The sequence below is a fragment of the Mauremys reevesii genome, unplaced genomic scaffold (genome assembly GCF_016161935.1).
Source record: "Mauremys reevesii isolate NIE-2019 unplaced genomic scaffold, ASM1616193v1 Contig44, whole genome shotgun sequence".
Taxonomy (NCBI): domain Eukaryota; kingdom Metazoa; phylum Chordata; order Testudines; family Geoemydidae; genus Mauremys; species Mauremys reevesii.
Window position 1 is genome coordinate 173074 of NW_024100856.1, and position 142267 is coordinate 315340.

Here is a 142267-nt window from a genome sequence, read left to right on the forward strand (position 1 = left end):
CCTCCTGCAGGTACACCTGTGGGAGGTCAGCAGCCCGCCTGCCCTGCTTGGGGCGGCAAAATGCCTAGAACTGCCCCTGGCTGTGGGTCAGGAGGGAGGGATTATGGCAACACCCTGTCTCTGGGGATGAACAATTTGGAAAAGATCCATCTGATTGTGGATGGGGCCAGCCAGCCCCCCAAGCAACCCCATGGAAAGGGGACCCTTTCAGCCCTGCTGCTCCAAGCCCTTCACTGGTGGCTCCCACTCCTTGGCTGTCTATGGGGCCAAGTCTCCCCTCTCAATCCCTCCAGCCTACCTCAGCTTTACTCATCTGAACCCCAGATCCCCTGCCCCAGGGGTCTCTCGAGGGCTGAGTCCTTCACTTCTAACCCTCGCACTCCCAGCTACATCTCTGCCCCTCTATGGATGGGGGTTGGGGGCGGGAGTGGAATTTCTTCCTTTTGAGCCCAGTAACTGGTGTTTGGCTGAGGCACGTCTCCACTCTGTTATTTGCAAGGGGAGCTGAGCTCTTTTGACCCCCTGGCCCCTGTAATGGGTGCTGGGCCAGTCTGATAATCCAGGCTGTGGTGCAGTGTGGAGAAACCGGCCTGGAAATCACCCAGCAGCAGCGACCCCAAACTCCCTGTCCCAAGGGTTTGCATTGGGAGGAACCTGCTAAGCAAGAAAATCCCTCCCCGCTGCACATCCCCGTCCCTGGGCCAGCGAGGAGGAAGGACCCAGACCCAGTTCTTGGGAAAACAGCAGCAGGGAAGCCAGGCGCAGCGGGAGAAATCCCCAGGGAGCTGCGGACTGAGCAAGCTGCAGGGGCGGGGAACAGGGTTGGGGAGACAGTTCCGGCTCAAGGGGGGGAGCGGCTCCAGTCTTGAATATAACCCGCTCCTGATTGACACATTTTTTCCAGCTGTGGTTGTGAACAGAAGCGCTATAGCTCCAGGCCAGGTGAGAGGGGACGGGACGAGGGATCCGAGATCCGAGCTTCTCCCGGCTCTGGGCTGGGTATGTATTTGTTTGGGGGGGACCAGGCTGGGGCAGGTGGATATTTTGTGGGGGCTATAACCAGGCTGGGTGGGTTTGTTTTCGGGAGGCAAATGTGGGGGGGACAGGTTCGATCTTTTGGGGTGATGGGGGGGCACAGTGAGGTTTGTAGAAACGGAGCATGCACAGTGTGGCTTGTGTTGATTTCCCAGCCAAGCCAGTAGGTCAGGGGCTCTCAAACTGTGGGTCGGGACCCCTCAAGGGGTTGTGAGGTTATTACATGGGGGGGGGGGTCATGAGCTGTCAGCCCCCACCTCAAAGCCTGCTTTGCCTCCAGCATTTAGAATGGTGTTAAATATATAAAAGTGTTTTTAATTGATAAGGGGGCTCATGCACTGAGGTTTGCTGTGTGAAAGGGAGTCACCAGTACAAAAGTGTAAGAGCCACTGCAGTAGGTGGTGCCTTGGTTCTTTGCTAGCCCTGCCCTGTCTCTGTGGCCTGGCAGGAGTGAAGGCGAGACCCCTCCCCCCAGTCCCTGCTGAGCTGGGTGGGAAATGACAGGGCTCTGCACGTTCTGATCTCTACAGTTCTCATCCCCTCTTGTGTTTAAAGAACAGGAGAACTTGTGGCACCTTAGAGACTAACAAATTTATTTGAGCATAAGCTTTCGTGGGCTCCAGCCCACTTCATTGGATGCATTTAGTGGAAAATACAGTAGGAAGAGATATATACAGAGAACATGAAACAATGGGTGTTACCATACACACTGTGACAGTAGAATGAATTATGTTGTAAAAATAAGAATGGATTAAAGAAATGTTATATGTACCTTTAAGCAGAAATAAGAAATGTTGAAATACAGGTGCCAGGAAAAGAAACATTAGGCATAAACAACAGTGCTAATGGCGAAACATTAACAGAAGATGGGTAATAGTTAGTAAGGAAATAAGATATGCATGTGTAAGCAGAGTCAGGATGAGCTCTACCCTGACATCTGGTGGTAAATTATCGGGAGTGCAGAAAGAAGTTCCAAGTATTCGCATTGGTATTTCAATTATTTGCATTGGCACTCCCACTCCAATTAGCATAGTTAACAGCAGCCTGGGATGGTTATTTTCACAGCTGTGGGATCCCCAATTTCTTTGTTATTGGGGCAGGAGGGTTTCATTGTGATGGAGGGTTTCATTGTCAGCTGGATAGAGCTTGCTAGACGGGGACATGGGTTCCAAAACCCATTGAAGGGAGAGAGGCTGGGGACAGATACTTTGGCTCTTTGAGCTCAGAGGGGGTGAGTAGTCTCTTGGTCTATCCAAGGCCATGATCAAGTGTCTTGATGTTTTGGTCTTTTGGCCTCAAGATGAAAACCTTGTCTGTGTCTTGGGAACCTTGAGGTCAAAAATATTATCTAAGTTTTATATCTGTACTTGGTGGTGCAGGCTTCTTGTGTGAGCCAGAAGCACCAGTTCCACCTGTGCCTCTCTCCACTGTGGAATGTCAGAGTTAATTTTTGATTCCCTTAAGAATCTAGATACAGGTTACTGAGCTGAACTCACTGGCACTGGGGCTCCCCTACTAAGAGCTGGAATCACTGAAGAGCTGGACTTGCTGAGCTGAGAGCACTGAGTACTGTGCTAATGAGTGGGGGAGCCTGAAGCAATACCGTGGAGCAGAGCAGCTGGCAGAGTGGAGTGGAGCAGTTTGTGCAGCCACTGGGTGAGTGGAGCCAAGCAGCTCGTGAGGACAGCTGGAGCAGATCACAGGACAGCTGGTGGACCAGAGCAGCTGGCAGAGTGGAGCAGCCCACAGAGCAAGCGGAGCTGAACTGTTTGCGGGGACGACTAGTGGAAGCAGAACCCCACGAAGAGGCAGGGCAGTTGTCCCCGAAACCACGTAAGGTGCCCCTTTCTACCCAGGCTGGGGAGGGGGACCTCTGCAGAGAGACTCTTGAACTCTGGGGCTGCACTGACCTGGGACAGAGACTTTTGGATTGTGGGACTTTTGGGACTGTGGGTGATTTGGCGGTTGCTGGACTCAAGGGCCCCGAGAGAAGGACACGGCCCAATTTGCTGGGGTGGGTCTTTGCTCACGGTTTGACCTATGAATTCTAGCTGAGGTATTTTCCCAATTTAATGCTTGTTGTTTATCATGTAATTAAACCTTTTCTGCTACACCAAGACTCTGTGCTTGCGAGAGGGGAAGTATTGCCTCCTCGAGGCGCCCAGGGGTGTGTGTAAGATTTTCCCAGGTCACTGGGTGGGGGCTTGAGCTGGTTTTGCATTATGTTGTGGGGAAGGGACCCCTATGTATTGAACCCGGCCCTTGCTGCTATCGTTTCGGCCCGGCAGAAGGGTTACACATGCCTAGCCCAGATAAATGTATCTGATTCTGCTTCCTTTGTTATCTTGTTAAGTTCTCACCCTTTTATCTGTATAAATAAGATAGTTTGTGTCTTGCATGGTGCTCACATTATCTGGGTGTCATTAGCAGAGCACTGTGCTAATAAAACAGAGTGGTCTGACAAACTGTGAGTCCTGAGTCTAACTTTGACAATTTGGAGGTTCCACCGAGATGGCAACCATCTTCACTGGGGCCGTGTGATTCCTGACCATTTTTGTAGGACGACCGTGGCAGCCGGCACCTGGGCATTTGGCCCGAGCGGTCCTCCACCAGAACGGAAAGGCGCACGACCACAGTGAAGTCTATGCCATTGAACCTGTTGGTTCCCACTCTGTTCTGGTAGGGATCCCGGGATCTGACATCAGGAATCTGGTCAGGTAATTATTTCTGTGTTTTGTCCGGACTGAGGACTGTCCTGTGTCTGTGTCTATCCGTCCTCCTGTGGAGTGTTTGAGTCTGGGTGCCATCTCCGTCCAGGGATCGGCCAACCAAGGGGTTCCTGTCACCGCGGTCTGAGTGAGTGGAATCTGCACAATCGCAGCCGCACCGCACTTTGGGTAAAACCCCTGGTGTGAAAGCAAGGGCGATTGAGGCAGTAACCTGGGGGCTCCTTTTGTATGTTGCACCGGGCATCGCTCTGACGAACCTGTATTTCCTTCTTGTGCGATTGGTGCGTGAAGTCCTCCTGTATGGGTAACCAGACATCGTTTAGGGAACTGTCCCGACTTAGAACGCCGGCTCATTTTATGTATTTAGGATGGGTCCAGACTCCTGTAAGAAGGGTCCGGACTCCTGTAAATTTCTGGAAAAATGGTCTAGGCTAACTCAGGGGGATCCCAAAACTCAGTGGCCACTGTTAAAATCTTGGAACAAAGGCCGAGTGGACGTCTTAAAGGACAAACTCGGCCAACTCAAAACTAAATTGGCTAAAGAAGAGGTTAATTGTTTCATTCAGTGGTAGGAAGAGGCAAATAGTAGCTGGACAAAATCAAAACTCGCCTCCCTCAAATATTCAGATAATAAGTTAAAAGCTTTATTAAAAGCCTCCTCTCCTACCACCAGACTGAGCGCTCCCCTTTACCCCGTTCTCAAAAAAACCCTCCACCCCGGATCGATCCAACCCTCTTAATACTCCCATCTCATTGTAAAAAGGACAAAAAGCTCCTTGTTCTGTTCCCCTTTGTTGTCTGCCTCAAAAACTGATTCTTTAGTGTTCCACTACCAATTCTGCAAGGAGGGTGGGCTCCTCAACTAGCCCCCACCCTTCCTGGTCCCTTTCCTTAAACATTTCTTTCAAAATTGTGAAGTGACCACAGTATCACTCACAAATGGTTCATTGGAGGGGGAAACAAAAAAAGTTGTAGTATAGAAGGAATGCACTTTTTCCCTAGGACATATGCAGTGTATATTGTAGAAAGGGGTAAAAGAAATGCAAATGAAACATGCTACTGAATTAAAATCCTATTAGGGCTCCAAAAAGAGCTGCAATAGACTGTTTTCTTTTTCAGATCTCTGTGTGTTTTGCAAGCAGAAGTTGAAAGTGGAAAGAAATCAAAACTTTGGAAGTTGATTGTGTCCCTTTTAAGACAGAGTCTCTGAGCTCTGCTGATGGCTTTGAATCCAAAAGCCAAGCCTGTGTTGATGCAAATTACCTAACTGATAAAGGAAGGTGAGAGCTGCCAGCACAAAAGAAATTGCCTAAATAAAAGACATGGTATAACAAGATATCTTTAATAGATTTGACGCTAATGTTTTAACATTGAAATAAATGTAATGTTAGTAAGTACCTCTGTAACAACATATAGTGTGTATGATTTTTGGAAAAAATCCTTTAAGGTAATATGGTAATGATGCTTCTCAGCTATCACCTGTGAATAAACTTAAAGCTTAACACAGCAGGAAAAACATTACAAACTTGGTTTGCTATATAAGAAGAAAAACTTGAGGTACACCACCTCATGAATTTAATAACTAAATAGTGGAATAATTTCCCCATAACCCTTAAAAAGTAGAAGCCATTAAAACCTGGCCTGCCTAAAGAAAAAAAAACCCACAGGAAAATATGGGGGTAATTCCTCTGTTTTGCCTGCAATCAGCAAGGGTATTTGTAAAAGAAAGGAATCTTTTAAGCAATAATCAATGCCACCCTGAAAGGGGTAGAAAAATGTTATTTTTGTCTTTCAGAAAATCAGAAAAAGCTAATAGGAGCTATAGAACAACCTATTACAAAAACAAATGAAAGTTAAAAAAACATACTGCAATAGCTATGAAATGTACTGAAATGCAGATATTTAGAACATAAGATGTTTTGGGTAATATAAAAAAAAAGATTAAGGTTTTGATACATCTGTTAAAGCAAAAAAAAAAAAGATAATTGTTTAATACCTATCGATATAACTGGATGCAGTATGTCTCCAGTACGGTAAAACAAAATTTGTTAAGTGAAAAAAATTGTTGTTAAAATTGCACACCAACAGGCTCTGGACGCAAAGATATGGAAAGTTAGCCCACTCCCCAGATTGCACCTGGGATCCTTCCAGATACCCCAGACCTCAAGCCAGTGGGCTGGGGAGGAAGGGAAACTATTGGACACTAGAGGTTGTACCAAGTGGACTCCTCAAAGGTGGGTATGCTTATCCATGCCTGTTGCTCCAAAGCCCTGTAGTAAACACATCTCACTAGGATCCTGTATGTGGGATAAAATTAATAATTAGACCAAAGTATTGTATAACGGGCAATGTATGTGTTAATTCTTGGAAAGAAGTGTTTTAAAAGGATAAAAAAGTGTTAGCAACCCACCAGTAGACAAATGTACATGTAATGTAAGTACTGTGTTTACCAATAATCACCTCCCAGTATTTTCTATTATGTGGACTAAATAAGAAGTGACACTGGCGATTAATAATCTTAGTGTCAAAAGGGGGATATGTAGGAGCAGGCTTTTATAATGTCCCATAAGAATTAAAGTATAATTTGATTTCCTCCTGCTAGCCACTCTTTTTAAATAGCAGAAAGAAATGACCCTCTGGGACTGTAGGATTCTGTTTTCCCATATGCATTAGAAGTTGGGCTCTCTCTTAACTCTTTGTTTTCAGATTTAGTTAATAAGAGACAGGATTCTCTGTTGTGTCTATGTTAAGTAAATTAGAGAAACATTGAAGGCCTGGGTCTCAATGTAAATTGTCTTGGTTATTGATTGATTGTAAAATTTAGCAAGGTTTAACTTGCAATGCCTTTTTGCTGGATATAAAATACTAGTTTGTATTCTCAATCTGTTTGTGTGAATGAGGAATGAATGCATCAGGAAAAGATAAGGTGTGAAGGCCATTGTTATAGCCAGAGTCAAGGAAAGAAGCAAAAAGACTTAAAGAGCATCAAAGAATCATCAGGCACTGCTTACTACCCAGAAGGCTGTTAAACTGTTTGGCATCCGCAGCATGAATACATGCTTTGCCGTGTAAGAATGGTTCACTGGGGCTGGTGCAATCATCACCTCAGGACCATGCAGAGTCAATTTTGACTCCAGAAGAAGATGTAGAGGAACAGCCTGCAATACCTTACAATCTACGCTCTCGTAAGGGTTGCCAGAAGCAGACGACGACCTAAAGCAAGGCCCAAGAAGAAGCAGTAGTGAGCCTAGCGCCTGCTGCCTGGTGGACATAAAACAGTGACTGCGGTTCCCTCAGTTGAGGTTGTCAGAACCAGAAGGGCCCTGCCTCCAACATGCGCCTCTGGTGGTGCCTGTTCCTTGGCTGTTGGTGTCTGAAGGTCTGGGGAGTCCACAATGACAATTCTTTTATCCAGCAGCAAGTGTGGATAGCTCAGACCCTTAATATTTCTAAATGCTGGGTCTGCAGCCACATCCCAGCCCACTCTCAAACTGATGTTCCTGTCCTGGCTGTCCCACTCAATTCCTCAGACCTCACTGGAGGAACTCGTCCGTTTAACACAATATGGAACAGCAATATGGACACCTGGGAAGAGACTATTGGCAGTTCCTTTATCCCACTTGGGGGAGTAATACACCAGGCAAAAAGGCTCCTAAGGTTACAAGCAGTAGTTAAAATAATAGCAAATAAAACTGGAGAAAGTTTAAGAGCCCTGGCCAAAGAAACAGGGGTGATCTGACAGATGGCCCTCCAAAACCGTCAGGCATTGAACATAGTTAGTAAGGAAATAAGATATGCCTGCCTAGCCCAGATAAACTTAACAAAGGAAGCAGAATCAGATATCTTGTTAAGTTCTCACCCTTTTATTTGTATAAATAAGATAGTTTGTGTCTTGCATGGTGCTCACATTATCTGGGTGTTATTAGCAGAGTGCTGTGCTAATAAAACAGAGTGGTCTGACAAACTGTGAGTCCTGAGTCTAACTTTGACAACACTATAAGGAGAACAGGAGAACTTGAGGCACTTTAGAGACTAACAAATTTATTTGAGCCAAGGGGAGCTATTATCAGCAGGAGAGAAAAAGAACAGTTTATAGTAGTAATAAAAATGGCCCATTTCCAGTAATTGGTAAGAAACGGTGTGTGGGGGTGTGTGTGGGGGGGTTGAGGGTGGGAAATAAGCATGGGGAGATAGTTTTACTTTGTGTAATGGCCAATCCACTCCCAGGCTTTATTCAAGCCTAGTTTGATGGTGTCCAATTTGCAAATTAATTCCAATTCAGCCGTCTCTTGTTGGAGTCTGCTTTTTGAAGGGTTTTTTTGGTTGTAATATTGCGACTTTTAGGTCTGTAATGGAGTGGCCAGGGAGATTGAAGTGTTCTTCTACTGGTTTTTTGATGTTATAATTCTTGATGTCTGATTTGTGTCCAGGCCAGTCCTTGCTTACAGACAACCCCCAAACCTGAATCAAATACTCACCAGCAACCACACAACAAAAACACTAACCCAGGAACCAATCCCTGCAACAACCCCCATTGCCAACTCTGTCCACATATCTATTCAGGGGATACCATCATAGGACCTAATCACATCAGCCACACTATCAGAGGCTTGTTCACCTGCACATCTACCAATGTGATTTATGCCATCACTGCCCCTCTGCCATGTATATTGGCCAAACCAGACAGTCTCTAATGTAAAAGAATAACTGGACACTAAGTTAGTATTAATAAGAGCAATGGAAAGGTTCAACCTACCAATCTGTGCTTCTCCAAACTATTAGTAATTTGGGGGATAAAATTACTTCATGATCAACACCTTAAAACAGCCCTTTCATTGCATCCAAAAACACCACAGAACTCCTTCCAATGGATTATTTAATTTGATCCTCAGGAGATGGGTCTATCACAGGAGTGGGTGGGTGAGGTTCTATGACCTGCAATGGGCAGGAGGTCAGACTGGATGATCATGATGGTCCTTACTGGCCTTAAAGTCTGAGCTTTGCTTAATAACTTTCTGTTACTTCCTTTGCAGGAACGTTCCTGGGGCCTATGGACAGACTCTCACTGAGCACTGACTGATCAGATAAGTATTGTCCAGTCGCTCTCCTCTGCTCAAACTCTGTCCCCAGTCTTGGTTCTCTGTAGGTACCATGGATTCTTTAGAGGATCTTTCTGCTCTCTCCCCTCAGGTTCAGCTCAGAGACTTCTAATCATTTGTCCCTATAAATGATAGTCACTTTATTTGACTACTGGGGAGGATTAGGCTGCCCATCATCTGCTGGGACATCTGATAGCTTAGGAAGGGGTCAGGAATCACAGAAACAGGCATGAATCAGCTGAGTGGCTTCCCTTCTGAATGACCCCAGGAGTTTCAGGTCTGGCTGCTTTGGTGAAGTTTACAAACCAATTTACTTTGTAGCTCCCCTGTTCTCAGATGCTCCTGAGTTTGTTGATTTCCCAGAGCTGGGAGGGAGCAAGGCCTAGATCCTCAAAGGTGTTTAGGTGCCTAACCCAAAATCTGGAGGGCTGTTTTAGTTTGATCCCATGCGTGTGCCTGTCTAGTGGATGAACGGGGCAGGGGGAGCAGTTGGAAAGAGGTTCTCTGGCTGTGGGCTTCTCTTTCCATGAGTAGCTGAGAGCAGGATGGGAAGCTACAGCTGGTTGTACGGTTCAAGTGTTCTCAGCCTAGGAGGGTTGTGAATGGGTGTCAAACAGCTGCATTCGTACCTCCCTAATTGAGAGTGGGGTCCAAACTAGGACAGGGTAGGGGGCCCTGGCAAGGAAAGTTATAAACCTGTCATGGTTATAACCCTGCATCTGTCCAAGTAATGAGCGCTCAGGAGTGACTCTGTTTGAATGGGATTGATCAGGGTCAGATTAAGGCATAACCATTATCAGCCCTGACTAGGGCCCTGGCTCCTGGAGTCATGTGATTACCAAAGACTGGCTTTTGGTTGTTTTTGTTTTTTGTTAAAGTTTTGAGTTCTTGGGAAGAAAAGATTGGAACTGTGACTTGAATGTAAGCAACGCAGAAACATCTGCCTGAGTCTGCAGAGAGCCTGAGACCATTCTCTGAAATGGGGAGGAAACTGTCCCTTGCATCTCAAAGGGGTGTTAGCCCCCAAACCTGCTGCTGTAGAGGACCCCCATGAAGATCATTCCAGTAAAGGACCCTGCATGTGGCAAGAGGGGAAGAGTGCAGTGGGCCCAGTTCCCTCGTCCCTATCCAAGTAAAGATACCAGTCCCGCACCATTTCCTTTCCCCCTTCGCTACCCTGCATCTTGGGGGGGGGAAAAAGGTGGCACAAAGACACTGGAGTGGGAATTATGGACTTCTGTGAACCCTGCAACCAAGGGGACATGCTGATAAGAGGACTGTGGCCCGTGAAGGGCTTGTGTTATTTTGTTTGGATTCTCACTTCTCCTGGAAGAGGAGGGAGGACACTTGTTGTCATGGTGACTATGGAGAGCTAAACTGAAGTTTCTATCCAACTGCTGAGGGGAAACTGAGGCATGGCCAGAGGCAAACTGCGGAACAGACCCACTGGATGCCAGGCCAGGTAAGGGCCTCTTACAGAACCTATTCTTTGGTAACTTGTGGCTGTTTGAAGTTTTTGGTGCACAGTTTTATGCTGCTTCGGAAGGTGGTGGTGGTGATTTTTGTTACCTAAAGCTATTTGTAGCATGAAGCTCTGATTTCCTATGTGGTTGTTCAGGTTTATATGACACCATCTCCATGGTATCTGAGCGCTATCCAGTGCTCCAGTGGTGTGACTAGCATCAGTCGTGCATGGTTCTGTTTTAGGGTTTGTAGTGGTGCCCGTACCCCACAATATCTGAGCGTACTCCATTGTAGCCTGATTGATGGCAAGGGTGTATGGAGGCTGGATAGATAGCTAGATATGGTTTGAGCATAGACCTGCTAAACCCAGGATTATGAGTTCAATCCTTGAGGGGGCCACTTAGGGATCCAGGGCAAAAATCAGTACTTGATCCTGCTAGTGAAGGCAGGGGCTGGACTTGATGACCTTTCAGGGTTCCTTACAGTTCTAGGAGATTATAATCTCTCTCCCTGGAGATATACCTATCGAGAGAGAGATTACTTAAGAATCCCCAGTCATCACTTTGAATGTTGACAGGTTCTTGTCCCAAGATCCAGCCCAGTATTATTCAAATTATTGTATAGTTGGGAACCCCAATGTGCACAGTTGCAACACTTATACTATAGAAACTCTTCTATGTTTACGAATAATTCATTAATACATTTAGCACAGTCACAAACACCCCAACTCAGTATGGTAGGTAGAGGCACAACAGAGATCCCATATACTCACCCCATCCCTTGTAGAACAACCTGGAACGTTAGCCATCATCTTCCTCATCACCATCACTTTCCCTCTCATCATAAGTGGTCACCATTCTAGCACTTCCCAAGGACTACGGTTCCTTCCCCCTAGCTACTGGGCTGTGGCTTCCCCCGCAAATATATATATATATATATATATATATATATATATATACACACCCCCACCATGCCCTGACTCCTGCACCCCCCCTCATATGCCCCCAGCCCTCTGCCCTGACTCCTGCACTCTCCTCATGCTCCTCCTGCACTCTCCTCATGCACCCCCAGCCCCCACATACCCCCACATTCTTACCCCTACTCTGAGCACCAACTGGGAGCTCCTGCACCGCCCCCCACATACACACATTCCCACCTGCACCCCTCACACCAAATGGGAACTGCTCAGGTAAGTGCGCCCACACCCAAACCTTCTGCCCCAACCCTGAGCCCCCTCCCTCATTCTAACTCCTGGCCAGACCCTATGTCCCCAACCCCCAGCCTGCTCCTTCAGCCCCAGCCCTGTGCTCAGTGCACACCCACCCTCAGCTCAGTGCAGAGAGAGAGGAAGAGAATGGGCCAGAACCAGGGAGAAGGTAAGTATCCACTGTATGTGGGCAGGGCCGGGACCCCCGACCAGCAGCGGGCTGAGCGGGCCGGCGGCATAAGATCAACATTTTAATTTAATTTTAAATGAAGCTTCTTAAACATTTTGAAAACCTTATTTACTTTACATACAACAATAGTTTAGTTATATAATATAGACATAGACACCTTCTAAAAACATTAAAATGTATTACTGGCAGGCAAAACCTTAAATTAGAGTGAATAAATGAAGACTTGGCACAGCACTTCTGAAAGGTTACTGACCTCCGTTCTATAGTATTGCAACTTTTTTTATGGAAGGGCCCCCCAAAAATGCTTTGCCCCAGGCCCCCTGAATCCTCTGGGCGGCCCTGGTTGAAAGTACACAGTTCTGATAAATCTTGAGTTTGGTTTTGGTGTTGTAGTTTGATGATTTCCAGACTGTATTTAAGTTCCTAAAGGTGTTCCTGGCTTTATTGATTTTGTTCCGGATGTTCTGGCTGATGGTGCTGCCCAAGTATGTGAATGTTTTTATGTTGGTGAGAACATAATCCTCTATCCATACTGGTGATGGTGAGGAAATATTAAAGGTCATGATATTTCATAGAATCATAGAACTAGAAGGAACCTCGAGGTCTCTGAATGTTAGCTTTATTAAATGGCCACAATGTGCAGCGCAAGTTCTCTAAAAACATCCGCTCAGTGACCCCAAGATCTTTCTTGAGTGGCAACAGCTAATTTACACCCCAGTGTTTTCTGCGTACAGTTGGAAACATGTTTTCCTACGTGTCCCCTTCCCGCAGGGCGCACAGGGCGGTGGGAGCGGGGACGGCGGGTTCTGCACATGCCTCCCGCAGCGCAGGCTGGTTCCAGGTAGAAAGGCACCCGCCCTAGGCACGTGGTCTGTACTGCGAGTGCCGAAAAGCTTCCGGGAATGGGACACGTTACTCTAACGGCTGCGCACATGCATGTTCTGTGCCGGGCTCCGGTTCTGCATCCTTGGGTCTCAGGTGAGGGCTGCGCGTGTCCCTGAGCTGAGTCCAGGGACACGGACACCCCCTCGTCCCCCCACCCCGCCACGGAACCTCTGGCTCTGGCTGTTGGCGGCTCCCTGCTGCTGCCGGAAGCCGTGGGGCTGGGGGAAGGGGGCTGGGGCTGTGGCATGGGCTGCCTCTGATCTGTGATTTTTGATCACTGGGGTTTGGCCACATGGGTGAGAACCGGTTTGGTCAGGATCCAGATGTTAACCCCAGTCTACAGGGCCCTGGCAGTGGCTCATACCCAGTGGTTGTGGGCATGGGGGACAGGTGAGAGATTTGATACATTCCCTGCCATTCTAAATAGCCAGGCAAGGAACCAGGGAAATGCATTATACGCAACCTAGGAACTCAATGGCATTCAGGGTGAGGCTGTTCAGGAGTTTTACAGGCACTTTGCTCTGACACACCCAGCCCTGGTGGAGCAGAGCCCCCTGCCCTGCCCCCAACACACCCACAGACACCCCTGCAATGGGGGTCCAGAGCTAGGAGCAGGGCATGGGGACCCACCAGGCACCAACTCCTCACCGCACTCTCCTCTTGCTGTTCTCTCTCTCCAGATCCATCCAGCCGGAGTGGGGTGGCAACTCCTCCTGCCCCGCAAGGACCCTTTGCTGCAACTATCATGAGTAAGTGTCAGGGAGCGAACCCCTCTGCCAGGTCTCTCCCAGGCCAGGATCTCGGTGTCTGGGGACGGGGGGTTTGCTGGGGGGTGTCTCTGTTCTGCGCTCTCACAGCCCCGCTCTCCATTAAACCTTTTGGGGTGGGACCACCTTCCACCCCTCCACTGACCTGCCCATGCCCATCTCCTCTCTCTGCCAGGCCTCTGCCGCTGCCTCTGCCTTCGCTTGGAGCGCTCGCCGGGGAGGGGCTGCTGCTGTTCATGGTTTGAGATTGTCCAGCTCAGCATTTCTCAGATGGGGAGTCCTGGCCCAAAAGGGGGGTTGCAAGGCTATTGCAGGGGGGGTCACGACATCACAAAAATATTCCCAGGGCAGGAGGAGAAGGGGGGTACAACAGCTGCCTCTCTCCAGCTGCCCAGCTCTGATGGCAGCGCCCTGCCAGCAGCGGTGCAGAAGGAAGGGTGGCAATACCATAAGTATGCTTCTATGATGGGGAGGGATAGCTCAGTGGATTGAGCATTGGCCTGCTAAGCTCAGGGTTGTGAGTTCAGCCCTTAAGGGGTCTGCTTAGGGATCTGGGGCAAAAATTGGTCCTGCTAGTGAAGGCAGGGGGCTGGACTTGACCTTTCAAGGTCCCTTCCAGTTCTAGGAGATTGGTATAGCTCCAATTATAAAATTGGAATTTACAGTAATTTCCTATGACTGGGGGGGAGGTTGTCGTAGCCTGAAATATTTTCAAAGTGGGACCAGCAAAAAAGAGTTTGAGAAGCCCTGGCCTGGCCTGGCCTGGCTTATTCTGATACCTGTTGCTCCCAGGCTTCCCCGAGCTAGTTTTATAGAGCTGGTGAGGCTCTTCCTCCCCATCGAGTGTCAAATCATAGACTTTAAGGTCAGAAGGGACCATTATGATCATCTAGTCTGACCTCCTGCACAACGCAGGCCACAGAATCTCACCCACCCACTCCGGGAACAAACCCCTAACCTATGTCTGAGCCACTGAAGTCCTCAAATCGTGGTTTAAAAACCTCAAGATGCAGAGAATCCTCCAGCAAGTGACCCGTGCCCCATGCTGCAGAGGAACCTCCAGGGCCTCTGCCAATCTGCCCTAGAGGAAAATTCCTTCCCGACCCCAAATATGGCGATCAGTTAAACCCTGAGCATGTGGGCAAGACTCACCAGCCAGCACCCAGGAAAGAATTCTCTGTAGTAACTCAGATCCCAACCCATCTAACATCCCATCACAGACCATTGGACATATTTACCCCTAGTAATCGAAGACTAATTAATTGCTAAAATTAGGCTATCCCATTATACCATCCCCTCCATAAACTTATCAAGCTTAGTCTTAAAGCCAGATATGTCTTTTGCCCCCCACTACTCCCCTTGGAAGGCTGTTCCAGAACTTCACCCCTCTGATGGTTAGAAACTTTCATCTAATTTCAAGTCTAAACTTCCTGATGGCCAGTTTATATCCATTTGTTCTTGTGTCCACATTGGTACTGAGCTTAAATAATTCCTCTCCCTCCCTGGTATTTATCCCTCTGATATATTTATAGAGAGCAATCATATTCCCCCTCAGCCTTCTTTTGGTTAGACTAAACAAGCCAATGATAGTAAAGCAAGAGGAAAAAATTGATCCAGGCAACAACAGCCCCATTCATCTAAGCCTAGCTCAGCAGTAGGCAAGGGGCTGCAGAACACACTGTGGGGGAAGGATGATTAAATTTACAGAGGTAAATGGCAAAGGGGATGCAACCAAAGGTAGATTGGGCCAGACTAACCCGAGCTCCTTCTTTGAGACGAGAACTGGCTGTTTAGATAAGGGAAATGCAGCAGATCTAATACACTTGGACTTCAGTAAAGCATTTGATATGGTACCACATGGGAAATCATTAGCTAAATTAGAGAGGATGGGAATCAGGACAAGAATTGTAAGGTGGGTAAGGAACTGACTAAAGAGGAGAAGACTGAAAACTGAACTGTGGGACTGGAGGGAGGTTCCTAATGGAGTTCCTCAAGGATCAGTCTTGGAACCAATCTTCATTAATCTTTTTATTAATGATGTTACTACAAAAAGGAGAGTGCTAATGAAACTTACTGATGATACCTGGTTGGGAAACATGGTCAGTACAGAAGGGTGTGGCAGAGCTCCAACTTTGCCCCTATGGGTCCTGCGCTTCCAGGCGGTTTATGATAGCCTCAGTGGCTCACTGTGACCCTCCACATAGCCCTTCTCTCTCTAGGGCCAGGGTTACAGTCTACTGAGCCCTTTTCATCATAGGCTGCAAGGAGGTTGGTGAGAGAACTCCCACTGTCTCTGTTGTCCCTACGGGCTTGTTTCAGAACAGTTTAGCCTCCTGTCCTGACAGGGGCCTGTTTTCCCCTCCCAGGAGATGTTCCTGTAGTGGTGGGTTGGGGGGAACCCGGGCCCACCCTGTACTCCGGGTTCAGGCCCAGGGACCCTAATGGTAGCAGCTGTTGGCAGCCAACCTTTCACTGCCAGAGTCGCTACATTTCCCTGGGCCACTTCCCCACAGCTCTCCTACTTCTCCCTTCTTCACCCTTACCTTAGGGCTCCCTTACCGATGGTTTGGGGGTGTCTCCATTAACCAGCCCTTCAGCTGCACTTCCTCTCCTCTGGCTCCCTGACTCTCCTCCGCCTGACTGGAGTGAGCCCTTTTTATAGTATCAGCAGGGCCTTAATTAGAGTCAGGTGGTCACATTAATTGAATGGCCTCACCTGACTCTTAGCAGGTTAATTGGAGTCAGGTGTTCTCGTTAGCCTGGAGCAGCCCCTGCTCTGGTCAGTCAGGGAACAGAAAACTGTTAATCCAGTGGCCAGTATATCTGCCTTCTGCTATTCTGCTGTACCCAACTGGCCTGGGTCTATCATAGGGGGTAGAATATTATACAGGAAGATCTAGATGACTTGAAGACTGGAGTAACAGAAATGGGATGCAAAGTGCAAGGTCATGTAGGTTGGGTCTAATAATAAGAATTTCTGCTTTATTCTGGGGGCTCATCAATTGGAGGCAACAGAGGAGGAATGAGACCTTGATGTGTTGGTCGATTACAGGGTGACTGAGACACAAATGTGATGTGGCCATGAAAAGGCAAATGTGACCCTAGGACCCTAGTATCAGCTGAGGCATTTCCAGTAGTGATAGCGAAGTATTAATGCCATTGCACATAGCACTGGGGAGCCCTCATCTGGAATCCTGTGTACAATTCTAGTCATTTGAGAAAGATGAATTCAGAGTGGAACGGGTGCAGAGAAGAGCTATCAGGCTGATCAGGGAATGGAGGGCCTGCCTTATGAGAGAAGGCTGGGAGAGCTTGGCTGGTTTAGTCTGGCAAAACGAAGGCTGAGAGGGGATCTGATGGCTTTCTATCAATACATCGGGGGTAGACACCAGAGAGGGTGCAGAGCTGTTCTAGCTAAAGGCCAATTTAGGCCAAAGAAGAAATGGGGCTCAACTAGCCAAGAATAAGTTCAGGCTGCAGATTAGAAGGTTTCTAACCATCAGAGGAGGGAGGTTCTGGAACAGCCTCCCAGTAGGAGTTGTGGGGTAAACAACTTTATTAGTTTTAAGAGACCATTGGACACATTTGAGTGTGACTGGGGCAGAGTGGAGGAGCTGGGCCACCCTGGAGGGGGTCTCTTCTGATATGTGTCTTACGGTTCCAAGTCTCACGCTTCAGGGCTTCAGCCAGTCACCTGCAGGGGTCAGGAAGGGACTTCCCCCCCCAGTGTATTCTGGTTGGGGGAGGGTGTTTGTTGTTTGCTTCCATCCTCTGAAGCATCAGAGTTGGCCCCACCTGGAGGTGGGACACTGGATGGGGGCTGGTGCTTTGGAATGGTACCAAGCTTTCTTTCTGCTGGGGGCTTGGCTGGCTGGGTCTTGCTCACATGCTCACGGTCTCAGTTATCACCATATGTGGGTCAAGAATGAATTCTCTCCCAGGTCAGATTGGTGGGACCTTGGGGGTGTTTTGCCTCCCTCTGTGGGCAGGTCACTTGCTGGGATCAATTGGGTATAGCTCCCTTAATTATTTGTGTTAGAGGCACCTGCTTTTTAGATCCAGAGGTCACTGGTTCAGCCCTAGCACACGACCCCCAGCCAGGACACTAGGAAGCTCATTTTAATGAGGATTTTATGGCTCACGAGGAACCAGCATGCAGGTCCCTTAGGCTGCTCTGAAACTCTATACCTGGGGACTGAAGATACCTGGCCAGGGGCCAGAAGGAGACCAGAAAAACAGGCTGCATTAAAAAAAGTAATTCCCTTTTTTTAAGAGGCCCAAAATGTTGAATAAAACACTTTCCCTGTGGCCTGAGCAGCACAAGAAATAGCACCTGGAAGCCCTGCTGGTGGCATATATGGGTGTGAGAGGCATGGGGTTGCAATGGGCAAGTTACTTACACATGGTGAAGCCATGAGTTACAGAAAAGAAAACTGCACACTGCCCCGCTGTGTGTCCTGTATCTGCCACCAAAGGAGGAAAGAGACTCAAGAGAGCTCTATGGGGTAACTTAGGGCCAGAACTGCAGGGGGCTCTGGGGTGGGACTGAGGAGTATTGACAAAACTGTGGCGGAGGGATAGCCGGGAGCTTCTGGTCAGGATTGAGGGGCCTGAGATGTTTGTCTACACAGACACAACTCATAGTCTGACATGGTTGTCAAAGTTGGTTCCTTGTTCCTGGCTGGATGTTTTTGCCTTCATCCCACTGCCTGCATGAGCAGCACAAACATCTGTGAACTTGGCCTCTAACCCAGCTGCTGGGCTCTGTGCTTGGATTGTAGATTTGAACCATGCTTCGCACTGTCCTGTGAATATCACATTGCAGCTGCCAGTGGAAGGTGCTGCTGGAAGTCTCTGCGGAGCAGCAAATGGCATAAGGGCCAGTCCCCCGACAGAGCCCCAGGCCAAGTACAAGCCTGACAGCAGCGACGTGGAGGAGATGGAGATGGAGGTGGAAGAGATGGGAGAACAGGAGGACGAGGCGATGGAGGTGGAAGAAATGGGAGAACAGGAGGACGAGGCGATGGAGGTGGAAGAAATGGGAGAACAGGAGGACGAGGCGATGGAGGTGGATTACTGTGACTGTGCCCCCAGGGCCGGCTCTAGGTTTTTTGCCGCCCCAAGCAAAAACATTTTTGGCTGCCCCCCCCCGCCCCCAGACATGAGCCCCCCCTGCCCACCAGTACCCCCCACTCACACCCCCTGTTGCCCCAGCACTGGCCTCCCCCCCAAATGTGGGATCCGCTACCAGCACACTGCAGCCGAGCCCTGGCCCAGCTGAGACTCCGTCCCCATGCGGGTGGAGCTGCTGGGCAGCACGGAGCGGGAGTACTTCCAGGTGGCGGCGCGGCTACGGGGTGGCGCAAAGAACACGGCCCCCTCCCTGGGCTTCGCGGCACTGCTGGTGGCCAAGGTGGATCAGTTAGCGCTCACCGCCCTCACCCCTGACATGCTGGCGGCCAAAGACCTGGAGAGCCCCCTGGACCTGCTGCTCTTCAGCCTCACGGTGCCCTGGCCCAGCCCTGGGGGGCGGGAAGGCGAGGATCTCCAGCTGGGGGGCTACCTGCTCAGCACCGACGAACCCAGCCGGCCGCTCACCTCCTCACACACTCCAGGAGCCCCTCGTCGCCATCGCAGCCCGGGCTCGGCTCCAGGGGACCCCGTTTCCGTCCCTCCCCAGCTCCTCACACACACTGGGTAGGGCCGCCCAGAGGATTCAGGGCAAAGCAATTTTGGGGGCCCCTTCCATAAAAAAAAGTTGCAATACTATAGTAACATGTATTTGGAAATGTAAAAAATAACTAGTGAAAATTAATTTGTAATAATTTGAAAATACACCAAATACATTATTTAAAAACATTAAATGCTTTACTGGTCTGTCTACATTTGCAATTACATAATGGGCTGTTGCTGGGTGATGGTGATGGTTGGTGCCAATGGGCTGTCACTGCCTGGAGGTGGTGCTGCTGTTGCCCAGGGCTGGGTGGGGAGCTGGGCTCTGGGGGGTGCCCAGCTCACAGGGGCTGGGCTCAGGACTGTGAGGAGATGGGGTCAGAGGTTGTCTGGCTCAGAGGGGTTCGCCTCAGAGCGGTGGGTCTGGGGTGGGGGGATGGGGTCGGAGGGTGCCCACCTCAGAGCAGCTGGGCTCAGAGCTGGGGGTCAGGGCAGTGGGGGATGGGGTTGGGGGTGTCCGGATCAGTGGGGCTGGGCTCAGAGCTAGGGGTCAGAGCTGTGGGGGGAATGGGGTCAGGGAGGTGTCCGGATCAGAAGGGCTGGGCTCGGAGCTGGGGGTCAGGGCTGTGGAGGGAAGGGGGTGAGGGGGGTGTCCGGATCAGAGGGGCTGGGCTCGGACCTGGGGGTCAGGGCTGTGGGGGGAATGGGGTGAGGGGGGTGTCTGGATCAGAGGGGCTGGGCTCGGAGCTGGGGGTCAGGGCTGTGGAGGGAATGGGGTCAGGGGTGCCCAGTTCAGAGGGCTGGGCTCAGAGCTGGGGGTCACGGCTGTGGGGAATGGGGACGGGGTGCCCAGGTCCTAGGGGCTGGGCTTGGAGCTGTGGGTCAGGGCTGTGGGGAATGGGGTGAGGGGATGTCTGGATCAGAGGGGCTGGGCTCAGAGCTGGGGTCAGGGCTGTGGGGAATGGGGTCGGGGTGTCCGGATCAGAGGAGCTTGGCCCAGAGCTGGGGTCTGGGCTGGGGGGGATGGGGTCAGGGGTGTCCGGATCAGAGGGGCTGGGCTCGGAGCTGGGGTCAGGGCTGTGGGGAATGGGGTGAGGGGGTGTCTGGATCAGAGGGGCTGGGCTCGGAGCTGGGACTCAGGGCTGTGGGGAATGGGGTCAGGGGTGCCCAGCTCAGAGGGCTGGGCTCAGAGCTGGGGTCAGGGCTGTGGGAATGGGGCCGGGGTGCCCAGGTCCTAGGGGCTGGGCTCAGAGCTGGGGGTCAGGGCTGTGGGAATGGGGTGAGGGGGGTGTCTGGATCAGAGGGGCTGGGCTCAGAGCTGGGTGTCAGGGCTGTGGGGTGAATGGGGTCGGGGGGTGTCCTGATCACACGGGCTTACCCCAGTGCAGGGTGTCAGGGCTGTGGGGGGAATGGGGTCAGGGGTATCCGGATCAGGGGCTGGGCTCGGAGCTGGGGGTCAGGGCTGTGGGGAATGGGGTGAGGGTGTCTGGATTAGAGGGGCTGGGCTCAGAGCTGGGGGTCAGGGCTGTGGGTGGAATGGGGTCAGGGGATGCCCGGCTCAGAGGGGCTGGGCTCAGAGCTGGGGTCAGGGCTGTGGGGAATGGGGTCAGGGGTGCCCAGCTCAGAGGGGCTGGGCTCAAAGCTGGGGTCAGGGCTTTGGGGAATGGGGTCAGGGGCTGGGCTCAGAGCTGGGGTCAGGGCTGTTGGGGAATGGGGTCAGGGGAGTGTCCGGATCAGAGGGGCTGGGCTCGGGCTGGGGTCAGGGCTGGGCCTGGGGGTAATGGGGTCGGGGTGCCTGACAAACACCTCCCTGAGACCCCCAATCGAAACCCCTTCCCTGGCCCCTGACCGCCCCCACAGAACCTGTGCCCCCTTGTTGGAAAATCATAGTGCTAATGAAGCCTTTTTGTATTAGGCCTGAGTGAACCAAAGTTATGCTATGCTTGCCCAAACCGTGTTGGAAAGCTTACAGAACTCATTAGACTGAAGGCCGTGTATCTACCTAAGTCAGCTATTTCGCTTATCAGTTTTGTTTGGCTCCCCAAGTGTATGCAGCTGCGTTCACATGTATGCATCCAAAGTATCTAGTACAAAGGGTCAACGGATGTATCTTGTGTCCCCTTCAGAATGACAAATGTATCCTCAACAGATGCATCTTGTAGCCCCCACAAAATGATATATGTATCCTGCGTATCCAATTATCCCCTAATAGATACATGTACAGGGTCTATAGGTCAACCAAATGACGTAGACAAACGTAGGCTAAGTTGTTTGTTACCGGCTATAAAGGTAGGCCGCTTGGCCATGAAAGGTGTGTCTCTTTCTTTGGCACTAGCCGAGAGGAGCACCCGCTCAGCTGATCGATCAATAAAGAAAATGGTACTTGTCTTCTCAGTCTCCGTGCCTCCTTGGTGTAATTAGGTAAGCTCCAGGGGGAAACGAGCCCTTTTGGCTAACAAATGGCAACCACGAAGGGACTTCTCTCCCTGTTGCGGGCGCTGACCGGCGGCCGAGGACGGCTCAGGAGAGTGGCCACCTTGAGCTATTGGTTTGCTCGAGCTCCGGGTCGCCGCAATCGGCCGGGACGGCTATGCCCCCTCCATAGAGAACTCCAACCGACACGGAGACAAGACGGTACCAGAAGAGGGGAGTCCACCTGCCGGACGTGGCCACTCCGGGCGTGGTAAGTGCGTTACCTCCTGGGTTTGAGGATTAACGCCCCCGAAGTGCGGGTTGGGACCTTGGGCCCCTAACGGTAAAGGAACCCACAAATAGGAAGGTGTGTGGGTAAAAGCTTTCTGGTTAAGGTACCTAGGTTCAGACACGGCTAATGAATAATTCCATTAACTCCACGAGTCCGTGGGCCGTGCTGAACAATTACTGGGACTTAGAGCAGCCCCAGGGCTGGCTTTTCTTTTTGGTAGGGGTACTTTTGTTTCTTGTTCTATTGGTATGCTGGAAGCCAAAACTGTAACCGGGTCTAGGAGCGTGTGAACCCATCTTCTCTCCCCCCCCCTTCTTTTCCGTGTGGGTAAGGGACAGTCTAAACATTCCACCTCACCCCCTAAGGGTACCCCAGCATATTATATGTACGTACATTATGGTTCTAAAACCTGCAGGTATTTAGAGAATTGGAATCTTTATATGCGTGAAGATCCATCTAAACAATGCCCATTAAAAGGTACCTTTAATCTAGATAAGATCATATATCTCAGAGGAGCTTTTAATCACCAAAGAAAAGCCTCTGACACAGTGTGAGCAATTTGTCTAGGAACGGGTTAATTTGAAATTCAGCTTGGCAGAGAGATGAAGAAAAAGTTGTTTTATGCTCAAGGTCAAAAATCAGCATAAACTATGTTAAGTACAAAGAAAACCGGCTGTGGAAAAATAGAGACAGGCAAGCCAAAGGCAGTACAAGTTACAGAACTGAGATTACATTTGCAAAGCTTAACTGTTTGGTGAGATCCAACAGTCTCACTTTGTGACGGATGCCGGTGCTGGTGTGGCTTGGTGACACTGGAGAAGCCACAGGTAGCTGACCTGGACTGGAATCTCTGAAAGAGACACCACAGGAGATTCCAGGGTGTACAAGAACAGCCTTCCCAAGAGCGGAAGCATGTTGGAAATTCTGAACAAGCTGTATACAGGATAATCTCCCGTCCACCTATTCCCCTTTTCTGAATGTTATATACAGACGTGGCCAGTCTGGATATGTGCTGGGCCGCCCAGAGGGGGGGGCAAGAGGGGCAATTTTCCCCAGGCCCCGCGTCCCGCAGGGGCCCCCACGAGTGTTTTCTGGGGCCCCTGCGGTTCCGGTTGAGCTCCCGCAGGCATGACTGCGGCAGGTCCACCGGAGCCCGGGGCGAGTGGACCTGCCGCAGGCATGACTGCGGAGGGGGCGCTCGTCCCGCGGCTCGGCTGGACCCCCCGCAGGCATGACTGCGGCAGGTCAAGCGGAGCCGCGGGACCACGGCACCCGCCGCAGTCACTCGTCCCGGGCTCCGGTCGACCTGCCGCAGGCATGCCTGCGGGAGCTCAACCGGAGCCAAATGCCGCCCCCCAGGTCTTCGGCGCGCTGGAGTCTAGAGCCGCCCCTGAGCGGGGGCCCCCCGCCGCCGAAGACCCCGGGCCCCCGGAATTCTCTGGGCGGCCCTGGATATGTGTAAGTATGGGGCATTCATATTTTTTATGAGTGATGTGGAAGCGTTCCCAACACTCTCCATTGTTGTTTTATTATTTGTAATGAAGCTTTAAAATTTGGTTATATGGTGTGTTTTCTCTATCCTCCCCCACCGTCCTGCAGTGTCAGTTTGATCACCTGACATGAGGCATAAATTGGTAACAGAAATTTGTCACAGTTTGGTGAGCAATAGAGAATGGGGGAGCCCTGCAGAATTTACACCATCTATTTGTTTTACTCTTGTTATTTTATGTTTGTTCTGTTCGGTATTGTTGGTGTTATATGTTGAGGATTGCATAATTAAAGGTGAGCCCACTCTCAGCTGCAGTAAGTCTGAGAACTGGAGAAGGGTTTAGCATTCCTCTCTCCACCCTGGTTGACCAGGAAGGGTGGCAGGTGGATCTACCCCCAGTCATAGCAGGACTGGGCAATAGAGTAGTTGGAGAAAAGGAAAAAAATGTGTATTTGATAACTAGAATTGAGCAATTAAGAGCATAGATCATGAACCAGGCAGCAACTCAAACCTGCGCCCAGGGCAAGTTGCAGGCCTTGAGACAGGACTTCCGGTTAGAAAAGGAAGCCCTGGCTAAGCAAGTACCAGTCCTTCAGGGACTTGTTAAAATGTAACCATTCGTGCTCAGCATATGCCGTAACAGCAGTGTGTTTGCTTCAAGAGGCAATTAAATAGTTAACGCCAGTGGGCCATGCGTTTTGCCCAGGTGGTGAGCCTCACACGGGAGGACTCGGGTAGTCTTGTGAATAAAATGTTTTAGGGAAAAGACCAGAAGGGTGGGGGCAGAAGCCCATGAAAGAAACGGTTCAGCGCCAAAAAAAAAAAAAAAAAGGATTGGGCCCAGGCGGGCAGGCAACAGACAGAGAGCTTGGAGAACAGGTTGGAAACTTTTGAGGGTCTCGTGGAAGGAAGAAGTAAGTGAGTATAAGCATGGGGATTTCAAATACTCAGGAGGATATTTGGAATGGCGATTTGAATTGGTAAGTGGCTGTTGAAAGACAAAGCAAGTGATATAAGGAAAGAGCAAGTGATTTGAAGGAGAGTGAAGAGTTAACTCTGTAGTTGCTGGAGGGAATAGTAGTTGAACTTTGTAAAAACGCTAAAGAGAAAAGTTCTTGGTGTTTTTTTTAAATGTTTGTAAATAAATTCAGGCAAAGAAATTATTAGATTGCAATCATTTGGCTATGAACAATTTTGTTGAATTAGCTAAAGAATGTATACAGTGCTGTGTAAATGAAAATGTATTAGGCTAGAAGGCACTATCAGTGGTGATGTTTTCTTTCAGTGTTTAAAAGCAGGAGTTAAAAGTAAAAAGCAAGCCAGAAAGCATCTGTATTAATGCAAATTATCTAACTGATAAGGTAGAGGCCACTGAAATCTGGGCTGTCTATGAAACACATACAAGAAAATATGGGGTAATTCCCCTGTTTTGCCTGAAATCAACAAGGGTATTTGTATATTTTAAGCAGTGATTGACTGCCCAGAAGGGGTAGACCTTTGTTTTTGTCTTTCAGATAATCAAAGAAAACTAATGCCAGCTAAACAGCATACAACATACCATGATTTACTGGCAGAGTAAAAATTATGTTTTGTGTTCTATGTTCTGTCTTGTGGTGTTTGTCCCGTGGTCAGAATTGTTGTGTTTAATATTTTCATGGGATGGTCTGGTTTGAAATAAAGCAGAAGGCTTGAATTGAAATGCAGATATTTGTTTTGTTCAACTTAAAATACAAAGTGTTTGGATACATCAGAAAAATGTGATATACTAAAGTCTTATGTATTTTCTTAAGAAAAAACTGCATTGGCCAAATTGCATACTAACAGTCTTTGGAAGCAAGGACATAAAAAGTTAACCCACTCCCCATATTGTACATGGGATCCTTCTGGCTACCTCAGATTTCTAGCCAGAGGGCTGGGGATGGTGGAAAGCTATTGAACTAGAAGTTGTATTGAATTAACTCATCAAAGTGGGTGTGCTTGTCCTGGCTTGTTGTTCCAAAGCTCTGTAATAAGGTTATTTTAGTAGAAGGGTATATGTGGCATACATTAAATAATAAGACTAATGTACTGTATAACACCAATGTGTATGTGTTCATTGTTAACAAAAGGTGTATAAGTAAAAAGTAAAAGTTTCCTTTGTAGGTTAAAAAAGAAGCCAAAAAGGGGAAAAGGAAAAAGAACGAGTTAACTGAGAAAAACTTTAATTAGCAAGCTCAGTCCAAAAAAAAAAAAAAAGAGAGAGAGATACACTGACTTCGTTCAAGGACACTGTTCACAGTTAGCCAAGTTTTAACAACCAGAAAAGGGGGGCTTGAATATGCCCAACCAGCTGTAAAATCTGCAAAGACACTAATGCAATGTGTTAGGTTTCCTTTTTACACAGGTAAAGACGCACTACCCGAAGACCCTAGCAGCCCTGCCACTCCATGGAACCTGGAGACCGGATCAATGTACAGGTCCACCAACGAAAGACTGCTTTGGCTCCACGCTGGAAAGGCCCTTATTGAGTCCTGCTGATTACCAACACCGCTGTGAAGTGCCAAAGACTGATTGCCTGGACCCAGAATTCTCACTGCAAAAAGACCCCTCCACCTCAGAAGAATTTTCCTACTGATGATCAGCCTATTTCTTTTTCTAGTTCTATTGTGCTTCTGGACAGCAGGGAAAAAGGACAAGGTGACGTGCTAGCTAACCTCTCCCTTGTCCACTGACAGACCTACTGTGCCTTTGAACTTTTCTAGAAGAAACACTCACTCCACTGACACTGCCAAAGTCCAGGAATTCCTGACTAAAAGGACATTGAGAACTGACCCTGGTGAAGAAACAAAGAATTGTACACTGGCCGGAAGAAATTTATGGGATCCATGCTTGGGAATGTGGTATTAATTGGATTTTGGGGTTTATTCTACAGGCTGCGCCCTGTGTTTTGGATAAATCCTTCAGTATGTATTGCCCTCCCTAATTGGATTTTAAATAACATTGCCTTTATCCAGTTTTCAGATCACTTTTACATACCCAGATTGCTCACAAGGGGATGCCATTAGATTAGCACAACAAAGAGCCTGGGTTATTTCCTCTGGAAAAAGAAGAAATTGGGCAGATCCCTGTGGGCTGGGGTTAACACTGTAACAGCCATTTGGAATATTCTTAAAGGCCAAGAACATAATAAGAAATTGGGCCGACTAGAAAGGGCCACTAGCCTTATTTCTGAAGTTCAGCTAACCCAAGTATAGGCTGGAGTTGGTGAGGTACATGTCATTTCCACCCTTAGTTCTACGACCCAGAAGTTACTGACAGAGATGGTATTAAAAATCACTGAGGCTGGGAAGGCATTGCAGTGGGACCTAGTATGTTTAGAAATTCAGGATTTCCTGAATGACCAGCTGATGGCCATTCAGAGTGATCTTGAGCACCAGACTTGACCCACTGCCCTTACACACACATCAGAAGTACCATCTGACCTGTGGTCATGGAGACATACTTGGACACTTTCTAAATGGAAGTGTGGACATTTACAGTGCTCCTTCCAAGCATATGGACCGGTTAGGGTGGGTGTGGCTCCCACATACCGAATCCTGCCGGGTCCATGGGGAGGATGCATATGGGACTAAATTATTCACCGAGACATCTGGGAAATTAAACCACTGGGTATACCTACCTGAGTTATAGTCAGTGCCCCGATCCCTTTGTTGTTAAATGAACAAGGTTCCACTCTTTTGTCCATGCATTCATTCCTGGGTTGGGGGTGACTAAGCTTAAAAGAGCAGTTGTAAATATTTCTGCAGAGCTTCATTGCTTTTTGGCCTCAAAGTGTGAGAAAACTCAGCCAAAAGGTTTGGTGAGTATTCTCAAAGGGGGGAGTTGTTGGAAAATCATAGTGCTAATGAAGCCTTTTTGTATTAGGCCTGAGTGAACCAAAGTTATGCTATGCTTGCCCAAACCGTGTTGGAAAGCTTACAGAACTCATTAGACTGAAGGCCGTGTATCTACCTAAGTCAGCTATTTCGCTTATCAGTTTTGTTTGGCTCCCCAAGTGTATGCAGCTGCGTTCACATGTATGCATCCAAAGTATCTAGTACAAAGGGTCAACGGATGTATCTTGTGTCCCCTTCAGAATGACAAATGTATCCTCAACAGATGTATCTTGAAGCCCCCAAAAAATGATATATGTATCCTGCGTATCCAATTATCCCCTAATAGATACATGTACAGGGTCTATAGGTCAACCAAATGACGTAGACAAACGTAGGCTAAGTTGTTTGTTACCGGCTATAAAGGTAGGCCGCTTGGCCATGAAAGGTGTGTCTCTTTCTTTGGCACTAGCCGAGAGGAGCACCCGCTCAGCTGATCGATCAATAAAGAAAATGGTACTTGTCTTCTCAGTCTCCGTGCCTCCTTGGTGTAATTAGGTAAGCCCAAGGGGGAAACGAGCCCTTTTGGCTAACACCCTCCCTGCCCCCTGAGTGTCCCCGGGACTCCCTGCCCCTTAGCCACACCCCGCCCCGGCTGCTTACCCCCGGCTCACCGCGCGGCAGCCGCATGGCTCCGGAGGGGGCTGAGCTCTTCCCCGCTCAGAGCCCCGTGGGGAGGGGGCGGGGCCGCGAGCTCTAGGCTGAGCTCAGCTGCCTCCGCTCGGCGTGGAGCTCCCAGCCCCGCCCCCTGACCCCACGGCTCTTAGCGGGGCGGGGCTCAGCCCCGCAACCCCACCCAAGCGGCTGCTGCGCTGTTTAGGACCCAGGGAACAAGCGGAGGAGGAGCGGCCCGTCTTCTGCAGCCAGGCGGGCCGCTGCACGTAAGGGCCCTCTCCCACAAGCGGAGCCGGGAGCGCGGCCCTGCCCGGCTGCAGGGGACGGGCCGCTCCTCGGCTCGCAGCGGCAGGATGAGCTGGGGCCCCAGCCTTTTGCCGCCCCCTATATTTTGCCGCCCTAGGCACCAGCTTGTTTTGCTGGTGCCTAGAGCCACCCCTGGCGGGAGGCTAGAGAACCACCTGGGATAGGTCTACACTGCAGCTGGACACGTGTCTCCCAGCCCAGGTAGCCAGACACACTCTGCCACCTCCCAGCTGCAGGGCAGGCAGGTACCCTTAGAGCTGCAGTTCCGGGGGTCTCTGAGCGAGGGCTGATCGGCCGCAGGTTTGGTACCACGGCAACTATCAGTTTAGCAACAACACAGTGACACTGGTGCAACTGCTGGGGAGGATCCGGTTAGAAAGGTGCCTTGTGCTGCTCTAGCTCATTCCCGTCCTCGTGGGCTCAGCTTCCCAGCGCTGCATTCTGGGGGCACCGCCCGGAGGATGCTCCGCTGGGGTTGAGGAGGAGAACGACCCCCGGTGGGGGCTGCGCTGGCACCAGAGGGGAGCCCATCCCCGGGTGTGTTACTGTCCCTCCCACTGGGGCTGACGGTGTGTTACCAAACACGACTCTTCCAGGTTCCCCTCGTTACCCGCGCTGGATCTGGGTGGCCCTAGGGCTGGCCGGGGCCGGGTGCCTCGTCCTGCTGGGAGAGGTGGGAGCGCTGGCTGTTTGGGGTGAGTAACTCGAGGCTGCCGAGGCATTTAACAGGCACATGGACGTTATTTGTACTAGAGGGTCGCACACTTCGTAGCTTATGTCAAGCTCACTGCACCGACCAGGGGCTCCTGGCAGCCCCCTCACCCCCCATTGCAGGGACTCCCTGCAACCCAACCCCCTCCTTCATCCCAGGGGTTCATTGTGGGGAGAATGGGGGACATTCGCCAGGCGCTCTGTGTACCCCTCCCCACATGCCAGGGGTTCTGCACGTCTCTCCCATTCCTCCCTCCCCCCACACCAGGGTCACACATTGTCTCTCCTCCCTGGCAGGGTCTAGGTGTCGCCCTACCTCTGCCTCCCCATCTCCAGGTCCCCACTTTCCCCCCCTAGGTTTGCCCCCTGGCCACGTTTTCCCAGGATTGCCCCTTTGTTGAGGTCGCTGTCCTGGGCGATCTGCACGCTGCCAGCTGTCCAGTTTTATGGGCTCAGGATCACCCTGGGTATTTGTACCGCACAGGTGGCAACCTTCCCCTGCACCCCCATCTCCACTCCGGGTCTCTGCTTCCCCCCACCACCACTGCCTCATTCCTCTCATCCCCACTCCGCTTCCCCCTACTAACTGTGCCTGGCAGGCTCGTATTTCTGTTAGAGGTCAGGCTACAGACAGCGTCCACACGCAGCAAGTTAAGCTGCTCTCTGTGATCTGTGCAGGGGATGCCAGAGAGACTTTCTGCTGGCAGCACCAGGCAGCCTGGGAGGCCTGATTTTTCCCCTGAATTTGGCTTTCCTGGGGTTCCGATTTGCACCAGAATCATCTGGATTCTGCCCATCAGTGCCTGGAACAGTCCCTGGAATGGCGGGATGGGTCGGATGCGGCGTTCCAAAGTTACCACGTTACAAACAGAGAAATGCTGCCACATTGGGGCCAGGCCCCCACCCCAGTGCAACAGCACCGAGAGGCTCAGGCGAGATTGGGGCTGCACAAACATACCACGAGACAATCCCTCCTCCAAGGGGCTCAGAGTCTAGCTAAGCACCATGAATTCCCCCCTCCTTCCACAACCTCGCTCTGAGTCCAGCTCTGAGTCCAGTCCATGGGTGACACTTAATCGCCAACCCGCGGGTCAGATGTTATCCCAGCAGCTGCAGTTAGGAGCTTAGTACATGACACTCGTGTGAGCTGACTGGGACAGCGTCACTGTTACACTTCCCCGGCGTGTGTGACACACCCAGCCTATGTGTAACCCCTCTGCCAGGTGGTGTCACCAGCACCAAGGGCCGGGTTCAACATCTAGGGGTTCCTCTTAACAACACAAATCAGAACTGGCTTGAGCCCCCAGCCAGTAATCTGGGAAAACTAAATATCCTTGGGTGCTTCTAAGAGACAAAACTTCCCATGTGTACAACAAACAAAAACTTTTAGTTAAAGGGAACCCAGCATTAATTTGGGAAAACACCCCCACCATGATTGGTAAGTCCAAATACCCACCCCCACTGTACTCTGGGCAGTGTCCTTTGCTTCAGTTTCCCACCTTCCAATGTGAAAGTCAGATGAACAAACATGCCACTCCCCACTCCCTCCACTACACCCCACTCACAGCTGCCGTCCTTAGTCAGTGAAGATCCAGAGTTTAGAGGTGCAGTCACATGGGCTCCCCCCTCACTGTCGTTGCTTGTCGCTCACTGCCACCTGACGTCTAAGGGTCAGCCCCTAGACCCGCTCAGCAGTGATCTCAGCTCTAGGAACCACTGAACAGAAACAAGGACTCTCAGTTGAGTCCAGTCAGCTCTCTTTAAACACTGGAGAAGGGAGGATGTGTCTACACTACAATTAAACACCTACAGCTGGCCTGGAGCAGCTGACTCAGGTTGTGGGTCTGTAAAATTGCTGTGTAAACATTTGGGTTTAAGTTAGAACCTAGGCTCTAGGACTCTCCCCACACTAGCACACTCCCAGCACCCAGTTTCCAGCCTAAGCCTACATATGTACATTACAAATCTTAAATCCTGCAGCTCAAACCCAAGGCAACTAACACCAGCCAACCACAGATATTTAACTACTGTAGAGACATACCTTAACACTACAGGCAGACACCACAGACAATCATAACTCTATTTTACCCATACGCCAATCCTTAATGAGAGTTGGCATCACTACCCCATGCTTAGCAAAGTGAGGTTCAGGTTAGGGTGACCCCCTCAGTCAGGTCAGGCAAAGCACAGTTCTGCTGCCCTTGACCTGTACAATCAGTAGAATAACATTTCATTACCCTGCATTCAATTTGTAACCTATCACCAGCCAAAATTGATCACTTTGACTGCTGAATGCCGAGCCAGAGTAGGCGTGTCTATGCAAATACATTCTGCTCCTGAGACCTTCCCCCAGTTCATCACTAGATATCAGGGGAGAGCTCATCAGACCCTGCTTACAGATGTAGTGAATGAGTTTCTCTCTCTGCCCCTGGCCTAGCTGTGATGGAACCTTGATTTTACACCCTCTACAGGCAGTTTTTTAATCCCTACATAGTTGCCTTAGAAGTGACTGTGATGATGTTTTGAAGTTTCCCAGTTGCACGTCTCGTGTGCAGGACAGACCAGAGGAGCTACAAACGCATCAGAGAATGATGGTGCCAGAATCATCAGTAGCACTGAATGCAGCTCCTGCCTGGAGGATTTCCAGTCTCGCTTGAAATCAATTCTGTGTGAACCCCACAATGGCAGCTTGGCAGGTAACCCTGGCTCCTACTGTCCCAGAACCAGGAGTCACTCTCCCTGGAAGAGTTTGCAGACTCCCTGTGACTGAAAACCCAGTCACCGTGTTAAAGGGACACTGTCAGCCTGAAATACCATGGGCTAGATTCTCATTCGCACCAAGGTCCCTTCATTTACACTACTCCAGCACTGCCATCCCCTGCTGCTCAAAAACCATTAGTCAGGACCTCAAAAATCATAGGATTTTAGAAAAATAATACTTTGCGGTTGTGTTTTTTTTTCTTACTCACTTTCTGGTTTCTGAGCTTCTAGGTTGCACTAAAGTCACATTTTAAAACTTTGCTTTTTTTAGAAAAAGTGAAATTCTCACAGTCCCCTGACTCCAAGAGCTGGGGCTCAAAGGAAAAAACACCAAATATAATTAAACTTGTGATTAAATGTGAGAGTTGGCAACACTGCCACTTGGGCAGTGAAAAGGAGGCTAAATGTAGGAGGAAATTTACAGTTTCCAGGGGAACACATTTATTTTAACCCAAAACTGGAAAATTTCAACTGAAACATTTTCTGCAGTGATTTTCATTCTGAAAAAAAAAGGTAATTTTTTGGGTCAAGAAAAGTGGACAGAAAATTTTCAATCAATTCTGCTCATAACTACAGCAGGAGAACAATGTTCAGCCAGCAGGGTGATGTTTAAGTTGGGTTGGGGGAACGACCTTTTAATATGCTTGAAATCTTTAGGTGTTGTTGTGATGTGCTATACACCCCAAGCGCCCCTGTCTTTTTTCACTTCATCCATCGCAGTGGGTGGGTGCAAGACACATGCTGTGGCTGCCTTTGTCTGTACCAATATGGTTGGATTACTCTCCCTTGTTGGCTGCAGTGGTGTTGTGGCCAGGTTGGTCCCAAGATGTTAGACAGACAAGGTCGGGGAGGTGATGTCTTTTATTGGGCCAACTTCTGATGGTGAAAGGTACAAACTTTGGAGCTCCACAGAGCTCTTCTTCGGGTTTCCTCTGATTTCCTCCCCCAGCCCGGAAGAAGAGCTCTGTGGAGCTCCACGTTTGTATCTTCCACCAACGGAAGTTAGTCCAGGAACAGGAATTACCCAGCTTGTCTCTCTCTTTCCTTGTTGCCGTCGTCCTCTTTATCTCCACCTGTTTCACATCAGATGTCTAGGCTGGGAGCGCTTTGTGTCTTACTATGTGTGTGCAGTAGGGTGACCAGATGTCCCGATTTTATAGGTCCAGTCCTGATTTTTGGGACTTTTTCTTATATAGGCTCCTATTACCCCCCACCCCCTGTCCTGATTTTTCACACTTGCTGTCTGGTCACCCTAGTGTGCAGCATCCCTAGCCCAACCCCAAACCCGATCCAGGGCAGGAACCTCTCAGCTCTACTATATTTCTTTGTACTGCAGTCCTGCCTCGGGGATCGAGGACCCCTTGTGCCAGATGCCATGAAAAACACGTCCCAAAAAGACAATCCCTTCCCCAGGGAGTGAACAGTCTAAGCACAAGAAACAATTCTCAGCCCTTTGTGCAGAGGAGCAGCAGTGACATCTAGTGGGCAGAATAATTCCCATTGCTAGAGCACAGACAATCTTAACAATAGTGTAATAAATAATACAACTGCTCGAGAGGCGGGATCCCAAAGTGCTTTACAAACCACATAGTACTTATGGGAATCATTTCCCCCACCACTGACATGCAGCCACCTCTGGGGTGAAACTCAACAGCTGTTCAGCAGCACACAACACTGGCAGACGATCTCTTAGGGGAATGGTTGAAGCAGAATCCACTCCCCTATTGGAATTGCCCAGGGCATTTGCGGGAGGCAAATTGTAGTCCCCTGAACTGTAATTTGAACCGACTCAGACCTCCACCATTAGAGAAGAGCCATAGGATTTGTAATGAGCATAATGGGACCTTGCTTTTAACACTGAGCTGAATCGTGACACCAGCAGAGGTACAGCGCCCCCAGCTGCCAGGTTGGGTCTCTGCATTCAGTTCTGCCTTAGTCAGGGGTGTCCCTCCTTCTCAGTCACCCCTATTATTTGATTCAACACTGAGTTTCCCTTGAGGTCTCCCGTCAGGGCCCAGCCTGAGTCTGTCTCCGTTCAGCTTTTATAAGCTGACATAGTCAACCCCCACGGAATTACATTTGAATGCACCAAGCCAGAGATTCCTCCCACCCAGTGATTCCTGCATCGAGCCCAGAACTTGTGACTGAGTCAGAGCAGATCTTTAGTCAGAAACCAACTCTGTGTAAAGACTTGGAGCGAATTCTCTCCTCTCTGGCCTCCCAGCACCTTGCTGCCCTGGCCTCCAGCGTGCCCGGCTGTTTGAGTGCTGGCCCGGAGGAAAGCCCTCGCTAGTACATTGAGAGCAAAGGCTCTTTACGTGCCTGTAGGGGAAACTCAGCAATATCTAGAACTAGAGCTGGTACATTTGTAAGCCTATTTTATGGAAAAAGTGAAAAGAAATGGAAGTTTGCTGTCCTTTGAAGGAAGTAACAAGCAAAACTGCTCCCTCTCATTTCCAGTGGGGAAAATGTTACGGGTAAGTGGTTTTTTCCTCATGAAAACTAAATGAAATCCTGCCCATGGAAAAAAATCTGTATTTCCATTTTGTATTTACACACACACACACACACACACAGTAAAAAAAATGAACAATTTCAACTAAAATAAACACTTTCCTTTTGGTCAAAATGGCAATTCCCATTAAAAAAGAACTTGAACGAGCATTTTCAGCCAGCTGCAGTTTGAATTTTCAGAATTGACGACACCTCTGTTCCCATCTCCCCTTCCAGAGGGCTCCGGGTGCAAACTCTGCCCCAGGGACTGGCTGCTGCATGGGGACAAGTGCTACTGGCTGTCTAAAGAGCATAAAGACTCGACTGGGAGCCGTGACGACTGCTCGGGGAAGAGCTCTCGCATGCTCGTGATCCGGAACCGGGAGGAGATGGTAACATAAAATACAGGCTCATCAGACTCCAGCTGGAGAGAGACGTGTGTCACTAGTTACAGTCCCTGAGCAGCAGGTTTATCCAGCCTGACTCTACCCCTCTGCCCCATTTCTCCAAACTCTGCTCTGGGGGGTTTTCTCCCCTTTGGGGCGTCTGGCTGATTAACATACCGTTCAGAACAAGACCTCCACAGCGTTCCCACCCCAGACTGCCCAGCTGGCTCCTGCAGGCTCTGCCCCCCTGAGCCCTGTCTGGGAGCTCAGCAGAGTCATTCTGCACAGAGCTACTCACACAACCTCCCTACTCCACCAAATCTCGCCTGCCTTGACTGACCTCGGGCTGCCCTTGTAGCCCCACCAGGCCTGGTTCTTGGTCCCCTGCTTCCCTCACCTGAACCTCTCAGCCCAGGGGCACCTGGTCACAGGTCAGGCTGAACCCAGGACTCCCTTAAAGGGCCAGCTCACCAAGGACTGGTACTGGTTTTACCATGTCTTCATAGAGAGACTCTGCCCACCCAGGGGCGAGGGTGAATTAGCTCAGGGGCTGATGGGTTCTCCTGCTGGCATTATGGGCGGAGCCACTGAAGCCAAAAGCAGATATTAAACAGGAGCACTAAGGGAATTCTTCTAACCTGTTACGGCATATTCACCCCTCCCCCTCTGCTTGGCACCTCACAGGATTTCATACAGGATGTTACACAAGGTTCAAGCTACGGCTGGATTGGACTTACGGTGACACCCGCAGGGGGGAAATGGACCTGGGTGGACGGTTCCCCGTTAGATCCAGTGCGGTGAGTGCTGCCTGACGTTTCCTGTTTGAGATGTTTGGGAAAAGCTCCCATTGTATAACTTGCTGATGTTAAATATCCAGTGTCTGTCTAAGGCCTTAAAAGTTTTACCAGCGTAACTACCTCGGTTAAGGGTATTTTTGCTGTGCCCGCAAAGGCCCTAGTGTAGCTGCAGTTATACCAATGTGCCTGTGCTTATTGCAGTGTAGCTTATGCTGATCGGGGGCACTGGCATAAGCTGTAGTGGTAGAAGCCCTTAGATATGGATATAGCTGTGTCCACACTACAGGGCTTCCAGTATAACTGCACCAGAAACACCCACTAGAGTAATCAAGGGCTAAGGTGCTGATCTGGCCCCATTACCATAGTATCTGAACAAACAGAACAGGGCAATTATCGGGTGATCCATTCCATCTGGCTACACTAAGCTTCTGGCAGTCAAAGGTTTAGGGTTGCCCCATACACAAGGTTGCATCCCTTATCATTTTGGCCAATAACCGTTGATGAACCTCCCCTCCCCTCCATGAACTTACCCAGTACTTTTTTGAACCCAGTTATACCACCTGCACGAGAGGCACAGCGCTTATGTCCATGTAGTAGGGCAACCCAGTGCCCACACAGATGTTGCATCACTTACATTGCCTGTTGGCTGTCACTCCTGTCAATGTCACCCTCTGCTCTGCAGCCTGGGGCTCACAGCTGGAGCCATGAAGTTGACAAGAAAGCTTGGTAGGCTCCCTGCTGTGAAATTGAGCCGGATGCCACACTCACAGCTGGGGCTGTTACCCCAGGGCAGCTGAGGGGCTCCAGCTGTGAGCCCCATGGAGCTGTCAGTGCCCCACAATGCCCCACCTCAGTTGGTGTGAGCGCACCTGTTAAGGACGTGCATCACTAGCAGGAGGAGGATAGCGTGGAGACTAACAGCTGATTGAATTACTTTGGTGGCTGTACGTTGAACTAAATTAAGTCAACCTAATTTTGTAGCGTAGACAAGCCCTCAGACTTTGTTTTTAAAGGAAAACCAAGATGCAGGAGCTCAAGGTGGCCACTTCCAACAAAAAAGCACCAAGTCACTGACCCATGAGTTTCAGCCTAGTTCTTTCCTTGCCAGAGACCCCCTAACTCAGCTCACCTCCTGGGCTGCCTTCTCACCTGAAGCTCTGTAGGAAAGTTACAAAGATGAAGGACAACACCAGAGCCAAGCTTCCCATTAGAGTGAGGTGTTATCTTTCTTCCCCCTATGGGCCTTTCCTTGTTAAAGAGAACCACAATGACGACTCTCTTTAATTCTGCAGCTTCCAAGTCTCAGGCTCTGCTGAAGGGAACAGCTGTGGCTGGATAAGAGGCAGCCGGATTCAGTCCGAGACGTGTGGTGCTGAGTTCAAATGGATCTGCCAGAAAGAAGCTGCCGTGATATAAACAGTTGGGTCTGAGGATCCACATTTGTCTCTGTAATGCGCAGCATCCTGGGTTTAGTCTCACGGGGCGGGATTGTGGTTTTAGGCAGAGCTCTAAGCCAGGGGCAGAGCAGAGGCCTGGGAGGTGCTGGGACTCAGGTGCCCCTTGCAGTCACAGTCCCTCCCCTCGGCCCTTCTCACTGGGCTGGGGCCTTGGGGTGTAATTTATAACTGCCCCAAACCTGCAGGAAGTTACTACCCTGAGCTGCTTCCCGGGGTACCCAGGGCTCGCCACCACCTGCCCTTTGCCTGAAGGAGCCTGGTCTGTGCCTGCCAGGGGTCAGCTCTCCAACTCCACTGGCCACATGTGCTCGTGCTGGGCCTGCAGTCACTGCAGTTAGATATAGGCCCACTCTGCCCTCAAGCCCTCTGAGCATCTGCCTGGAGCATCTGTCCCCAGACACTGGCAGTAGTCACAGAGCTGCTGCTTCCAGAGAACCAGTAACACTCCCCGCCCCTCCCACCTTCACACACACTTACCAGTTCCAATTCAGGTCACTGCTCCGCTTAACACACAGCGCTGACCTATGCTCAGAGTGAAATCACGCCTCAGTTCAACAAAGCCGAGAGTCAAGTAGAAGTGTTGGAAACAAAAATAAAGTCATAACGTGTTCTAGAGCCTGGACTTATTTACCAAGCGAGTCTCCTGTCTAACCAAGTCCTGATCACCTGAAATCCTTGCAGCGCTTTACAGCCAGGCTGGCTGTGACCCTTCTTTCACAAGACCTGCATGCTGTCAGTTTGTCTCAGAGGGGAAGGATCCAGTGTGTCTGTACGCCAGGATAGACCAGGCCAATCCTTTGTCTTTATTGTTAAATAGGACACACTGTTTGTTTCTTCCTGTGGATTTTGCAATCTCTCACTTTGCACCGGGCTCAGTACACAAATAGCATCCAATACACAGATGGTCAGACAAGGAGATAACCTCAGTTATCGCCTGCCTGACAAGAACATCTCTGAGGTGCATCACCTCCTGGTGACCTGCCTTAACTCCAAGACCTTAAGGGAAATGTTTTCAATACAGATACACAGCTCCTTACATAGTATCCATGCAGACATCTCAGTGACTATGACGACCAGTGAGCTACTGGCTCTTGGTACAGACCTCATATGCCCCCTTTGGTGAACTATTACGTAGAGATCAGCCCCAAGGGATCCCTGTAAACCCTCTGCCAGTTGGCACCAAGGGGCCCCTGGGTCACATACACCTTGCCCCCAAACCCCCTCTCTGGGCTGGCTCAGCTCCTCTGTCCTGTAAGGAGGGAACTCAAGCCAAGGCCCTGCTATACAGCTGTCTGCAGTGTGTTGAGAGGGCACGTGCCAACCTCACGGCAGACTGCTGGGAACCAGGCACAAACCTCAAACTGGCTGAGAGTTCTAGACTCTGATTTCACCAACCAACCATCCAGTGTAAACTCCTCTGGCACCGTAACAGCCTAACAGAGTCACAGACAGGCCCCTGGGGGACTCCGGTCTGTTTCGCCACCCAGCTGAGCCTGCCTGTGTGATAGAAGGTCCTTTACACCCAGAATTACAGCAATATTCAGATTACTCCCAGATCTAAAGGTCCAGTCACTTACCCCAGGTCAACTGCTCCTTAGATCTCACACCAAGACAGCCCTTGTAGCCAATATTATATGACAATTCATTAAAAAGGAAAGCTGTTATTTATAAAGTTAAAGCAGGTAAGCATGTAAATACAAATAGGTTAAAAATCTTAATTTTCAAAAGGGAACAGAAGCACCTAGAGCAGTGATACTCAGATCTCAGTGGTTCAGGAGCCAAATTAGAAAACATTACCCAAAAGAGCCACAGGAGTGTGAATCCATTGTTTCATTTGCTATAGTGCAATCCCTATTTAAACAGTATGACAGGGGAAATATTTACTTTTATATATATATATATATAAATTATTCCCAAAGCAGATAAGTTAACCCTTAACATAGTAAAAGCATCCTGATTGGTTAATAATTAAATCATCCAGTGTTTTAATATCATGTGCTATAAAGACACAGGAGACACATAAAGGGCCATTTGTGAGCTGCAGTCTGAGTATCACTGGTCTATACTAAGCTCTGTGTCCTTTAGGGCTAACCCAGGCTCAGCAGCTGGGGATCTCTTGCATATACTCCGAAAGCTTTGCTCCTCAGCGTCCAAGCAGCACCGAGATAGATACAGGGCTTGGCTACACTGGAGAGTTGCAGCGCTGGTGGAGGCTTTCCAGCGCTGCAACTTAGTAACTGTCCACAGCTGCAAGGCACATCCAGCGCTGCAACTCCCTGGCTGCAGCGCTGGCCGTACACCTGGTCTGCTTGGGTTATAATGAGTGCAGCGCTGCTCGTCAAGTGTGGCCACACACCAGCGCTGTTATTGGCCTCCAGGGTATTAGGAGATATCCCAGAATGCCTGTTCAGCTACTCTGCTCATCAGTTCGCACTCTACTGCCCTGGCCTCAGGTGACCTGCCCTTTAAGTGCCCCAGGAATTTTAAAAATCCCCTTCCTGTTTTCTCAGCCAGGTGTGGAGTGCAATCAGTGAATCTTTCCAGGTGACCATGCCTCCACGCGGCAAACGGGCCCCAGCATGGAGCACTGGCGAGTTGCTGGACCTCATCAGTGTTTGGGGGGAGGAAGCTGTGCAGTCCCAGCTGCGCTCCAGCCATAGGAATTAGGATACCTTTGGCCAGGTATCAAGGTCCATGCTGGAAAGGGGCCATGACCGGGACGCGCTGCAGTGCAGGGTTAAAGTGAAGGAGCTGCGGAGTGCCTATTGCAAAGCCCGTGAGGGAAACCGCCGCTCTGGCGCTGCCCCCACAACCTGCTGTTTTTACAGGGAGCTGGACGCGATACTTGGGAGTGACCCTACTGCCAATCCAACGACCACAATGGACACTTCAGAGTGGAGGGAGGGGGGGAGGCAACTGTGAGGGCACTGGGGTGGGGGGAGACACCCCGGAGTCCCAGGAGGCATGCAGCCAGGAGCTCTTCTCGAGCCAGGAGGAAGGTAGCCAGTCGCAGCAGCCAGTACTTGGTGAAGGACAAGCAGAGGAGTGGGTTACCGGTAAGTGGCATTTATTTTCAGGATGGAAATGTTTCGGGAGAGGAGGCAGGGTTAGGGCGGCATGCATGCATGCCTAGATGTGGAATAGCCCATTGATGTGGTCTATCACGTCATGGTAATCACCCTCTGTAATCTCCTCAAAAGTTTCAGCCAGAGCGTGGGCAATGCGCCTGCACAAGTTTATAGGGAGAGCCACTGTGGTCCTTGTCCCAGTCAGGCTAATGCGTCCGTGCCACTGTGCCGCGAGGGGTGGGGGGACCATTGCTGCACACAGGCAAGCTGCATAGGGGCCAGGGCAGAATCTGCATTGCTGTAGAAGACCCTCCCGTGCTTCCCAGGTGACCTGCAGAAGTGAGATATCTTCCAGGATTAACTCCTGTGGAAAATGTTGGAAGACTGTCCAATGCAGATGGCCCCTGTAGCTGTTTGCTGTCCCCAACGCACAGAAACCCCTGCACAGCCCTGAAGCAATCAGTTTCCCTTACTCACCATTTCATGGCTCCTGTTGGGTTCTGTGTGCTCTGTTTGGTATGGGAAAAGTATGCTAAAGTGAAGACTGTAAACTCCTTCAGTGTGTGGTAATTAGTGTCTGGATGAGATTATGAACAATGCTACCCCTGTTAACTGTTGCCATTTTTGCCTTTTGAAAAGCGACCTTGACTGCTGGACTGCCCCGTCTCCTCGACTGGACAGAGACTACAAAACCTCAGGAAGAAGCTGCAAAAAAACAAGGAAGACATGCTGAAAGTAGTTATGGATCAGTCTGCCAGAGAGAGTAAAAACCTGCATGACTGGAGGGAAAGGGAAAGCAGGATCCGCCAGAGAAACACAGCGGCCAGGAGGAAAAGCACAAAGCAGCTGATAAGCATCCTGGCGCGCCAAGCGGACTCTATCCAGGCGCTCGTAGCCATGCAGGCAGAGCAATACCGCGCCCGCCCCCCCCGGTCCCAAAGCTCTTTCCTTTGGGCCCCAATGTCAGCTCCAAACCCCCTTCCCCAGCATCCAGGTTCTTACCTCCACCAGCTGCCTCCAACACCTGTACATTCACCAACCAGCCCTGAGAACTACGACCCTTACTCTCTGCACTCAACCCCCATCACCATGCAGTATATGCACGCTGAAGTGCAGCAGTCATTGCACAGCACTCCAGACAGGACATATGCAAACCTGTGACTGTACAGTTCACCAACCCACCCCCCTGCCCTTTTAGGTTCCCAAAATGTTGTGTGTCTGTCAAGGAAGTTATTTTCTTTTCAATAAAAGAATGCTTGGCTTTGAAAACAGTCTTTATTATTGCAGAAAGTGAAAGATACCATAGCCCAGTAAAGAAACAGGCACTGCAAATCATTTTAGGGAAAACAGAATCCTACTAACATTGTAACCACTGTACTGCCGTACATTGCAGTACACTGCCGTACACTGTACTACTAACATTGCAACCACTGTTGGCTTTCAGCCCCAAATTCCTCCCTCAAGGCATCCCTAATCCTTGCAGCCGTGTGCTGGGCCTCTCTATTGCCCTGCTCTCTGGCTGTGCAAATTCAGCCTCCAGGACTTGAACCTCCGTGGTCCATGTCTGACTGAATGTTTCACCCTTCCCTTCACAAATATTATGGTGGGTACAGCATGCGGATATAACCGCGGGGATGCTGCTTTCCCCCAAGTCCCGCTTCCCATACAGAGATCGCCAGCGCCCCTTTAAACGGCCAAAAGCACACTCCACAGTCATTCGGCACCGGCTCAGCCTGTAGGTGAACCGGTCCTTGCTCCTGCCAAGCTTCCCTATATAGGGTTTCATGAGCCAAGGCAGTAACAGGTAAGCAGGGTCTCCAAGGATCACAATGGGCATTTTGATGTCCCCTACTATGATCTTCCTGTCTGGGAAAAAAGTCCCTGCCTAACGTAAGTGCAGGCCCCGATAAAGGCCCAGTGTGAGGCCTGAGGCTTGAACTAAAGTAATGGTCAAGACTTAGCTAAAAAGCAAAGTCAGGCTGTGAGCTGAAGGCCGGCTCAGGTCACAGAAGCTGGCAAGGAAAGGGCTGATGCTGCATAAACAGATATTCACCTAGCATACCGAAGTATAAACACAGCACCAGAATACACTATACTGAAACATTCCATAGATAATAAAAGGACAGGCCGACCCATCCCAATGACAGGGGCAAAAGGGTAAAATGATGGATAGAGTTGTTTTGATCAAACCAACATGTACAAGGTAGAAGGCGGCACCTTAATACGTAGAGAGGTTGAACCTTGCTGCGTAGAGGGGTGGCCCCTCAATACGTCGTCAGGTGTGATGTGTAACTTGTTTGTATCTGTGTATAAGAATGTACCCCTGGGGCGGTGTCTTGGTCCAGCCAAGCGGGCGGTGGAAAGTTCCGCCACTGACTGAGCTGAGTCCATTGTCAGGGAGTACATATGTACTGGCTAGCTGTATCTTAGCAGCACCTTGGACTACGTTTGCTAGGGAGCTGGAGACTGTGCTTTTTTTCGACAATAAACCTGGCCGACGTGCCTTCGTACCTTACTAGACTCTGTGGTTATTGGGGGTTCTCGTCGGGTCTGCTGGGTCAGCTATCTGCACAGAGCTGGGGCAGCACACAGAGGGAACACACGCATGCAGCCGAGTGATATCAACATTGGAGAAAACAGAGCACCACATCGGTAACACTCTGACAACACCTGCATCTTCCTGAACAGGCCACTGTTCCGAAAGATGCGTGCATCATGCACCTTTCCAGGCCAGACTGTGTTAATGTAAATGAAACTCCCACCGTGATCCACAAGCGCCTGGAGAACCACAGAGAAATACCCCTTCCGATTAACGTACTCGGATGCTAGGTGGGGGGGGATGCCAGAATAGGAATATGCATCCCATCTATCGCCTCTGCACAGTTAGGGAAACCCATTTGTGCAAAGCCATGCACAATGTCCTGCACGTTCCCCAGAGTCATGGTTCTTCTTAGCAGGATGCAATTAATGGCCCTGCAAACTTTCATCAAAACTATTCCAATGGTCGACTTTCCCACTCCAAACTGGTTCCCAACCGACCGGTAGCTGTCTGGAGTTGCCAGCTTCCAGATTGCAATAGCCACCCGCTTCTCCACTGGCAGGGCAGCTCTCAAGCTCATGTCCTTGCGCCGCAGAGTGGAGGCGAGCTCAGCACACAGTCCCATGAAAGTGGCTTTCCTCATCCGAAAGTTCTGCAGCCACTGCTCGTCATCCCAGACTTCCATGACGATGTGATCCCACCACTCAGTGCTTGTTTCCCGAGCCCAAAAGTGGCGTTCCACAGTGCTGAGCATTTCCGAGAATGCCACAAGCAATTTAGTGTCACATGCATCAGGCGACTCGATATCAGACTCCTCACTGTCACTTTGGAGCTGAAGGAATAGCTCAACTGCCAAACGTGATGTGCTGGCGACACTCATGAGTAAAGTCCTCAGCAGTTCGGGCTCCATTTCCCACAGAAATCACGCTGCACAGAGACTCACAATGGCAACAAACGTGGACAGAAAAACTGACTGCTGGGATGTGAAGCGATGCACCATGGGGCATTGGGACAGGAAGCAGAATGACCCGCACCCTTCCTTCCCCTTCCCACAATCCACAGCGCCAAAATGGGATGAGGTGCTCTGTGGGATAGCTGCCCACAATGCACCACTCCCAACAGCGCTGCAAATGCTGCAAATGTGGCCACACTGCAGTGCTGGTAGCTGTCAGTGTGGCCACACACCAGCGCTTTCCCTACACAGCTGTACGAACACAGCTGTAACTCCCAGCGCTGTAACCTGCAGGTGTAGCCAAGCCCACAGTCCGTTCTTGTATCCAACCTCCTCCTTTGTGCTCCGAGCTGTTGGGAGTTCAGCACTTCGCACTAGTTAATTTACGCTCCTGTCTGGTGATTTTCACAGTCAGAGGCTCCCAACACAAATGCTCCAATATCACCTTACGATGTGGGATGCGACTGTCAGAAGTGGGATTAATGCTGGAGCAGCTCACACACATTCACTAAAGTCTAAGCACATGCTTATAATGTTAATACCTATTTTAACACACAGGTGAGCCAGCCTGACCCCAGCTGGGGATTTCTCAGGGTTCCACTGAGACATGGGGACTTTGGCATGAGCTGGTGGTACCTGGTCTGTGTGTGTCACACCTACCCGCTCCCTGCCCTCTAACCCACTGGGCTCCTGGAAGGGAGTGAACAGGCTTTTCCAGTGCTAATTTCCATAATACACTTGTTATGAGCCCCCTTCCACTGCCGCCTCCTTTGCCTTTGTAAACGCATCAGGTTTGCTGCAGATCCAGTGTCTCTTGCTGGTGCATCGTAAGCTGCTGACCCTATTCTCGTCATTCAGATACGCGCAGTCCCCATCTGCTGTTATCGGAAACCTGCAAGACAGAAGCCAGGGAGCTGGTGTCAGGCAGGAGTTGGGTGTTTCCCATCAGTCGCAGACAGGGGGAGACACTCGTACAGCACAGGGAGCTGCTGCACTCGCAGCCCCTCCCAATTCCCCCTCCTGCACCAGCCACAGGCCCCACCCCCAGCGGGGGGCAGTGGGTAGCAGGGCCAGGAGAGGTTCTAAGATCAACTGGCCTCCATGGAGCATTTATGCCGGGGGGGGGGGGGGGAGTATTTTAACCCCATTTCCAGCTCCACCCACACCCCCAGCTGGGTCTGGATGGGCCCCTGCCGGCCCAACCCACCCAAAGTGCCCCAGGGGGAGATTCCAGGTGAGTGTCAGCATAAGGAGTGGCAGTAACACCACACAGAAGAGCTGGGTCAAAAAGACTCACAGGTGGTTGAATTCGGTGCCATTGACCCATTTCCAGGGCTGGCCCAGCTCCTGCTCCCTCCGGAGGCCGATCCAGTGGTGGGGGTTGCCTTTATAGCGCAGCAGGAAATCCTAAAAGCAGCAGAGGGAGAGGTGGTGTCAGAGCCCCGACTCTGCTGCTCCCCCAGGCTCTGGGCAGGGAATCCCAGGTGTACACGGAAGGGCTCTGAATGTTTCCAGGGGGTGGCTGGGGATTTTCTCCTCCCTCTTGCCCAGCTCTGGGTAATTCAGTATTAACCCTCCCACCCCAAACCCAGCTCCCCTCACCCCAATCTGCCTTGGGCTGGGGCAGCTCTTGGGTGCTGCTGGGTCTAAGCTGCCCCCCCCCCGCACTGCTCCATGCCAGGCCAGGCTCTGTGTGAAAACCTCTCCTTACAGAGCAGCTGAGCTCCCCTCACCATCGCAGGGGAAGGGGAGAGATAGGGAATAGGGAAAGCTGGGAGGAGCCAAGATGCATTCCCCACCCTATCCTCAGCCAGAAGGGGCCAGGGCTAAGAGAATCCTCCCCACAGCTTGCTGTCCTTTCGCCTACCCAGGAGCTCTGGCTCTTCAAGTCAAGCTGACGTCTCAGTCCTGCCTTCCAGACCCATACAGCCCAGCAGACACCTGAGCCAGCCCAGCCCTAGAGAGGGACAGTCTCCTGTTGGGAAGGCTGAGAGTGGGTGATCCCCACGGTCACACACTGACACCAGAGGAGCCCTGGGCCCAGCCAGGCCTGGCATTCAGCAGCTGAAGTCCATTCGCTCTGGGGTCCCAGCACGAGAGGGCTCAGAGCTTCTCCTCACCCCACAGGGCACAGCCCAGGTCCTACTGCAGCGGCCGGTGCATGAGCCAAGGCCAGGCCATTGCAGTGAGAGTCTCTCACCATTTCCTGCAGGGTGTCGATCCCAGCCAGGGAGGCACCGAGGGAGGAGCAGTGTCTCTGGCTGTGGTTCCAGTTCCCTTCAGCTTCAGAGAAATAGTAACATTTCCCTCGGTACCCGATCCAGCCGGGTGTGCATGTGGGGCCCAGAACAGCTGAAGAACACCCAGATAACAACACTGAAATGAGAAAGTAACATGTGGTTTAACAGGGGACCTGCCCGTCTGCGGGGAGAGATGAGCCCTGGCACCCCAGGCTTCTGAGACTCCCCTGGCAGCTGCAGGGAGCGTGTGAGGGAGCCAGGAGAACACCAGGAATCCAGCCCCAGAGGGGCGTTATCTGACCCTAGTGTCCCAGTGAAACCATCTCAGGTTCATGGCTCATTAGCCAATGCAGATTCAAAGTGAAGAGAACCAGGCCCAAGTGGAATGTTAGAGCAGGGGGTGGGCAGGGAGCTGCAGAAGGAGAGGACAGTTAAAGGGGAAGAAGAGTGACACTGGATAAGATTTTGAGTTCAGAAGTTTGTCAGGTCTGTTAACCTGGGCTGCTGCCCCCCTCCCCCTGCTCTGCGCTCGGCTCCCCAGGAGAGGCAGGTTGAGATGAAGATGGGAACAAACTCCCTTCCCTTCAGGAGACCGAACGCCCACTGCCTGGGCCCATCCAGCACAGCCAGACACAGGGTGATGGAGAGGTTTGTTGTGATATGTTTGCCTGGCAGGAAAGATTCCTGTGACACTCTCAGCCTGGGAGGACTAACACAGCTCAGAGCTTTTCATCCCAGGCACAGGATAAACAGCCACCCATTCAACAGAGCAACAAAAGGCAAGTGAATAAATGAGAGTGAAGTGAAGTAACTTTCAGTCAGGGCCATGAAATGCCACAAGGTGGCGCCAGAGCTCCAGTCTCAGGAAATGGCCAGTTACACTGACTGGCCAATTGCAACTCTCACCTACTGACGTTTCTCCCCCCCCAAATACAGCAGCTAGTACCCAGCTGCTCCACCTGCAGTGTAACCCTTTCAGTGCCAGAGAGAGCAGCAGGGGGGCCACCCATAACTGACACCAAGGAGCTATTAGCAAGGTCAGCGCAGCAGGTGAATAACCAGAGGCAGGTTATTAGGGTCACTATGGGAAGAGTGGCTAAGCCCCCAAGAATCACTCCTGCTTGCTCTTTTCTGGGGTGGGGAGGAGTCTGACCTCAACCCCCTCCAACTATTTTTGTGCAAGTCCCTTTTTATGCTCCTCATGTTGCACCACATTAACTCCCAGCTGTTTTTTAAGCCTGCCCCTCTGGCTGGGACACTCATACCTTTGTAAGAATATTAGCAGCTGTGGCAGCGGTGATCAAAGAATGATCAGGTTATGGGCCAGGCATGTATTTCCCTGGAGATTTCACAATTCAGTGTGCTGTACACATTTGTGCTCACATAAACACAGCAGGGTAGTCCGTGCATACGATACTTTATGGTCCTGCTCAGGGTGTGATTTGTGTCACTCATTTCAGGGAGCAACTGCAGCTGTGTGGGGCACAACTTCACATTTCACACCCTGTACGGAGCTGGATATGGGAATACACAGGCCCCGAGGAGAAAGGCTGCCAGGCCTGTGGGCTCCTTCCAGTGCTGCCTAGGAGGGACAGGACACAGCAAGGAGCCCCTGACCGGTGCCATCTCCACCATCTGACCCCACTGCATTCTGGGGGTTCTCTACATAGGTAGCTGTGGAACCCCAAGCTCACAGATCTCACCTTACACTGTGTGGGCCAATGCTGCCCATTCCAACAGCCGGCCAGTCCAGCAGGGAGCTGGGACTCACGGCCCGCCTGTAGCAGGGCAGCTGGCACCAATGTAATGATGGGGAGGCAGATACATCTGTGCAAACCCCTCACACAGATGTGCTGGAGCCGCATGTCCTGCTGTGGTAACTTACTGCAGTGACTGGTCCCAGGGCAAGCCCCTTTCTGCATCACTGCAGCGCATCGATGTGAGCAGTTTGCACCAATTCAACTGTGTCAATGTTACATGGGCTTGGAGGATTCCTAATTGACTCCCCTCTGCCAGCTACTAAATGTTCCTGGGGCCCAGTGATCAGATCCCAGTGCAACAGAATCTCACCCCTGAGTTTCAGAGCACCCCACACCCCAGACTATTGGCAGTTACAGCTGGGCTCTGAGGCGGCTTTAGGCCTATTGCACCAATTCCCCTGAATCAGGCCCCACGCGTAAGAGGGCCCCGCACCCAGTGAGAATCCCTTCCCTGGCTAGAGGCACCTTTTTAATTTTTACTTACCTGGTGGCGCCCTGGGTCTTCAGTGGCACTTCGACGGCGGGTCCTTTGATTGCTCCGGATCTTCAGCGGCACTGAAGGACCCACCACTGAAGTGCCGCCGAAGACTCGGAGCGCCGCCCAGTGAGTACAAACCCCACATGGTTTTTTATGTGTTTTTTTTTTTAAGTCATCCCTGCTGGGGCTCCGTCAGAACTGTTTGAATTGGGCCCCGCACTTCATAAAGCCGGGGCTCGTGTTCACCATGAACAGCTGCCCTCTGCACTAGCACATGCTGTCTGTGCAGGTGAGGAGTCAATAGCACTACGGGACCCTGCACTGCTGAGGTCACTAATTGATGGGTTTCACACGGCGTTAATGTGCTGCGTTTTACAGCTCATTTCAGTGACACGCCAGCACCTGCCAGCCCAGCCCTGAGCACGACCCGGGTATGCAGGAAGGCCAGGCTGGTACCTCAGGGCGACACGCTGCAGGCAGAGGGCCCAGCTCATTGACAGGAGAAGGTGCGGGGCAGCAATCACCCCCACTCTGCACAGGGGTACCAGCGACTGTGCCTGGGGCCCAGCAATAGTGACTTGGGCCCAAAGTGCTCAGAGCTGGGCTGGGGGAGCTAATGTCAGTCAGATCATCCGACACAGAGAGTGCCCAGGTGCAGGGGTCTGGGGGGAGCAGGAGGAGGGTCGTGGAGGAACATGCCCCAGGAATCCTCTGTCCCAGGGGCAGAAACCAGACAGGCCAGGAGGAGAGACTGTGACTGTGGTGGCTCCAGGGGGAATGGGAAGTGCAGAGAGGGGCAGGGAGGGCTGAGAACTCACCTGCCAGGACAGCAGTAGTGATGATGAGACCTAATGACATAACTGCAAAGGCGACTGCAAGCACAATTCTACTGTTCTTGTAGTTACATTTCTTGCAGTTACGTGGAGGTTCTGAAACACAAAGACCCGTCAGGCCGGGCTGCGAGGACACGTCTCACCGACAGCACCAGGGCTGGAGCTGCCCTAGAACATGCCCCGTTCTGTCGATGGCTCCTTCCCTCAGACGCTCTGGGAGAGGAGCCCGGAGGCTCAGGCAGGCTGGGGCTGGCAGAACAGTCCCTCCTTCCCCTCAGCCCAGCACCCTCCCCGGGCACCCCCAGCCAGGCTGTCACGGGGCCTGGTGAGCTCAGGGGCACAGAGACAAGGACCTGCATGTTCTGCTGGCAGAAGCTCGAGCTGCCCCCCCGCCTCCCCCACCCCCACGCCGTGCCCCCTGCCGAGTGCACCTGTCCCCGCACACTGGAGTCTCACACTGGCCACACACAGCAGAAGGGGAGAGAAGGAACCAGGCAGAGCTGGGCCAGGGCTGTCACAGGGGGTCTGACACATCCAGCCCAGAAGGCCCCTGCACAGCCCCACAGCCACCGCTCTGTGCACCAGGCAGCAGCTGGGATCGGTGCCCTGAGAGCCCCTGGGGGAGATCCAGTCCCTGCTGCCCACAGACGGGGGGTTGCTGGGCACTGGCTGGTGCCACTGAGAACATAGCCCCAATTTGGCAGTCTAAGTGTTTCCAACTTTTTCCCCAGGCAGCGATGCCCCATTACCTGGCTCCCTGCCAATCTTCTGGTGTCCATTGCAACCAATACAGGACACCTGCTGCAGAGGCTCTTTGCTCTCAGCAGCCCCAGCTGCTGGCCCCATGGTTTCACCCACTCTCAGGCTACAGACGCTGCTGCAAGCACTGGGCTGGGGTCACCTCTTCTCAGTCTGATGTCCTGGTCCCCGTCCCTGCTCTGGACTCTCCAGCCAATCTGATGGACCAAACACGACAGGTCAGGGTCGGGAATGATTTGTGATTTGTTGTTCCCTGCGTGGACAGGCTGTGCGATGGTGCGAGATGCGGCCATGCCGCTGGGGGCGCCAGGGCGGGGCGGGGCGCGGCGCCCGGCGCGCGGGGCGGGGCGCCCGGGGCGCGGGGCGGGGCGCCCGGCCGCGAGGCCATACACAGTTGTAGGACCCCCGCTGCATCCGTGCACAGCGCCCCCGGTTCCCCTTCTTCTACCCGCACTGCCAGGACGAGTCTAACGGCGGCTTACCAGGAATCTGTCCCGTTCGCTCCTTCGGTCCTTCCGGCCCAGGGCAGTGTCCTACTGGCGCCTGACACTCGAGCGTCCCGGTACGTCCGGGCGGGCAGCACCTGCATGACCGGTGCCTGGATCACTAGCGACTACGGCCGGAGGCGAGTTCTGCCTCCCGCTGTTGCGGTTCGTTCGCTCCAACTAGTCTAGTTCCTTCCCCCTGGGCTTTATAGCCCCTAAACTCTCAGCCAATCAGGGGCCAGGCTCCGCCCATTTCTTCTTGGAGCAAGGGGTGTCCCTGTAAGTCAGGTTTCAGTGTAGCAGGCGTGTTAGCTAGTTTCTTGTTAGTTAGTAAGCTTTAAGCGCTGCTCCTCCTGTAAGGAACCTATTCCTCTTTTGGATGGACACTCACAATACATAAAATGCTTGGGGGAGACCCACATCCCCCAAAAATGTGCCCACTGCACTAAACTAAGCTCCAGAGCGAGAAAAGACAAGGAGCTAAAACTTAAACTCATGTTACTTCAAAAATCCTTAGGGTCAGCCTCAGACCCTGGCACAGATTCTGCCTCCGCTCCCCGCCACAGCTTCCCCCCTTCAAAAAGGCATAAGAAAATGGCAAAAAGAGGGCACCTTCTGTCAAACTCAAAGGAAACCCTCAGACACAAACCTTCTCCAGTCAGATCTATTTCTTTACCTGTGCTCCCTCGCTTGAGCACTTTTGACAAGCCGGGCTCCACCCATTTGGAAAGTGAGCTGAAAATGCTGTACCTTTTGGCTTATTTGCAATGGAGAGGAAGAGTCTCAAGAGATTTTCTAAAAGCTCCTGTCCTGTCCAAATGGAAGGCCAAGGTTCTCCCCACATCAAACGTGAGGGATGGCTTCCCTATTATCCTGATGAGGTTTGAGATAAAAGGGTTGGAAGCTGAATAGGTTCATATGAAAAGTAGAAGTCATCTTGGGAGCGAATTTCGTATGGGGTCTGAGTGTGACTTGGTCAGGGAAAAACACTGTGATGGGGGGATGCGCCATCAGAGCCATTGTCTCCCCACCCTTCTTGCTGAAGTGATAGTGATCAGGAACATTGTCTTCATGGAAAGATGAGGTTAGAGAACAAGTGGCCATGGTTCAAATGGTGGTGTAGGCATTGGGACACAGCTTTAGGAACACAGCCCTGGGAAGAGCATGGAGACCTACTGTCCTGTGGGAGCGGAAATAAAGTCTGTGTGCCAAGCTAAGCAGCAAATTCTGTCAGGAAGGTGTTTTTGATGTTACACTCTCAGAGACACCGGGGCACGGAGTTTTTCCAGATTACTGGCTGAGGGCTCAAGCCGGTTCTCTCCTGTGGTTTTAAAGAAACTCCTAGATGCTGACCGGCACCCTTGTTGCTGCTGACACCACCTGGCAGAGCGGTTACATAATTACAGCCCAAATCCTTCTCCCTGATCAAAATTTTCCCTCAAAAAAAGTTGGACACGGGTCAACCTTAAATATGCCAGAAAACCCCCTCCACGCATTTCCCCCCAGCTCACCACTCATTGCGCAAACTGATGCACCCCATGCATGGCCGTAGGGCTCCTTGTGCCCCCAACAGCAGCTGCAGCCGGGAGCCCATTGGGAGAGCCCAGGACAGTTCAGCCCTTCGAGATCAGCACCCAAAGAGCCCCTTCCCTGGTACCAACCCAGGTGGGCTCTGGGTAGAGATCGGCTCAGCTCCCCCTGGCCTCAACCCCCCTCCCATCCTGGACCGCTCCTCCTCCCATCCCATCCAGCCCCCATTCTCCACATAAAACATCAAATCTGAGTGAGTGACATGGTTAACACTGCAGTGTGCAGACAAGAACCACAGCTAACCCATCAACGCAAAGACAGAACCTGGGGCTCAGTGGTTATTGCCTCATGCTGCATTCATAGTAAGTGCGCTCATTTTACAAGTAAAACTGGTTCGTTTACTGTCTACCCGGCCCACACCACTAAGATTTGAGAATCAAACTGGTTTCTTCCCCATTTGCATGTGAGGATGGGTCTGCAGGCTGAACTCTGCCTTCAACGGCACTCGGCAGCCCGACTGCTTGGAGAGCTGTAACTGATCGGCACTGCAGTAAACAAGGCTGTTGATACACAAGGAGCAGGAGACTCCAGCTCACAGCTGGGATGTGTGGTGTTGTGTAGGGAGAGTAGGTCTAGGGGCAGCAAAGGAGGGTCTCTGGCAATAAGGAGGCAGGGTGGAGTGTGTGTAGGGCACGGGGGAAATCAAGAGGAGTTTCCATTAGCAGCAGGTTGAAAGCCCCACCACTCAGGTGACAGAAACTATCCTGATCCCCAGCATAGCACACTGCCAATGCCACCCCTCCCCATCCCTTAGACAAACAGCTTCCTGGGGGCGGGGGGGTCCACCTGTATCTCCCTGGAGAGACTTTCCTTTCATCTGTCAAGACTGGAACGCTGAGATCTGCCCCTTCACAATTCTTTACCTGAACGTTCACAAGAATGTGGCAGTATTCTTAAATGCATTGAGTTATTCTGTAAACAACTGGAATAAAATATGTATGACTTTACTGTGCAATACTGAGCTGTTTACTTCTCTCCACGTTAAAAGCAAGGCCAAACACGATCCAATGGCTGGAAGCTGAAGCTCAATAAACAGATTAAAATTAAGGTGCAAACCATTTTATTTATTTTTTTAAACTCTGAGAATAATTAACCACTGGAACAGCTGGCCTAGGGCCATGCTAGATTCTCCATCTCTTGGAGTTTTTATATCAGGACTGGATCAGTCTTTCTAAAAGACATGAACTAGCTCAACCAAAAGCTATGGGCTAGATGCAGGTATCACTGGGTGGGATGCTCTGGCTTGTGCTGTACAGGAAGTCAGACTCGATGACCCTAATGTTCCCTTCTGGCCCTAAAGTCTAGGAAGCAAGGAATAAAATACATCTACTTTGGGGGAAGTTTTCTAGTGTACACAAAAGTTAAATTGTTCCCTTGTTGCTGCTCACTGTGCAAGACAATCTCCTCTGCCTCTTTCCTGAAGCCCCCAGCCGCCCCATCTAGGGAAGCCAGAGATCTCAGCAGTAGTATCACCCCTGGCTTGATCCCATGTGGAAGCTCAAAGTGCTCATGGCCTTCAGCCCTGGGCTCAGCCTCTGTAGTGTTCCATGTCTCTGCTGATCAGAGAGTGAGGGGCAGGGAATTAGGCATGGGGGCTTCTGCACGGTCACACCATGCATTAATTGCCACTTCCAACATAGGAACCGACAGAGGCCAGCACCAGCTGCTTGAGTGGCACATGTAAGAACCCTGCAGTAGCTGATGTGGAATAATTTGTCCCCTGAAGGTCTCATCCTGTTCTCTACTGGATTGACTTAGACCCCAGTGCATGAGGGTATATATCCCTTGCCATTTTTTCCCTTTGATCAATTATAGCAAGAATATCCAGAATTGCTATTTATTGTTCAATCCCTTCTTAAACCTGACAGGTGACCAAGAAAACATTCCTGATTATGTTCTCTGGGCCTTGATGCAGAGAAGGCTGGTCAGTGCAGTTACATCAGAGGAATTCTGGAGGGTCTAGAAAAAAAAGTTACAGGCTGAACAAAACCCTTTTGTAAGATCCATGCAGCCAACACAAATAGCTGCTCTGAACCTATTGGCTTCCTGAGATTCCAAGTGCCTCCTCGGAACAGTAGCCCTTTGCACCAGCGATCACACATGGCTGGGAGATGATACAGATATGCCTATAGGCAGCTGGGCTCAGAGCATCCACCAAGTCTAAGGGTCAAACCACAGGGAGGCAGGATAAGTTTTCGGGCAGATTTTACATGCTCTTTGTCTATGCTGAAGGGGTTTCCAGACCCAAGAATGGAAATGGTACCACAACTGGAGATATTTTAGCACATGCAGGGCCTCAGTGCTCCCCAATCTCCTAACTCTTGCCCCCTTGCCCTCAGCTCTGACAGTGCCCCTGAATCCCAACCCACAGCCCCTGAGGATGACAGAGACTCTCTCCTCACCCACACCCCACTGAGAACGGAGCTCTTTCGAGTACCAGATTAATCCAACTCGGCAAGGCTCACAGGGAGCCATAAACCCCACTGAAGTCTGAGCCCATTGTCTTAGGCACACAGCTGCCCTTTTCCAGCTGTAAAGCTATCCCAGGCACGGTTTGTCGTCTCAGGAGCGTATCCGTCTTGAGGAAAGAAAAAAAAACCCATCCAGCCTCCTCTCCCTTTGCTTTCACACCCCTCCTAGTTGTCTTACACTGGCTTCCTGAAGCTGAGGCAGAGCTCAGAGCAGCAGCCCCTCCCCCCCCGAGAGCTCCAAGTGCAGGCAGAGGGTTCAGTCAGAGACCTCCTTGGGCCTGGCACCTGATGTGCTGAAATTACCTTTGAGCCCATTTTCCCTGCCACTCTGGCCCCCCCCCCGAACTCTGCCTTGTTAAGCCAGACACACTAGCCTGCCCAACAGAGAGCCAGGGTCTGGGCCGTGCTCCCAGAGCTGCACTTAACTTTCTGAGCTGTTTTCAGTGATCTGTTTCCAGCACCCCAACACCCAGCTTCCAATGGGATCCAAAAAAGTCATTTTACTCTGTATAAGCTTTATACAGGATAAATTCATAAATTGTCCGCCCAATATAACAGATTGGAACATCTGTTTGCTCCCCCAGGCATTAATCACTTACTCCGGGTTTATTAATAAACAAGTGATTTTATTAAGTATAAAACGTAGGATTTAAGTGGTTTCAAGTAGTAACAGACAGGACAGAACAGGTAAGCTACTAAATAAAATAAGTCAAATACAAGGCTAACAATACACTAAGGATTTAGTTGCAAATACTAACATCTGGGGTGAGTAGTTCTCAGGTACAATACTTTTCAGACCAAAGCTGTAGTTTACGGCCTGGTTCTGGCAATCACTCACACCTCTGTGGTTACTGTCCTTTGTTCCGGTTTCTTTCAGATCTCGAGCCAGCTGAAGACAAAATTGGAGGGGCTTCCAGGCCCTGTTATATTCTCTGCCTTGTGAGAGGAAACCCCTTTGTTCTTCTGTGCAAAAGCAGCAAAATGGAGTTGGGAGCCACATGGGCAAGTCACATGTCCATGAATGATTCAGGTTTTTGCAGGTCAACACCATTGTTTTAGTTAGTTTGAACATTCCCAAGAAGGGCCACTAGATGTGGTTTGGAGTCTCCCAAAGTCCGCTGTTAGTTAAGTACTTCCAATTACTTGAATAGCCTCTTCACAATATATTGGTCAAACCTCCCTCCCACAGCAAACACTTCAAATACAAGCATAGAGCCCATGCTGATAACTTCAGATATAAAATGACACAGGCATACAAATAGGATGAACATATTCAGTAGATAACTTTTGCAAAGATGTGTTACTGGGCCTATTTAGCATAAAGCATATTCCAGTTATGTCATATTTACATTCATCAGCATATTTGCATAACACATATAGAGTGCGGTGTCACAGGCTCATCTCAAGCACAGCGGGGTGGGTGACATGCTCTCGAGAACAGAGAAGGTTCTGCTGAGGGGCTGATCAGTTGTGTCCCTTTCCTCCTGCATCTCTCAGAGCCCCAGAACACGTGGGACTAGACCCCGCATTCCACCAGCTTGCCCAGTGTTATCCCCCAGACCTGGCCCTTCCCCACACACAGTGGGGTGCCCTGGAGGTCGGGAGGGGATGGAAGCAAAATACTTCTGTCCTAAAGATTTCCCAGCGCCCTCCCCAAATGCAAGAGCCCCAGCCTGGGAGAGCTCCCTTAGCACTTGCTGCTGTGTCTGGTCCCATGGCAGGGTCCCTGCTGGGCAGGAGGCTGGCGGGAAGTGGGACCTGGGAGGAGGTGAGTGACACGGAGAGCAGACTTCGGTGAGGAGCTCAGGCCAGAGAATTTTACTCTAGTTTCTGCACCAAGCCCATCTGCCTGTTGGGCTTTCAGCCAATCTGTTCATTCAGTCTGTGAGCCACAGCCTGAGCCTCTCCCCAGATCATTCACTGCATCCAAAGAACTGTGCCAAAGCAACGTGGAGGCTGCAAGTCGAGCAACCAGAAGTTAGGAAGGAGCCTGGCTGCCTGAGGCACCTGCTGCCGGGAGCAGCCAGGCAGTGCCTTAATAAGGGCAAGGCAAGTGAGGCACTTGCCTCAGGCACCTGAAGCTGAGGGGCACAGAAAGGCCCCATAGCGTCCCTGCCAGAACGAAAGCTGCTGCTGCCTTGGCAATAGGATGCCAGCAGGCAATCGGCTGATGCAGCTGCTGCATGTCAGGAGGGGGAGGGGGGAGGCACACATGAGCTTCGCAGCCCCCCCCCAGAACCCACCTGGAAGAGATGCCGAGGGGGCTTCTGGTGGGAGACCATATGACAGGATCATCTGCAGCCAGTGGATCTCACTCACCTGTGCAGCTTCTAGGGCTTTGGTGAGTGTTTGACCATGTGATCCGCTCCCCCCACCCCCCATCACCTTCCCAGCCACCACTCCTGCAAACTGGGGAAGGGGCAGCAGCCCCATCCCCCACCCCAAGTGAGGCTACGGTGAGGGGCAGTAGAGGAGGAAAGAAGCACATGTAGTGGCAGTCCCCTCCCCACAGCACCCACCACCCCCTCCTAGAGCCCACACCCTCTCTCCAGCCCCCAAACTGTCCCAGAGCCTCCCCCAAGCCCTCCACACTCCCTCCCAGAGCCTGCAACCCTCCACCCATCCTGCACCCCCACCTCATGCCCCAGCCCAGAGCATGCACCCAACAGCCAAACTCCCTTCCACAGCCTGCACCAGACTCCCTCCCTCTCAACCATCCTACACCCCAATCCTATCCCCAACCCCAGGTCTGCATCCCAGACCTCCTCCCCCGACCCAAACTCCCTGTCAGAGCCTTAGGCGGGTGTGGGGCAGAGTTTGGCGGGGGCCTCTGAACACCACCAAAATTTCTACAAACCTGCCACCCCTGATACTTGGGGGATGAGGAGCCAACTGGCAAGTCGGTGAATGGAGGAGGGCCCCCCCATTTTCTGTATTTTAATTGTTGGTACTGCATTGATTGACTGCTGTGTGCATTAATAGAACAACCCCCTGGGTCTCTGAATGAGGCTTTATACTGGAGCACACCTAGCACAGAAGAAATCTTCGGAAAGTTGAGTTCAGCAGCTGAGTCTTCTCAAAACATTAGTTCACACATGCTCAGTGAGGCTTATAATTTGGTTAAATTTGGGCCGATTTCCATGGGGATGGATAGGGGCACATCCCTGCCATCAGGACAACCCCCTGCCACATGTCAAGAAAGCACAGAGATGCCAGAGGTTTTCATCAAAATGCTTGGAAGAAGCTTTATTTTTTAACCCGGGCAAAGAAGGATGTTTTGCCGAATGTCCTTGTAAGCAGCTCACCTGTTTTAGCTGAAACTTATGAAAAACATCCTCAGGCAGGCATCTGGCAAGGGAAATTTAATATCAAATGGTAGCTCAACATAGTGGTAAGCACCCAGAGGCCCCAGCTCAGATCAGGGCCCCTTTGTTCTGGGCACAGCACAGACACACAGCAAGACAGTCCCTGCCCCAGCTGAGATCAGTCTAAACAGACAAGACAGGCAAAAAGTGGGAGGGGAAACTGAAGCACAGAGCAGGTGACCATGGGCAAGTCACTGCCCTATCAGGGCAGCAGTAGAGCCAGGACTAGAACCTAGTTCTCCCGTATCCCAGGCCTTAACCGCTGCACCATGCTGCCTCCCCTGAAAGCCTTGGAGAGAAGGGGCACATTTGGGGCTGACAGTGCAGGAGTGAGGAGCAAGTTTGCACCTGCTTGTAGTCTGTAATCACAGCCTCCGAGGGGCCAGCAGCCTCACCTGTGTCAAAGTTAGACTCAGGACTCACAGTTTGTCAGACCACTCTGTTTTATTAGCACAGCGCTCTGCTAATAACACCCAGATAATGTGAGCCCCATGCAAGACACAAACTATCTTATTTATACAGATAAAAGGATGAGAACTTAACAAGATAACAAAGGAAGCAGAATCAGATATGCATGCCTAGCCCAGGTAAACTTATCTTATTTTCTTACTAACTACTACCCATCTTCTGTTAATGTTTTGCCATTAGCACCATTGTTTATGCCTAATGTTTCTTTTCCTGGCACCTGTATTTCAACATTTCTTATTTCTGCTTAAAGATACATACAACATTTCTTTAATCCATTCTTATTTTTACAATATAATTCATTCTACTTTCACACCTGCGACCGCAGCCTTTTCCCTTTGCTTTCCGGGAGACGAGCTGGGGACAGACATGCCTCTGGGTCATGCTGCCTTCACTGCGGGGTTTAAGGACCCTGCTCGGGGTCAAGGCATCGTTACCCTCACTCCTGTGCTGCCTTCAGAGCTGGGCGAACGGAGAGCAGCGGCTGCTGGCCAGGTGCCCAGCTCTGAAGGCCACGTCACCCCCAGCAGCAGCACAGAAGTAAGGGTGCCAATACAGTGAGCCCCCTACAATAGCTATGTGACCCCCTTTTGGGTCAGGACACCCAGTCTGAGAGATGCTGTGGACTGCTGTATACCTTCACCCTACAGTGTAGGGCACCTTTTATAGTATACAGTAAAAGCTCACAGAAGACACCAGATTTCATGAGGGAGACCAGATTTCACAGTCCCTGATGCTTTTTCCACGGCAGTAAATTTGGTAGGGCCCCAGTCCTCCCACTGAAACACTGGTACTTTCTTCTGGTCTTCTGGCACTTCCCAGTGCCCCAGCCTAGAATCACACTGCAGGCTCCTGATGAGAGACAGACTCAAGATCAAACTAAAATGAAAACACTTCACAGTTGGCTCCCTCCCAGCTCTGGAAAACCTACAAACTCAGGGAGCATCTGGGATCAGGGGAGCTGCAACCTACGCTGGTTTGTAACCTTCCCCAGAGCAGCTGCTCCTGCTGCAGCACCCGAGACCCCAGGGGTTCTTCTGACAGGAACTCACCCGATCCCTGACTGGTTCACCAGTGGTCACCCGAGCCAGACACCATCTGCTGGAACGAGCTGGTCTCTGAGCTGAACCTGAAGGGGAGAGAAGAGATCCTCTAAAGAATCAATCGGCTACAGAGCCAGGACTTGGCTCAGTGTTTCACTTCATTTGACTTAGACGAGCCTGAATACTAATGATACTTATCTGATAAGCCAGCGCTCAGGGAGAGTTCGTCCATATGCCCCAGGGACCTTCCTACAAAGGAAGTAGCAGAATGTTACTAAACAAAACCATTCACAAAGTCTGTTGGAATGAGATGTCCAGGGTGTTTCCAGATGTACCTAGTAGGGATGAAGGGAACTTGAGCACCAAGGTCCAGAGCTGCAAATGGATTTAGGGTGTCTAAAGTCCAGATTTATGCACAACTGTGATCCACAAATCCCTTCTTGGCTGTCACCTCACCCTGTAGGCACCTACGCTCACTCAGTGCCTATATTGTCCCTGTCAATGTCCTCCAGCTGCTAAGTTCCTGCCTCTGAGCATGTGCCCTGCTCCCTTCCATGTGACTGTTATCCCAGGGCTTAGGGCACTCACACAGGATGTGGGAGACCCAGGTTCAAGCCCTCCCCCCCCACCTGAGGAGAAGCAGGGCTCTGAACAGAGGATCCACACCTCTCAGGGGAGCGCTGTAACCACTGAGCTAGGGGCTGGTCAGATGCAGGGGCTCCCTTGGTCCCTGCTGAAGTTGTTCCACTTTCATTAAACAGTAGTTGAGCTGTGGGGGGAGGAAGAGTGAGATGCGCCCTACAGCCCAGTGGTTGGGGCACTCACCGGAGAGGTGGGGAACCCTTAGTCAACTCCCTTCTCCTCATGCAGAGGGGGGACGTGAACCAGGTCTCACACTGCCTGGCTGAATGCCTGCACCCTGGCACTACAAGTGAGGTGTCACCCCCTCCCGGCTGCTCTATGTGGAGCGAGGCAGGTGCCTGAACCGCTCTCACAAGAAACGACCTGGGCAGCTAAGCAGCCTGACTCCGGGAAAGTCCCAGCTGTGACTCGCTAGACGCTCTAGCGCCACCCTGCTGCCCAGACTTAGGTGCTGAATTCTGGGATGGATGGGAGGGGCTTTGGCCACACTCTCTTCACTGGCCTCTCCCATTGGCTCCCTTAGGCGGCTCCTCGCCTAGGTGTGCTGGCTTCTGTGGACCCCATTCTTAGGTGCCCTGCTCCCCCAGTCATTGTACAGGGACCTGGGCACCTGACTCAGGCTTGGTGGAGCCCAGTGATTTCCCAGGCATCTATTACAACGTCTCAGTCCCTTTGTGAGCCCTGGAATTTTATTGCCCAAATGACAAATTGTCTATTTCAGAGAAGGAATCTTAGGGCAGATCTCACTCATTGTTTTAAGTCATGCTAATTCGAGGGCAGTGACTCCCCCCTCTCCTGGGCTATAGGCACATGCTGTTCTTACCATGCATTGGGGACCACCACAATTAGAGACAAAGATAATGCTAAAATGGTCATAATTCATAGAATAAAAAACAATGCACAGCACCAACAAATAGTAGTTACCTCAGTTACATGCATGGAGAGCTAGGAACGATTTCCCCTCTGAGAATGGAGCTGCTCTGGTGGGGACACTTTCCTTTAGTTACATTTACAGATTAACACCAGAAGGGACTGGCAGATCATCTTGTCTAACCTCCTGGATGCCTGCATCCAGCCCCTAACTCCTGTATGGAAAAAGATGCAATATTATCCCATGTCACATATGGGAACTTGAGCCCCAGAGAGAGAGCGCGCGAGTGACTCTCCCAAAAATCACACACAAGGCGTTGGTAGCAGAGTCTGAAAACGAACCCAGAGCTATTGAGTCCCTGTTCAGAGCCTGAATTAATTAGATATACTTATCTCACAGAGCTGAAAGGGACCCTGAAAGGACATTGAGTCCAGTCCCCCTGCCTTCATTAGCAGGACCAAGTACTGATTTTGCCCCAGATCCCTAAATGGCTCCCTCAAGGATTGAGCTCACAACCCTGGGTTTAGCAGGCCAATGCTCAAAGCACTGAGCTAGCCCTCCCTCTTTAAATTAAAGCCTCAGCTTTCTTCTCTGGTAGAGCCCAGGAGCCCAACTCCCGAAGTTAATATATTTTGTGTCTTTAGTGTCTCAAACAACTAAAGCAGTTCATGGAGGGGCAAAGGGATTTAATTTGAGGGTTGGTGACTCCAGTGAAGTTATCCAAGATAAACACGGGTCATGAATGGGTAGAGGTAAGCGAGTTAACGAAGTTCTATGAAACTGAAGAGAGGGTTTAATTTACTTAAAAGAAGCCATTCAAGAGTTACTCATTTAGAATAGCAAAGTTACTTATAAAAAAAAAAAAAAAAACCAACTCACTTCAAGAAGCTGCCTTGAAGCAGGCCAAAGGATGAAATTATTTTTCTAATTAAATCTCTTTGGTTTACAAAGGGTAACCTCTTAAACACCAAATTGTTTTGACCCTGTAGGTATAACGAGAGATCACAGAAAAACAGTCCAGCCCCCTGCCCTCATGTCAGGACCAAGCACCATCTAGATCAGGGATCCCCAACATGATGCCTGTGGGTGCCATGGCGCCTGCCGGATCAACTAAGTGTGCCCGTGTCCTGGCCAGCGACGAGCATCCGCCGAAATGCTGCCAACAAGAAGCAACGTCAATACGTGACGCCGCCGAAATGCTGCTGATTTTCAGTAGCATTTTGGCTGCAACACCGTCCTCCAGAGGCATCACCACCAAAAATTGGTGGCATTTCAGCAGCAACGCCTATTGACATTGTCACTTGTTGGCAGCATTTTGGCGGATGCTCATCCGCCGCCACAGTCCTCTGTGGTTCGTCCAGATGAAAAAAGGCTGGGGACCACTGATCTAGATCATCCCTGATAGATGTCTATCCAACCTGCTCTTAAATATCACCAGTGATGGTGATTCCACTACCTCCCTAGGCAATTTATTCCAGTGTTTCACCACCCAGACAATTAGGAAGTTTGTCCTAATGTCCAACGTAAGCCTCCCTTGCTGCAATTTAAGCCCATTGCTTCTTGTCCTATCCTAAGAGGCCAAGGAGAACAATTTCACCCTCCTCCTTATAACACCCTTTTAGATACTTGAAAACTGCAATCATGTCCCCTCTCAGTCTTCTCTTTTCTAAGCTAAACCCCAATTCTTTCAGTCTTCCCTCATGTTTTCTAGGCCTTTTATCATTTTGCTGCTCTTCTCTGGCCCCTCTCCAATTTCTCCACATCTTTCTTGATATGTGGTACCCAGAACTGACACAATTACTGAGGTCTAATCAATGCAAAGTAGAGCAGTAGAAGGACCTCTTGTGTCTTGCTCACAACACACGTTAATGCATCCCAAATCAGGTTGGCTCCCCCCCCCTCCCCCGTGTCACACTATTGACTCATATTTAGCTTGTGGTCCACTATGACCCCTAGATCTCTTTCTGCCGTACTCCTTCCTAGACAGTCTCTTCCCGTTCTGTACATGTGAAACGGATTGTTCCTTCCTAAGGAGAGTACTTCACATTTGTCCCTATTAAGCTTCATCCTGTTTAGCTCAAACCATCTCTCTAGTTTGTCCAGATCATTTTGAATTATGACCCTGTCCTCCAAAGCACTTGCAACTTGGTATCATCTGCAAACTTAATTGTACTCTCTATGCCAACATCTAACTCATTGAAGATATTGAACAGAATTGGTCCCAAAACAAACCCTTGCAGAACCCCACTTGCTATGCCCTTCCAGCATGATTGTGAACCATTAATAACTACTCTGAAGATTTTTATCCAGCCAGTTTCGCACCCACCTTATAGTAGCCCCATCTAGGTTGTATTTCCCTAGTTTATCGCTAAGAAAGTCACGTGAAATTGTATCAAATGCTTTAGTAAAGTCTAGGTATACCATGTCCACGGCTTCTCCCTTATCTACAATGCTTGTTATCCTATCAAAGAAAGCTAGCAGACTGGTTTGACATGATTTGTTCTTTACAAATCCATGCTAGCTATCACCTTAATTACTTGCTCCATTATCTTCCCTGGCACAGAAGTTAAACTGACTGGTCTGTAGTTTCCTGGGTTGTTCTTATTTCCCTTTTTATAGATGGGCACTATGTTTGCCCTTTTCCAGTATTCTGGCATCTCTCCACTTTCATGATGTTTCGAAGAGGATAGAGGAGATATCTGTGCCTTTAGCTATCAGCTCTGAGTATTCTAGGATGCATTTCCATCAGGCCCTGGTGACTTGCCTAACTTTTCTAAGTAATTTTTAAACTTGTTCTTTTTTTATTTTAACTTCTAAACCTACCCCATTTCCACTAGCATTCACTATATTAGGTGTCCTGTCACCAACAAGCTTCTTGGAGAAAACTGAAGCAAAGAAGTCATTAAGCACTGCTGCCATTCCCAAGTTTCCTGTTATTGTTTCTCCCTCTTCACTGAGCAATGGGCGTACTTGGTCCTTGATCTTCCTCTTGCTTCTAATATATTTGTAGAATGCCTTCCTGTTACCCTTTATGTCTCTAGCTAGATTGGGCTCGTTTTGCCTTTCTAATCTTGCCCTGCATCTTTGCAGTTTGCTTATATTAATCCTTTGTAATTTGACCTCGTTTCCACTTTTTGTAGGACTCCTTTTTGATTTTTAGATCATGTAAGATCTCCTGGTTGAGCCAAGATGGTCTCTTGCCAGACTTTCTATCTTTCCTGTGCAGCGGAATAGTTTGCTTTTGCGCCCTTAATATTCCTTTGGAAAACTGTCAACTCTGTGTAGTACCTTTAATAAAAGGTCACGAGTTTGTACTTCCTTAAAATTACTTAAAACATATCTAAGTCTAATCCTTTGGCAGTACATCTGCAAACTCCATCTCACCCATGACAGAGGATGTCTCAGTGACATTACATTGCAGAGCCCAGGCTGCTTCTTTTTGAGGCTGTGACATGGCTTTTGTTTTATAGGATTTTTTCCTTGTTGCAACCTCCCTTTGCTTGGATGAGATGAACCCATGGAGCTGAGAGCTAGAGGCGGCGGCTTAGTGTTAGTATTGTAATCCAGTGAGATTTAATTTGCTTTATTTGTATCTTTTCAAGGAATGTCATAAGTAACCAGAGCCTGGGCTGAATTTAAACAGAACCACCATGTCAGATGTTTCACAACCATGGGTTGTACTGATCAAACATCAAAGCCTGGGAAACATAGTCTTCAGCTCAGCTCTGTGCAGCAGTTGCCTTCATTCACCAGCTCCTCCTGAATCTGTCCCACAACGCCATGCCTGGCATATGGCGCCTCTTCGGGGGCAGAGTTCTGTTTTGCAGGGCTTTGGAGCTGTGCGCTGGCTCTGGAGCAAGCTCCAGGCAAAAACCTGCAGCTCCACTGCTGTTTTGTTAGGTGAAAGTCACCTTAAGACTTTGTAGGAAAAACTGGAACTACTGCTTGGTGGGAAGGAGAGATTAGCTAGCTGAGATCCTGTAGCGTGTTGCTGGGCAAGTCCTTATGGGCTGCATGGTGCCACCTGGCTTCCCCTGAAGAACATGTTACATGCCTTAAGTACAGCTTTTTATTTATATTGTGGTGGAGCAGCATAAACAGAACCACCCAGGTAGTTACTGGCCTGTCAGCCTGACATCACTCCCGGGCAAAATAATGGATACAGGACTCAATTAAATTTAGAGTTATAGGAGGGTAATAGGTGTTAATTATATTTTTCCTTTGCATCTTTAGGGAAGTGTCACTCAAAGTGCACTGGGGCCAGAAGCACTGCAAGGAAAATAGGGATTGCCAGATTGGATCGGGCCCAACTGACCTCTGTCCAATCTCCTGCCTCTGACACTCTCCAGAATCAGGTACTACAGAGGAAGGGGTCATAAGAATGTATGAGCGGCCAGACTGGGTCAGACCAAAGGTCCATCTAGCCCAGTGTCCTTTCTTCTGACAGTGGACAATGACAGGTGCCCCAGAGGGAATGAACAGAACAGGCAACCATCACATGATCCATCCCCTGTCGCCCATTCCCAGCTTCTGGCAAACAGAGGCCAGGGACACCATCCCTGCCCATCCTGGCTAATAGCCATTGATGGACCGGTCCTCTATTAGCTTATCTAGTTCTTTTTTCAGACCCCCTCAACAGATGTGGGATGATCTGCCCCCCACTTAGGTTTCATCCTGCACTCTACTAGTTAGAGATCAGATTGAGCCTTCAAGCACAAGGTTTAATATCCCTGCCCCAAAACAAAAAACAGAACAACCCACACACACACCAAAGGTAAACTATTATCATTAATGACAGCAAGTCTGGATATTCTTGGTATCCATAGAAATAATCCAATCCCTTTTTGCAATTTCATTAAGTTCTTGGTTTTAATGGCTTCCTGTGGCCAAGTGTTCCACAGTCTGACTACACCTTACATGAAAAGGTATTTCCTTTCATCAGTTTGGAATTTGCTGCCTTTTTAAATTCACCGAATGTCCCTGCATTGTTGTGTCAGGGAAAAACACACGCTCCCCCTCCACCTTAGAGTGGGATCTCACATGAAATTTTTTGGTGGCCTCAGAGTGCAGCCACCAACTCTTGCTGTTGGCCACTGACAATATTTCCTAAAACACTCAACTTTAGGAAAAAAATAAATATGCACATAGATGTGCCCAAATCATAATTTATGTAAATTTTTATTGTCGCTATTCTTTACTGGACCTAAACAGAATGGAAACAATGTGCTTTGCATGTTCTTTTTTGTTGACTCTTGTTTTGATTGCTTTTTTATTTTTTAAAAAGAGACTTGCTAGCTAGTAAGTCTATTTTTGTGAAAAGTTATCGTGTTTTTTAATCACTGTTTTGCGGCCCCTCCCCTCTCCCCTGGCAATCACCACTCAGGAGGCTGTAACCACATGAAAAGCCCATGGTGGTCGTCAGTGGCCACATTTGTGAAATGCTTTTAGCAACTCCTACTTGAACTGTCTCCTCTCTAGGGCCTGGTCTCCACGTCAAACTGAGACCAACATTGCTCAGTTGTCTATCTTACCGGTGCTACATACTAACATGCCCTAAACTAACAACGCCCATCTTTTCAGTCTTTCTCCATAGGTTTTGGAGATGGTGACCAGACTTCCACACTCCATGTGAGGCTGCACCGTGGATTTATATAACATTCAGTTTCTTCTCCATCCCATTCCTTATGCTTCCCAACATCTTCTTTGCTTTTCTGACTGTAAAGACACACTGAGCAGAGGTCTCCATTCAGCTGTCCATAATCATAGAACCATAGTGTTAGAAGGAACCGCAAAGGTCATCTAGTCTACCCTCCTCCTCCCACCCCCACCAAGATGCAGAATTTGTTGCGTCTAAATCATCCAAGTCAGATGGCTACCCAGCCTCCTTCTGACAACCTCCAGTAATGGAACCTCCTTCACCTCCCTGGATATCTGTTCCACTGACCTACTGTTCTTACAGTTAGGAAGACTTTCCTTGAGATTTAATTTCAATCTGCTATGCTGTAGTTTGAACACAGGTCCTTTCCCTAAGCAGACACACAATGTTGACTCTAAGGTGGGAATAGTTTTATGGTTTGCCTCCAATATGTTAAAATTCAGTGTTTCTAGATGAAAGTATCTGCCATTGTGTTGCCCATTCACCCAGCTTGTTCAATCTCTGAAGTGCCTCACAGTTCTCTCTGGTTCTGACTAACCAAAATAACTGTCATCTGCAAATGTTGCTACCTTACTCCTCACCTCCTTCCCAGATCAATAACTATACTGGACAACACAGGACCCAGTATGGAACCTGGAGTCGCCACCCATGACCTTTTTGCCATGATGGAAGTTGATCCTTTCACTCCCCTTTTCCAGGCCAGTTTTTGATCCATGACAAAACTTTGCCCCTCACCCTGTGACCACTTCACTTCTTTAGCAGCTGCTTGTGAGGGACCTTGTCAAAGGCATTTTGGAAATCTAAATAAGTCATGTCAGCTGGTTCTCCTTTATCTGCTATCTCATACCTGAGCTCTTCCAGAACTCTTGCATAGATCTAGGCCTGGTGCCTTGTTAGTCAGATGATCTGTTTGCTTCCACACCTCTCCTTCTGTCACTTCAGTCTCTGAGAAGACTTCTCCTTGGTTTCCAGAAAAGATCCCCCCACATCTGGCTCCTGGACTCGGTTCTCCTTTGGATTGGTTGCTTGGGAGAACTTCACAGGCCATATTCAGCCCACTATGGAAAGTCTGCCTGAAGGAAGACTGCAGCAAAGTGCATAACTGGTTGGATAAACATTCCCAGAGTACACATATAAAGTTTGAGAATGATACCAAGCTGGGAGGAGTTGCAAGTGCTTTGGAGGATAGGATGAAAATTCAAAATGATCTGGACAAACTGGAGAAATGGTCCGAGATAGGCAAAGGCCCTGGAGGTTTTTCGCCTTCCTCTGCAGCATGGGGCACGGGTCACTTGCTGGAGGATTCTCTGCAGCTTGAGGTCTTCAAACCACAATTTGAGGACTTCTGTAACAAACCCCTAATCTCTGTCTGAGTTACTGGAGTGGATGGGTGAGATTCTGTGGCCTGCGTTGTGCAAGAGGTCTGATTAGATGATCATAATGGTCCCTTCTGACCTTAAAGTCTATGAATGAAATTCAATAAGGACAAATGCAAAGTACTCCACTTAGGAAGATACAATCCGTTGCACACATACAAACTGGGAAATGACTGCCTAGGAAGGAGTACTGTGGAAAGGGATCTAGGGGTCATAGTGGACCACAAGCTAAATAGGAGTCAGTTTGACACTGTTGGGGAAAAAAAGAAAAAAGCAAACATTCTGGGATATATTAGCAGGAGTGTTGCAAGCAAGACAAGTAATTCTTCCACTCTACTCCGTAATGATTAGGCCTCCTCAACTGGAGTATTGTGTCCAGTTCTGGGTGCCACATTTCAGGAAACATGTGGATAAATTGGAGAAAGAAAGATCAACAAAAATGACGAAAGATCTAAAAACCATGAGGGAAGATTGAAAGAACTGGGTTTGTTTAGCCTGGAAAAGAGAAGACAGAGGGGACATAACCACTTTCAAGTACAAAGAAAAGGAAGAAAAATTGATCTTAATCTCTGAAACTAGGACAAGAAGCAATGGGCTTAAATTGCAGCAAGGGAAGTTTAAGTTGGACATTAGAAAGAAAAAAAAAAGTCAGGGTGGTTAGGTACGGGAATAAGTTGCCTAGGGAGGTTGTGGAATCTCCATCATTGGAGATTCACGAGCAGGTTAGACAAACACCTGTCAGGGATGGTCTGGATGGTGCTGGTCCTGCCATGAGTGCAGGGGACTGGCCTTTATGACCTCTCAAGGTCCCTTCCAGTCCTATGATTCTATGTCACAGTGAGGATACCAAGGGTCCTAAATAAATGCTGGGAATTCCCAAGCGAGTCACCTGAAAGACTGACTTGGTAACATCAACAATAACTTCACAGGCCAGGGAAAAGAACTTAAGACAGAAGAGATGCAGATTACCAGAGATTCTTTATTAATTATTATTAACTTTGGAGTAGTCCCTAGGAGCCCTAGTCAAGAACTAGGATCGGGTTGAGAGGTGCACTGTACAAACAGAATGAAAAGTGGCCCCTGCCCCAAGGGGCTGTCATTCTAAGGAACAGCACCACACTTCTAACTTCTGGTACAAAAGTACCTGTGACTAAAAACGTCACAGCAGAGGTGCCCTGCCAGGAGCATGAATGACTTGAGAACTGTGGATTCTCAGAACATTACAGTAGCTTCTGTGGTGACAGCCCGTTTGGATCAATGGCCTCAATTTTAAACAGATGCGCCAGAGGCATCAGCTGGAATGTCCTTTCAGCCACAAGAGAAGTTTTAGCTTCTGCGGGACAAAATGTTAAGAGTAACATACTACAGTGTCTCTGCACAAATGTAAGAAAGATGCTAAGTGACTATGATTTACTGGACCTAATAGGAATTGCTTACATCTTGCACCTCCCTTGCCTTGCGCCTGTTTTCTCCAGCTACCCACTGATTCCCAGCTGTATCGACACCTATCAAGCTGCACATCTGATCTACAAAATATTCCACCTTCTTGGAGGCTCTAACACATTACTGGGCTGTTTAAACACAAAACACACCAGAGTGCCACAGCAACCCTTGTGAAACTGTCTTCTCACCCTCCTATGGTCATGGTCTGCACAAGAGTGTTACACTAACCAGGCAGGAGTCATGCAGCATCCTCCCTACCTTGCTTTCTTTCAGGTGCACTCCAATACTGCAATGCAGCCACAAGTATCCAGATCACCACTGCTGTTGTACCACTTTGCTGCACCACAGCAAGTCCCCACTGGGTGTCACCATTACACCACACTCTAGCCCCCTCGTGATCTCCCCCAATCTCTTTTCTAAGCTGAAAGGCTGTAATAATAATGTTCTCTCTTCCTATGAAAGCTGTTCCATACCCATGATCATCTGTTTTCCCTTCTCTGAAGCTTTTCCTGTGACCAGAACTGGACCCAGTATTCCATGGGTGCACCATGGATTTATAAAGGGGAATGATATTGGGTCTTATTTTGACCATCTAAAAATAGATCTCCCAGCTAAATTAATCACAGAAAATAAATTTGTCCCAAGCCCTGTACAAGAAGAGTTCTAGGAAGTTAAGTCCTAAGTGGATCAAGCCGCTCTCACTTCCCCAGTGATCACACTCATATGTATTCCTTTTTGTATGGTGCTACATTAATCTTTGATAATTTGGAATGTATTTAATCAGATTAAATACATTCCAAATTAACTGGCTGACATCTCATATCATTAAATCTGAACAGGCAGCACTTGTGGCCTTACAATCTAGGATGGTTTAATGCCTTTGCTATCCATTGAGAGAAGTAGACCATAAAGGTAGGAGGTTCCATATTTTCAAGTGCTACTGTCAACAGGGTGGGGGAGAGGAGAGGAGAGGCCTAATTCTGTGGTAAATCACAGAGTATTTCCTAGGGATTATGGGGAAAATGATACATGCACTAAGTACTGATTTTATTGGGGGAGGGAGGGATTGTTAGAGACAGTTTTCTCTCTTTATAGCCAGGCACAGCCCACCGGCCATATTGAAGGTTTACTCCTTATTTCCTCTCTAGATTAATACCACACCATCAAGAAAAACTTGAGTAACAGAGCAAGTAATGTGTGGGTATTTCTATTGCCCTGCCCTCAGCATTCTGCTGCAATGTACATCAAATTTATTCATAGTGACTTAGCCATAGACCAATGTGCAAAAATACAAAGAGGCACATAAATACAGATTAAAGAGATCAATTAAAACTATACAGAATCACCATGCCACTTGTCTTTTCCTCACTGTAGCCGCTGACCATGCGAACAAGGCAGCTGCTAGGATCACAGTTCACTGTCAGTTCCTAACAAAATGTTAGGAATCAGAGATGTAGCCGTGTTAGAGGTTGCATCCATGCAACAAACCTCGATGCCAACTCTGCCCACATATCTACACCAGCAACACCATCACAGGACCTAACCAGATCAGCCACACCATCACCCATTCATTCACCTGCACATCCACCAATGTAATATATGCCATCATATGCCAGCAATGCCCTTCTGCTATGTAGATCGGCCAAACTGGACAGTCTCTAAGGAAAAGGATAAATGGACATAAATCAGATATTAGGAATGGCAACACTTCAACCTCCCTGGCCACACAATAGCAGATCTTAAGGTGGCCATCCTCCAGCAAAAAAAAACTTCAGGACCAGACTTCAAAGAGAAACTGCTGAGCTTCAGTTAATTTGCAAATTTGACACCATCAGTTTAGGATTAAACAAAGACTGAATGGCTTGCCAACTACAGAACCAGTTTCTCCCCCCTTGGTTTTCACACCTCAACTGCTAGAACAGGGCCTCATCCTCCCTGATTGATCTAACCTCCTTATCTCTAGCTTGCTTCTTGCTTGCTTATCTTTACCTGCCCCTGGAAATTTCCACTCTTGCATCCGACAAAGTGGGCATTCACCCGCGAAAGCTCATGCTGCAAGACATCTGTTAGTCTATAAGGTGCCACAGGATTCTTTGCTGCTTTAACAAAGTGTTCTATTTTCTGAGTAGTTGCTTCAATGTTGAGTCTCCACAAGGTGTCAGGATTGAACAACATTATATTCCCCTGCTTGTTAATCAAGAACAGAATGATCTTGTTCCATGTAATTTCATTTTAGGAGTTCCAAGGATTATGCAAGCACTAACAGATTATTCATGCTCTGCACTGAGCAGGGTGAACATGCTTACATTCAATTCCCTGAGAGTGAAATTAAGGTAGAAGCAACAACCAACAGCCAGCTGTGGTAACAGAAGCAGTTGGGACTAGGAATTGGCACCCTGACTCAATGCTCTGCTTTAACCACTGTACAACACTTCCTCTCAAAACTGTGTATAAAATGTACTCCAACCATTAGGAATCACTCCCCTTCCAAACCAGGGCATGGACCGTAGAGCTTACTCCTGAAAACCTTTTAGCCACTTGAAGTGAAACAGTAAGTCTGCCACAGCACCATACAACCCAGCAATTACTTTAGTAGAGGTCATGGTTTTTAATTTGTTCCCCAGACCCTGGTTGGTACTTTGCCTCTCCCCTTCCTCAGGTGAAGAGGGCTAGATGAATGCTCCTTCCTGCTTATCTTCCCCTCATACTTCACAATGTAATTTCCCTTGGGAATGGGGTGAGTCCCTCCCCCAAAAAGGTGCAGTGCTGTGGGGAAAAGAGGGTTCAGTAGGGATGTCTTTGCCATAATAAAGAAGAAAGAGGAACAGGTACAGCTCTAGATGTCCTTCCCACTTAACACCCCCCCCCGCCACACACCCCTAACCTCACAGTCCATATTTTTAAACACCTCCGGCTTCTTTACAGCTTTTCAATCTGGACACAACTTCCATTAAAATTAATGCAAGTTGAGTGCACAACACGGCTATTATCTCAGTTGGGTCATCTAGGCACTGCTGCAATACAGATAATTTTGTATCTAAATCTCCTAGGTTGTTTTTGAAAATCTCAACTCAGGCCTTTCTATTTAACAAGCCATGCCCAACCTCTTGACTAATACACTGGCAACTGATGTCACACCTAGCACACAGGCTCTATGGATTTTGTGCCATGCTAAATACTTTGCCTGCCCCCTGTGTTAACTGAAGGGAACTGCCTGTGGTTTAAGTTACTAGCTCTGATGTCTCTTTGTCCATGGTCCTGTTTCTCTGGCAGAGGATAAGAGGGTAGGGGAGTGTCTGCTGGTGGACTAGGGTTGCCAATTTTGGTTGGATGTATTCCTGGAGGGTTCATCACATGACAATCTTTAATTAAAGATTCATTTTTAATTCCTGGAGACTCCAGGACAATCCTGGAGGCTTGGCAACCCTATGCTGGAAGGGCACCTAAAATGGTGGCTATTTGTGAAATGGCTGCCAGTTCTGTGCTGTGGATTTTTTTAAGTCGCCAGGGGGCAGCACAGAAACCACAAAACACAGAGAGACCCAGCAGCTATAGCATCCTGTGAGAATTTCACTTCAATTTAAAAAATAAAGTTTCTAGTCCCTGTGGATACAGAGAAAAAGCTTGAGAATAAGACCCATTTCCTCCTGGAGGCCCAAAAACCAAAGGGCAAAGAACGCCTCTTGGCAGAACTCCATTTACAATTTTTATAGTTTTGACAGATAATTGGGATGTTCATTTTTAAGCTTTTATATTTCAATCCATTTAAATGTTCACAGTTGCATGAAATTACGCATTTTAAGCATATTTAAATGTTCAGTTATGGGAAATTGGAGGGGGGAAAATCAGACAATTGTTTAATGCCAGTAGACACAGATTCAAAAGATTAAAAAAAATGTGTAAACCATTAAAATATGAATTGTAAACATAATATCAAAATGTACAAAGGCAACAGCCTTAAATCAAACACCAGTAAGTGCCCAGGCTGCATTTTTCGTAGTGTGCCTCTGTGTAATTGTCAATGATCGTGGCTCGAAATCAGTTTGCTGGTTACAGCAAACCTGCCATATACCGGTACAAATCAAACTTTTCCAAATCTACGCTCACACTAGGGTGTGGTTTTTGGGGGGCGGGGGGGAAGAGTAGACCCCCTCCCCCCAACTCAGCATTAAAGCAAAGGGCTATTTGTACATAGGCTCCATTATTTAACAGAGTCAGCTTTAAACAAACCACCCCCCACCCCAACGAGAAAATGGTTTGAAGCCAAGCCCTGATCTCCTCCTGCCTGGTGCTTTTTCAGGGGGGTGTTTACAGCAGCAGGGCATGCAGAGAAGATGGCGATTGGTTGGCAAAGGGCTGCAGGGTTCCGTGCTGGGAAGCGGGCTCCTCCCCAGCCGCTGCAGCAGCACTTAAGTGCGGACCAGCCCTGGCCCGCCAGGGGGCGCTGCACAGCCCACCCGGCACATGGAGAGCCAAGCAGAAGCCACTGGCGCTCAAGCTAACTGCCCCAGGTCTCCCATTCGCACACAGGCAGTGCAGAGTCTGGTCCCGCAGGGCGTCACTAGCCGGTCTGGGCAGAGCTCAGCAGCCAGGGTCCCGAGCAGGGCCGGCTTTAGGCCTATTCCACCAAATCAGGCCCCACTGATAATCCCTTTCCTGGCTAGAGGCACCTTTTTAATTTTTACTCACCTGGCAGCACTGTGGGTCTCCAGCAGCACTTCAGTGGCACTGAAGGATCTGCCACTGAAGACCTGAAGCAAGTGAAGGACCCACCACCAAAGACTCGGAGCACCGCCCGGTGAGTACAAGCCCCACATGTTTTTTTGTTTTTTTTTTTTAGTCATCCCTGCCAGGGCCCAGTTGGAACTGTTTGAATTGGCCCCCACACTTCCTAAAGCCAGCCCTGGACCCGAGAGCTGGGCGTGCCCTCTGCTCTAGCGCCGCAGTTTCACACTTGAACTTCCCCCCCCCCCCATTTTGGGACTCTTAGAAATGGGGAAGGGCAGTGCAGAGCCCTTGGGAACTCTCCGACCCAGTCTGCAAGCCCCCTGCCTCGCGTCACCCCCATGTGCGTCTCTTCTTTCCCCCCATACACACACATCCCCCCCAATTCCCCTACACCCCAGGATGGGGCTCTGCCAGCCCCCCCCCATCTCTAGAACTGCGATCTCCCCCTCAGAGCCTCACCCCGCTTGCCCCGGCCCGGGGGACACAGACACTCACCGAGAAGGGAGGGTAGAAAATGGACGAGAACCTCACGAAGGTATAGCTCCAAATCGAGACAGACGAACTGCAAAACTGCGTCTTCGCCTTATATTGGGCCGCCTGCTAGCGTCACCGGGTGGCGTCACAAGGCATAATCGGGAAGAGCCAATCGCAGCACAGAGCAGACAAGTTGACTCGTGCACACCGCAGGGAGCGCCCTGTGACTCATTCCAACTTCTAGGGGTGGGGAGGCTCTGGGCAGCGGCCCCAGGCTAATCTTCAGCATCCAGGGCCAGTGTCTGCTCCAAGCACCTGTTTGGGGTGGCACCTTGGTGCCGGTGGCGCAGGGTTTTGGCTGTTTTTTGGTTCCTCAGGGCAGAGCTGGAGGAGGGGGTTGTTTCTGTGCCCGGGCAGGGGGCTTCGGGCGACGCGGTGCTTGGGGACGGGGCTTGGCGCCCGGCGCTCGGAGGGCGGGGGCTTGGTGCGCGGCGCTGTGGGGCGGAGGCTGGGCGCGGCACACCGCTCGGAGGGGGCGGGGCTTTGGGCGGTGAGACGGTCGGCGGGGCGGTGCTGGCGGGTTAGGGGTGGGTTCTTCTCTTGCTCTGGTTGGCAAAAAAAAAAAAGTTAGCGCCTCCGTCAGTTGCGAGTGTCTAAAAAGGCCGGTGCAGGGACGCGGCGCTGCCCTGCCGGAGCCTCTGCTCCTGTCCCGCTCCCGGGGCATTTCGCTGTGGGGGCTGCAGCACCGGGACCCTCTCCCCGAGCCGGGCAGCTCCCGGCGGGGCAGCCCGTCCCCTCGCTGCTCCCTCTGCCCGCCAGCCGGGTTCGCTCCCAGCCCGCTCCCCGGGGGGCTCTGGCTCCGGGGGACACGAGCCTGGGCGAGCTGCGATCCGGGCTCCGGCTGCCCGCGGAGCGATCAGGGGCTGGGGGTCTGCGCCAGCTGGTGAGGGGGGGCTGGTGTTGTGCACGGACCGGGGGCGAGCAGGGAGCTGGGTGGGTGCATCGATCACACTGGGGAACTGGGGTCGATTGGGGAGGGGGCTGTGCGCTGATCGGGTGGGGAGGGTCGGGCGGGGGCTAGTGGGGTGGGGGCTGTGCGCTTATCGGGTGGGGGAGGGGGGGTCTGTTGGGGTGGGGGCAAAACAAGCGGTTAAACTGCAGGAGCTGAAGTTTCCTCCAGAGACAAGAACTCCGCTGCCCGGGGAACAAATCACGGAGCGGATGGTTTTGGGGTGGGAGGGAAAATGATGTTTCTCTGTATTGAGAAAAGCGTCCCCGTTGTTCCCTTGCTACCCAGGGCAGACTCTGTTTCTTTGCCTTTGAACTGATGGGCAAAAGCGTCCTAATGCCCCCTCTGAACTGCCTCCCCACAGCCAGGGATGGCTCCAGGCACCAGCGCTTGGGGCGTTAAGTGGGGGGGGGGGGCTCTGCCAGTCGCTGCCAGGGCGGCAAGCCGGTTGCTTCGGGAGGTTGCCTGGGGAGGGTCCGCTGGTCCCGCGGGCTTCGGCGGACCTCCCCCAGCCTGCCGTGCTTGGGGCAGCAAAATGCCTAGAGCCGCCCCTGGCTGCAGCAGCAGCCAACGCCATTCAGCTCCCCAGTCGCTTTCCTGCCTCATTCCACCTAGGCTGCCGGAAATCTGGCTCCCGATTCCCTACTTTGGCTGCACTGAGCATGCCCAGTAACCTTTGCTGTCACCACTGACCTCTCTCTGCCCTCACTTCTACTTACGATTTGCTGCCTCCTCTTTGGGGGGGTTTAAAAGGCTCAAGGGGGCAAATCGCAGCGGGGGGGGGGCTGCCAGGGTCTGAGCGGGGCGGGGGTCGAGCTGCGGTAGGTAGAGGCAGGAGAGAGACTGATGGGGAAAATCGGGGATGGGGTGGTAGCCGGGGTTAAGCCGTGGGGAGATGCTGCCAGACCCTGTGCGGGACAAAACCCCGTTTAGGAGGGGGTGGGGGGACAGTGGCCCCTCAGGATGAGCCACCTGCTGCGCTGGCAGATCTGGGGGTGTCGGGGCTTGGGGGTGGGGGCACAGGCTGTTTTCGTTCTGCTCCCAGGACGCCACTTGTCAGCCCCGGAGCAGGGGCAGGTTCCTGGGGCTGGGTCTTAAAGGCACCGGCAGCCCAAATCCTAAACTGTCAAAGCTTAGACACCGCAGCTCCTCTCTATCCTATACAAGTGCTGCGCAGGGCCGCCCAGAGGGGGGGGGGGCAAGAGGGGCAATTTGCCCCAGGCCCCGAGCCCCACAGGGGCCCCCACCGGAGTTTTTCAGGGCCCCTGGAGCGGGATCCCTCACTCGCTCTGGGGGGCCCGGAAAACTCTTTCGGGGCCGGGCGCAGGAGCTTCTTCTGCTCCCGGTCTTTGCTGGCGGGGGCTCCTTCTGCTCCAGGGCGGAAGGACCCCCCGCTGGCGAATTACCGCCGAAGACGGAGCAGGACTCGCCGCTGAAGTTCAGCTTGGTCTTCGGTGGTAATTCGGCAGCGGGGGGCCCTTCCCTTCCGGGACCCGCCGGTGAAGTGCCCCGAAGACCCGCGGCGGGGGCCACTCTCCGCCAAATTACCGCCGAAGACCGGGCTGCACTTCGACGGCGGGTCCCGCTCCGTCTTCGGCGGTAATTCGGCGGCGGAGGGGGCCCCCGCCGTGGGTCTTCGGGGCACTTTGGCGGCGGGTCCCGGAACGGAAGGGCCCCCCCGCCGCCGAAGACCCCGGGCCCCCGGAATCCTCTGGGCGGCCCTGGTGCTGCGGGGCTGTTACTGCTCCAGCCAGGAGACTGAATGCGGGAAATATTGTACAGACGCCCCCTCCCTCCCTCACACTCTGCCTCTCACATTTTGGCTATGGAAAAGTGTCTTCTATCAGTTTCTCTGTCTGTATGAAATCACTGCAGCTCCTTTCTCTTATACAACTTGAGTTGCTAACTCTCTCCCAGAGCCCACATGTCTGTACCCCCCTCCTGTACCCCAATCCCCTGCCCCAGGTCAGAGCCTACACCCGTCACTCAAACTCCCCATAGCTTGCAACCCTCCTGCACCCCAACTCCATCCCAGAGCCTGCACCCCAAACAGGGCCGGATTAACCTTTTGTGGGCCCGGTGCTAAACATATTTGTGGGCCCCCATTAGGGAAATGTGGACATGGGGCAGGGGGCAGAGTACTCAGAGCGAGGGGCTGGCCAGGTGCAACGGGAGATGGGTCATGGTACGGCAGGGACAGCTCCACTCCACCCAGCCCAGTACAAGGGCACTGTTTACAAACCGGGAGCTGCCAGACGCACACTGTCCAGCCCAGCCCTGCACTGCCATCGTGCTGCTTCCCCTTGGGTGTGAGCCCATGCTGCACCATGCTACCCCCTGCCCAGCACCCCTCTGGCTCCCTACGCGCGGTGCCGCACCACCCAGAGACCCCCACAAACCCCCATGCCCAGTGCCCTCCCAGATCACTCCCCCACCCACTCAGAACCCCCACACAGATTCCCTCACTGCCCAGTGCCCCCCCACCACAACTGCCCAGTGCCCCGCACAGATCCCCCACACTTCCCAGCGCCCCCACACACACAGATCTCCCCCACTGACAGCCCCCCAACACACAGAGATTTCCCCAGCCCCCCAGACCCACTAGAGACCTACTCTCCCACACCCTAACCCCCAGCCACAGTAGCAGGCCCTGATGGGAGGTGACTGTGTCTGCCAGGTTGAGATGGTCCTGGGGCAGGATAACTCCGGCCCCTTGGGAGTGGTGCAATCAGCCAGGCTGGAGCAGGAGCAGAGCCTACCAGGGCCAAGCTCCCTCAGGACCCAGCTGAGCCTCCCCCTCCCCGACTGTCCCCTGTGACTGGCTGAGACTGGCCCAGCCTCTGCATCAGTCCCAGGTGACTCTTCCCCCAGGGAGGCAGGTGGGGCCCCACAGGTCTCAAGCAGTGGAGACAGCTCAGAGCTGGAGCAGTGCTGGGGAGTGAGGCAGATCCCTGAGACACTCCTGAGATCCCGCCCAGCCAACCCACACCCATTGGCCCTGTGGCCAGCAGCCCTGCTGAGCCCGCATGGTGGCCCCCAGCTGCTGGGTGATGAGCCCTCTACAGCAGTGGCATAGCCAGGTTCTAACATCAGGGGGGGAAACACATAAAAAGAGGCACCACCCAACATATCAAATTACTAATTACATACTTTTAAATTTGTTATACATATTTATTTTGTACTTAAAATAAAAACACAAGAATGATCCAGCCACAGAAGGATTTGCACAGCTGGCATTTTGCAGGAGAACTTTAGATTATACTTAGATATGCTTTTGATTCTAGAAAGTAAACGACAGAATACAGTAGCTTATAATTGTCACAGGTTTAAAAAAAATACTGGCCATTTTTTCCAGTTACTAATTTCATTTTAAAATCAATCAATGAAATGCACTTTATTTATAATAGATCATAATACTAAAGTCACCAAAAAGGCATAACAAATACAAGTTTTATGAGAATTGGTGAGCAAAGATCTCATAGCTCTTCAGGGTTGGACAAAGCAGTAATTTCCCTTAAAGTAGCTTTATTCACGGGTTTTTTTAAAAACAGAAGACATCTCTACGACACAGGTTGGCAGTCTAACATTTTTGAAGCACTGAGTACTGAAAGTTAGACTATTTAACCAATTTATGACACACACACCCCTCCTGCTTTCCTATCACCAGTTCGGTTATTACAGGAATGAAATCTAGACATCCTTTAAAAAGGACAGTTACCTGTTCCGTAACTAGTGTTCTTTGAGATGTGTTGCTCCGGTCTATTCCACAGTAGGTGTGCGTGCTCGCCACATGCACCGGTGCCAGAAATTTTTGGAGCATTGCTGTGACCCCTGGAGTGGCGCCTCTATAGCGCTATAAGGGGAGCTGCGCACTCCCAGTTCCTTCTTGCCAGACAACTCCAACAGAGGGGAAGGAGGCTGGGATGTGGACTAAACAAGAACAACACATCTCGAAGAACACCAGTTATGGAACAGGTAACTGACCTTTCTTCTTCAAGTGACTGTTCCTGTGTATTCCACAGTAGGTGATTCCAAGTTATATCTGATGGAGGTGGGTAGGAGTTTAAGGGTTATCAGGACGAAGTACCACCCTACCAAACCCGGCGTCATCCTGTGCTTAGGAGACGATCGCATAGTGCGAGGAAAAAATGTGGACAGATGACCATGTGGCAGCCCTACATATGTCCTGGATAGGGATGTGGGTGACATAGGCGGCCGACGAGGCTTGCGCTCTCGTAGAATGTGCCTTCACTATAGGCGGTGGGGTAACCCCTGCCAAGTCGTAACACGTGTGTATGCACAAGGTGATCCAGCAGGAAATGTGCTGGATGGAAACTGGTTGCCCCCTAATCCGCTTGGCCGACGCAACGAATAGTTGCAAGGACTTCCTGGACAGCCTGTTTCTGTACAGGTAGAAGGCCAGCACTCTACATACGTCTAGCATGTGTAGGCGGCATTCCTCGTTGGAGGAATGGGGCTTAGGACAGAGTACCGGTAGGAAAATGTCCCGATCCATATGGGAGGCGGAGACTACCTTCGGGAGAAAAGCAGGGTGTGGGCGAAGCTGGACCTTATCTATGTGGAGAATCATACACGGGGGTTCCGAGGTGAAGGCCCTAAGCTCTGTGACCTGACGGGCTGAGGTGATAGCCACCAAGAATGCCACTTTCCAGGATAGGTGGGACCAGCAACACGTGGCCAAGGGTTCAAAGGGAGGACCCGCGAGGCGGGATAACACTAGGTTCAGATCCCATTGTGGGACCGGGGCCCTGGCGTACGGGAATGCACAATCTAGGCCCTTTAAAAAACAGGAGGTCATCTGGTGGGAGAACACTGATTGACCTTGCACCGGAGGGTGGAAGGCCGAAATGGCCACTAAATTAACCCTGACGGAGGCAGGAGCCAGCCCTTGGGTTCTAAGGGACAGGAGGTAATCGAGAATAAGCTGTAGGGATGCGGATGGCGGGGAGGTGCCCCGCTCCCCTGCCCACCTGGAGAACCTAGACCATTTAGCAAGGAACATCCGCCGTGTGGATGGCTTTCTGCTCTCCAGCAGGATTCATCGTACATCCTCCGAACACCTTCCCTCCTCCTGGTTTAACCATGGAAAAGTCACGCTGTCAGGTGGAGCGTGGCCAGGTTGGGATGGGCATCCCCTGTCCTGGGAGAGGAGGTCCGGACGAAGTGGCAGCTTTCGCCGGGGGGCCGCTAAAAGCTGCAGAAGGGTCCCGTACCAATGTTGATGGGCCCAATCCGGGGCTATGAGGATAACCCTCGACCTGTCTGCCCTTACTTTCTGCAGAACCTTGCCTATCCGGGGAAAGGGTGGAAAGGCATAGAACATTGCATGCGCCGGGTAGGTGGAAGGCCCGTAGGAAGATATCGTGGGCTATACAAAACTCCCAGAGGTCCAGGGCTTCGTGGCACAGGGCCGAGGAGCGCATGTCCCACTGCGTGTTGATGTAATACATCGCGGACGTGTTGTCCGGACTCTGACCACCTTCCCACGAAGGTGTAAACTGAACACTATGCACACCAGGCTTACTGCCCTGAGCTCCCTGACGTTTATGTGCAGAGACAATTCCAAGGTCTACCACCTGCCTTGGGTTTGAATGTCCCCTATATGGGCTCCCCAGCCCAGGTCCGAGGCATCTAAAACCGTGTCTAGTGAGGGAGGGGTGTCCTGGAAGGGGATACCATTTAGCATATTGCTCGGGAGGGACCACCATCGCAGCGCGGCCACCACGTTGGGTGGCATTGTGACTACCTTGTCCAGGCTGTCCCTGGACTGGGAATACTGGGAGGCCAACCAGAGTTGGAGGGGCCTCATTCCGAGTCTGGCATGTCGCACCACGGACAGGGCTGGCTCCAGACCTCAGCGCACCAAGCGTGCGCTTGGGACGGCGTCCCACGGTAGGGTGGCAGGAGGCTCTGGTGGACCTCCCGCAGACGTGCCTGTGGAGGGTCCTGCGGCTCCGGTGGAGCATCCGCAGGCGTGCCTGCAGGAGGTCCACCAGAGCCGCAGGACCAGCGGACCCTCCGCAGGCACGTCTGCAGGAGGTCCACGGGACCAGCAACCGCCAAAGTGCCCCCCGTGGCGTGCCGCCCTGCTTGGGGCGGCGCAAATCCTAGAGCTGCCCCTGACCACGGACGTGAATGCTGCCATGTGACCCAGGAGTTGAAGGCACATCCTTGCCATCGTCCCAGGGAAGATCGTGACTGAGGCTACGAGACTTTTGAGTGTCTCGAATCTGTCCTGGAGAAGAGAGGCTGTGGCCTCTACAGAGTCTAGCAGAGCCTCTATGAAGTGTATGCACTGGGCCGGTATCAACGTGGACTTGGCCTCATTCACCACAAGGCCCAGACCCGCACATGTGGACAGCAGGAATTACATCTGGGCCTGCACCTGCGACTGAGAGCTGCCCTTGAGGAGCCAATCGACCAGATAAGGGAAAATTTGCAGCCCGTTCCTCTGGAGGTGGGCTGCCACCACTGCCATTCATTTGGTAAAAACACTGGGGGCCGTGGAAAGGCCGAAGGGGAGGACTGCAAACTGGTAATGGTCCCACCCTACCAGGAAGCGGAGGAAGCGCCTGTGACCCTCAAAAATATGGATGTGGAAATACGCATCCTGGAGGTCCAGGGACGCAAACCAATCCCCCGGGTCTAAGGAGGGGATGATGGAGGTCAGGGATACCATGCGGAACTTGTAGCAGACCATAAACCTGTTGAGGTTCCGCAGGTCGAGGATAGGCCAGAGCCTGCCTTTTACCTTTGGGATCAGGAAGTATCGGGACTAAAATCCCTTGCCCTGAAATTCTGCCGGTACCCTCTCCACCGCACCCAGGTTGAGAAGGTGTGCCACTTCTTGGTTTAGGAGGGCGGCATGTTCTTCTTCGAGTGCTTGCTCATATCGATTCCAATTAGGTGTACCCTAGCAACACTCGGTGGGTCGGCTGGGTTGCCCCCTGGAGTGGTGCCGCTATGGCGCCGGATATATACCCCTGCCGACCCAACGGCACCTCAGTTCCTTCTTACCGCCAGTGACGATCATTGGAACAGTGGAGCGCAGCTTAGCTGATCTCCACTTCCCTGGCTTACTCGTAGTTCTTTATTGATAGTTGTGTATATAGTTCGAGTTTTTACAGTTGTAGTTACTTTTAGTCGTTTGTATATATAGTTAGTGTATATAGTTGCAGGGGATTGGGGATTAGCCCCTTCCCTCCATCCCGGTACCGGGGCCCATGCCTGGGTCACCGGGATTCAAACCATGCTCGATGTGCCAAAAGCCGATGCCAATGGGGGATCCCCACAACTCCTGCCTTAAGTGCCTCGGGGAATCCCACCTTCCCGACACGTGCCGCATTTGTAAGGCATTCAAGCCGAGGACGAAGAAGGAGCGGGACTTTCGTCTCAAGCAGCTCCTGATGGAGGCAGCTCTTAGTCCAGCACCCTCGGCACCGAGCGCTGAACAATCCACATCCGTAAGAAGCACTCCTTCAGCTCCGGACCGCTCCGGTACTGTGAAGGTGCCCCGGCACCGACCCTCGCCGGCACCGATGTCGGCTCGGCACCACTCCCTGTCCCCGTGGCCCAGGAAGCAACATAAGGCTCCTGCTTCTTCAGCACCATCTGCACTGCAGATGGAGCACCTACCTAAGATGGATCGCCCAGCACCGAGACCCACCGCGGCACCGTCGATTCCGGTCCCGCAAGGGCCGTCGAGTCTGGTGCCCGAAAGCTCCCCGGCTCATGCTGTGGTTGAGCTCGCTATTCCATCGACCCCGTAGACCTTCTCCACGGCGAGGGAATTGTTCACGATGATGGAGACCGCGCTGCCTCAGCCCCCGGCACCGCCGTTGTGGGTCATTCATTCCATTGGCAAGCCTGCCCTGCTGAGGTGGCTGGCTTCAGGTGTCAGGCCTCCATGGGAACCGCTGAGATGCGCCAATCAAGATCTCGGTCCCACCAGCGTTCTTGGTCCCATCGCCAATCCCGCTCCCGACGCTGCTCGCAGTCCCGGCACCACTCTCCATCACGATACTGGTCGCACTCGTGGCACCACTCAGCCTCCCATTCGCCTGCCTGGTATACCCGGTACCGATCAGGCTCCCGGCACCGTTCACGGCACCGCTCATCTCGCAGCCATTCTAGGAGAAGGGGATTGAGATCCTGGTCGACCTCCCGACACCGATACGGTCATAGGTCCCGGTCTCGTTCACGGTACCATAACAGCTCCCGGTACCGCTCCCCGGTGCCGACCCGAGAAAGACCAACGTGAGATGTGGCTCCTTCTCAAGGTCTCTCAGCATCCCCTTGGCTGTCAAGACACATCTCGATGTCATCTCATGCTGGTAGCGCTTCCTATGCACAGGACCATGACTCGGACGTGCCCAGCCACGTGTTCTCGGAGAGCCAAGGCCACAAGCAAGGCCCCTATCAGTGGTCTTTCTGGACACCTTTGGCGTACCACCAAGCCCAAGGTGCTCCCCCAGATGCACCACGGTCTGCCTCATCGGAACACCGGGTGCCAGAGGCGACCATAAGCCGCCCCCCCACCATGGGTACGGATGAGGCTTCGGTTCCACCGGCAGACATCCAGGCCCCACCTGAGCTTGACGCCGCCCCTCAAGAACAGGAGCCCACACTGGACCCTCTTGTCCCTGGCCTCTCCTCTTCCTCCTCACCGGATGAGGCGGTGGAGGGGACATCCTCCTCCGCCCTCCCCCAGTTGATCTGAGGGCTCCTCAAGACCTTCTGAGACGGGTGGCTCAGAATATGAATCTACAGGTGGAGGAGGTCCCTGAAATAGAGGATCCAGTGGTGGACATCTTATCGGCAGACACCCCTACAAGAGTGGCCCTGCCTTTTATTCGCCTATACATGCGAACGCTGATACCATCTGGCAATCCCCAGCCTCTATCCCCCCCTCAGCCAGAGGAGTAGAGTGGAAGTACATGGTGCCCTCTAAAGGGTACGAATATCTGTACGTGCACCCTCCTCCTTGCTCCCTAGTAGTGCAATCGGTCAACGAGAGGGAACGCCATGGCTAGCAAGCTCCTGCTCCCAGCTCCAAGGAGGCTAGGCGCATGGACTTGTTGGGCCGCAAAATATATTCTGCTGGGGGCCTCCAACTTAGGGTGGCAAACCAGCAAGATCTACTCAGTCGCTACAATGACAATACCTGGGCGTCTATGGGGAAATTCACGGAACTGGTTCCCCAAGACTCCCGCCAGGAGTTTACAGCCCTATTGGAAGAGGGAAAGAAGGTAGCGAGAACCTCCCTCCAAGCTTCATTGGATGTAGCCGACTCTGCAGCCAGGACTCTGGCTTCAGGAGTGGCGATGAGACAAATTTCCTGGCTTCAGGTGTCAGGCCTTCCACCTGAATTACAGCAAACTATACAAGACTTGCCCTTTGAAGGCCAGGGGCTATTTTCGGAAAAGACTGACCCTAGGCAGCAAAGCCTAAAGAACAGCAGAATAATCATGCACTCGCTGGGGATGCACACCCCGGTGACCCAGCACAGGTCCTTCCGCCCTCAGCCTCACCGCACTTACCCCGCACCTAGGCCACGACAGGACTTCGGCAGAAGACGTGGCCGGGGGAATCGCAGAAGGCAGTCTGGGCCCCAAGGGGGTCAAAATCAGGGCCCCACTAAACCACCGGTGGGGCCCAAACAGAACTTTTGAAGGGACTCCCGAGGACGGCGCACCAGTTGTTTCCCTGGATCCTTCCCCACCCTTCTACAACCGCCTCTCTCATTTCCTCCCTGCGTGGTCCCAGCTAACATCGGATTGTTGGGTCCTGCGCACGGTGGAATTGGGATACCACCTTCAGTTTGTTTCGCCCCCACCGTCCTACCCCCCCTCCTCATCCCTCTTCAGGGACCCCTCTCACGAGCAATTCCTCTTTCAAGAGGTACAGATGCTCATAACCATTGGAGCCATAGAGGAGGTACCAAAAGACTTGAGGGGCAAGGGGTTTTATTCCTGCTACTTCCTAATCTCCAAGGCAAAGGGGGGGTCTAAGACCGATCCTAGACCTGCAAGGACTCAACAAGTTCATGATAAAGTTGAAGTTCTGCATGGTATCCCTGGGGACCATTATCCCATCATTGATCCTGGAGACTGGTATGCCGCCCTCGATATGAAGGACGTATTTCCACATCGCAATTTACCCACCACACAGACGGTACCTCCGCTTTGTGGTCAACCATCAACACTTTCAATTCACGGTCCTTCCATTCGGCCTTTCTACGACCCCACGAGTATTCACAAAATGCATGGCTGTAGTTGCCGCCTCCCTCCATCGCCGCCGTGCACGTCTACCCATATCTAGATGATTGGCTCATTCGAGGGACCTCTGAGACATAAGTGAGACGTCATCTATGCATCATCAAAGATCTCTTCAGGCAACTTGGCCTGATGATCAACATAGAGAAGTCTACTCTGGTACCCACGCAGAGGATAGACTTCATTGGGGCGATTCTGGATTCCAATCTGGCCAGAACCTGCCTGCCGCAGCCTCGTTTTCAGGCGATGGCATCAATTATTCAAGGCCTCCAATCCTTCCCGACAACGTCGGCTCGCACTTGTCTCAGCCTCCTAGGCCTCATGGCCGCCTGCACCTTTGTGACCAAACATGCCAGGCCACCTCCGTCCACTCCAAACCTGGCTCGCCAGTGTACCGACCGGGCCGAGACAGCCTGGACACGATACTCACTGTCCCCATGAACGTTTTAGGCTCCCTAACCTGGTGGCTGACCCCCACCCTGGTCTGTGCAGGGATGCCATTCCACCCACCACAACCTTAGATGGCCCTAACCACAGACGCGTCATCTCTGGGTTGGGGTGCCCACCTTGAGGGTCTCCATACTCAAGGCCTCTGGTCGGCTCAAGAACTAGCTATACACATCAGTGTGCGGGAACTGAGGGCGGTTCGTCTAGCATGCCAGGTCAGCAACTCCAAGGCTGTTGTGTCTCCGTGTTCACGGACAACGCAACAGCTATGTTTTATATAAACAGGCAGGACAGAGTGAGCTCCTCCCTTCTTTGTCGGGAAGCCATTCAGCTCTTGGAGTTTTGCATAGCCCACTCAATCGATCTGGTAGCATCCTTTCTCCCAGGAGTTCAGAACATCCTGGCAGATCGCCTCAGCAGATCCTTCCTAGCTCACGAGTGGTCGATTTGCCCGGACGTCATCCATTCTGTTTTCCAGAAGTGGGGGTTTCCCCACATAGACCTCTTCGCCTCGCGAGAATCAGAAGTGTCACGTGTTCTGCTCCTTCCAGGGTCGCTCCTCGGGCTCACTCTCAGACGCATTCCTGATACCGTGGATGAACCATCTACTCTACACCTTTCCACTGTTCCCGCTGGTCCATAGGGTCCTGCTCAAGCTCCGCAGAGACAGGGCCCACCTCATCATGATTGCTCCAGCGTGGCCGAGGCAGCACTGGTACACCATGTTGTTCGACTTGTCGGTGGCCGACCCAATCCCCCTACCACTCTGGCTGGATCTCATAACTCAGGACTATGGCAGACTTCACCATCCAGACCTACAGTCTCTTCACCTTACAGCATGGTTGCTGTGTGGTAAAGCCAGTCTGAGTTACGTTGCTCTGCCTCGGTACAGCAGGTACTCCTGGGCAGTAGGAAGCCTTCCACTAGGTTGACATACCTAGCCAAGTGGAAGCGTTTCTCCTGCTGGTGCGCTCAGCGTAACGCTGTCCCCACGCAGGTACCAGTTCCTACTGTCTTGGACTACCTCTGGTCCCTGAAACAACACGGCTTAGCGGTCTCATCAATAAAAGTGCATTTGGCGGCCATCTCTGCCTTTCACCCAGGGGAGAATGGCCGTTCAGTCTTCTCTCACCCCATGGTTTCGAGGTTCCTCAAGGGTTTGGAACATTTGTATCCCCAGGTTCGATGTCCCGCCCCGACCTGGGACCTCAATCTAGTTCTAGCCAAGCTTATGGGTGCTCCCTTCGAACCACTAGCCACTTGCTCGCTGCTGTACCTCTCCTGGAAGACAGCATTCCTCATCACCATTCCACCGGCAAGGCGCGTGTCCGAACTTCGGGCCCTCACTGCGGACCCCCTGTATACGGTGTTTCACAAGGACAAGGTTCAGCTGCGACCACACCCTGCCTTCCTCCCCAAAGTGGTATCGGCCTTCCATGTCAATCAAGACGTCTTCCTTCCAGTCTTCTTCCCGAAGCTGCACTCGTCGCGCCGGGAACAGCAGCTGCACTCCCTAGACGTCCGCAGGGCTCTCGCCTTTTATATCAAACGAACAAAGCCCTTTCGAAAGACGCCCCAACTCTTTGTAACGGTGGCAGACCGAATGAAGGGCCTGCCAGTCTTCTCCCAGAGAATTTCATCTTGGGTGACGTCTTGCATCCGTGCCTGCTATGACTTGGCTCACGTTCCGACTAGCCACCTCACCGCCCATTCTACTAGGGCTCAAGCTTTACCCATCCAGGAGATATGGCGAGCAGCTACCTGGTCCTTGGTCCACACCTTTGCATCACATTACGCATTGGTACAACAGTCCAGAGATGATGCGGCATTTGGCTCAGCAGTTCTACATTCTGCGACATCTCACCCCGACCCCACCGCCTAGGTAAGGCTTGGGAGTCACCTAATTGGAATCAACATGAGCAAGCACTCAAAGAAGAAAAGACGGTTACTCACCTTTGTAACTGTTGTTCTTCGAGATATGTTGCTCATATCCATTCCAAACCCGCCATCCTTCCCCACTGTCGGAGTAGCCGGCAAGAAGGAACTGAGGTGCCGTTGGGTCGGCAGGGGTATATATCCAGTGCCATAGCGGCGCCACTCCAGGGGGCGACCCAACCAACCCACCGATTGTTGCTAAGGTAAAAATCTTCAGATGATCGTACACGTGGCACGCGCACACCTAATTGGAATGGATATGAGCAACACATCTCGAAGAACAACAGTTACAATGGTGAGTAACTGTCTTTTCCTGGTCCCCGAGGTCCTCCCGGGGCGGGGGGGTGAGGTGAACTGCAACGTGTAGCCCCTGGAAATGATGCTGAGGATCCACTGGTCTGACATTATATGGGACCACTGCACTCGGAACACAGATAAATAGCTGCAGAACACAAACTTTATTAACTGGGGGGCGTCCGTGGCAACAGGCCCAGTGGCACCCGCAAAGAGTCAAAACCACCTCTTCCCCTGCCTCTTGCCCTTCGAGGGGCCTGGTCGCGGGCTGAGCATGACTGATGCTGAGACTCTGCCTCTGCTCCTCGGTCGCTTAGGAGGGGGTTCATATCTACCCCTAGCGAGGGGAGCGGAGGTCTGCGGCCTAGGTTTGTCCTTCGCTGGAGGGACATATAGGCCCAGAGTTTGCAGGGTGGTACGGGAGTCTTTCATCCCATGCAGGCGAACATCGGTTTGGTCCAGGCACAGTGCTTTCCGTCAAAGGGAAGGTCCTGCATCAGAGACTGAGACTCTGCAGACAGACCAGACAGGAAAAGCCACGATGCCCTTCGCATGTCTATGGCAGATGCCATAGAATGGGCTGCCGTGTCTGCCGCGTCCGAGGCGGTTTGGAGGGCTGCTTTCGCCACTGCTGCCCCTTTCTCCACCAGAGCCTTGGACTCTTTTTTTTTTTTTTTTGTCCTGCTCCGGGAGAAGAGGCCTGAACTTTGGTACAGACCCCCACAAGTTGAAATCATAGCGGCTCAACAGGGCTTGGTGATTGGCCACTTGAAGTTGAAAACTCGCAGAAGAATAAACTTTCCTGCCAAACGAATCAAGTCTCTTGGCGTCTTTATCCTTGGGGATGGGTGCAGGCTGGCCGTGGCGATCCTGATGGTTGACTGACTCCACCACCAGGGAGTTAGGTGCTGGGTGAGAGTACAGGTACTCATGTCCCTTAGCCGGAACAAAGTACTTTTTTTCTGCTTTCTTGGAGATAGGCACCAAAGAAGCTGGGGTCTGCCACAGGGCAGTCGATATGTTGACCACACCTTGGTGAAGGGGTAAGGCCACGCGGCCCGGTGCCAAGGAGGACAGAACATTGAAAAGGGTGTCCGACGGCTCCTCCATCTCCTCAGCCTGGAGTTAGAGATTCGAGGCTACCCTTTTGAGGAGCTCCTGGTGAGCTTCAAAGTCCTCTTGTACAACGGACGGAGGTGCCACTATGGTCTCCTCCGGTGCTGGCGAGGGGGCCGGTCCGGCTACCAGGGCATCGGGAGGTGTCACTAGTTCAACTCCCAAGACCACGTACGGGCCCAGTGCCGCCGGTTTGGTGCCCGTCGACTTCTGACTCTGTCGATGGGGAGGACACCGAATAGCTCTGGGACGCCCCGGCTATCGAGCGTGGTCTTGCCTGGGCAGGCAATTGTGGCCATGGAGCCCCTTGACACCATTGGCCCTGCCACGGAACCCCTTGCCACTGACTGGCTTGGGTGCCGAGCGCTGCAGGCTGCTCTGGGGGCCTGGAGCGACTCGGGGACAAGCGGCTGGGTGCCGAGGCTAAGGTCGCCGTTGACCGCACGGTGCCGTAGGAGGGACGGGAGCGTCTATGGTCGTGCCGGTGCCGATCTCAAGATCTGGACCTTTATGACAATGAGGAGCAGTACTCGACCGAAGTGCTGCTCTCATAGTCGTCCTGGCGATTGTAGCCTTGACGCTTGGGTGCCGGTAACATCCAAGGAGAGCTCCGTCTATGGTGTCTAGCGGAGCGGGCACTCAAGCCCGAGCGTCCATAACGATGGCGTCGGGAATCTGCTCCTGTAGCTCCTATCCGAAGAGGAGCATCGACGCCGCTTGTCTTGGTGCCTGCACTGCCAATGGGGAGTGGAGGACCTTCGATGCTCCCACGCAGGCGAGTCAGTGAGTCTGATCGGAGTGGAGGACTGACGCGAGCTATGTGAGGACCTCGGTGAACGGGGCATACGGTCCTTGGAGTGTGGGCTGTCTCTTGTCAGGGAGGGCTGGTGTGCTCCCGACAGTGGCTTCCCTTGGGACTGGGGACCTATCTCAGGCAGCGCACCCGGCACTGGGAGGGAAAGGATGTCACGTGCGACCTGTGCAGACTCCAGTGTCAACAGCATTCTCACCGCGGTAGAGGCCCCCGCAGACGGGAACAGAGTACTCTGCTCGGTGTGAGTCGGAGGTCTGGGTCGCGGGGGGGATCGTGGGCTGCCCAACTTGGGTCCGGCCTCACCCCTGTCCTTTTGTCGGCGCGGCTGAGTCTTCCTTGCTTCTTAGCAGGTGAGCAGTGCCGACTGGTGGAGGGCGCCGCTCTGCACCGAGGATGAGGCACCCGGTGCCGAGTCCAATTGGCGTGCCGGGCCAACGAGATTCCATCAGCAGGGCCTGGAGCTGGATATCTCTCTCACATTTCATTCGAGGCTTGAATGACCGACAGATCTTACAACGATCAGTTACATGAGTCTCACGCAAGGAGCGAAGACACTGAGTGTGCAGGTCACTTCTTGCCATAGAACTGCAACAGGAGTCGCACGACTTGAAGCCTGGGGCATGGGGCATGCCCTGCACCACACAACAAACTAAAGAAGTTATCCAACTAAGGAGAAGATGAGTACTACATAAGAACGGCCGTACCGGGTCAGACCAAAAGTCCATCTAGCCCAGTATCTGTCTACCGACAGTGGCCAATGCCAGGTGCCCCGAGGGAGTGAACCTAACAGGCAATGATCAAGTGATCTCTCCTGCCATTCATCTCCATCCTCTGATGAACAGAGGCTAGGGACACCATTCTTACCCATCCTAGCTAATAGCCATTTATGGACTTAGCCACCATGAATTTATCCAGTTCCCTTTTAAACATTGTTATAGTCCTAGCCTTCACAACCTCCTCAGGCAAGGAGTTCCACAAGTTGACTGTGCGCCATGTGAAGAAGAACTTCCTTTTATTTGTTTCAAACCTGCTGCCTATTAATTTCATTTGGTGACCCCTAGTTCTTGTATTATGGGAATAAGTAAATAACTTTTCCTTATCCACTTTCTCAACATCACTCATGATTTTATATACCTCTATCATATCCCCCCTTAGTCTTCTCTTTTCCAAGCTAAAGAGTCCTAGCCTCATTAATCTTTCCTCATATGGGACCCTCTCTAAACCCCTAATCATTTTAGTTGCCCTTTTCTGAACCTTTTCCAGTGCTAGAATATCTTTTTGAGGTGAGGAGACCACATCTGTACACAGTATTCGAGATGTGAGCGTACCATGGATTTATATAAAGGCAATAATATAGTCTCAGTCTTATTTTCTATCCCCTTTTAATGATTCCTAACATCCTGTTTGCTTTTTGACCGCCTCTGCACACTGCATGGACATCTTCAGAGAACTATCCACGATGACTCCAAGATTTTTTTCCTGACTCGTTGTAGCTAAATTAGCCCCCATCATGTTGTATGTATAGTTGGGGTTATTTTTTCCCAATGTGCATTACTTTACATTTATCCACATTAAATTTCATTTGCCATTTTGTTGCCCAATCACTTAGTTTTGTGAGATCTTTTTGAAGTTCTTCACAATCTCCTTTGGTCTTAACTATCTTGAGTAGTTTAGTATCATCTGCAAACTTTGCCACCTCATTGTTTACCCCTTTCTCCAGATCGTTTATGAATAAATTGAATAGGATTGGTCCTAGGACTGACCCTTGGAACACCACTAGTTACTCCTCTCCATTCTGAGAATTTACCATTAATTCCTACCCTTTGTTCTCTGTCCTTTAACCAGTTCTCAATCCATGAAAGGACCTTCCCTTTTATCCCATGACAGCTTAATTTACGTAAGAGCCTTTGGTGAGGGACCTTGTCAAAAGCTTTCTGGAAATCTAAGTACACTATGTCCACCGGATCCCCCTTGTCCACATGTTTGTTGACCCCTTCAAAGAACTCTAATAGATTAGTAAGACACGATTTCCCTTTACAGAAACCATGTTGACTATTGCTCAACAGTTTGTTTTTCTATGTGTCTGACAATTTTATTCTTAACTATTGTTTCAACTAATTTGCTCGGTACCGACATTAGACTTACCGGTCTGTAATTGCTGGGATCACCTCTAGAGCCCTTTTTAAATATTGGCGTTACATTAGCTAACTTCCAGTCATTGGGTACCAATGCTGATTTAAAGGACAGGTTACAAACCTTAGTTAATAGTTCCGCAACTTCACATTTGAGTTCTTTCAGAGCTCTTGGGGGAATGCCATCTGGTCCCGGTGACTTGTTAATGTTGAGTTTATCAATTAATTCCAAAACCTCCTCTAGTGACACTTCAATCTGTGACAGTTCCTCAGATTTGTCACCTACAAAAGCCAGCTCAGGTTTGGGAATCTTGCTAACATCCTCAGCCGTGAAGACTGAAGCAAAGAATCCATTTAGTTTCTCCGCAATGATTTTATCGTCTTTAAGCGCTCCTTTTGTATTTCGATCATCAAGGGGCCCCACTGGTTGTTTAGCAGGCTTCCTGCTTCTGATGTACTTAAAAAACATTTTGTTATTACCTTTGGAGTTTTTGGCTAGCCGTTCTTCAAACTCCTCTTTGGCTTTTCTTATTACACTCTTGCACTTAATTTGGCAGTGTTTGTGCTCCTTTCTATTTGCCTCACTAGGATTTGACTTCCACTTTTTAAAGGAAGTCTTTTTATCTCTCACGGCTTCTTTTACATGGTTGTTAAGCCACGGTGGCTCTTTCTTAGTTCTTTTACTGTGTTTCTTAATTTGGGGTATACATTGAAGTTGGGCTTCTATTATGGTGTCTTTAAAAAGGGCCCGTGTAACTTGCAGGGATTTCACTTTAGTCACTGCACCTTTTAACTTTTGTCTAACTAACCCCCTCATTTTTGTATAGTTCCCCCTTTTGAAATTAAATGCCACAGTGTTGGGCAGATGAGGTGTTCTTCCCACCATAGGGATGTTGAATGCTATTGTATTATGGTCACTATTTCCAAGCGGTCCTGCTATAGTTACCTCTTGGACCAGCTCCTGCGCTCCATTCAGGATTAAATCTAGAGTTGCCTCCCTTGTGGGTTCCCGTACCAGTTGCTCCATGAAGCAGTCATTTAAAGTATCGAGAAATTTTATCTCTGCATTTCGTCCTGAAGTGAAATGTTCCCAGTCAATATGGGGATGATTGAAATCCCCCACTATTATTGGGTTCTTAATTTTGATAGCCTCTCTAATTTCCCTTAGCATTTCATCATCACTATTACTGTCCTGGTCAGGTGGTTGATAATAGATCCCTAATGTTATTTTTACTAGAGCATGAAATTTCTATCCATAGAGATTCTATGGAACATGTGGTTTCGCTTAAGATTTTAACTTCATTTGAATCTACACTTTCTTTCACATATAGTGCCACTCCTCCCCCTGCATGACCTGTTCTGTCCTTCCGATATATTTTGTACCCGGAATGATTGTGTCCCATTGATTGCTCTCAGTCCACCAGGTTTCTGTGATGCCTATTATATCTATATCCTCCTTTATCACAAGGCACTCTAGTTCACCCATCTTATTATTTAGACGTCTGGCATTTGTGTACAAGCACTTTAAAAACGTGTCCCTGTTTATTAGCCTGCCTTTTTCTGATGTGCCAGATTCTTTTTTTATGTGACTGTTTATCATCTGATCCGGCCCTTACATTATACTCTTCAGTCCTCTGCTCCTGACTATAACCTGGAGATTCTCTATCATCAGACTCTCCCCTAAGAGAAGTCTGTGTCCGATCCACACGCTCCTCTGCAGCAGTTGGCTTTCCCCTATCTCCTAGTTTAAAAACTGCTCTACAACCTTTTTAATGTTTAGTGCCAGCAGTCTAGTTCCACTTTGGTTTAGGTGGAGCCCATCTCTCCTGTATAAGCTCCTCCCATCGCAGAAGTTTCCCCAGTTCCTAATGAACGTGAACCCCTCCTCTCTACACCATCGTCTCATCCACGCATTGAGACTCTGAAGCTCCGCCTGCCTACCTGGCCCTGCGCGTGGAACTGGAAGCATTTCTGAGAATGCCACCATAGAGGTCCTGGAATTCAGTCTCTTCCCTAGCAGCCTAAATTTGGCTTCCAGGACATCTCTCCTACCCTTCCCTATGTCATTGGTACCTATATGTACCACGACCACCGGCTCCTCCCCAGCACTACACATAAGTCTGTCTAGATGCCTCGAGAGATCTGCAACCTTCGCACCAGGCAGGCAAGTCACCATACGGTTCTATAAGGCTACTAGAAGGCCTACAGCAAGGCTGGAGCACAAAGTTCCAACTACCTTCAGTGGCGGCAAGAAGGAAGTGAGGGTGGGGGGAGTGCGCAGCTCCCCTTATAGCACGCTATAGAGGCGCCACTCCAGGGGTCGCAGCGGTGCTCCCCCGCTATGGGTACTGCTAAGGGAAAAACTTCCGGCACCGGTGCACGTGGCGAGCACACACACCTACTGTGGAATACACAGGAGCAATCACTCAAAGAAGAATAGCTAGTTCCACTTTGTTCTTCAAACTTCAGATCACTGAAATGCAGCTGTGCATTTGAGATACTATATGACTGTAGTGCATTTTGCACTGCCTGCATCTAACATCAGGACAGGAGAAGAGGACAAGACTGTCCCTAGCTTATATGAATAAAAAAAAAAGTGAGACACACCCACCCACTATCAATGCAACAAGAAAGGAGAAGAGTAGCTGGGGCCAAGAGAGAAGATTCAATGAAACCCTTCTGTACCCAAACACGTATTCACACACAAAAAAGTGAAAGCGTGCGCCTCAATCATCCAGTAGATCAATTTGGCACATTAGCCAGGAGGAAGCAGATCGTGAGTGTTTTCGACCACAAACCCTGTCCCTCCTGATTTGCAACCATCCCTGGACCAGTGACAGGGGCATAGGCAGCCAAGTCATTGGAAATAAGCAAGGAGGAAGCCAGTGGAAAAAATGAAAGGGGCCACTCTGGTTACCACCTTGGGGTCAGGGGTGTGCTCTGTACCCACAAACCTTACCTCCCTATTCACGTATTCACACACAAACAAGTGAAAGAGCGCACCTCAATCATCCAATAGATCAGGGTTCGGCAACCTTTCAGAAGTGCTGTGCCAAGTTTTCATTTAGTCACTCTGATTTAAGGTTTCGTGTGCCAGTGATACATTTTAATATTTTTTAGGTCTATTTCTATAAGTCTATAATATATAACTAATTAGTTATATAAGTAAATAATTTTTTTAAAATGCTTAAGAAGCTTCATTTAAAATTAAATTAAAATGCAGAACCCCCCAGACCCCTGCAATAGGTCAATTTGGCACATTAGCCAGGAGGAAGCAGATCGTGAGTGTTTTCGACCACAAACTCTGTCCCTCCTGATTCGCAACCCCATGGACCAGGCGGCAGCAAGTCCTGAGCAGGAGCCCGGTTACGTTGCACGGCAGAAACTGCACCTAGTTGCAAAATGGGAGGGTTGCACAAAGTGTCATCACATCTGCCCCCCCCATGTTCGGGTGTTAACCCCCCCCCCCCAGGACGGGGCATTGCGGGTCCCTCTGGCACTCACCTGCGGGTCTCTGCTTGTGCCTGTGCCCGGGGGGCTCCACCCTGCCCCGTGGGTGCCTGTCACACATGAGTAGAGCCCGGGGGGGGGGGGGTGTTCCGTAGCAGATCAGGTCTCTGAAGCCCTGGGGGGCAGAGGGGCCGATGGGGATTAAGGGGGGTTAATTCATGGCACCGCCTCTGGTAGAGGCTTCGGCTGCTGGGCAGGGACCGAGAACCCACTAATCGCCCCCGCCCCTGATCCTGACCTGCTGGGTCTGTCTCGGCTTCCAGATCGGCTGGAGAGTTGGAGCAGGGAGGAGAGCCAGGGCCAGGACCCATCCACCCCGGCTTTGTGGCTGTTGAATGGGACCCAGTCAAACCAAGAGGAGCCGATCCCAGCCTGCAGCAGCGTCTCTAGCCTGAGTGTCGCTGAGTGTCAATGGGACCAGGAACTGGGGCGGCTGAGAGTGAAGAGCCGCTGCAGGAGTTGCGTGTTGATGGCGATGGACACCGGGAGACTGTCGGGAAGCCAGGTAATGGGGCGTCGCTGCCTGGGATGAGGCTGGAGAGAGACCCTGAGGCTGCCCCACGTGGCCTCATGTTCTCAGTGGCAGCAGCCAGTGCCCAGCAACCCCCCATCTGTGGGCAGCAGGGACTGGGTCTCCCCCAGGGGCTCTCAGGGCACCGATCCCGGCTCACAGCTGCTGCCTGGCGCACACAGCGGTGGCCGTGGGGCTGGGCAGGGGACAGGGCCAGCTCTAGGCACCAGCAAAACAAGCAGGTGGTTTGAGCGGCACATTCCTAGGGGTGGCATTCCAGCGCTGGCCATGCTGCCCTAGAAATGTGCCCCTGCCCCAGCTCGCCTCTGCCTGCTCCCTGAGCGCGCCACCGCTCCGCTTCCTTTGCGCGTGGCAAGCCTGGCAGAGGGGGTGAGAAGCCGAGCGGCAGCGCGTTCAGGGGAGCAGGTGGAGGGAGGTGAGCTTGCAAGGGGGTTCCAGGGGGGCCGCAGGAAGCAATGGGGCAGGGGAAATGCGGCACGCCCGGGGGAGGAGGCGGGACCGGGGATTTGGGGAAGGGGTTGGGAAGGGGAGGAGTTAGGAGGGCCCAAAAAGGGGGCAGCCAAAAATTTTTGCTTGGGACGGCAAAATCCTGGAGCCGGCCCTGATAGGGGCCTTTGGGCTGGGTGTGTCAGACCCCTGTGACAGCCCTGGCCCAGCTCTGCCTGGTTCGTTCTCCCCCCTTCTGCTGTGTGTGGCCAGGGTGAGACCCCAGTGTGCGGGGACAGGCGCCCTTGGCAGTGTGGGCCCTGCCAGTGCTCGGCAGGGGGCAGAGCGGAGGTGGGGGGAGGCAGCTTGAGCTCCTGCCACCAGAACATGCGGGTCCTTGTCTCTGTGCCCCTGAGCTCACCAGGCCCCGTGACAGCCTGGCTGGGGGTGCCAGGGAGGGCTCTGGGCTGAGGGGAAGGAGGGACTGTTCTGCCAGCCCCAGCCTGCCTGAGCCTCCGGGCGCCTCTCCCAGAGCGTCTGATGGGAGGAGCCATCGACAGAACGGGGCATGTTCTAGGGCAGCTCCAGCCCTGGTGCCATCAGTGAGACATGTCCTTTCGGCCCGGCCTGACGGGTCTTTGTGTTTCAGAACCTCGTCGTAACTGCAGGGGATGCACAGTTGCCCTCGCAGCCATGTCCCTAGGTCTCCTCATCGCTATTACTGTCCTGGCAGGTGAGTTCTCAGCCCTCCCTGCCCCCTCTCTGCGCATCCCATTCCCCCTGGAGCCACCACAGTCACAGTCTCTCCTCCTGGCCTGTCTGGCTTCTGCCCCTGGGACAGAGGATTCCTGGGGAATGTTCCTCCACGACCCTCCTGCCGCTCCCCCCAGACCCCTGCACCTGGGCGCTCTCTGTGTTGGACGATCTGACTGACATTAGCTCCCCCCGGCCCAGCTCTGAGCACTTTGGACCCAAGTCACTGTTGCCGGGCCCCAGGCACAGTCACTGGTACCCTGTGCAGAGTGGAGGTGATTGACAGGAGAAGGTGCAGGGCAGCAATGAGCTGGGCCCTCTGCCTGCAGCATGTCGCCCTGAGGTACCAGCCTGGCCTTCCTGCATCCCCGGGTCGTGCCCAGGGCCGGGCTGGCAGATGCTGGCGTGTCACTGAAATGAGCTGTAGAACGCAGCACAGACACCTCCATTAACGCCGTGTGAAACCCACCAATTAGTGACCTCGGCAGTGCAGGGTCCCATAGCGCCATTGACTCCCCCACCTGCACAGACAGCGAGCGCTAGCGCAGAGGCGGCTGTTCATGGTGAGCGTGAACCCGGCTGTATCTGCCAATAGTCTGGGGAACGGGGGCTGAGACCATCTGGGATGTGATTTATCTGTTGCCCTGGGATCTGATCACTGGGCCCCAGCAGGGTTTAGCAGCTGGCAGAGGGGGGTGAAGCCAGGGCTGTCTGCATTAGGAATCCTCTGTGCAATGTAATGACATTAGTGCAAACTGCTCACATAGATGCACTGCAGTGGTGCAGAAAGGGGCTTCCCCTGGTGCAATTGGCTGCCGTAAGCTACCACAGCAGAACATGCTGCTCTGGCACATCTGTGCAAGGGGTTTGCAGTAATGTAACTTCCTCTCCATCCTTACACCAGTGCCAGCTGCCCTGCTACAGGCAGGCTGTGAGTCCCATCTCACTGCTGGACTGGCCGGCTATTGGAATGGGCAGCATTGACTCACACAGCATAAGGTGAGATCTGTGAGGTTGGGGTTCCACACCTGCGGGTACAGGGAGCCCCCAGGATGCAGTGGGGTCAGATAGTGGAGATGGCACCAGTCTGGGGCTCCTTGCTGTGCCCTGTGCCTCCTAGGCAGTACTGGAAGGGCCCACAGGCCTGGCAGCCTTTCTTCCAGGGGTCTGTATATTCCCAAATCCAGCTCTGTACAGGGTGTGAAATGTGAAGTTGTGCCCCTGCTGCAGTTGTTCCCTGAAACGAGTGACACAAATCACACACTGAGCAGGACTGTAAAGCATCATATGTACTGATGGCCCAGCCCCAGGGGAAGGCTTAAACTAGCTACAGAATTATTGTGCAAAATGAGGTACAAAAAAAAGTGACATGCACAAAAATGGCTGGGAGATAACACAAAATTCCCCTGAGGCTGAGAGTGAGCAGGAGTGATTTGGGGCGGGAGGGGGATCACTCACTGACATGGTGTTTGGAATGGGTTAGCAACTCTTCCCCATTGTGACCCTAATAACCCTGCCTCTGGTTATTCACCTACTGCACTGACCTTGCCAATAGCTGCTTGGTGTTAGTCATGAGTGGCCCCGCTGCTGCTGCTCTCTCTGGCACTGAAAGGGTGACACTGAGGTGAGAGCGGCTAGCTCCTGTATTGGGGGGGAGAAATATCTGTAGGTGAGAAGTGCATCAGGTTGCAGTTGGCCAGTCAGTGTAACTGGTCATTTCCTGTTACTGGAGCTCAATTTCGTGTCCCTGACTGAAAGTTATTTCACTTCTCAGCTATTCACCTGCCTTTCGTTGCTCTGTTGAACGTGCGGGTGTTGCTCTTGTCACTCACTCACTCATGCCCGTCACCCCAATCAGGGTATGGGCCGCCAACCACAGATCTCCAGAGTCCTCTATCCTGGGCCATTCCCTCTAGCTGTTTCCAGGTATAGCCCATTTTTTTGCTATCAGCCTGAAGGTCGCATCACCAGGTGTTTCTTGGACGGCCTCTTTTCCGCTTGCCGTGGGGGTTCCACCGCAGTGCCTGTCTGGGGATGTTAGCTGGCTGCTTGCGTAGTGTGTGTCCTATCCAGCCCCACCTTCTCCTTCTGATTTCTTCCTCTGCTGGGAGTTGACGGGTCCTCTCCAAGAGGTGCTCTTGTGCCTGGGATGAAAAGCTCTGAGCTGTGTTAGTTCCCCCAGGCTGGGAGCGTCACAGGAATCCTTCCTGCCAGGCAGACTTATCACAACAAACGCCCTGTGTCTGGCTGTGCTGGACGGGCCTGGGCAGCGGGTGTTCAGTCTGGTGAAGGGAAGGGAGTTTGTTCCCATCTTCATCTCAACCTGCCTCTCCTGGGGAGCCGAGTGCAGAGCAGGGGGAGGGGGCAGCGGCCCAGGCTAGCAGGATTCCTCGGGGTAACAGACCTGGCAAATCAGGTTGAACTTGATCTCTCATCCAGTGTCACTCTTCTCCCTGCTCATTCATCATCATTCATTCATGCCCGCTGCTGGCCCGATAACTGTTCCCTCGTCTGCAGCTCCCTGCCCACCCCCTGCTCTAACACTCCCCTTGGGCCTGGTTCTCTGGTGCTTCGAAGCAGGAGCTGTTTGTCAGTTGCATCCCTAATGAACGTGAACCCGAGACAGCAGCCCAGTGAGATGGGGGTCAAGTAACCCCCTTTGGGGGCTGGATTCCCAGCATCCTTCCCTCCCAGCCACTGCCAGGGCAGTGTCAGAGGCCTGGGGTGCCGGGGCTCATCTCTCCCCACAGACGGGCAGGTCCCCTCTTACAACATCTGTTATGTTCCCATTTTCAGTGTTGCCGTCTAGGCATCCTCCAGCTGCCCTGGGCCCCTGCTGCCCAGACGGCTGGGTCGGATACCGAGGGAGGTGCTACTATTTCTCCGAGACTGAAGGGAACTGGAACAACAGCCAGAGACACTGCTCCTCCCTCGGTGCCTCCCTGGCTGCGATCGACACCCTGCAGGACCTGGTGAGAGACTCTCGTTGCAATGGCCTGGCCTTGGCTCAGCGCTGGCTGCTGCATTACGACCTGGGCTGTGCCCTGTGAGGCGAGGAGCAGCTCTGACCCCTCTCGTGCTGGAAGGCCAGAGGGACTGGATTTCCAGCTGCTGAATGCCAGGCCTGGCTGGATCCGGGGCTCCTCTAGTGTCAGTGTGTGACCGTGGGGATCATCCCCTGTCAGCCTTCCCAACAGGAGACTGTCCCTCTCTAGGGCTGGGCTGGCTCAGGTGTCTGCTGGGCTGCATGGGACTGGAGAGGGGGCTGAGATCCCAGCTCAACTTGAAGAGCCAGTGCTCCAGGGCAGCCAGCTGAGGATGGGGGAGGCTCCTGTCAGCCCTGGTCCCTTCTGACTGGGGGGGGGGTGGGGGGGGCTCTTCTCTCATCCCTGGCCCCTCCCAGCATCTCTTATTGAGATCAGCTGGGCTCTTTCCTTCCTCTTCCCCTGCGATGGTGAGGGGAGCTCAGCTGCTCTGTATGGAGAGGCTTTGACACAGAACGTGGCCTTGCTCCCCCAGCCCCCCATGCGGCTTAGACCCAACAGCACCCAAGAGCTGCCCCAGCCCAGGGCAGATTGGGGTGAGGGGGAGCTGGGTTTGGGCTGGGAGGGTTAATACTGAATTACCCAGAGCTGGGCAAAAGGGAGGAGAAAATCCCCAGCCACCCCCTGGAAACACTCAGAGCCCTTCCGTGTACACCTGGGATTCCCTGCCCGGAGCCTGGGGGAGCAGCAGGGTCGGGGCTCTGACACCACCTCTCCCTCTGCTGTTTTTAGGATTTCCTGCTGCGCTATAAAGGCAACCCCCACCACTGGATCGGCCTCCGGAGGGACCCGGGGCAGCCCTGGAAATGGGTCAACGGCACCGAATTCAACCGCCTGTGAGTCTTTTTGACCCAGCTCTTCTGTGTGGTGTTACTGCTCCTTATGCTGACACTCACCTGGAATCTCCCCCTGGGGCAGTTTGGGTGGGTTGGGCCTGCAGGGGCCCATCCAGACCCAGCTGGGGGTGGGGGGAGCAGGAACTGGGGTTAAAATACCCACCCAGCATAAAGGCTCCATGGAGGCCAGTTGATCTTAGAACCTCTCCTGGCCCTGCTGCCCACTGCCCCCCCGCTGGGGGTGGGGCCTGTGACTGGTGCAGGAGGGGGAATCCTGAGGGGCTGTGAGTGCAGCAGCTCCCTGTGCTGTACGAGTGTCTCCCCCTGTCTGTGACTGACGGGAAACGCCCAACTCCTGCCTGACACCAGCTCCCTGGCTTCTGTCTTGCAGGTTTCCGATAACAGCAGATGGTGACTGCGCGTATTTGAATGACGAGAATTGGGTCAGCAGCTCACAGTGCACCAGTGAGAGACACTGGATCTGCAGCAAACCTGATGAGTTTACAAAGGCGAAGGAGGCAGCAGTGGAAGGGGGCTCATAACAAGAGTATTATCAAAAATTAGCCCTGGAAAAGCCTGTTCACTCCCTTCCAGGAGCCCATTGGGGTGGAAGGGGCAGGGAGGGGGTAGGTGTGACACTGGCAGACCAGGTATCAGCTCATGCCAAAGTTCCCATGTCTCAGGCCTGGTCTACACTAGGACTTTAATTCGAATTTATCAGCGTTAATTCGAACTAACCGCTCAACCGTCCACACCAGGAAGCCATTTAATTCGAACTAGAGGGCTCTTTAGTTCGAATTTGGTACTCCAGTAACGCTAACTTCGCACTTGCGAGCTCGAATTAGGCTTGGTGTGGATGCTAATCGAACTTAGCAGCTCCGGGAGCTATCCCACAGTTCACCACTCTGTTGACGCTCTGGACAGCATTCCGAGCTTGGATTCTCTGGCCAGCCACACAGGAAATGACCCGCGAAAATTTGAATTCATTTTCCTGTCTGGGCGGTTTGAATCTGATGTTCTGGTTGCACATCGGGGCGAGCTCCGCAGCACCTGCAACGATGCAGAGCTCTCCAGCAGAGGAGTCCGGCAATCCCAGAATAGAAAGAGGTCCCCAGCATGGAGTGACCGGGAAGTCCAGGATCTGATCGCTGTGTGGGCGAGGAGTCTGTGCTCTCGGAGCTGCGCTCCAACAAGCGGAGCGAAGACCTTCGAGAAGGTCTCTAAAGCCATGAAAGACAAAGGATACAGCCGGGATGCGATGCAGTGCCGCGTGAAAGTGAAGGACCTAAGACAAGGGTATCAAAAGTCAGAGCGGCAAGCGGACGCTCGGGCCCAGCCCCAGACATGCCGCTTCTACGAGGCACTGCATGCCATTCTAGGTGGGTCTGCCACCACTGCCCCACCAGTGACGGTGGACTCCGAGGACGGAATAGTGTGCGGGACAGTTCCCCTCCCTGTTCGCCGATGGGGAAGATGAGGAAGGGTCTTTTGAGGACGGCGCAGGCGACATCGAACCCACTCCCGCTTTTCCTGACAGCCAGGATCTCTTCATCACCCTCACAGAGATCCCCTACCAACCGTCCCCGCCCGTTAACCCGGACTCGGAATCAGGGGAAGGATCAGGCGGTAAGTGCTACAAACAGGGAAACATTTATTTTTTTAAGAAACAGGGATATATATAAAAAATATAAATACTATATAACAATTTTTAAATATGAAACTATACAAACAGCAGGTCTACACAAACAGCAATGGAGCAATAGTCCTCTGGGGATAGTTCAAAAGCTCTCAGAGAGCAGCTGGAAAAGCCTCAGCAAGAGGTTTCTTGGGAGAGGTGCTTTATTGGGTGCTCCGTTGAAGCACACTCTTCCGCGCCAGGCCATCCTCAGGTACAGGGGACCATCGCCTACGAGCATGGCAGCGTATGGTCCTGGTCTGTGCAGGGCTTCTGTTAGCATCCGCTCTCTCTGTGTGCGCCTGACACGCCTCAGGGTGATGTCGTTGTGGAAGTGCTGCATCTAATTAGTGGAATTAGTGTACTGTTACTATTGTGCATGGTAGACTTTTACTTTGCATAAGAATGACCCTCGCTTAACAGAGCTTTACTTTGCATAAGAATGACCCTTGCTTAACAGAGTTTTACTTTGCATAAGAATGACCCTCGCTTAACAGCCACGTGTTGCAGGCCACAGAGGAAAAGCATACAGGGGTCTTTCCCGTTCACTGGCGGGAGGTGCCGCATAACGCTCATCTTTTCTGCTTTGCACATTGCCTCCAGCAGGAGAGCACAGCTAAGCACTAACTGATAAGCACTCTGTACTGTAAGGCTTACCAGGACTTTGTGCAAGAGGGATGCAGCTGTCTCTCCTCGCTTGTGCGCTATCCAGTGCAATCGCGCCGCCAATGAGAGCGTATTCCGAAATCTCGGACTAGTTCCGAGATCTCCTGAGACTTGGTTCCCTGTTTGGTCTTCTTAACTGAAACTGACTAGACTGTGTTTACTGTTGGCAAACATGTATGTGTTCAAGGAAATCACCTACTTTTTCGCATCACACAGCTTCGGCTCCTTCCCGGACTGCCCCGCCATCCCCCTCGCAGAGGCTGGCTCAGATTAGACGCCGAAAGAAAAAGACAAGGGACGACATGTTCCAGGAACTGATGGCCAGCTCCAGAGCGGAGGCGGCAGAGCAGAGACAGTCGAGGGAGAGCCTGTGTCAGCAGCATCGCACACACCTGGAACGGGAGGATAGGTGGCGGCAGGAAGACCAGCAGGCGACTCAAACGCTGCTTGGTCTAATGAGGAGCAAACGGACACGCCCGGCGCCTTGTAGATGTTCTGCAAGACCGCAGTCAGGAGGAGAGAGCCCCTGCAGTGCATCTGCAACCGCCTCCAACGCCAAGAAGTCCTGTTCCCCCTCACCCAAAGTGACAAGACGGAGGCGGTAGGGGCCGTGAGAACTGTCCCGGCACCGCAGCACACCGATAATGTTCGAGACAACTGTCGCGCTGTAAATTTGTACAAGCTCTTTCCTTACAGCATCAACCAGTCCCAACTCCAGGTTCATCCCCCCCACTGTGTCCTACATTATTAAAAGCGGTTTTGTGTTACTGACTGTTTCCGTCACGTTTCTGGTGTCAGAAGACTTTCTGTTGTTCTGTTGGGGGGCGGGGGTTGTAATTTCACTGCATAGCCCACAGTGCCATGCTACAGACTTGGCTGCAGGGTCAACTGCAGGGCACACACAGACTGCAGTCACTAGGCACCAGGGACAGTCTGTGTGGTGTATGCTGCCCCGGTCTTTCCTTGATGTGTATGCTTGTGCAGGGTCCTGGTGCCTGACATCCCAGAATGTAAAGGCAGGCTTCCCTTCACATGCACTTGGACCGTAGTCACGATCCTCCCCGGTGCCCTGAGCCCCAAAAAGAGCCCTCATCCAGGGGCAGATACTCACCCTTCCCCCACACCCCTCACCCCTTCCAACGCCCAAACCCACAGCCGTCATGTTAACCCCGATCCCAAGACGGCACCCTCGTCCCTTCCTGCAAACCCACCCATCAGTGCACACCTTAACCAGCACAGAGTGCTTCCATGTTTCAACGAAGAAAGAGAAATGCAAAGTCAACGAAAGATTTATTATTAATTACTAAAACATGTCCTTAGTTTTAAAACGTCCTTCGGAACTGGGGGAAACTTGGTTTATGATCAGGCTCTCTTAAAATCAAGTGGACAGTCACAGGTTACCCTGCTCTGCGAGGAAACTCGCTTTCAAAGCCTCCCTGATGCATATCGCTTCCCGCTGGGATATTCTCTCAGCACGGGTGTCTGGCTGATCGTAAACAGCAGCCAGGCGATTTGCCCCAACCTCCCAAGCGGCCAAAGGTCTCGCCCTTGCTCTCACAAAGATTGTGGAGCACACAGCAAGCAGCAATAACTACGGGATATTCTTTTCGCTGATGTCTGAGCGAGTCAGTAAGGTCCGCCATCTCCCCTTGAGACGTCCGAAAGCACACTCCACCACCATTCTGCACTTGCTCAGCCGGTAGTTGAAGAGTTCCTTTTCACTGTCCAAGGCGCCTGTATAGGGCTTCATGAGCCAGGGCATTAGCGGGTAGGCCGGGTCCCCGAGGATCACTGTAGGCATCTGCACATCCCCAACCGTTATTTTGTGGTCCGGGAAGAAAGTGCCTGCCTGGAGGCGTCTAAACAGACCAGAGTTCCTGAACACACGCGCCATGAACCTTGCCCGCCCACCCGACGTTGATGTTGGTAAACGTTCCCTATGGTCCACCACAGCTTGCAGCACCATTGAAAAGTAGCCCTTTCGGTTAATGTACTCGCTGGCCTGGTGGGCTGGTGCCAGGATAGGGATGTGAGTCCCATCTATAGCCCCACCGAAGTTTGGGAATCCCATCGCGCGAAGCCATCTGTGATGACCTGGACATTTCCGACAGTCACTACCTTTGAGAGCAGTTGCTCAACGATTGCGTGGGCTACTTGAATGACAGCAATCCCCACGGTAGATTTGCCCACGCCAAAGTGGTTCGCTACTGACCGGTAGCTGTCTGGCGTGGCAAGTTTCCAGAGGGCTATGGCCACTCGCTTCTGCACACTCAGGGCTGCTCGCATCCTTGTGTCCTGGCGCTTCAGGGCAGGGGACAGCAAGTCACACAGTTCAAGGAAAGTGCCCTTACGCATCCTGAAGTTTCGCAGCCACTCTGTGTCATCCCAGACCTGCAGCACTATGCGGTCCCACCAGTCTGTGCTTGTTTCCCGGGCCCAGAATCGCCGTTCCACACCATGAACTTGACCCATTGCCACCATGATCTCCACTGCCCAGCGTACCCTGCTTTCTGAGAGGTCTGCGCCACTCTCCTCACCGTGCTGCCGGAGCCTCCTCGCCCAGTTTCTCAGCATCTGACTGTGGAAGAGGTGGACGATAACGTGCGAGGAGTTGACAACGCCATAAGTGCAGCGATGATCGCAGCGGCTCCATGCTCGCAGTGCTGTGGCGTCCGCTGTAACCGACCAGACAAGGGCGCGAACAGATTTCCGCCGGCGCTTTCAAGGAAGACAGGGAGGCGGGATTGACGGTTCAATGACGACACATTTTTCCCCCAGCATGCATTGGGAAATCCCACAATTCAATGGGCAGCGGGAGTGCGGGAACTGTGGGATAGCTTCCACAGTGCACCGCTTCCAAAGTCGAAGCTGGCCCGTGAATGTGGACTCAGAAGTTCGAATTTGTGTATTTAGTATGGATACACAAATGCGACTTATTAAGGTCGAATCCACAAATTCGACTTAAGTAGATTCGAAATAGTCCTGTAGTGTAGACAAGCCCTCAGTAGGACACTGACAAATCCCCAGCTGGGGTCAGGCTGGCTCACCTGTGTGTTAAAATAGGTATTAGCATTATAAGCATGTGCTTAGACTTTAGTGAATGCATGTGAGCTGCTGCAGCATTAATCCTGCTTCTGACAGTTGCATCCCACGTCGTAAGGTGATATTGGAGCATTTGTGTTGGGAGCCTCTGTGGCTGTGAAAATCACCAGACAGGAGAGTGAATTAACTAGTGCGAAGTGCTGAACTCCCAACAGCTCGGAGCACAAAGGAGGAGGTGGGATACCACAAGGGACTGTATCTCTCTCGGTGCTGCTTGGATGCTGAGGGGCAAGGCTTTCGGAGTATATGCAAGAGATCCTCAGCTGCTGAGCCTGGGTTAGCCCTAAAGGACACAGAGCTTAGTATAGACCAGTGATACTCAGACTGCAGCTCACAAATGGCCCTTTATGTGTCTCCTGTGTCTTTATAGCACATGATATTAAAACAGTGGATGATTTAATTATTAACCAATCAGGATGCTTTTACTATGTTAAGGGTTAACTTATCAACTTTCACTATGTTAACTTATCTGCTTTGGGAATAATTTATATATATAACTAAATATTTCCCCGTCATACTGTTTAAATAGGGATTGCACTATAGCAAATGAAACAATGGATTCACATTCCTGTAGCTCTTTGGGATAATGTTGATCGCTAATTTGGCTCCTAAACGACTGAGCTCCGAGTATCACTGCTTTAGGTGCTTCTGTTACCTTTTGAAAATTAAGATTTGTAACCTATTTGTGTTTACATGCTTACCTGCTTTAACTTTATAAATAACAGCTTTCCTTTTTAATGAATTGTCATATAATATTGGCTACAAGGGCTGTCTTGGTGTGAGATCTAAGGAGCAGTTGACCTGGGGTAAGTGACTGGACCTTTGGATCTGGGAGTAACCTGAATATTGATAGGTTATTGCTGTGTGTTAAGGATCTTCTATCACACAGGCAGGCTCAGCTGGGTGGCGAGACAGACCGGAGTCCCCCAGGGGCCTGTCTGTGACTCTGTTAGGCTGTTACGGTGCCGGAGGAGTTTACACTGGATGTTTGGTTGGTGAAATCAGAGTCTAGAACTCTCAGCCAGTTGGGGTTTGTGCCTGGTTCCCAGCAGTCTGCCCAGAGGTTGTCGCGCACCCTCTCAACACACTGTGGACAGCATCAGAGCAGGGCCTTGGTTCCAGTTCCCCTGCTTACAGGACAGGAGCTGAGCCAGCCCAGAGGGGGCGTTTGGGGGCAAGGTGTATGTGACCCAGGGACCCCTTGGTGCCAACTGGCAGAGGGTGCAGGCGGTTTACAGAGATTCCCCTGGGGCTGATCGCTACATAATAGTTCACCGAAGGGGGCATATGAGGTCTGTACCGAGAGCCAGTAACTCACTGGTTGTCATAGTCACTGTGGGATGTCTGCATGGATACTATGTAAGGAGCTGTGTATCTGTGTTGAAAACGTTTCCCTTAAGGTCTTGGAGTTAAGGCAGGTCACCAGGAGGTGATGCACCTCAGAGATATTCTTGTCAGGCAGGCGATAACTGAGGTTATCTCCTTGTCTGACCAGCTGTGTATTGGATGCTATTTGTGTACTGAGCCAGGTGCAAAGTGGGAGATTGTTTCTTCCTGTGGATTTTGCAAGGGGTGTGTGTGTGTGTCCTATTTAACAGTAAAGACAAAGGGTTGCTCTGGTCTATCTTGGCGTGCAGATACACACTGGATCCTTCCCCTCTGTGTAGAACTGATGAATGAAATTGTTTTAATTGTTCACTTTATTAATGTAACTTCATAAGTAAAGTTTTATGAATAAAACGTTCATTCATAAAACTGGTTACCCCAATAACTGGCTAATTGACAATAAAAAAAATGCTTGTTAAGAGCCATAGCTGTTCAGTCAGCTGCCTTTGTAAGTTTCATTATCAGTCCAGTTCCTGCTTAAATCTGCTGAGACTTGCACTGTTTCAGTATTGTAACTTCTGTTCACCATTTATTACACTTGCCTACATTGTAACTTCTGTTTACTGTTTGCCATATTGTAATTCAAACCCCATTTTAAAACGTTCACTCCATTTTGTAAAAGCTTCCTCCAACCTTCATTTTTGCAAACCCTGCTGTAATCTTATTAGTTTAGATGTGTGGCTGAGATATGTATAGATGATGGAATCAACCTCCAGCCCAGCCTGTCCTGGTGAAATAGAGTTCAAACACCACGGGCTGAAGATGCAGACAAGAGCCCTAACAAAGTGAGAAGAGTCCATCCTAAAAAGAAAAGGTCGAGTAGAAGGAAGATCAAAGCCAGGTCATAGGCTGAAAGTCAGGCCTGCAATTGACGGGTGATCAATCACCAAACCCAAAGGCAGCGTGACACAGCGAGACCTATAGACTCTGGATTCAAACTAAAGCCTACAAAAAGGATGGTTCAAATGGGAGACTTTGGGGGGTAACATTCTGCTGCCAACATGGAAGGGCATCCGTGCATGCCCAACAGAGCCCCAGCTCATCCTTGTGCCTGGCTTTCCTGGCCAGTTAGCTGCCACAAGCTACAAACCCAAGCTGCAAAATCAAGCCCCCGACTCAAGCTATATTCAGGACTGGTAACTATGCAGCAGCTGCAGAACATCTGATGGATGTGTATAATATGTGTGTGTGTATAAGTATTAGGTATAATGTGTGTGTTTAAGGATTAAGATATTAGTTATTGGTCATAAATCAAATGATCATAATAAATGTGGTCTCTCTGGCTTGCCCCCTGAAAAGATCCTTTGTAGTTTTGTCTGTACAACATCTGAGACAAACTGACAGCCCACAGGTCTCTTGAAAGAAGAGTCACAGCCAGGCTGGCTGTAAAAGCGTTGCAAGGATTTCAGGTGACCAGGACTTAGACAGGAGACTCGCTTGGTAAATAAGTCCAGGCTCTAGAACATGTCATGACTATTTGATATGTAACCGTTTGTTTCCAACACTTCTTCTTGACTCTCGGCTTTGTCGAACTGAGGTGTGATTTCAGTCTGAGCACAGGTCAGCGCTGTGTGTTAAGCAGAGCAGTGATCTGAATTGGAACTGGTAAGTGTGTGGAGGTGGGAGGGGCCAGGGAGTGTTACTGGTTCTCTGGAAGCAGCAGCTCTGTGACTACTGCCAGTGTCTGGGGACAGATGCTCAGAGGGCTTGAGGACAGAGGAGCATATTGCTAACTGCAGACCCAGCAGCGAGTGCATGTGGCCAGTGGAGTTAGGGAGCAGACCCCTGGCAGACACAGACAAGGCTCCCTCAGGCAAAGGGCAGGTGCTGGTAGTAACTACTGCAGGTTTGGGGCAGTTATAAATTACACCCCAGAGCCCCAGCCCAGTGAGAAGGACCGAGGGGAGGGACTGTGACAGCGAGGGCACCTGAGTCCCAGCACCTCCCAGGGCTCTGCTCTGCCCCCGCTTTAGAGCTCTGCCTAAAACCACAATCCCGCCCTGTCATGGGGTCTCACCCCCACTTTGAGCTTGTGGGTTCAAAGATGGGGACCTGCATGTATTCTGCCACCATGTCATGGGGTCTCACCCCCACTTTGAGCTTTTGGGTTCAAAGATGGGGACCCGCATGTATTCTTCCCCCACCCTAACCCTTAGGGTAGGTCTTCTTTGCGCTGCCACCAGTCAGGTTAAAGTGTCTGACACACTGCCTGTCCCCCAAGCTTCCCCTGGAGAACCCAGATTCAAACCCCTTGAATCTCTACACACAGGGAAGCAGCCCACTTCCCCCCCTCTCTCTCTCCTAGCCACTTTGGAGAGATAGACACCGAGTCCATTCCTTGACTCAACACAAAGAGGACTTACTTCCTCCCCTTCCCTAGTCCTGGAAAGAGATACCTGATTCAAACTGCTTGAATCAAACCCAGGAGGAACTGTCTCTTCCCCCCTCCCCTTCCCCTGAATTTCCACAAGAGAAGGAATTACCCAAGTCCAAAGAAAAGAAAAGAATTTATTAAAGAATAAAAAGAAAATACAGAATCTCTATGAGCCCAAGCTGGACACTCATAGGGTATAACCTTATCAATCTCTGGAGAGAATCCCCCTCCCCCTTTCTTTCTCAGTGAAAGCAAGGTAACAGCAAACAGGAATAAAGCATTTCCTTTAGCAAACACACAATTGCAAATATAGAAAACAACTCAAAAGACTAATTCGCCTTTCTAATTAATACTCACTATTAATTAGTAGGAACTACTCCAGGAGAACTTGGAGACATGACTGGTCTCTTTTAGATCCAAAAAGAGAACTAACAAAGAACCCAGACAAAGGCTTCCCTCCACAGAGATTTGAAATTATCTCGTCTCTGATTGGTCCTTTGGTCAGGTGGTCACCAGGTACTGCATGTTAACCCTTTACAGGTAAAACAGACTTTAACCCTTAACTATCTGTTTATGACACACCCCATGAGACTAAACCCAGGATGCTGCGCATTACAAAGACACAAATGGGATCCTCAGACCCAACTGTTTATATCACGGCAGCTTCATTCTGGCAAATCCATTTGAACTCAGCACCACATGTCTCAGAAATAATCCGGCTGCCTCTTATCCAGCCACAGCTGTTCCCTTCAGCAGAGCCTGAGACTTGGAAGCTGCAGAATTAAAGAGAGTCAGGCTGTGGCTACACTTAGCGCTTCAAAGCGCTGCCACGGCAGCACTTTGAAGCGCTAAGTGTAGTCAAAGCGCCAGCGCTGGGAGAGAGCTCTCCCAGCGCTGTCCGTACTCCACCTCCCTGTGGGGAATAACGGACAGCGCTGGGAGCTGCGCTCCCAGCCACGCTGGGGCTTTGACCACACTGGCGCTTTGTAGCGCCGCAATTTGCAGTGCTGCAGAGGGTGTGTTTTCACATCCTGCTGCAGCGCTGCAAATTTGCAAGTGTAGCCAAAGCCTCAGTGTCAATGTGGTTCCCTTTAACAAGGAAAGGCCCATAAGGGGAAGAAACATAAAACCTCCCTCTAATGGGAAGCTTGGCTCTGGTGTTGTCCTTCAGCTGTAACTTTCCTGCAGAGCTTCAGGTGAGAAGGCAGCCCAGGAGGTGAGCTGAGTTAGAGGGGGTCTGTGGCAAGGAATGAACTAGGCTGAATCTCATGGGTCAGTGACCTGGTACTTTTTTGTTGGAAGTGGCTGTAGGAATATTAAAGAAGGTTTATATTAGACATGGTTTGTGTGTGTGTGTGTGTGTGTGTGTATATATATATATATATGAAAAATGATTGTTAGAAATAATTTGAGACTTTACAATTAAAAGGTTTACATTAGAAATCAATGTGATTCCCAAGATTTAGCCTCTAACCTGCAAGCCACCAGCTGTGTCTGTGTGAAGCCTGCTCAGAGATACTTTGTATAAAACTTGTTAAACGTCAATTGACTCTAAGTGCCTGTTCTTTGTAACTTTGTAGTCGCTACTTTACTTTGTAATGGCCGCTGTAAGCTGCTCATTGGTTAATTGACTCAGCAGGCAAGCTGTCAATTGACTCTGTGCCTCAGGCAAAACTGTGTAATTACTACTTTGTAACCACCGCGGTAAGCCAAAACAGTGGCTATTATAGTATATAGATAAAGACCCCCACCCTCTGTACGTTCATTTTCATCTCACTTTATTTTTAATGTTAAAAGACAGGGAGTCTCACATAAATTGGTAACACCCCAAAAGGTAAAGAGACAGTAAAATAAATGTAATTAAGTTAAAGAGTGTATGTGAATGAGTGCCTAGTTTAAATGATGAATGAATGGTTAGGGAGTTACCAGCCTGAAGAATTCAGTGTCAGCGGAAGAAAGTGTCAAGTGGAATCAACCAGATGACCCCCGGAGGGCAAACTGGTATCCACCCCAACACCTCAAAGGAAGAAAAAAAAAAAGAAATATCTGACAGCATGGAGCCAGCCACCTGCTGATTGATTTAGCAAAAGCAGAAGGAAGCAACTCTCATGGACTGACATAGAAATTTATTGCAATAAAACTGGATTCTGAAGAATAAGGACTTTGAGTCTATGGTTCTGCTGCCAGCCTCCAGGAGCATCAGGTGCACCTGACCCGGACTCGGCTCCACTCTTGTGTACAGGATACCTGGCCAGTATTCTGTCACAAGCAACTTTAGGCTGGTAACTATAATATCTATACAGAACTTGTATGAATGATTGTGTGAATGGATATATATAAGTAATCATAGAAATAAGTAGCCAAACAATGTTGTTTACTGTTATCTTTATTTTATTATGGTATTTACAATAAATGTGACAAATGTCTTGTCCCCTTTAATAAGATCCTGATAGTTTATTGGTATAAAAATGGACACCCTTATAGCACAGCAGGAACATCTTAAAGAAAGCCAAGGGACATTATGGATCAGCCACAGCTCTGGTGCCCCGTCCCCACAGGGCTCTGTGCTGTAGAGAATCCCAGTCACACATTGAAGGGGCTCAATTTATTTTCAGAAGGATGCTGGATTTCCCCCTCTCTTGCAAAGCACAAGATCACCCAGGCAGTATTAACTCTCCCACCGCACACAGCAGCCCCGCCCCTGTGCTCCCAGTCACTCGCACCCCAAGTTCCCTTGGGCTGGGGGCAGCTGCTGGGTCTGAGCTCTCTGCAGAGAGGTTTCTTCTCACAGAGCACTCGCGGCTCACCACAGGAAGTTGGAGGAGGGAGGGAGTCAAGGGAGGGGAGGGGGTCAATCTGAAAAGGGAGTGGTCACTGCTGAGAGAAGGCCCCCAAACCCCCATCCTCAGCCAAGAAGGGGAAGTGTGAGAAGACCCTCTGCATCAGTAGTTCTTGACCAGAGGTACGTGTACCCCTGGGGGTACGCAGGGGTCTTCTAGGGGCACATCAACTCATCTAGAGATTTGCCTAGTTTTACAAGCTACATGAAAAGCAGTAGTGAAGTCAGTGCAAACTAACATTTCATACAGACACTGACTTGTTTATACTGCTCTATGTACTGTACACTGACATGTATTTTCAATATTTCTGTTCCAATTAATTTTATAATTATATGGTAGAAGTGAGAAAGGCAGCACTTTGTCAGTAATAGCGGCTGTATTTGCAAGCAAGTAGTTTTTAAGTGAGATGAAACTGGGGGTACACAAGATACATCAGCCTCCTGAAAGGGGTACAGTGGTCTGGAAAGGTTGAGTCACTGCTCTCCATCCTCAGCTAGTGAGAGAGGAGCCCCCCAGCCCCCAATCCTCAGCTGGCCCCTCCTTTCTCACCCCCAGAACAGGAGCACTGGCTGTGTTCTCCATCCCACTCCAGGCAGCCAACAGGCCAGGAGATGCCCGAGCCAGCCCAGCCCTAGAGGGGCTGTCTCCTACGGAAGGGTGGGGGCAGCTGAGAGTGGGTGATCTCTAGTGTTTGGGTGTGACCGTAGGGGAGCCCTGGGTCTAGCCAGGGCTGGGATTCAGCTGCTGGTTGTTCATTCGCTCCGTCCTCCCAGCACAAGAGGGCTCAGAGCTGCTCCTCGCCCCCAGGTCCTACTGCAGCTGGTGCTGTGCCAAGGCCAGTGTATCACAATTAGAGAGAGTCTCTCACCCTGTCCTGCTCACTGTCGATCCCAGCCAGGGAGGCACCGAGGGAGGAGCAGTTGCTCCAGCTGTAGTTCCAGTTCCCTTCAGTCTCAGAGAAATAGTAGCATTTCCCTCGGTACCCCACCCAGCCGACCAGGCAGCAGGGCACAGCAGGGGGCCCCAGATCAGTTGACTGAAGCTTAGGTCTCAGCACTGAGAATGAGACAGTAACATGTGGTGTGAGTGGGACCTGCCGCCCGGCCATGAGGAGAACACGGGGAGATGAGCCCCAGGCTTCTGAGACACCTCGAACCCTGGCAGGTGCTGGGAGGGCATGAGGGAGCCAGGAGGACACTGGGAATCCAGCCCCAGATGGGGGTTATCTGACCCTGGCCTCACTCTCTTGGGTTCCTATTCAACAGGGATGCAGCTTACAAAGAGCTCATGCTATGAAACCCAGCACAGAGCTGGGCCCAAGCTCAGTGTCAGAGCAGGGGTGGGCAGGGAGCTGCAGAGGAGGGGACAGATATCAGGTGGGGGTGGACAATAATTAATAGATAAGAGATCAAATTCAAAATGGATTTGCCAGGTCTGTTACCCCAAAGAATCCTGCTAGCCTGGGGCCTGGGCTGCTTCTCCTCCCCTGCTCTGCGCTCGGCTCCCAGGAGAGGCAGGTTGAGATGAAGATGGAACGAACTCCCTTCCCTTCACCAGACTGAACACCTGCTGCCCGGACCATCCAGCACAGCCAGACGCAGGGTGATGGAGATGTTTGCCAGGTTATGTTTGCCTGGCAGGAAGGGACACACCCAGCCTAGGGGTGTCACAGCTCAGAGCATTTCATCCCAGGTACAAGACCAACAGTCGCACGTTCAGAGGAATAGAAGGCAGGTGAATAGCTGAGGGATGTGAAGTAATTTCAGTCAGGGACACAAAATGGCCACTAGGAGGCATCAGAACTCAAGCAATAGGAGAGGGCCTGTGACACTGACGGACCAGGAACGTTTTAACTTGATTCATCTCTTATGTAGAGCCATTTCTTCTCCCACATAGCACTGCAAGAAGGAAACTCGTTGGAAACCCTCACTGGAGCCCTTTCAATGCCCCAAGAGCGCAGCAGTGGGGTCAACCATGTAAACCATGAAGGAGACCTGTGAGAGGCCAGTGCAGTGGATGAGTAGCCAAAGACAGTTGTTAGGGTCACTATGGTAAGAGCTGCTAACCCAAATACCCCAAGACACCCCCCCAACCGCACACCCTGAGTTATCACCCCACACTGGAACCCATGTGCGGTATCATTAAACAGTTACAACACATACTCTGGGGGGACCACATCCTGAAAGAAATCTTTCCTAAACCCCCTCTTCTGGCCTTCAAACCCTCCAACGTCATCAGAAGCAAGTTCCCCACAGATCAGGACACAACCACTCAAAGCGACACTAGACTCTGCCAGGACAACAGATGAAAAACCTGCAGTTGTATCTCCACCACTATGATTATCAACACAACACACCTTTCAAGATGCATGGATCCCACACATGCCTATACAACATCTGGGGTAACCTCAGCCAATGCATCAAATGCCCCAACAACTACTATGTGGGTGAAACCAGACAATCATAACACTCTTGAATGAACTCAGAAAAATTATAAAAAAAAACCACTATCACTCATGGTTGAACACTTGTTACAAAGTAATCACTTGATATCTGACCTCTCAGTACTCATCCTCAAAGGAAACCTGCCCAACACCTTCAAAAGACAAACCTGGAAGCTTAAAGTCATAACTTTGCTAGACACTAAGAATCCTGGACTGAGACATGGGATTTATGGCTAATTATTACAATCCATGACCCACTAGCCCCCTTGTTTTGTTTTATGTCTGCAGAGGTGTTAATGAGCCACTCCACCTTGAATGGTCCCTCAGAATGCACGTTAATTACTTATTCTAAACAATCTGTTCCACCTTGTGACTCCCTGAGAACCTTTGCAAGACCCGAAGAAGAGCATCTGTGTAGCCCAAAAGCTTGTTCCTTGCACCAGCAGAAGTTGGTCCACGTGATGGGATGTCTGCCCTGCACAAGGTTGGGAGGGGTTAAGTTGGTTAAATGGGCCAATTAACTGCCCAGGCTGCACCTGGAGGAAGAGCCAGGCAGCAGGGATTGATTAAATGAGGCACAGCCAGATGGGAAGAGGAGAGGCCTGTATAAAGCAGAGGAGCTGAGAGCAGAAAGGGACTGCAGGGACATAGACTGTGGTCACCTCTCGGGAGGAGGGAGCTTGGGCTGGCAAAGAAAGAAAAAGAGGGAGAAAAAAGAAGAAAAAAGATGTAGGCAAGGCAAGGCTCCAGTGATAAGCAGCAAGGTACAGATTAGTGCAGAGCTTGGCTAGGGTCCCTGAACTGGAACCTGGAGTACAAAGCAGGCCCAGGTTCCCTACCAGCCACTGGGGAAGTGGCGAACAGATTGCCTGGTCACGCAGAGGGAGCTGGAGCTCCTGGAGAGAGAGAACAATGGGTGGAGAGACCACCAAAGGAGGAACAAAACCAATGAGGCATATATTTTGGCATAAGCTTTTGTGGGCTATAATCCACTTCATCAGATGCATGGAGTGGAAAATACATTAGGAAGATCTATATAACAGTACATGAGAAGATGGGAGTTGCCTTATCAAGTGGGGGGTGGTAGAGACAATTCAATTAAAGTGGGCTATTAACAGGACAAAAAGTCACTTTTGTCGTGGTAATCAGGGCGGCTCATGTCAAACAGTTGACAAGAAGGTGTGAGTAACAGTAGGAGGCCCAGCACCTGGAAGGAGCCGATCCCCAGAGTGACCAGCAGGAGGTACCCTCTGTGGTGAGTGGAGCCCCATGGCAGTCCAGTAAGAGGTATTACCTCACACACCCCATCTCTAAATTTGGGAGAACATTAGGTGCTGAAGCCTTTTTTTTTTTTTTTTTGTGATCCAAGAACAAGCAGCCTGTGCACAAGGCATGTATTTCCCTACAGATAATGGTGCAGAGCCATGCACTCATGTACATGGAATGGAGCAGAGCAGAGCAGTCCGTGCATAAGACATCTCTTCAATGTATAATTTGTATCACTCATTTTAGGGAGTAGCTGCAGCTGAGAGCAGCACAATTTCAAATTTCACAGCCTCTGCAGAGTGCTGGATATGTGACTGTGTAGGCCCCCAGGGGAGGGGCTGCCAGGCCTACTAGGCCCCTTTAAATATTGCACAAGAGCAATACAGCAAGGAGCTTTCAGTTCTGGGGCCTCTAACTGGTGCCCCCTTCACCCTGTGTCCCCATTGCAAAATGCTACAGGTTCTGGGGTGCTCCTGCACCTGTAAGTGCAACCCCAAACTCACAGATGCTGCCTTGCACTGTGTGAGCCAATGCTGCCCATTCCAACAGCCTGAAATTACAGCAGGGAGCTGGGAGTAGGGCCTACCGATAGCAGGGCAGTTTGCACCAGTGCACTCTGGGTGAGATAGTTACACCAGTGCACACCCCTGGTGTAGATGCACTGGAATCAGAGCGAGCCATGCGGCAACTTACTGCTGTGAACTGCACCATGGCAAGCCCCTGGCTGCACCAGCTTGTCTACATTAGCAGTTTGTACCAATTCACCTCCACTGACATTACATCAGCACAGAGGATTCCTAATGCAGACTGACCTGGATTCAACCCCCTCTGCCAGCGCTAAACCCTCCTGGGGTCCAGTGATCCAATCCCAGGGAAAGAGAGAAATCCCCTGCTGGGAGCATGTCACAGCACCCTCTTCCCCAGGCTACTGGGCAGATACAGCAGGGTTCACATTCACCACAAACAGCCGCCCTCTGCACTAACATGCACTGTCTGTGCAAACCGGGGGAGTGAATGGAGCTAAGGGACCCTTCACTGCCACAGTCCTCAAGGGGTGAGTTTCAATGCTGCAATAATGGAGGTGTCGACACTGAATTCTGTGGCTCATTTCAGCCCGGCCCTGGGCATGACCCGGCAATGCAGGAAGGCCTGGCTGGTACCTCAGGGTGACATGCTGCAGGCAAAGGGCTCATTGTTGCTCTGAATCTTGTCCCGTCAACCACCCCCAGGAAGTGACTGCTCATGGGGCATGGCAAAGGGGACCTGGGCCCAAAGTGCTGCAAGTTCTGCGGGTGGGAGCTAACATGGATCCGCTCATCCCGACGCAGAGAGAGGCCTCACATGCGGGTCTCTGGGAGGGAGCGGGAGAAGGGTCTGCAAGGAACATCCTCCAGGAATCCTCTGGCCCAGCTGCTGAAGCTAGACAGGCCATGAGGAGAGACTGACTACGGTAGCTCCAGGGAGGGAAAGACAGGGCGGGGGGGGAGGGGGGGAGAAGGGCACTGGAAATTCACCTGCCAGACGAGCGATGGCAGCGATCAGAACCAAGGACACGGAGGTGAGGACAACAGCTACGATGATGGTACGTGCTTTGTGTGTCTTGCAGTTACGAGGAGGTTCTGAAACACAAAGACCCGTCAGGCCGGGCCGCGAGGACACGTCTCACTGACAGCACCAGGGCTGGAGCTGCCCTAGAACATGCCCCGTTCTGTCGATGGCTCCTTCCCTCAGACGCTCTGGGAGAGGAGCCCGGAGGCTCAGGCAGGCTGGGGCTGGCAGAACAGTCCCTCCTTCCTCAGCCCAGCACCCTCCCGGGCACCCCCAGCCAGGCTGTCACGGGGCCTGGTGAGCTCAGGGGCACAGAGACAAGGACCCACATGTTCTGCTGGCAGGAGCTCAAGCTGCCCCAATACCCACCCTTGCTCTGCCCCCTGCCGAGCGCTGGCTGGGCCCACGCTGCCGAGTGCGCCTGTCCCCGCACACTGGGGTCTCACACTGGCCACACACTGCAGAACGGGGAGAGAACAAGGCAGAGCTGGGCCAGGGCTGTCACAGGGGGTCTGATGCACCCAGCCCCACGGGCACTGCTGTGTGCGCCAGGCAGCAGCTGTAAGCTGGGATCGGTGCCCTGAGAGCCCCGGGGGGAGATCCAGTCCCTGCTGCCCATGGACAGGGGGTTGCTGGGCACTGGCTGCTGCCACTGAGAACATGGCCCCATGTGGGGCAGCCTCAGGGTCTCTCTCCAGCCTGGTCCCAGGCAGCGACACCCCATTACCTGGCTCCCCGACAGTCTCCTGCTGTCCACTGTCACCATTATGGTACCCCCACTGCAGCGGCATTTCACTCTCAGCAGCCCCAGTTGCTGACTCCATTGTCTCTCAGCGACACTCAGGCTACAGATGCTGCTGCCGATGCTGGGCTGGGATCAGCTCCTCTGTCTGACTGGGTCCAATTCAGCGGCAGCAGTGAGGCCAAGCTGGGGCAGGGATCCTGACCCTGGCTCACGCTCCCTGTTCTGGACTCTCCAGCCAATGTGGAAGCTGAAACAGACCAAGCAGGGTGATTTGTGGTTTCTCATTCCCTGCCCAGCAGCCCAACTCCCTGCTAGAGGTGGTGCCATGATGATTAAACCCCCTTAGCCCCATTGGCCCCTACACCGCAAAGGGCTTTAGAGACCTAATCTGCTACAGGCCCCACCCATCAGGAAGGCGGGGGGTGGGGGTGGAGAAGAGATATGGTTGCCAGGTACCTGGTTTTCAACCAAAAGTCCAATTAGCCACAGCAGCCAGCTCCACAGCAAGATGTTCCTCTGGCTCCTAGGCGCAGGGGCAGCCAGGGGGCTCCGCACACTGCCCCTACCTTCAGCGCGAGCATCAACCCCACAGCTCACATTGACCAGGAACCACAGCCAATGGGAGCAGTGGGGGCAGCACCTGCAGACAGGTGCAGTGCACAGAGCCTCCCTGGCTGCCCCTAGGAGCCAGAGGCATAGGCAGTAGGTTATATCTGTGTGCGGTGCTCGAGCCCTGGCCCCCGGGGCACTGCCAGCGGGCCCAGGGGCGCTGCCAGCGGGCCCGGGGGTGCTGTAAACTTCTGTTTACATTTAAAGACACGTTGGGAATGGAATGTAAACAGAAGTTCTGTCTAGAGTCGGCCCTGCCCCCATCTCACTGATCCTGGGGTGCAGTCAGTGTTTCACCCCAACCCCTGCCCTATTATGCCCACCCTGATTCCTGGCTGCAGTCTGTGACAGTGCCTCCCATAAGACTTTATGGAAATATACTTATGAATGTATATATGACATAACTGGAATATGTTTTATGCGACATATGTCATATAACATATCTCTGTAAAGGTTATGATCTACTGAATCTATTCATCCTATTTGTATGCATGTATCATTTTTGTATTTGAAGTTATGAATATTGGCTGTGTACTGGCTTGATTTTAAATAACCTTAGTAAGGCATTTGGTCAGCTTCTTTAGAAAGGAATTTGCAAAGTTAAGTGCCCAATCAAGAACCACCTAAGCGAAGATGCCAATCCACATCTGAGCTTTCCCAGGAATGTGGCTTGGCTGGTAAAAACTGTTGAGTCCTGCATGTACATGTGAGTTGCCCGGGTGACTCCAGAACTCCATCTTGGAGCTGGACTTTGCATAGGAGAGAAGTGGGGGTCTCCACCCACAAAGGAGATTCTATTCAAGCCCATGGGAGACTCCTGCATTTTGTCTTCAGCTGGCTAAAGAGATAGCCTCTCCACCCCTAAAGATACTTGAAATAAACTGGAACAAAGGACAGTAACCACTGGGGTATGAGCGATTGCTGGACCCAGACTAGGAGGAGGCTAGTCTGTAAAACAAAGCTTACTGGAACTGTTGAGGTTATTATCTGTATTCAGTTGTATTACTGTACTGGACCTACACTTGCGTGTTTTATTTTATTTTGCTTGGTAATTCACTTTGTTCACTGTGTAACAAGACTGGTGCTTCTGAAATGTTGACATGCGCACTGGAGCACAGGCTCTGACCAGGGCAGTTGCTTCAAATTTCAGCCTGGATAGCACAGTGCAATGTGTGTGTGACTGATCTGTCTGCAATAACCACTGAGAGAAAGAGCTCTTAGCTCGCTGCCTGTCAGGATTTGGCGAAGCAGAACTCACTTAGCAGAGAGACATTGCACAGTGAGCTCTACTGCTAAATATGAGTCGGAATGTCCTTAAAGACACGTTCTTTAAAGAACTTCTGTTTACATTTAAAGGCACGTTCGGAATGGAATGTAAACAGAAGTTCTTGCCTGTAAAACAAAGCTTACTGGAACTGTTGAGGTTTTTATCTGTATTCAGTTGTATTACTGTACTGGACCTACACTTGCGTGTTTTATTTTATTTTGCTTGGTAACTCACTTTGTTCTGTCTGTTACTACTTGGAACCACTTAAATCCTACATTCTGGATTCAATAAAATCCCTTTTTACTTATTAATTAACCCAGAGTATGTATTAATACTCAGGGGCAAACAGCTGTGCATGTCTCTCTATCAGTGTTATAGAGGGCAAACAATCTATGAGTTTACCCTGTATAAACTTTATACAGAGTAAAATAGGTTTATTTAGGGTTTGGACCCATTGGGAGTTGGGCTTCTGAGTGTTAAAGACAGGAACACTTCTGTAATTTGCTTTCAATTAAACCTGCAGCTTTGGGGGCATGTGGATCAGACCCTGGGTCTGTGCTGGAGCAGACGGGAGTGTCTGGCTCAGCAAGACAGGGGTGCTGGAGTCCCAGGCTGGCAGGGAAAGCAGAGGCAGAAGTAGTCTTGGCACATCAGGTGGCAGCTCCCAGGGGGGTTTCTGTGATCCAACCCATCACACAGTCATTCTGTGATAGCTGTTAAAATGATATAAACACATCGCAGAGCTCATATCTCCCTCCTGCCCTGGAGCGAAAGAGTGGACATTTGCGATTTGGTGCTCAGGCGAACAGGTCAATTACTGGGTGACCTCATTTTTTGGAATATTGTGCTGAGAACAGTGTCATGGATTTCCCACTCGTGTTCCTGTGAGAAGTGCCTGTTGAACTTGTCGGCTGTAGTGTTTCGGCATCCCAGTTGGTATGACACTGATGTTTATATCGTTGCAGATGCACAAGTTCCATAAGTTCTTGGCTTCTACACCTAGCGAGTGAGCCTGGGCTCCCCCTTGGCGATTGACTCCACGGAGGACATCTCTTGTGAAGGCTGGAGGATTTCTCCATCAGAAGCATTTTCCAACGGAGATCCCTATCACGGCTTGTTCTCGACGTCAAGTTGCTGCAGTGTATGCATTTCTGGGAGAGATGAATTTCTCCCAGGCAGCGGATGTGCAGTCGTCAGATACTGGCATCGGTTCATGGTACGAGTCACACTTTTTAAACCCTGTTGAGCCCAGCATGACTTTGGTTAAGTCTCTTCCCCCTGTGCCCAATAGATGAGGGCAGGAAGCTAAATGAAGTGGTAAACGGTAGAGCTATTCCTAAATGGAGAACTAAGTAAAGAATTGGGAGTTTTTTGTTTAAAAAGAAAAAAAGCCTCTAAATGGAACTAACTAACCTTAGTATTAGGCTATACATAGTTATGTAACTCCCCACTTCCCCTTCCCGGAACGTATCAAGGAGAGCCAGCACTGCCGCGGAGCTCCGTCCGCAGCCGAGGACAGTTGAGAAGGAACTGAAGGGACGGTCGGGGGTGCGCGCTACAAAAGGCACCAACAGCTGCACGAGACAGGTCCTGCACGTGCCCATCCCCCGACCGAGTACTGCTGCAAAAAATCTCCGGTGCAGGGACGCACCGATACCTAGAATGGAGCACCCACAGGGACGCCACTCGAAGAAGAACATACAGGCCGGCTGTGTCCTCCGCTGATATCTGTAGCCTGCCTCTTACTCCCCACTGGATTCATCCGACTCCTCCCGGCTCATTCATCCTGTTCGGACAGGAACCGTTCTAAAGACTGTACCAATGTGGCAGCTTCAGGGACCATGGCAGGACACTGACAGCAAGGGATGGGGACACTTAAACTGAAAGGCTCCTTGCTGTACCCTGTCCATCCTAGGCAGTATTGGAAAGGGGCCCAGCAGCCTGGCAGCCTTTCTCCCGGGGGCCTGTGTATTCCCATATCCAGCTCTGTACAGGCTGTGAAATGTAAAATTGTGCCTGCCCAGCTCCCTGAAATGAGTGACACAAATCACACAGTGAGCAGCATCAGAAAGCATCGTATGCACTGGCTGCCCTGCTCTGTTACTAGTGCTCACACGTGGGTGTGCAGCACACTGCACCATGAAATCTCCAGGGAAATACATGCCTAGCACATGACCTGCTCTTTCTTTGATCACCGCTGCCTCAGCTGCTAATGGCTCACACACTTACTTGTGTCCGAGCCTGAGGAAGGCTTAAAACCAGCTGTGGAGTTATCAGTGCAACATGAGGAGCAAAAATGACTTGCACAGCACTAGCTGGAGGGGTTTGAGTTGGACTCCTCTCCCCGCCCCCAAAAAAACCCCATGAACCCCCCCTGCTGATGGGAGCGAGCAGGAGTGACTCTTGGCATAGGCAGCGGGTGATATGGGCTTGTGGTGCCCAGGCTCCACCAATATTCATGAACGTGGGCCCAGCTCCACCGATATTTGGGCCCCAGGCCCTGTGCTTTGGGGGCCCCTGTGCCATGGGTTGGCAATGTGGGGCTCTCACCTTGGGGCAGCTCCCCCTGTCCCCAGAGTTGCTGCGTGCTGTGGAGAGCTCCTAGCTGCAGGGGCCAATGCCAGAGCTGCCTGGCCACACCTCCCCAACAGGGACGGGAGGGAGCCACAGGCAGCTTGCAGCGAGCGAGCAGCAGGAATCTGTCACTGTCAGACAGAGACACACAGACACAGCTGGTGAGTTGTGGGGACAGACAGATGGAGCTGGGGGCAGGGAAAGGAGCAGCGCTGGGCACCCCAGAGATGGCATAAAATACACAGGACAGAGGGGGCTTCCTGAGGGGGCTATAGCAACCCCCCCACACACACACACGCAGAGCAGACCTGGGCGGCGGCTGGCGCCAGCCAGCACTCCCGCCACCCCACAGAGACCCAGACAACCCTCTGCCCCCCCCGAGAGACCTCCAATGACCCCTGTGCCCATCACCCCTCTCCAGAGAGCCCCCTTTGTGCCAGACAACTCCCTCCCCACTGCCTCCCCTTCTCCAGAGCTCCCTACAGTCTCCACCTTTGCCTCCCCATAAGCCCATTGGCTGAGAGGCTCCCGGTCTATTGGCCAGCATGGCCAGTGGGAGCTGCACCTGAGACAGGTGCCTGCTTGCAGATGCAGACCTGCCTGGCTGTGCCTCCACAGCACAGGGATGGGGAGCCACAGGTGAGCAAGCCCTGGTCATCATCATCACAGGCCCAGCAGTTCTCTGGATGTTTAATTTCACTGAGGCAAGTAATTCAGTCTGCTCTTCCTTTCCAAAAAGTTCATGGCTTTTTCTGTAAGAAAATTTACGTCTTTGCCAAGAAGTCCAGTTATAGTTGTTTCACTTGAGAAGCATCTTTTCTGGTTGTTCATAAGCTCATTTATTTTGTTAACTCCGTTTCATAGGCAATTTTAAAGTCACTTGAATTGTATTTGTTTTTTTCCATTGGTCCAAAAGCATGTGGAAGATGTGCAGATTTTTATTTGTGTGGGAGCCAAACCACCCTGGGTAAAAATGTAAATGTTGGCGCTAGAAAAGCTCTGCAAGGGTTAGGGGCCCTCAGGAAGTTCTCCTCAAGTCAGTCATTCTTCTGGGCTTTCCGTTCTACTGTTCCCTCCTATAGTGACAGTCATCAGTGTCTCCACCCACTGGGGAGAGGCAGAAGACGGGGTCAACCCTGCAGTGACTCTGCCTCTACCCTTGTTCTCTGTCCACTCCCTCTACCAGCCACTTTGGTCTCCCTAAGATTCTCTCTCCCGTTACTCCCTGTAGGTCGTCCTTCTCTGGAGCGTCTCATGCATTAAAGTCTGTAATTACAGGTTCTTGTCTCTGTAATGTATTTAATTTGTATTTATTTATTAAGTGTTCATGCACTATGGGAGTCCCCTTTAGCCCTGTGTATAAATTGATCCCCTTCTTTCCATATGTTTTGCCCATAGGGTTTTCTGCAGCCCTAGGGCACCCAGCAATAACCCCCGTGCCTTTGTAATGGGGAGCGTGAAGGGGACCATGAATTCCCTATTTATGTGATTTGCAAGAAGTGTTATCATTACTCAAGGTACCAAATGTGTTTAAATGATAGAAGTGCCTTGTAAAATCCCAAAGCAAGCTTGTTTTCATTTCTCATATCATCTCATATGCAGTATACACACTTTTCATTAATTATGAGATGAATTTATTATTGTTGCTATTAAAGTTACTGTTTTTTCCCCCTGTGTGGAAAAATGTGTGCTATTTTATGGGTTGAATGATTGAATGACATAATATCCCCCGCTCCCGATGTCCATCACTAAGTCTTGTAATTTTGTCAAGTATTTGTCACACACCGTCGTGGTGCCCACCTCTGCCTTGTGCTTCAGGTGGCCTGGGGAGTTAGCGGGGGACCTGGCCCCAGCCCCCTCTGCTTCACCTCACCGGCTCCTGGCATTGCTCAGGGGTGGGAGCTTTGGGGAAGAGGTGGGGTGGGGGGCTGTGTGGGAAGAGGCGGGGTGGAGCAGGGGTGCTTACTGCTGGTGGTGCCAGCACCCTGCTCACCCCCCCCCGCCCCAGAGCCCCCATCCCCCAAAGCAGGGGGCCCTCCCAAAGTGCGGGGTGCAGGGTGGTTGCCCTGGTCTGTCCTATGGATGGGACGGATCCACTTGGGCACCACCAAAAATTATGCAAACCTGCCGCCCATGACTCTTGGAGGTGATGGGGGGCACTCACTGACATGGTGTGTGGAATGGCTGAGCAACCCCTTCCCCATGGTGACCCTAATCCCCCTGCCTCTGGTTATCCACCTGCTGCTCTGACCTTGCCACTGCTACTCCCCTGGCACTGAACGGGTGACGCTCTGTGAGGGCTTCCCGCGAGTTCCCCTCTCGCTGCTTCACTGGGGGGCAGAAAGGTCTGTGCTAAGCGGTGACTCAAGTTACAACGTTCCTGGCCGCCCCGGGCAGGGCCCACGCGCTGCGCGGGCACTCAGACACTCGGGCCGGCCCGGGGCAGGCGGCTCTGGCCCGGGCGGGTCAGGCTAAGGGCGGGCTGCAAACGTATCACAACGAGCGTCTCCCTCGCCCTGCGTGTGGCTGGGCCGGCAGCGGGTGCTCGGGCTCGGGGAGGAGTTTGTTCTCTAACTGCGCCGGCCTGTCCCGGGTAGCGGCCCTACAAGCCGGGTAACGGGCCGCGTGATCCTGCCCTGGGTGGGAGGAGTTTTACCCGGGGGGGGCGGGACCCGTCCAGCGCGCTCAAACGCTCCGCCGCGCCGAGAACCAGCCCCGGAGTCTGGCCGGGAGCGCGGCTCGTTTCTCCCCGTGTCCGGGCCCCGCGATCCAGGCCCGGCCCCGCAGGTGCCGCCCGCCCGGAGCTCGCGGGACGCTTCGCCGCCGCCGCCCGGGAGACCGACGGACCGAGCGGGGCGGGGGAGAGACGGACACGGACCGTGAGTGTGTCGCGCCCGCGCGCGGAAGCCGGATGACGCGGCCGGGGAGAAAGTTCTCCCCCGCCCCCCACGTATGGCTGGCGCGGAGGACCGAGTCGGAGAGGCTCGGTCGGCGGAGGCGGAGTTTCCCCGACGGGCGGGGGCGGGGGCGGGGGCGGAGCCAACCTGTCGGTTTCGATCGTCGCCCCTGGCGGCAAACCAGGGACACGGCGCACATGCGCAGTTAGGGACCGGGGCGTGCGCGCTCTATGCAAATGAGCCGCCTGCCCCGCCCCCCACGTGTGCTCTGTTGTTAAACCTCCCCGGGGCGGGGCATCGCGGGTCCCTCCGGCGCTGGCCGGGCCGCTCCCCCTGCGGGTCTCTGCGCGCGCCTCCTTGCCGGGGGCTCCGCCCCCTTCCCCCGCTGGGTGTCTTTCCCATAGCAGCTCGGGGCTCTGAAGCCCTATAGGGGGAGGGGCCGATGGGGGCTAAGGGGGTTTAATCACCGTGGCACCGCCTCTGGCGGGGGGTTGGGCTGCTGGGCAGGGAACGAGAAACCACAAATCTCCCCCCCCCCCCCCCGGTCCTGACCTGCTGGGTCCGTCTCGGCTTCCAGATCGGTTGGAGAGACCGGAGCAGGGCCAGGACCCCGGCTCGGCTTCGCTGAATCGGACCCAGTCAGACCGAGAGGAGCCGATCCCAGCCCAGCGTCTGCAGCAGCGTCTGTAGCCTGAGTGTCGCTGAGAGACAATGGGGCCAGGAGCTGTGGACACTGACAGCCAAGTGCCACTGCAGCGAGGGTACCGTATTGGTGGCAATGGACACCAGAGGAGTGGATGGTGGCCAGGTAATGGGGTGTCGCTGCCAGGGACCAGGTTGGAAAGAGACCCTGAGGCTGCCCCACGTGGGGCCATGTTCTCAGTGGCAGCAGCCAGTGTCCAGCAACCCCCCATCTGTGGGCAGCTGGGACTGGATCTCCCCCAGGGGCTCTCAGGGCACCGATCCTGGCTCACAGCTGCTGCCTGGCGCACACAGCGGTGTCCGTGGGGCTGGGCAGGGGCCTTCTGGGCTGGGTGTGTCAGACCCCCTGGGACAGCCCTGGCCCAGCTCTGCCTGGTTCCTTCTCCCCCCTTCTGCTGTGTGTGGCCAGTGTGAGACCCCAGCGTGCGGGGACAGGTGCACTCGGCAGTGTGGGCCCAGCCAGCGCTCGGCCGGGGGCACAGCGGGGAAGGGGGAGGCAGCTTGAGCTCCTGCCACCAGAACATGCGGGTCCTTGTCTCTGTGCCCCTGAGCTCACCAGGCCCCATGACAGCCTGGCTGGGGGTGCCAGGGAGGGCTCTGGGCTGAGGGGAAGGAGGGACTGTTATGCCAGCCCCAGCCTGCCTGAGCCTCCGGGCTCCTCTCCCAGAGCATCTGACGGGAGGAGCCATTGATAGAACGGGGCATGTTCTAGGGCAGCTCCAGCCCTGGTGCTGTCGGTGAGACGTGTCCTTGCGGCCCAGGCTGACGGGTCTTTGTGTTTCAGAACCTCCTTGTAACTGCAAGAGACGCACTGTCACCCTCACAGTCGCCCTCGCAATCATGTTCTTAGGTCTCATCATCACTGTTATTGTCCTGGCAGGTGAGTTCTCAGCCTTCCCTGCCCCCTCTCTGCACATCCCATTCCCCCTGGAGCCACCACAGTCACAGTCTCTCCTCCCGGCCTGTCTGGCTTCTGCTTCTGGGACAGAGGATTCCTGGGGGATGTTCCTCCATGACCCTCCTCCTGCTCCCCCCAGACCCCTGCACCTGGGCACTCTCTGAGTCGGATGATCTGACTGACATTAGCTCCCCCCAGCCCAGCTCTGAGCCCTTGGGGCCCATGTCACTATTGCTGGGCCCCAGGCACAGTCACTGGTACCCCGGTGCAGAGTGGGGGTGATTGACAGGAGAAGGTGCAGGGCAGCGATGAGCTGGGCCCTCTGCCTGCAGCGTGTCGCCCTGAGGTACCAGCCTGGCCTTCCTGCATCCCCGGGTCGTGCCCAGGGCCGGGCTGGCAGGTGCTGGCGTGTCACTGAAATGAGCTGTAGAACGCAGCACAGACACCGCCATTAACATCGTATGAAACCCACCAATTAGTAACCTTGGCAGTGCAGGGTCCCATAGCGCCATTGACTCCCCCGCCTGCACAGACAGTGAGTGCTAGTGCAGAGGGCGGCTGTTCATGGTGAACGTGAGCCCGGCTGTATCTGCCAATAGTCTGGGGGGTGGGAGGGGCTGTGAGACTGTCAGGGGTGGGATTTATCTACTGCCTGGGATCTGATCACTGAGCCCTAGGAGGGTTTAGCAGCTGGCAGAGGGGGTTGAAGCCAGGTCTGTCTGCATTAAGAATCCTTCGTGCTGATGTAACATTGATACAGTTGAATTGGTACGAACTGCTAATGTAGATGAGCTGCAATGGTGAAGAAAGGGGCTTGCCCTGGTGCCGGTCACTGCAGTAAGTTACCAGAGCAGGACGTGCTGGAGCAGCATATCCTGCTCTGGTAAATCTGTGTGAGGAGTTTGCACTGATGTAACTGCCTCCCCATCCTTACACTGGTGCCAGCTGCCCTGCTACAGGGGGGCCGTGAGTCCCAGCTCCCTGCTGGACTGGCCGGCTAATGGAATGGGCAGCATTGGCTCACACAGTATAAGGTGAGATCTGTGAGGTTGGGGTTCCCCACTTGTGGGTGCAGGGAGCCCCCAGAATGCAGTGGGGTCAGATGCTGGAGCTGGCAACAGTCAGCTCCTTGCTGTGCCGTCCCTCCTAGGCAGCACTGGAAGGAGCACACAGGCCTGGCTGGCAGCCTTTCTCCTGGGGGCCTGTGTATTCCCATATCCAGCTCTGTACAGGGTGTGAAATGTGAAACTGTGCAAAACAGCTGCAGCAGCTCCTTGAAATGAGTGACACAAATCACACACTGAGCAGGACTGTAAAGCATCGTATGCACTGACTGCCCTGCTCCGTTCGTGCGTGAGCACTAGTGTGTACAGCACACTGCACCATGAAATCTCCAGGGAAATACATGCCTGGTGCATGACCTGCTCGTTGTTTGATCACCACTGCCCCGGCTGCTAATGTTCTCCTAAACTTGTGTGTCCCAGCCCCAGGGGAAGGCTTACACTAGCTACAGAATTATTGTGGTGCAAAATGAGGTACAAAAAAAGTGACATGCGCAAAAATGGCTGGAGGGGTTTGAGTCCAACTCCTCCCCACCCCAAAAAGGAGTCAACACAAAATTCCCCTGAGACTAAGAATGAATAGGGGTGATTGGGGGCGGGAGGTGTGGGAGGTGGGCAGACTGATATGGTATTTGGACTGGGTTAGCAACTCTTCCCATAGTGACCCTAATAACCCTGTCTCTGGTTATTCACCTACTGCGCTGACCTTGCCAATAGCTGCTTGGTGTGAGTTATGGGTGGCCCCACTGCTGCTGCTCTCTCTGGAACTGAAAGGATTACACTGCAGGTGAAGCAGGTGTGTATTCTAGCTTCTAGCTGCTGTATTGAGGGGGAGAAATGTCTCTAGGTGAGAAATGCATAAGGTTGCAATTGGCCAGTCAGTGTAACTGGCCATTTCCTGTTACTGGAGCTCTGGCGCCTCCTTGTGGCGTTTTGTGTCCTTCCTTCTCACCTGCCTTTTATTGCTCTGTTGATCGTGTGGATGTTGCTCTTGTGCCTGTGATGAAAAGCTCTGAGCTGTGTTAGTCCCCCCAGGCTGGGAGTGTCACAGGAATCCTTCCTGCCAGGCAAACTTATCACAACAAATGTCTCCATCGCCCTGCGTCCGGCTGTGCTGGATGGTCCTGGGCAGCGGGCGTTCAGTCTCCTGAAGGGAAGGGAGTTTGTTCCCATCTTCATCGCAACCTGCCTCTCTTGGGGAGCCGAGCGCAGAGCAGGGGGAGGGGGCAGTGGCCCAGGCTAGCAGGATTCCTCGGGGTAACAGACCTGGCAAATCAGACTGAACTTGATCTCTCATCCAGTGTCACTCTTCTCCCTGCTGCTGGCCCGATAACTGTTCCCTCCCTCTGCAGCTCCCTGCCACCCCCTGCTCTAACACTCCCCTTGGGCCTGGTTCTCTGGTGCTTCGAAGCAGGAGCTGTTTGTCAGTTGCATCCCTGTTGAACGTGAACCTGAGACAACAGCCCAGAGATGGGGGTCAAGTAACCCCCTTTGGGGGCTGGATTCCCAGCATCCTTCCCTCCCAGCCGCTGCCAGGGGAGTGTCAGAAGCCTGGGATGCCGGGGCTCATCTCTCCCCGCAGACGGGCAGGTCTCCTCTTATGACATTTGTTATGTTCCCATTTTCAGTGTTGCTGTCTAGGCGTCCTCCAGCTGCCCATGGCCCCTGCTGCCCGGACGGCTGGGTCGGATACCAAGGGAAATGCTATTATTTCTCCGAGGCCGAAGAGAACTGGAACAACAGCCAGAGACACTGCTCCTCCCTCGGTGCCTCCCTGGCTGCGATCGACACCCTGCAGGACCTGGTGAGAGACTCTCGTTGGAATGGCCTGGCCTTGGCTCAGCACCAGCTGCTGCAGTAGGACCTGGGCTCTGCCCCTGTGGGGCGAGGAGCAGCTCTGACCCCTCTCATGCTGGGAGGACGGAGTGAATGGACTTCCAGCCCTTGAATGCCAGGCCTGGCTGGCCCTGTGGCTCTAGTGTCAGCCTGTGACTGCGGGGATCATCCCCTGTCAGCCTTCCCAATAGGAGACTGTCCCTCTCTAGGGCTGGGCTGGCTCAGGTGTCTCCTGGGCTGCATGGGACTGGAGACGGGGCTGAGATCCCAGCTCAACTTGAAGAGCCAGTGCTCCAGGGCAGCCAGCTGAGGATGGGGGAGGCTCCTGTTAGCCCTGGCCCCTTCTGACTTGGGGGGGCTCTTCTCTCATCCCTGGCCCCTCCCAGCATCTCTTATTGAGATCAGCTGGGCTCTTTCCTGCCTCTTCTCCTGTGATGGTGAGGGGAGCTCAGCTGCTCTGTAATGAGAGTTTTTCACCCAGAACCTGGCCTGGCATGGAGCGGTGCGGGGGGGCAGCTTAGACCCAGCAGCACCCAAGAGCTGCCCCAGCCCAGGGCAGATTGGGGTGAGGGGGGCTGGGAGGATTAATACTGAATTACCCAGAGCTGGGCAAGAGGGAGGAGAAAATCCCCAGCCACCCCCTGGAAACACTCAGAGCCCTTCCGTGTACACCTGGGATTCCCTGCCCAGAGCCTGGGGGAGCAGCAGGGTCGGGGCTCTGACACCACCTCTGCTGTTTTTAGGATTTCATGCTGCGCTATAAAGGCAAACCCCACCACTGGGTCGGCCTCCGGAGGGAGCAGGAGCTGGGCCAGCCCTGGAAATGGGTCAACGGCACCGAATTCAACCACCTGTGAGTCTTTTTGACCCAGCTCTTCTGTGTGGTGTTACTGCCGCTCCTTATGCTGATACTCACCTGGAATCTCCCCCAGGGGAAGACGGGGTGGGTTGGGCCTGCAGGGGCCCATCCAGACCCAGCTGCATGTGCGGGTGGAGCAGGAACTGGGGTTAAAATACCCACCCAGCATAAATGCTCCATGGAGGCCATTTGATCTTAGAACCTCTCCTGGCCCTGCTGCCCACTGCCCCCCTGCTGGGGGTGGGGCCTGTGGCTGGTGCAGGAGGGGGAATGGTGAGGGATTGTGAGTGCAGCAGCTCCCTGTGCTGTGCGAGTGTCTCCCCCTGTCTGCGACTGATGGGAAACACCCAACTCCTGCCTGACACCAGCTCCCTGGATTCTGTCTTGCAGGTTTGTGATAACAGCAGATGGTGACTGCGTGTATCTGAATGACGAGAATTGGGTCAGCAGCTCACAGTGCACCAGTGAGAGACACTGGATCTGCAGCAAACCTGATGCGTTTACAAAGGCGAAGGAGGCGGCAGTGGAAGGGGGCTCATAACAAGTGTATTATCAAAAATTAGCCCTGGAAAAGCCTGTTCACCCCCTTCCAGGAGCCCATTGGGTCGGAAGAGGGCGGGGAGTGAGTAGGTGTGACACTGGCAGACCAGGTACCAGCTTATGCCAAAGGCCTCATGTCTCAGTAGGACACTGACAAATCCCCAGCTGGGGTCAGGCTGGCTCACCTGTGTGTTAAAATAGGTATTAGCATTATAAGCATGTGCTTAGACTTTAGTGAATGCATGTGAGCTGCTGCAGCATTAATCCTGCTTCTGACAGTCGCATCCCACATCGTAAGGTGATATTGGAGCATTTGTGTTGGGAGCCTCTGTGGCTGTGACAATCACCAGACAGGAGAGTGAATTAACTAGTGCCAAGTGCTGAACTCCAACAGCTCGGAGCACAAAGGAGGAGGTGAGATGCAACAAGGGACTGTATCTATCTCGGTGCTGCTTGGACGCTGGGGGGCAGGGCTTTCAGAGTATATGTGTAACTATAGCGCCCTCGTGGCCAAGATGGAGTCTGCTCTGCAGGCAGCTCTGGCCAAGAGACAGCGCGCGCAGGAACGCAGCAGGAGAAATCCCTTCCACCCCAGGGGCACCTGTTCCAAACCCCCCAGAGTGAACACACACACCCACAGGAAAAGTACAATGGATATAACAAAGGGAGATATTTATTTACAGAGGGCTGGGAGGAGAAAAACAACAAGGGGAAATATAGGGGGAGCAGTAAAACAGGGCTGCATTCAAACCAAGGCCCCACAGACCCAGTGGTAGCACAGTCTGACAGGACAGACACTGAGCAATGTGTCTGCACACAGAGTTCAGGAGGCCTGAGCAAAGTTCCAGTCCGGTGGTGAGTCTTGGGTGCTCCTGGTCGTCTTTGGCGCCAGTGAACTCTCCCCAGCAAACCCCTCCGGTGCCTCTTCTGCCGCTCTCTGCAAAGCCACACAGAGCGACCACCTCCCCACTTAACTATCTAACAGCCTCCCTCCTTATTCCCAGTGCAGAGTCACAAGCCCCAGTACTCACAGCCCCAGGCAGCTCCGGGCAGCCGTGATACTGGGTTCAGCTCCGGCCTGTCCTTCTCGGGCGATTCCCCCTGGCACAGGACTTCTCCTGGCTCCTGTCCTGGGCTGTCCCCGATCGGGCTTGTCCTCCTCAGGCCTCCAGCAGGCTCTCTCTGCTTCCTTCTCCAGGGCCAGCCATGCTGCTTCTCCTCTCTCTCCCTCCAGCTCCAGCCCTGCCCCCTGGAGTTTCCCTCCTTTTTCTTACTCTCCCCCTCCCCCTTGGGAAAAAGATTTAAAGGGGCTATGCTCTCTAGACCCCAAAGGGGTTACACTCTCCCCCCCCAAAAGAAATAATCCTTGATGTCCCCATCAAGGTAGGCAACTTTAAGCCATGGATCCCCAGCAGGAGACCCAGGGCCCCCATTCGTCAGAAGCATTCCCATCATCCATCCCACAGGACCCCGAGGGGTGGAACAGGTTTCCCATGAGGCAGCTCGCCCCCCGTGGCACCCCAGGAATCTGTAGGTCACTGGGTTCCCCTAAACGATCATACGTCAGCACACACCTGGGCTTCCCTTCCCTAGAGGAACGTCTAGGCTGGCTGTCAGATGTTGGCTGAGGTGACACCACTGGACATGGAGGCAAGATGATGGGTCCTTGAGGCACGAATTCAAGTGCATCTGGGTTTAAAGTGGCTGTTTGGGGTACAGGGTTCTCTGCCTGCACTAAGCCTTCCTCATCATGTTCTTGGGGGGTCTCCACAGCTTGGGACAGTGAGGCCTCGGGAATGCTTAGTGTGGGGTCTTCCCCTTCACCATCTCTTTGCATGACAACAAAAGGATCCATTAGGGTCAGGTCATTCCCAACTGGATGTTCACCAAACCCTATTTCATCCTCACTCTCCGAGGAGCTGGGTGTTTGCAGAGGACGGGTATATTTCCGTCGTTGGGACCGTGTCCGACTTGCAGGTCCGGGAGTCTCAGAATCTGTGGAAATATCCTCACGGGGAAACAATACTTGTCCTATAGGTAACAGATGATTCCGGTGGAGAGTTTTGGTGGGGCCGCGACTGCCCTCAGGACGTATGCGATACACTGGTAGATCCCCAAGTTTCTTCTCTATAATGTACGGGTGTGACGCCCAACGATCTGCAATTTTGTGTTTTCTCTGTAGTCCGAGATTTCGGGCCAAAACTCGGTCACCAACCCGAATCTCCTGTTGCCTCACTCGCTGATCATATCGGGTTTTATTCTTTTGATTCTGGTGACCAGCTGCTTGCGTCGCTATTCGATATGCCTCTTTCAGTTGATCTCTTAAGCGCGTCACATACCCCAAGTATGTTTTTGGGAGTGCCCCATCTGAAGACACTTCAAAACAGAGATCGATCGGCAACCGGGCCTCTCGACCGAACATTAACATGTATGGTGTGAACCCAGTTGCATCGTGTCAAGTGCAGTTATATGCATGAACCAAATGCTCTACGTGCTGGCTCCAGTATTTTTTCTGCTGAGGCTCCAGAGTTCCCAGCATGTTCAGTAGTGTGCGGTTGAATCGTTCTGGTAGTGGATCCCCTTGGGGATGATAAGGGGTGGTGCGTGATTTTTTTATCCCCATGATCTTACAAAGTTCTTTTATTAATCGACTTTCAAAATCCCGTCCCTGATCTGAGTGTAGTCGGGCGGGCAATCCATAGTGGACGAAGAACTTTTCCCACAGGATCTTGGCAACCGTGGAAGCTTTTTGATCTTTGGTGGGATAAGCCTGGGCATAACGAGTAAAATGGTCAGTGACCACCAAGATATTTGCAGTACCCCGGCGGTCAGGCTCTAATGACAGAAAGTCCATAAAGACAAGCTCCATGGGTGCAGAACTTGTGATGCTAACAAGAGGAGCCGCCTGCTTAGGCAGAGTCTTTCGTTGGATACATCTGGTGCAGGTGCGAATATGGTGGGCGATGTCAGGCCCCATTCGGGGCCAATAGAATCTTGCCTTAACTAGGGCCTCCAACCGCTCGATTCCCAGATGCCCCATTCGATCGTGGCAGGCCTCTAACACGCCTTGCCGGTACTTCTGCGGTAGCACCAACTGCTTATGGTGAGGCCTCTGAGGATGCTTCTGCCCTCGGTAAAGTCATCCATCCCAAACCAATAAGCGATCCCATTCTTTCAGCAAAAGGGCCTCCTCTGGGTGACTCGGTCGAATAGCCCTGGGATCTTTTCCCCTTTCCAATGCATAAAGGATGTCCTTCATCCGTGGATCACCTCGCTGGGCGTACTCTACCTCTCGATCCTTTAGTTTGGGCAGCTGTGGGTCCTGTACTCTAGTAAAACTTGAGTAGGCTATGGGTATGGCTTCTGGTGGTGCACCCAGACTGTCAATTGCCCGTTCTCCATTGGCTGTGGATTTTTCCCCCACAATGGATACCCGTTGGCATAAAGCTCTCAGTTCAGAGGTCCCCACATTCATCTGATCATTGAGTAATAAATCCTTAGAGTGAGGTTGCCGAGACAAGGCATCTGCATCCATGTTTGTTCGACCGGGTCGATACTGCAGAGTGAAATCATAGGCAGAGAGTGCCGCTAACCACCGGTGTCCTGCTACGGATAATTTTGCTGTTGTCTTGATGTATGTCAAAGGGTTATTATCAGTTTTTACAGTGAACTTGGCCCCATAGAGGTAGTCATGGAACCTCTTTGTGATGGCCCATTTCAATGCCAGGAACTCCACTTGATGTGCAGGGTAGTTTCTCTCAGGCGGTGTGAGACCTCGACTTGCAAATGCTACCGGTCGGAGTTTGCCCTCACGCTCTTGATAAAGGACAGCGCCTAAACCAGTGTAGCTTGCATCAACATGAAGTTCATACGGCTGGGTGGGATCAGCGTACACCAAAACAGGTGCTTGCGTGAGCTGTTGAATGATTTTATGGAAAGCTTCTTCACACTCAGCAGTCCACCGTTTTCCAAAAGGTGCACCCACATTGAAGTATTTATGGCGAGGTGAGTTCCCCTTCTTCTTATTTGTGGGGGGGTATCCCTTGGTGAGCTCTGTGAGTGCATGTACGATGTGCGAAAAATTCTTGATAAACTTGCGGTAATAGCCACAGAATCCCAGAAATGACCTTAATTCCTTGAGAGTTGTGGGCCTCGGCCAGGTAGTTACCGCCTTCACCTTCTCTGGGTCTGTAGCTATACCATCTGCAGACACTGTGTCCCACATACCGCACGGATGTCTGGCAGAAGATGCACTTGTCTAAGGATAACTTGAGGCCAGCCTGTTCCAAACGATCCAGGACTTTGCACAGCTGAGTCTCGTGTTCTTCTAAAGTGCGCCCGAACACTATAATGTCATCCAGGTATACCAGACACTCCAACAGGTGCATGTCCCCTACCACCCGCTCCATGAGTCGCTGAAATGTGGCTGGAGCTCCAGATACTCCTTGAGGCATGCGATTAAATTGGTAAAATCCTAAAGGGCAGATGAATGCTGTCTTCTCCCGGTCCTCGGGTGCCATGGGCACTTGATAGTATCCACTGCGGAGGTCAAGGACAGAGAACCAGCAGCTACCATTCAAGCTATCCAAAGCGTCATCCACCCGGGGCATTGTGTATTGGTCAGGGATCGTCCGCCGGTTCAAAGTGCGATAGTCGACGCACATGCGCACCTTTCCACTTTTCTTTCGTACTACGACGATCGGCGATGCATAGCGGCTCCTGGATTCCTCAATGATACCTGCTTGAACCAGTTCCTGTAGGTGCTGCCTCACATCTTCACTATCAGCGGGGGCTAATCGGCTCGACCTCTCTCGAAAAGGCCGACCATCCTGCATTTGGATATGGTGCTCCACATCATGTGCACACCCAACATCCCATTCGTGCATAGAGAAAACAGCCTTCCTCTTGATTAACTTCTCACACAGGCGGTCCTTCCACTCAGCAGGAATGGGGGAATCCCCAAACTGGAAACTATCCCTCCCAAAAGGCCTAGCCTTGGTCTTCTCTTGGGATGGGGGCCCCCTGGCTCGCTGGTATGCGGCTTTACATAAAGCATGCATTGGCAGCTCCTGCAGATAGTTGTTCCCTGCCATCTCATGGCATTTCCACGCCAACCTCTGGAACAGGTTTGCATTTGTCCCTAGGATTAAAGGTGCATAATTTCTTCCCTTTGGATCTGGGCAGACCAGTGCCAAAGTTTCTATTTCCTGGTTTACCCCCGCAACGTTCTTTGGGAACTGAACATTTAACAGGATATATCCCCGATAGGGGCAGGAGTCACAGCCAATTCCCCAGACTGTCAGGCCAGACAGGGGACGCAGGGGCAAGTGCTGCAGGTGTTCTCGGTAGTAAGATTAATAAAGTATGGTGACCTGTGATCCACTGTCCAGCAATGCCTCACACAATCGTCCTTCTATACGAACAGGTACTATAGCTTGGGGGCCTATCAGCCCACGTGGGTAGCCTCTGTTTGTGGTTTTTTCTGGGGAGCCTTGAAATTTCAGGGTCTTGGGTTGCTCCTTCCCCAAGCCCTGTTGGTGTTTCCCTGAAGCCTCCTAATGGTCTGCTGCAATCTCTGAGATACCCTTGCATGATCTGTCTTGTTTTGACAGTCGAAGGCATAGTGACCATCTCTTCCACAGTTATAACAGAAACCTTCACGCTGGCTATCACCCCTCCTGCTGCTCTCCTCTCTTGAGGATGGCACAGTATGTCCCTGAGCTTTCATCATGGCCACTTCTCGGGTCAAATCTCTCAGTGCTGCTGCCACTGATGGGGCATCTTCCATCTCTCCAAGCACTGTGGTGGTGTGACTCGCTGCCATCTTCGGCTGCAACATTGCATCCGCTTGCAACAATCGCTCCTCCTCACGTATCTCTCGAATGAGCTTGTGGAATGGGGGTGGGTTTTGGGCCCGCTCCCTCAGCAGCAGTTTCCACAACATCAACCCATCTTGTCGGGTGCCCCGGAGGATTTGGTCCAACCTAGCAAAATCAATGCGCTTGGTGGGGATGCCCTCCTTCCGCACTACCTGCTGTAGCAAATCCTCTAGTCTCCTGATGAAATCAGACAATCGTTCGTGGGGCTCCTGATAGGTATGGCGGAAACGATAATACAGGTCTTCACTGCTATCAGTAGCACCGTAGACACTCTCAAGAGCGGTTAAATAGTCTTGCACTGTGGCAGCTGGTTGAGAGTCTTTTAGGGCTCGGATAATTCGCATGGCAGGTCCCCTCAGACTCTCAAGCACCCATTTCCGCTTCTCAGCATCAGAGCATTCCCACTCTTGGACAAGTGGCACCGTAAAATCCCTCCAGGTCTCGTAATCATCTTCCCCTGAGGGTACAGGTGACACCCCTGAGAATGAACGTAACCGCTTGTATGGAGCATTTTCATGTACTGGCTTCAATGCATCTTTGAGAGCATTTCCCAGCTCTTTGGCCCATCCTACCAGGCTGGGTGCTGCAGGTGTTGGAGCCCCTCCTAATGCTAAAATTAATTCTTCTCTTGTCCGCTTCTCATCTACCATCAGAGCTTGCAATTTCTGTGCTAAAGAATCCACCTCAAGTGACTCAGGCACACTAGGAGGGGACTGCTCTGCCCCCAGAATTGTCCAGGGGATACCTTCTACTTTCACCTCTTTGGGCACTTTGTCAAGATCTGCTTCCTTGGAGTGAGTACATAGTGCTACCATGCCCTTCACTTTGCGGTTGTAAATACGGGTGTGGACCTTTACCCTCCCCAGTATTTCAGCTGCATCGAGGCTCTCCTCAATCTCATTTGGTTCCATCTCTTCTGGGAACCCCGCCACCAGCACAGCTTTGGTTACTGGGATTCGTGCCCCTCGGCACAGGTCTTCTAATAATCCTCTCTCCATTTTTTTTTTTTTTTACTGAGATGAAAGTCACTCAGGAGTTTCTTTTCTCTGTGAAGAAAAAACCCAGGGTGCGCAACGTAGGGGTGTGGGTATGTGTGTGTGTGTGTGTACTGCAAATTCCCCGTACGGGCCACCAAGTATAACTATAGCGCCCTCATGGCCAAGATGGAGTCTGTTCTGCACGCAGCTCTGGCCAAGAGACAGCGCGCGCAGGAACGCAGCAGGAGAAATCCCTTCCACCCCAGGGGCACCTGTTCCAAACCCCCCAGAGTGAACACACACACCCACAGGAAAAGTACAATGGATATAACAAAGGGAGATATTTATTTACAGAGGGCTGGGAGGAGAAAAACAACAAGGGGAAATATAGGGGGAGCAGTAAAACAGGGCTGCATTCAAACCAAGGCCCCACAGACCCAGTGGTAGCACAGTCTGACAGGACAGACACTGAGCAATGTGTCTGCACACAGAGTTCAGGAGGCCTGAGCAAAGTTCCAGTCCGGTGGTGAGTCTTGGGTGCTCCTGGTCGTCTTTGGCGCCAGTGAACTCTCCCCAGCAAACCCCTCCGATGCCTCTTCTGCCGCTCTCTGCAAAGCCCCACAGAGCGACCACCTCCCCACTTAACTATCTAACAGCCTCCCTCCTTGTTCCCAGTGCAGAGTCACCAGCCCCAGTGCTCACAGCCCCAGGCAGCTCCGGGCAGCCGTGATACTGGGTCCAGCTCCGGCCTGTCCTTCTCGGGTGATTCCCCCTGGCACAGGACTCCTCCTGGCTCCTGTCCTGGGCTGTCCCCGATCGGGCTTGTCCTCCTCAGGCCTCCAGCAGGCTCTCTCTGCTTCCTTCTCCAGGGCCAGCCATGCTGCTTCTCCTCTCTCTCCCTCCAGCTCCAGCCCTGCCCCCTGGAGTTTCCCTCCTTTTTCTTACTCTCCCCCTCCCCCTTGGGAAAAAGATTTAAAGGGGCTATGCTCTCTAGACCCCAAAGGGGTTACATATGCAAGAGATCCCCAGCTGCTGAGCCTGGGTTAGCCCTAAAGGACACAGGGCTTAGTATAGACCAGGGATACTCAGACTGCAGCTCAGAAATGGCCCTTTGTGTGTCTCCTGTGTCTTCATCCACTGTTTTAATATCATTGGTTAATAATTAAATTATAGCACATCAGGATGCTTTTACTATGTTAAGGGTTAACTTATCAACTTTCACTATGTTAACTTATCTGCTTTGGGAATAATTTATATATAAGTAAATATTTCCCCTGTCATACTGTTTAAATAGGGATTGCACTATAGTAAATGAAACAATGGATTCACACTCCTGTGGCTCTTTTGGGTAATGTTGATCGCTAATTTGGCTCCTAAACGACTGAGCTCCGAGTATCCCTGCTATAGATGCTTCTGTTACCTTTTGAAAATTAAGATTTTTAACCTATATATAACACTAAATCATTTTTTTATATTTATATATATGAAAAATGATTTAGTATTAGAAATAATTTGAGACTTTACAATTAAAAGGTTTACATTAGAAATAAATGTGATTCCCAAGATCTGGCCTCTAACCTGCAAGCCACCAGCTGTGTCTGTGTGAAGCCTGCTCAAAGAGATACTTTGTATAAAACTTGTTAAACATCAATTGACTCTAAGTGCCTGTTCTGTAAGTGAAACTTTGTAGTCGCTACTTTACTTTGTAACAGCCGCTGTAAGCTGCTAAATGGGTAATTGACTCAGCGCTCAAGCCATCAATTGACCCTGTGCCTCAGGAAAAACTGTTAACCATGAAGGAGACCTGTGAAAGGCCAGTGCAGTGGATGAGTAGCCAGGGATAGTTGTTAGGGTCACTATGGTAAGAGCTGCTAACCCAAATACCCCAAGACAACCTGCTTCAACACAAGAGTAAGACACACACCCAAACACATACCCTGAGTTATCACCCCACACTGGAACCCATGTGCAGTATCATTAAATAGTTACAACACATACTCCAGGGGGACCACAGCCTGAAAGATCTTTCCTAAACCCCCCTCTTCTGGCCTTCAAACCCTCCAACCTCATCATCAGAAGCAAGTTCCCCACAGATCAGGACACAACCACGCAAAGCGGTACTAGACTGCCAGGACAACAGATGCAAAACCTGCAGTCATATCTCCACCACTATGATTATCAACACAACACACCTTTCAAGATACATGGATCCCACACATGCCTATACAACATCTGGGGTAACCTCAGCCAATGCATCAAATGCCCCAACAACTACTATGTGGGTGAAACCAGACAATCATGACGCTCTTGAATGAACTCTCAGAAAAATTATAAAAAGCCAAACAAAAAACCCCACTATCACTCATGATTGAACACTTGTTACAAAGTAATCACTTGATACCACTGCTTGCATCCGAAGAAGTGGGTATTCACCCACGAAAGCTCATGCTGCAAAACTTCTGTTAGTCTATAAGGTGCCACAGGATTCTTTGCTGCTTCCACTTGATATCTGACCTCTCAGTACTCATCCTCAAAGGAAACCTGCCCAACACCTTCAAAAGATGAGCCTAGAAGCTTAAAGTCATAACTTTCCTAGACTCTAAGAATCCTGGACTGAGACACTGGATTTATGGCTAATTATAACTGTGACCCACTAGCCCCCTTGTTTTGTTTTATGTCTGCAGAGGTGTTAATGAGCCACTTCACCTTGAATGGTCCCTCAGAATGCACGTTAATTACTTATTCTAAACAATCTGTTCCACCTTGTGACTCCGAGAACCTTTGCCAGACCTGAAGAAGAGCATGTGTGTAACCCAAAAGCTTGTCCCTTACACCAGCAGAAGTTGGTCCACGTGATGGGGTGTCTGCCCTGCACAAGGTTGGGAGGGGTTAAATTGGTTAAATGGGCCAATTAACTGCCCAGGCTGCACCTGGAGGAAGAGCCAGGGAACAGGGATTGATTAGATGAGGCACAGCCAGATGGGAAGAGGAGAGGCCTGTATAAAGCAGAGGAACTGAGAGCAGAAAGGGGTTCCAGGGACATAGTCTGTAGTCACCTCTCGGG

General features: G+C 51.7%; 3 protein-coding genes across 3 annotated transcripts; 2 read left to right on the plus strand and 1 right to left on the minus strand.

Annotated features, from left to right (window-relative positions):
- The first annotated feature begins 18315 nt into the window (after window positions 1-18315).
- LOC120394249 (killer cell lectin-like receptor subfamily F member 1) lies at window positions 18316-36637 on the plus strand. Its single transcript, XM_039518486.1, has 6 exons — window positions 18316-18454; window positions 28671-28769; window positions 31314-31481; window positions 34276-34430; window positions 35109-35221; window positions 36514-36637. Exons 1-6 carry the CDS (start codon window positions 18316-18318, stop codon window positions 36635-36637), a joined length of 798 nt encoding a protein of 265 aa, XP_039374420.1.
- Window positions 36638-43978: 7341 nt separating this feature from the next.
- Window positions 43979-119150, minus strand: LOC120394250 (C-type lectin domain family 2 member D-like). Its single transcript, XM_039518487.1, has 5 exons — window positions 119087-119150; window positions 118326-118430; window positions 113971-114158; window positions 44535-44644; window positions 43979-44129 (listed from the first exon to the last, which is right to left on the minus strand). Exons 1-5 carry the CDS (start codon window positions 119148-119150, stop codon window positions 43979-43981), a joined length of 618 nt encoding a protein of 205 aa, XP_039374421.1.
- A 7112-nt stretch (window positions 119151-126262) lies between these two features.
- LOC120394244 (C-type lectin domain family 2 member D-like) lies at window positions 126263-132357 on the plus strand. The gene is made up of 6 exons (XM_039518480.1): window positions 126263-126433; window positions 127029-127259; window positions 127938-128033; window positions 130741-130916; window positions 131692-131801; window positions 132198-132357. The coding sequence occupies exons 2-6, from the start codon at window positions 127163-127165 to the stop codon at window positions 132346-132348; spliced, it is 630 nt and encodes a 209-aa protein (XP_039374414.1). The 5' UTR covers window positions 126263-126433; window positions 127029-127162; the 3' UTR covers window positions 132349-132357.
- The last annotated feature ends 9910 nt before the right edge of the window (window positions 132358-142267 follow it).

Excerpts from the sequence above, each read along its gene's own strand:
- LOC120394249 (XM_039518486.1), top strand. The coding sequence starts at position 18,316 with ATGGAGATGGAGGTGGAAGAGATGGGAGAACAGGAGGACGAGGCGATG. Across the intron at positions 31,482-34,275 it reads CCACAATGGCAGCTTGGCAG|AGGGCTCCGGGTGCAAACTC; the intron begins GTAACCCTGGCT and ends CTCCCCTTCCAG. Across the intron at positions 35,222-36,513 it reads TCCCCGTTAGATCCAGTGCG|CTTCCAAGTCTCAGGCTCTG; the intron begins GTGAGTGCTGCC and ends TTAATTCTGCAG.
- LOC120394250 (XM_039518487.1), bottom strand. The coding sequence starts at position 119,150 with ATGCCGCTGCAGTGGGGGTACCATAATGGTGACAGTGGACAGCAGGAG. Across the intron at positions 114,159-118,325 it reads TGCCATCGCTCGTCTGGCAG|TGCTGAGACCTAAGCTTCAG; the intron begins GTGAATTTCCAG and ends TCTCATTCTCAG. Across the intron at positions 44,130-44,534 it reads GGCACCGAATTCAACCACCT|GTTTCCGATAACAGCAGATG; the intron begins GTGAGTCTTTTT and ends TCTGTCTTGCAG.
- LOC120394244 (XM_039518480.1), top strand. The coding sequence starts at position 127,163 with ATGGGGCCAGGAGCTGTGGACACTGACAGCCAAGTGCCACTGCAGCGA. Across the intron at positions 127,260-127,937 it reads GAGGAGTGGATGGTGGCCAG|AACCTCCTTGTAACTGCAAG; the intron begins GTAATGGGGTGT and ends TTTGTGTTTCAG. Across the intron at positions 131,802-132,197 it reads GGCACCGAATTCAACCACCT|GTTTGTGATAACAGCAGATG; the intron begins GTGAGTCTTTTT and ends TCTGTCTTGCAG.